The sequence below is a fragment of the Plectropomus leopardus genome, chromosome 9 (genome assembly GCF_026936395.1).
Source record: "Plectropomus leopardus strain MGB_pleo_1.0 chromosome 9, ASM2693639v1, whole genome shotgun sequence".
In the NCBI taxonomy this organism is placed as follows: domain Eukaryota; kingdom Metazoa; phylum Chordata; class Actinopteri; order Perciformes; family Serranidae; genus Plectropomus; species Plectropomus leopardus.
In genome coordinates, this window is record NC_142184.1 from 23,257,320 (window position 1) to 23,396,858 (window position 139,539).

Sequence of the window (139,539 nt, forward strand, 5' to 3'; positions counted from 1 at the left end):
CAAAAAAAAGCCCAAAACACCCACATTTGGCATGTGGAAAAAATGACCAAAAAAGCAAGGCTATAGTATGGCAAAAATGTCAAAATATGACATGTCCCAAAAACAGCTAAAAACCACATTAGCCAACATAAAATAGCCTTCCAAGACATGCCATAGCAAAGAAAGTTGCAAAAAAGACCAAAGACAGCATAATTTGGCATGCAGAAAAAATGACCGAAAAAGCAAGGCTATAGTATGGCAAAAATGTCAAAATATCACATGTCCCAAAAACAGCTGAAATCCGCATTAAACCACAAAAAACAGCCTTCCAAGACATGCCATAGCAAAGAAAGTTGCAAAAAGGGCCAAAACAGCATAATTTGGCATGCAGAAAAAATGACCGAAAAAGCAAGGCTATAGTATGGCGAAAATGTCAAAATATGACATGTCCCAAAAATGTATGAAAACACCTCAGAACAGTACAAAATAGCCTGCTGACACAAGCCAGAGCATATTAACTTGCAAAAAAGACCAAAAAACACAATGATATAGCATGTTGACAAAATGGCTGAAAAGGCAAGGCTATTGTTTTGCAAAAAATGTCAAAATATGACATGTCCCCAAAAGAGCTGAAAATACCTCATAACAGCAAAGAATAGCATTTTAAGACATGGTATAGCATATTTAGTTGCAAAAATGGCCACAAAAAACGAGACATAGCATGTTGAAAAAATAACCAAAAATGCAAGGCTATAGTATGGCAATAAATGTCAAAATATGACATGTCCCAAAAAATGGCAGAAAACATGTCAAAACAGCATAGAATAGCATGTTAAGTCACGCCATAGAGCCAAAAACACCATAGTATAATATACTATAGTATATTATATCAATATGGAAATATTAAAACAGCTGAAAACCACATAAAATACCGTTCCAAGATGTTACTGAAATTTCATAGCTTTGTGAGACACTTCATAGTATACCATCTTGAAAAAAAGGTTCAAAACATTATATCATAGCATGTTTAAAAAAAAGGCTGAAATATGTCGAAAAATCTCAAATTTGACATGTCAAAAACATGGCTGAAAATAGCTTGTTGTGACACTTCATAGTATACCATGTTGAAAGGCCAAAAATGTCTCAATATTGCATGTTGAAAAAATTTGTTTAAAAAGTATATAGTACATAGCATACAATGTTGAAAAAATCTCAAATTTTGACATGCGGAGAAAATTGCTGGAAACAAAATGTTATAGCTTCAAAACTTCATAATATAACATGTTGAAAAAATTTTTTTATGCAATTTTGAACGACACACTATGGTATGACATTTTTATTCATACTGTATTATGACTTTTTTGTGCAATTTTTGATGACATACTATAGTTAGAAGATTTTATTCAATTTTGGACGACAGTATGATGATTTTGTGCAATTTTGGTCAACAAACTATACTATGACATTGTTATGCAATTTTGGACTACCTACTATAGTATGTTTGTTTGCCTTTTTGGGTGACTCATACTATTGCTTTTTCACGTCATTTTCAACTACATATTTTCCTATGACATTTTGGGCAATTTTGAATGACATGCTTTTGTATGTTTTTTTTTGCCATGTTGGACAACAGACAAAACTCCTGTTTTTGTAGTATTTTGGAAGACACACTACAACATGACTATTTTATTCCATTTTGGATGACATAAGTTACCATGCCTTCAACAATTTTAGACAACATAGTATATTATCACGTTTTGATCACATTTTGGATGACAATCTTGATGATTGACTTGAATGAATGACTTTTTTAATGCAATTTTATATGACATACTATCCTCAGAGGTTTTTATGCCTTTTGGACGAAATTAAATAATTTGTCTTTTTCATTTTGAATGACATATACTATAACTTTTTTATGAGATTTTGGACTTCATGCTATAGTATGATATTTTTATTCGATTTTCTATGACCTACATCATACTATAATGTGACTTGATGCACTTTTGGACAACATATTATACTATGATTTTTTTTAAAACCAATTTTGAACAACACACTATAGGAAAACGTTTTGTGCTATTTCATTAAATTATAGCATGACTTTTTTGTCATGCCAATTTGGACCATACACTTCACTAGTGCGATAACATAAATAAATAAGCAAGAGTTAGTGTATTAACAAAAGCTGTGATTTATGTAAAACAAAACAAAGTGATACATTTCACAGCAAAGATCTTTTAAAACAACAACAAAAGCAATACTTTCTTTAAAATCAACGGTGACCCAAAAATGTTACCACTGAATGATTAAATCAACAGACACGTTAAAAAAGTTCATACTTCTCCAGAACAGAGTAACAAACACAGATTCTGGTAAATTACAATTACGTTCTGTGGTCTTCTATCCAATGCACAGCACCATGCTGCCACACTGTCCCACAAGTGCCAACATTTGTCTTCTCTTGTCCTTTCTATACCCTGCATGCTCCTGATGAGAAGATTAAGTTCAGGTGTGCTCAGTCTCTGCACAGTTAGAAGAAGTGGAGAAAGGGCAGCACCAAGAGAAAACACAAGAAAAAATCAGGGCACAGCACAAAAAAGGGCACACCCACCTCTTCACGCTTAACAATCTTCTTTTTTTTTTGACGGCATACAATTACTTTTTTATGCTGTTTTGGACAACATGCTATCATATGATATGCAGTAGTGTTTTCCCACCGGCCACACACAACTTTTGTTTATTTTTCCAGCTTTAGTTAACAAAATATATGTATAAAATAACAGAACAGATATACATGAGAGCACTAAAATGAAGCTCTGCTCTAAAATTGATAATAAATAATAAACATTGTATAAATACATGAGGCAATAAAGATATTTAAAATGTTATTAAAATTAAAAATTGAAATAAAAAAAAAATAAAAGGACATGGACAGTAACAAAAATAATACATATTCACATTACAGCAGGGTTTTACCAAATAAGTTTTTATAAGAATCAAAATATGTGATGCTTTTTTTTGTTATTAACGACACTGAGAGAGGAAAGGGTTGAATTGAAATCAATCAAAAAATATTAAAAGAGGGGTGTGATCCTAAGAATTATCGCTTGTGAATAAAGAATTTCCCTAAAATTCCCTAAAATAATTTTTTTTAAAAATGTAGATATTTTAGATATTTATCATCATAATAGCCAATTTTATCTTTGAGGGTAAAATCATAAGTGATGATACAATTGTTAAAAACATGACGATTTAAATCAGACCAAAAATTTAAAGTAATATTACACTGAAAAAATCAATGGGTCAAAGTCTCATCAGTCTGCGTACAGAAAGAACAGGAGTTTTAAATATCTGTATACCTGGAAATCATAGAATTTACTAGATAAATGTTATGCAAAATTTTGAAATGAATTACTTTGACTTTGTCAGAATTACAACATTTATAAGGTAAAAGCCATGTTTTTTGCCAATTAATCCCTTCCAAATGTGAGTTCCAAAAAAAATGTTCCTCTTTGGGTGATTTTGTTTTTATTTTGAAAAATCTGACAAACATGTCATTATGATATTTCTTGTTAAATATGCTAACACCATTCAAAATCAGTGGAGATGGAATCCCTGAGATATTTCTCTCACAAAAACGTAAGTGACCTCTGATAAAATGCATAAGGCCAGAAGGGATGGCTTTAACAAAAGAATGATACTAAAGGAAAAGGGAAGTTGTGTCTAGTTATAAAATGTACATTGGATAATATATAACCATGTTCATCAAGAACTGACAAAATATTAACAATATTTCTTTGGAACCACTTGGGATAAAAAACAGATTTATTCCTTACAATACATAATAATACAGTCATTCCTTAATTGTGTGCAAAATATAATTTCCAGGCAAGAAGGGACTGCTGATTAAACTCTGACAAAGAAACACATAGTTTGAGAATAATTACATGTAGGCTCATAGACTTTACACTGTGATGATATCATAAATTTTTTAATCTCTTTCATCACAGACTCTGGCTCAAAATGACATCACCAGCACAAGCGTCCTGTCCTCGGCTATCTCCAACACAGAGGCATTAAAGTCAATGTATAGTATGTGAAAAAAAAATCATAGGATAGTATGTGGGAAAATATCACAGTATATTATTTCAATAAAAAGTCATCTTCTAATATATTTTTTTAAAATCATAGTATAGTATGTTTGGGAAAAGATCATAATATAATGCAACTGTAAACACTCATGGTAATCTTTTCCATCTTTAGCATAAGTAAAATGAACAGTACAAAAGATGTGTTTGAGGTAACAAAAACATTTTAAACTGTCAATGTCCCACTCAGTAAATACTGTATATCTTTAAAAGACAAATTTAGGAGACCCAAACAAAAATGTCCAGCTCTGCACTGCACAAACACAAGTAGAGAAGGCTTTTGCATTGAATAAGTGCCCTGCTGTCTGTTGTATCTTTGTCATAAGACATAGTGCAGCTCGTAGTTGATAGGCCCCACAGGTACACACAATATCACATATCAAGTGTATATGACACTGCTGCACTGCTCATTTTACTGCTTCATTGGCCCATTTATAGTTCACGTTTTTGCATGAGACGTTTCTCCTTGTCTCTTTCAGCGCTCTGCCCTAGTTAGACCCCTCTTTAAATCCGCTGCCCTTTGCAATAGATGTTCATTTATCTATTTTTGCATGTGTATGGGCTTATTTTGGAAAGACCTCAGTCACACAGCAGAAAAGGGGGCTGTGTGAAAAAAGCTGCTTTGCCATTGGTAGCAGCTGTTGCTGCTGAGACACCTCTGAGGAAATGGAGAATTGGACACACTCATCCAATTTACCATTAACAAGACCTTATTGGATGCAGGGCCATAGGAACATGCGGCTTTGCCTTATGTGGCTCTGTTTGGATACGCTGCTGTGTGACGGGGTCTGAGATAGTCTTGGCATCTTTGTTTGGGGGTGTAGTAATGTCATGTCTGTTAGTTTCAAGCAATGTGCCCTGTGTTGTAACAGTTACTGTACCAAAAAAACCCAAATGTTATGATAAGGGTTTGTATTCAGAAGCAACACAGAAAATGTTAGATAAAGATTATATGAAAGTACATAATGGTGATCAAAATAAGAATTTCCATGTCTACAGAACAATCGCTGTAAAAACCATCCATAGGAAAGTCTGAGCTGTAACATGAGAGTTTCAAATATCAAACACCAAAGCTGCTCTACACAGATCTGCAAAAACGAGAGATTTCCATCCGTTTTATATTTTCCACATTTAAAATCAAACCACACTAAGAGAACTAGGTTGTTGTTAAGCAACATAGCAACCGCTGGTCAGGCGAGTATTGACTTCATCCTCTTCAAAATATACAAATATATAATTATCCTTAAAGATCCCATGAAGCACTCATTTACATCTGTATGCACTCAGCAGGTTTTGAATCAGATATTTCCCTCTTGTGTAACACCTGTGTGTTTTGTTTCTGGCAGGGTAACATTTTTTTTTGTTATCCTTTTTCCATAAACACACCTCACATTCTTTAGAGGGCGGTGTATCTACAAATCTTTGTCTTTCAACACATTTTTCTTCTGTTGGGACATAAAGATAACAAAAGCATTCTTCTCACAGTTTTGCTGGAACATTCAGTCAGTAAAAACAAACAGCAGCAGTGTGGTTATTAACTTCAAAAACCAGAAAAACTGGATTAAACTCTGGCCAGTTCACACAGAAAAGAAGTCGGGCAAAGCGTCCGGAAACTGCTGATGAGATCGTCATGGTAATGACCCACATTGTGCGAGTGTGTGTATTTTTTCTTTGATAAACCATCTTTCTTTTGTTTGGATCTCTGTAGAGAGGTCAGACAGTTTGTAAAAAAAGGCAGGAATTCTTGCTCAAGAGCAATGGCGTAGGTTTTAGGGATGGGCATTTTGAGTAACTTTGATATTCAAATACCATATGAAATTATTAAAGAGTGCTTGAGAACTCGCAAAAAAAAGAAAAAGACATTATAATGTCCAACAACGGGAAATAAGTGCTATTTGAAATTCATTTATTGAAGAAACAGACTTCAATTGGCATATTAAACCATAAATTCAAAGTTATCATGAGAAAAATCTGCAAACTTTCTGACGCTGCTGTTAACTTTACATTAGTTAAACGTAACTCTGGAGGACCATCTCTGAGTCACTTCCCTCCCAGTCAGTTCAACATACCCGGTCAGCATGAGCTAGAACAGCAGCCGTTGGGGGGGATCCCCATAAAATTTGGGATTTAGTGGTCCTGGCCAGAAAATTTGGAGCAACTCCCACCCCAATATCTACACCTATGCTAGAGAGCAAGAGAAGAAATTGACGCATCCTGAATGAGAATAACATGAGTCTATATGACTTTACCATAGATTTGAAGATACTGTCGAGGCTACAGCATTTCTTGAGAGACCTTTTAGCACTTTAGATGTTGAGTTTGACATTGAAAATTAAAATTAATCATTTCCACACACTTGAATAGAAGACAATCAGGTGCTTAACACCAGCTTTTTAAATGCTGATGGATGTTTGATTCTAAAGAAAAAAAAGTTTCATGTCTTTGACCACAAGTTCAAAATTGGTCTTCCTGCTCTAAATGAAACGTGTGCTGAGTCTGGGACAAACACAGTTGCTGTATTTCTGTGAGCTCTGTTTGAAGTGAACACATTTTAAAGAAGAGGGGGGAGGGAGGCGGCAGGAGTGTAACGTTACATGGGAGATGTTATTTGGTAAACATGCAGTTGTCATCTTACAAACACAAACAGAATCCAGTGGAAAGATTAGCGCTGAGGCCCGTTAAACAGCTTGTAAAAAATGAGCCTTCTGTCAGTCCTGTTACATAAATGTTTACCAAGAAATACCAAACATTGTGTTCTATTTGTTTTACTTTGCCTCAAGTTTGCCCATTGCCACAGATTAGTCATCCCCAGAGTTAAACACGACTTTGCCAGCAGAACAAACAACTAGTAGCAGACAGCAACCAGAAACAAGTGCATAAAAATGGTTGATCCTGGCTGGCACGCCGCCACGCAGCCATTACCCTTTAAGTAGTTTGCTTCAGAATTGGACCAGAGGTTGAGTGGGAGTGTTTCATCACTCTATAAGTCTTATCCAAAAGGGGAGAGCTTGGAGCAAAAAAAAAATAAAAAAAATAAAAAAATCTGATGGCCTGGCGCTCTCTCAGAGGCCAGAGTAATTCTCATTCCACTTCAATTGCCACAGCCCAGCATCGCTAACTGGCAAGTGAGGCCCGCTGCTGCTGCTTTCTTGGCAAACGGAGAATTCTTAAGTGCTAAGCTGTAAATTTGCTTAATTTGACGTGAGTCCGAGGGGAATGGGATCGTTTTCTTTCAGGGAAAAAGCCTGGCATATTGGCTGACAATAAGCTGGAACGGTCCAACATGGTGTTTCTGCTCTGCAATGATGGCTGGAACACACAACGGACAGCGTTTGACAGAGCTGTAAAACCGTTTGACTCTGGCACTGACGCTGTGTGACTCATTCTTATGTTAATACTGTGAAAGCTTTTCAACTGTGATTTCTGTAAAAGGAAATGATGATTTTCTCCTGAAGCGGCTTAAAGTGGTTTGTCTGTTTGTACATAAAAGGAAGTTGGTAATTATTGAATGTTAGGATGCTTAATTCACACACACCTGTTATTAATCTGCCTTAATAAATGCCTCATCTTCTTTTTTTTCCCTTCCAAAATCTGTTTATTGAATTTTTTTCAAAGAGGACAGTAAAAAAAGACAGCAATAATTGGTCAACCCAGTAGAGATTAAACAAAAGCATCAGTAGTAAGTGAAATAGAAGCAATACAAAACCAAGACAGGAATAAGACAAGACAAATATTACAAAGTACCATAGATTAAAGATTTCTCCTCAGTGGGTTTGCAAAGCAAATACATCATAATCTTACCCACCAAGAATATCGAGTCTCATTTACACAAAGAAACGGGCAAATTTATGGTCACAAGATGCAGGAAGTGTCACTCATTAAATTACTAGGTGCGGTCACAGGTCACATTTAAAAAGATTACGTTTTGGTCACCGACATGGAAGCAAAACTGTTAAAATAAATTTGCTTTTTTGAGGTTACGTTTTGATTCAGTTTACTTACTTGTTTATTGTTTGTTAGCAGGATTACAGGAAAACTGTAAACATGTACCAAAAAACGCATTAAATTTTGGAGCAGACCAAAATCATTGGGTAGAAGCACAAATGATTTTTCACTGTTGTTTGCAAGGCAGGGCATTTGGTCCTTGCACTAGTCTGCGTTCTCTGAGTGCCTTTCTAGTTTAATGCATGGAAACAGGTCAGTGCTGTAATGCTGCCTCATGAGAGAACCAACCCTATCACACTACTGACTCGTAAAAAACTGACGCTTAGTTGGTGGCTCTTGGAGTCAGACACTGGCGCACCAAGGAACTCTCTGGTGATGGTATAAAACACATCTGTTGGTGGCATTTTTTTTTGATACAAGCATTTACCCCAAAGACGAGAGAAAAAAAAAATGCATAAGGCAGGCGGGAGGCAACGGTCAAACAAACACCGGACTTTCATATGGAAGCCCACTGTTCATATACTATGTGAGCTAGTATGGGTAGCATACTACTTGAGTGATGCATGAGTGATGTCATGTGACATTTCATTATGCTAGTAAAAAAAAGTCCTTAATTTAAGCCAAATCATGATATTTATAAAAATGTACCGTGTTTTTTTCTTGCCTTAATCTAAGGAAGTAAACCTAAAAACAAACTTTTATAACCTCTGTTCTAAGTTTGTTTTGAAAAGGGACTGCATTCTTTTAAGGACTGGAAACTGTACATTTCCTGTGAAAACCAGAGTTTATTTTTGAATAGACACAATGCTCACCATTGAACAATATGTGATTAAACTGCTGGTCTAGATCCTCGGCAGCACTAAGTAACACTCACTTCCTCCTCTGTAGTACAATAAAGAAATGGGCATGCTTTTGATGTAACATAACCTTTTCGTATATATATTTTGGTCCATTGCATCAATACAGTACCCATTTTTTAACTTCAGAAAAAAGTGTGATAAATCTTAGACTTTCCTAAAAGTGATCACTAACAATATTTTCACCTTTGCTCTACACAGAAGATTTAGCCTTAGCAACTAAGTAACAACCTAACTGTGCAGTTGGTGAATGATTGTCAGAAAAATAGTTAGTTGTGGTTAATTAATACTCTGACACAAGCTGGACTTTATTTGTTTCATACTGATTTACTCCCTTTATAATGGCACTGCAAAAGATCATATGAGTAAAAACATTTCTCGTGACCTTCTTTGGGGGTTTACAAAGTATTTTGCTATTAAAATATAGTTAAAAAAAGCTTTAATGTCACTGCACCCACGTGGATGACATTGTCTGAGTAGGAATGTTAACTTGAAATAGCGTGGGGGGTTAAACAGAAATGTGACAACTGTGGCATTTGAATGCAGCATGTAGTGGAGACTTAAGAAAATAACTCGGTAGGCTGCAGCAGGTTAATAAAATGTGGGAGTTTTGTATTGTCTCTGTGGTTACAACTGTTGCAATACATTAAAATTAAAGCATTACAATCAGCTTTATTTCTGTTGAATGACTCTTGAATATCAACAGCCTCTACATCCCCCCCACAAACATCACAAGAGCCTTTAAAAAGACCGGTTTCAGTATCACAGCTGTGACCTTCATAAAACAGAGCTGGGCAACAGGTGGGCATCATGTGTGTGCTAATCTTCCACATTATGGTTGTTGATAACAGACACTGCACAGCCCCGCTCAGTTAAAACTCAGTAATTTAATATGGAATACATCAGCAATGTGATATTTGTAGCATGGAAGAAGCAAAGGTTGGGAAGATTCTGCTGATGCTAATAATAGAAAACGTCCATCATTCACTGTGGGTTTCTGTTACCAGAAGAATTCTGTGAGTACCGCAGACCCTCCAAAACAAGACATTGGGTGTCCACTGAGGGATTTTGGGATTATTTTTTTTCACTGGCTCTCCTCCCTAACTAAGGGCATGAAAATGTGGATAGTATTTCGCAGCGACAATCCATGCCAATTTTGGAGGACAAGGTCGGTGAATGTGCAGCCTTCCCCCGTTTTCCACACACGACCCTACTTTACCCATCAATTCTCACATGAGGCTTAATGTGGGTAAAGGTTTGGGTTTCTACACGGTCAGTAAGTCAGCAATTACAATTAGAAAACTATAATGTTTTCTTATGTTTGATATACTTGCCCCTATAAAAAGCACTTTGAATTGCCTCGTGTCTGATTGGTGCTTTATAAATACACTTGCCTTGCCACCGCCAAGGAGGTTATGTTTTCAGTTTTTTTGTTTTTTTGTTTGTCAGCAAGATTACAGAAAAACTACAGACCCTTTTTTCATGAAACTTGGTAAAAGCATGTAGCTTGGGCCAATGAAGAAGCCATTAAGTTTTGGAGAGGATCCAAATCACAGTGCAGATACACAAATTATTTCACTTCAGTAACATTGCAGGATAAGGCATTTGAACTTGGCAAAGGTCTGTGCTCTCTAAGTGTTAGTTTTAGTTTATTATATAAAGGTCCAGGGTTTAGAAAACTAACAAGTCACCATAAACCTACAAAAACACATTTAAAAAATGCATTTATTCTGTGTGCAGTCTGAAGAAAAGTTTGTTTTGAAGCCAGCCATAAAATTTGGTACAGGCATTCATGTCCCCCTAAGGATGGGTTGGAATAACTTTTGTGATCCGTGGGCATGGGGTAGCTCACTTGGTAGAGCAGGCTCCCCATGTACAAAGGCTAAGTCTTTGTCACAGCAGCCACGGGTCTGACTCCAACATGTGACCCTTTGACGCATGTCTTTCTCTCCCCTTGTCACGCCTAACCTTTCCTTAAACTTAATCTTTAACTTCAGTGATCCTCTGACTTTTCATCTAATGCCAAGATCAGGTCAAAATTTTAATTTGCCATTTATGACCAAACACTTAGAAAACTAATGACATTCCCACTAACCTTGCATCATTGTGAAACACACTTCAAAGTCAAAAGAAGCAAAATTAAACTCAAAAAAGCCATCTTAATTCGTCTTTCCACTGATCCAACCGTTGCTGAACCTGGTTTAGTTGAATTAAACCTGTAATCACCCAGTTAGATGTGAAAATGGCAGCGTTTATTTAATTGGAGTCTGGTGAGGTTGGTGAAAATGATTTCAGGGCTGTTTCTACTTAAGAAAAAGATCTTACTCTTTTAAAAAAAGGTCTATCTCTGTAGGGATCCTTTTCATATTGTTGTCAGACACTAAGAATAACAATCTGAGCCTGTCAGTGGCAAAAACAAACACTTTTAGTGGATGTAAATTGACACAATTGTTCTGAGTGGTTCCATTGTAGCGTGTTTCACTGCTGCCCGTCGCAGCTTTCTTGCTTTATACTGGACCAATTTCAAAAGTGGTTGTCTCAATTGGTCACATAGATGCAAAAGCATGGGGAAAATAGGGTCTGGGCTGAAAAGAACAAAAGTTATCCTTTAACTCAAGCATCACTGTGTCTACAAACAGCTTCAAAGAGTCACTTGCAGGGCTCTTAGTTTCAGACTAAGTTGAATAGCTGTGCTAACAGAAACTAAGCACCACTGTAAATGCAGAAAGCCATGAAGAAGACAGCTTGAACTCTCTATTCCCTTATTATTTTCTTCTCCCCTCCCCATTCCCCCCTCTTTACCAGCATGCTTCAGGTGTTCCACAGTCAGGCCCTGTGATTAGTCTAATTTGCACAAACGCTGGCGAGCAAAGCACCTGTTGCCCCTGTGCCGCCTGCAGCCGCGGTCCCTCAGCAGGCTGACAGGCCTTCCCTTGGATAATCCAATCTCCACACAACGGCGCCACTGCTCTCCACCATTGCAGCGCAAGGGCATTCATTTTTTCTACCTCTTGTCTCCCTTCATGTTCTCATGGCCACCATGCTCCTGATGGCTCATTATTGGACCATTCATAAATACTGCCCGCCTGTACCCACCACTCTTCCTTTTACAGCCTGCCGCTGTGTTCCCTCACTGCTCCTCACCAGCACCTTCCTATACCTGCCAATAAGGTGAGTAAAGCTTTCCTTTAGGTTCACAAGAGGCCCCATAGCCTTCCACATGACAGCCCTCCAGAATCCACATACTCCATTTGGATTTGAAACAGCGCCAGGAGAAAATCAAGTGACACAGGCCACACAGAGTGGGAGGGAGGGAATGTGATCCCACTTGATTGTTGAGAGTTTATATAGCGAGTGATGACAAAGTGCTTTATGACTTTGCAGTGTTCGCTGGGCCCTGCGATTGAAGCCTTATACAGGCAAAGCCCACTGGTGACCTTGGCTTGTCAAATGTTCTCATTTTCACCAGGAAGGAGCCAGTGTTCAGCGGCTGCTCAGAGCTGGTAAGCTGCTTTTAGAGAGACAGCCGCCGAGAGCTTTTGGAGGTGACCCATGCTTCCTTACTTTCACTGCTGGAAACACTATTGAGGAAAAGCATCAGTCAAAGAAAAGTTAAAGCCTGCTAACCTACTGAATTCTATGTAGAGAATAAAACCATGGATATTTTCAACAAGGCTAAGGCATACATTTTTTTTTATTTTCAGTACAAACGGCAGCTGCCCAAAACAAAGTACATACTGTTGCATGGAGTATGCATACAATCGGAACATACTACTTTTTCATAACATAAAGCCTTGAACTTTGACCCTTTTATTCATCCATCCATCGCAGTTTGTAGTGTGAAATTTGAATTAGAATAGAAAAAGTATGCGATTTGGAATGCAACATCTTAACATTATCACTTAGCGTTACCTTGGAGATACAACAAAACACCATAAGCCCAGCTCGCCAGAGAAAGAGGTCAACCCAGAGAGCTCTGCTGTTACTTGTAAGATATTACTCATGAGAAATACTAAAATGTGTGGTAGTTTGGGAATCGGAACTCGCTGCAGGACTCTGCAGTTTTGCTAGCAGCTCTGTGAGGGTGTATTTGGGCTAAATGCTAATGGGAGCATGCTCACATTCAACAGGTCCCATTCTGTTGTTGCAGTTATAATGTTTACCATGGTCACCTATCCAACGTTTACCTACAGCATGCTAACATTTGCTAATTTGCATTAAACACAGCTGAAGCTTCTAGTAATCGGATAAAATATAATGTTGACCCAATTATGACACTGGATAAAAACGTGTATACCACATTTCACAGCAATCTATCCAACACTTGCCAATAAATGTCACCAAAAACAAAAAACAAAAAACAAACCTGCAGTTCCTCAAATGGCCACTTGAGGCTGGCTCCAAAAGCAAGTTAATCCACATAGACCCCCATGTTAAAATGTCCAACTTTACCTGGTACAAAAAACAGTTTCAGTTTCTGGAGACACTATTCCCCTTCATGACAACTATGCTGGGGGCCAAAGGTGTGGCTGCTTGAGGCGTCACAACAGTCTATGAGTCAGATCCACTCCCCGTTCCTCCACAGCTCCACCCCCTCATAGAAATATGGTCACTTCTGGCACCAAATATTCAAGATGGCAGGGGTCTATATACCAAACTGCAAGATTTAAAACATGAGTCCACACACCAATGGATGACATCGCGCTGGCTATGTACACGATTTCTTATACAGTCTAAACCAAAGTAGAGGACCAACTGACTGAAGGATGTAGCCATCCCTATGTCAACACCCCTATGGTGGCTGAAAAATGCACCGACTCCAAAAACATCGAATGTATACAAGAGACACAAAATTGGAGATGAGAACATCTTGAAAGAAGATTAGCAGATTTTCACTGCAGCTGTTGATAACATCAGTCCAAACAAGGATTCCCGAGGAGTAAACGGATATTTCCAGAGGGGTAAAGCTGCCGGTGGAGCTTTGTCACAAATCAAGTATTACACCAGATTGCTCCCAGCTGCATGCCACGTGCATCATATCTCACAGGTAAGAGGAAGAAGAGGAAGCACTTCCTGCATCGTCCGTGACCTTTCCTATGCAAATCTTTACAGGATACTTCCCCTCGGAGAGAAACGTGTATAGGCCATGTTGGGTAGAGCTTAAAGCTTCAAGAACTGGACCTATGCTGCTTGGATGCGAATGGTCCTGGCTAAGTATGACGAGAAAACAAAAACTGGACCGGAATCAACACTCAAGGACACAAGAAGGAGTTTTAAATGAGTAGAGATGATGTGCGTGTGGCGCAGACAGGGTCATGGTAGCCCTCTGACTGGCTGCAATGGGCTAACAACCCTTGCATTGATCCAAGGAGACACTCAGCCCTCTAACCTGCTGAGTGCTCAGTTCCAGTGAACAATGGAGTTCAGAGCGCGTCGATACACTACCCTATTGAGTGCTCTCCGTTTAGCAGCAAGATTGATGAGGTTAAGGCTCCCAACCGGGGAGCCAAATGGTGTCAAAACCAAGGTGTTGCTTTCGACAAACAATCTCTCAATGCACTACCACACTGAGAGGCACTGGTTACTGGCTAACACACCAGCTCTACCCAGGAAGTGTTTTTATACGGGCACAAGGTTTCTGAAAGGGTATGCAGACTGGTGGATGTTGGTAAGACTCTTAAAATGTAGATTAGAATATGAGGGTAGGATAGATGGCGCTTTCTGGACAGGAATGCGTTGCAAATCCCCTAAGACACTAAATGATGTACAAGTGGATTTATTACAGTAGGTCCCTATAAATCTAAGGTTGGCCTGAACTCCAGGGAGAGGTTAATGGATTACAAAGGGATGTGGTATCGAACCTCAGAGAAGTTTATACACCTCATCAATATGTGAAACACTATTGATCATTTAGACCCTGATAAATTAAATTCATACACTTGATAATGCATGGCATATTCAGAATCCCCCGAATGAGGAAAAATGGTCTTTTTCAGCCCAGCTGGCAGTGTCTCAGTCCATACTCCTTAATTACATGCATGTGCTGTGTATATTATAGGGATATACAAAATATATATTTCAACTGTTAATTAACTTGAGGATTGTATGGATTGCCAAATAACAAAGAAATTATCAAAATTATAACAGTTTCAATAATATTTTCAACAATATGAGCTTGGAGACATTCACTTTATAATGGGATATACATTTTCAAATACCTATCTTATCTATGTTATCTGGTATGACTCTGTGCTCCCAACATCACTGGTTCTCAAACTTTTTTTTCAATAATGTACCCAGTACCCCCTGACCAGCGTGAAACATTTTTCGTTGAAACACGTAATAACATAACGTAAACAGGATTGTTTATTACAGCAGTTGACAGTTTGTGGGAGTTAACTTTTGCATTAAAAATAGAAATATCGAATAATAAATTTGGTTCATAGAAATTACATTTACATTTTTATTTAACTTATTACATTATAGTTATATTTATGTTAGGAATAATGCATGACTGATATTTCTAATATAAAGATTTAAAACAATCTCACATACCCCCTGCAGTACTCCAAAGTACCGCTTGGGGAACCTGAGCCCCCATTTAAAAAATACTGCCCTACATATTAGCACTTCTGCAAGAAGCATAAGCAACATCCAATCAGGATGAGGACTGATTCCAACAAACATCCAAAAACAATTAAATGAAAGTCAGTATGACAAACTGTCCATCCAACAGTGATTAGTTGACTAGTTTTTTTTACTCTTATTAATTTAAAAATCCAGCACTTCTTAAAATACATTATACAATACATTTAAGTCTTTAACAGCATCTTCGTCACCTTCAATGTGTTGAAAATAGAATAGGAAACCCTTTTTGAGAAGCCATTACTCCCACAACAGAAACCAAGAGATACACTGTCAATCTACCCACAGGAATAAACAACACCTCACACATATAATTTGTAACTATGTCGCTTACTTATTTCAAGAGAGAAAGTATAAAAATTGCTGAAAGTCCCTGCCCTGTCATGCTTTCTGAAAAGTACTGCAGTATTCTCATCTGTATCTGGGTTTACAGATACGTTACAGCTGGTTTGGAGAGCTGACAAAAAAAAAGAAACGCGTAGGAACCACAAAGATTAAATCAGAAATTTTTTTACTTGACCTGAATGTTACAGAAAACCTTCCTGCAATTGAACACACACACACACACACACTACCTCATACACATAAACATCTCAGATTATAATGTCTACTTGTGTGTGAGTTTCTGTTTGCTATTGTGCATTTTCCTTTCCTTTAATGTAGCCGCATGGATGGAAATAAAATTAAGGTACATTTTACTCAGTTATATTTAGAATTGGCTTGAAGTAAAGAACAGGGGACCAAGTATTTTTATATTTGTGTAACTGAAGGAAAAATAAAAATGAATATAACAGAGATTCTACTTGAGATAAACCAGATTTATTACACTTATGTACACGTTTAGCTGACATTCACACAGTAATCAGCAGGTTACAGAGAGGACTGGCTCTACAGTGGCTAAGAAGCTTAAGTTACACCTCCTGATTATGTACTTTGTTTAACCAACCTGATTCATCAATAGAAATTAATCTCTACCAGATCAAAAAATCTAGTTTACACCATACTGCATTGTTTTTGTCTAATCAATCGACACTTAAAACAGAAACACAACCAAACATAATCTGTAGGTGTGGACGGGTGTTGCACAGAAATGTGCAGTGCGCCTCTACCTTTTTTGTGTTCCTATGAAGGCCATATGACAGAGGTGGAAGTGGCACCAGAGCTGATATCCTTTCTTCTCACTCATGGACTCTTCTTGTTAGCTGGAGACACAGTGAGTAATTCAATAAGTCAAGTATTCATTTATTACTTTCCTTTTCAATCATGGGGCAATTTTTTTTCTAACTTCCCCTATCCACCTCCACACTCAGGGAAAAAAAGTGATACAAGTACTGCAACTTCCATCCGTGGCAGCCCTCGTTGTCTTACTGCAGCTTAATTACAAAATATTGGCGCCGTTTTCTGTAAAGATTATTCACCGTAGGAGGCCCTACATAATTTGGACCTCGGGGTTTGTCATGGAAAATAATACAATGCAACTGGGCTTTCTGTATTAGATTTCCGCTTTTAGCCTCCTTGACATTTCAAGCTGCATGAACTAATACATCTGTTATTTGTTGATCATTTGATTATTAACATACTTCACAAACCAAATCAGCTGCCCTGCTGGAGACGCAGATACAGCTCAGCAGACAGTCTGGGTTTTCTCGCCTGACGCACAAACACACTCGCAAAAAAAGATGCACAATTCAGCCCTCAGTGAAAAAGGAAAGCAGGGGGAAAAAACATTTATCTTCCCCTCCTTTGAGCGTATGAGCACTCTGACACCGGCATGGAACAAAGCCCGTCATCACATTCTAATCTCGAATTTCAGGGCTTTTATTTCACCCAAATGCCACCCTGCTGGCCTTGTGAATTATTGACAGACTGACACCAATGCGAAAGGACACATAAAAGAGGCTAAAAGCTCCGGCCCTGGAAGAGCTTGTCCTCTCCTATTGCCATCAACAGGGAGACAAACTCTGCTAATGCTTCTCTGGAAGCTCACGGTAACTTTGAGACTGAAGTGGCAACATATGACTCCTGACCTACAGCTGCACTATACAGGAGAGATATTCTGTGCAGCGCCGCCTCTTTGGTTTTAGACCTTAGTGCAATTACAAGGACACCAAGGCAAAGCTGTGAATTATCTGATCAAATCATGGAAATTAAAAGCCACACATGGTTAGTTCTGCGCATCGCCTTTTAAAGTCATTCTGATTTGACTATTGCTCATCATTTCTCCTCTCAAAGAAACGTCACAGCATGGTACTTGGCTCTGCATGCAGTCGTTTAGTTTGCATGATGAAAAGTAAATTGAGGTAAGCCCTGTGTCAACTAGACACTCCAGTATTTGTCAGTTTTGTGTCTTCTCACGCCCACGCCTACTCCCCATTTTGCTCAAGATTAAGATATTACAGAAACAAGTTGAAACACAGTGAAGATGGATTAAAACAAACAAATGAAAACAAACAAGTGTGAGCAGAGAGAGCGCAGAGTGGAACAAAGCTGTCAGTAGAGAGGAGAGGCGGAGAATGTTTTTGTGCTTCCTACTTGTCTAATCTACCTCGCTCTCATTGCTGGCACCCTCGGGCCGCCTCAGTTTGTCCACCTGTTCATTAATCTGTCCATCCCCACCTCGCCGATCCTCTGTCTGCATGCTTACACCGTCCTCCTCCTCCTCCTCCTCCTCCTCCTCTACGTGGCTCACGTCATCCTCCTCTTCCTCCTTCTTCTCCTCCTCCCCCTGCACCTCCATGCGAACCTGGTCCTTCAGGTCCAAGGGAAGCGTTGCACCGAGTCCCACTGTGCCGTCATCTCCGTTGACGCTTTGCGCTCCATCAGGCCCTCCCAGTGTATCCTGGGAGCTATGGTGTCCATCTTTGATGGGGGACGAGTTGGTGGACTCGTTACTCACAGGGGAGATGTCGCTGCTGCTGTTGGTGTGGTTGACTGGCGGTGAGCCCGGTGCTGATGGCGGCTTCAGGGGAATCTGCCATGATGGGATTTTGGGAATACTGGGAGTGGAGGGGAATTGCCGCCTGTGAAAAGTGGGGCAGACAAGAGAGGGGAGGAAAATTATGATAATCTCATCAAAACTCTCACTGTGATCAAAATGTGTAAAAAAGAGCTTTCCCACGATGTAATCAGCCGTAATTTGGCAACTGAAAAACTATATATAGCTTCCTTAGTCAGGTGTTGAATGAGAACATATCCTTAACACTAGTTTACATCTTAGCATGCAGCCACACACAAAGCACCCTATGTAATTCTCATAATTACAGCAGAGAAAATGGCTTTTCCCTCCCAAACAACCAGATGTTCATCACACCTGGTAAAGATGCTCTAAGTTTTTTTTTTTAATTACATCCACTGCAGCTTTTAAGATCAAAAAGACAACGTTGAATCGTAATGGGATAAGCACTTCTTGGTGGGTTTAAAAAAAAAAAAAAACAGTTTGGAGATGATTTGGATCATTTGAACAGGACGGGAACATGTTTGGAGACAGATGGTGATACAGAGCCTTTAGTTTGTGATTCAAGCCTTTGCCAGAAAACTCATTGTGAGAGTCAGGATGAAGTCAAGAAAGCAAATGACAAAGGGATTATTGCTGATTAGAATGTACGAGGGGAACAAAACATCCTCAACTAGACAGTTCTGAGGCAATTTTCATCCCCGCCGGTTTTCTGATGTACACTCTTACTTCAGGCTTCATTATAGACACTGATACATAATCATGCATGCTAATGGGCCTGACTGAGCTGGGCTGTGCCTGACGAGATTGAGGAACAAAGATGGGAAGAATGAGGTGATGTCGGGCAGTATACAATGAGACCTTTAATAGCACAAAATGCTTTACATCTTGTATTAATATGTGGCAGGTACGATCAGATTTGACCTTGACAACAAATAAAACGATTAAAAAACATCTATATTTTATTGGCTGATTTTGCACTTTATATAAACAATTTCTCTTGCTGTGTTGTGTCATTTAGCACTTTTAAAATGACTGAAGTTGCACAGGAGCAATTATGCACATGTGCGGTTGTCCTGCTTACCAATAAAAGCATTAAAAAACAGAAGACCAGCTGATGCCTGCAGTATGCTAATCGGCTGAGGCAAGTCGTGAAGTTAAGAAATGGTGCAATCAGTATTAAAACCTCTAGTGCCTTTGAGATTAAACGTATATGAGATTAATGATTATGCTTTAAGTGTGCAAGTAATTTGGAAGAGAAATGTGACATTGTGTGTTCTTTTATTTTATTTATTCAGTCACAAGCACAAACTTTCAAGCTATCTACTACAGATCTGTACTGAAGTAGCTTTGCAAAGGTGATTTGTCAAATGGGTTAGGGTTTTTGTCATCACTCAGGATTTATGCTTTCCTTAAATCATGATACATAGTTTTAGAATTCTGTCATGTGATGACAGCAAAGCAAACTCCATTTGCAAGGAAGATCACAAAATATACTCAAAAGTTTCGGTAAAAGTGGTTAGTATATCAGAAGTTAAGATTTGTCAAATTGCTATTTCCAAAGTCAAAAATTTACTTTAGATTTATTTGCCATTTTTCTTAAACGTGGTTTAAGAAGAAATTAAATTAAAGCTGACCCTAAATCCTGCTATATCTTTTTTGCATCAAAGGAGGAGTTGTAGAGTCTCACAGTCTGGGGAAAGAAGCTGCTCTGTAGTCTGGTGGTTTTGCAGCGGATACTTCTGTATCTTTACCCAGATGGCAGCAGGGTGAACAGACTGTGGCTGCTGTGTTTCAGTATCCTTTGGGCTCTGTGCAGACACCTCACTTCACCGAGGTCACTGATGCTCTGTAGACGGGTACCAGTGATGTTCTGGTCTGTTTTAATCACCCGCTGCTGAGCCTTCCTGTCTTGGGCGAACCATGCCAGTTCGTGATGGTTTCAGTCAGTACGCTTTCTATTGCTCCACTGTAGAAGTTAACCAGGATCTTGCTCTGGAATCTAGCCTTCCTAAGTTTCCGTAGGAAGTAGAGCCTTTTCTGTGCTTTTTTAAACCTGGGTTAATCACATTTGGCCAAAGTTAATACATGGTATATTTTAGTGAATAACCAAGAGCTTTGTTCCTGTCAAATGGTTCAAATAGAGAACATCCAGGAGCTCAAAAGTGCATGAAAACAGTGAGCCGCACACACCTGCACTGTTTCATGTGACGGGGGTCTGGATAACTTTGTTACCTGCTGAGCAGTAAGCCCTTCAAAGAGACAATCTCAGCCTTCAGCTCTCCAACTGTTTGGTTGTCCAGGACGCGGTTGGTTGAAGACGATACCTTTTGGAAACAAACAAGTGAGACACACACACACAACAAATGTCACAGACACACACACAGAGGCACTGTTCAGGTCACATGCAGGCTTGCAGCACAAAGTCAATATACGTCTTTCAACAACTCCTTTGTGTTCAGTCTCAACAACATAAAATAATAATAAAAAAGCTTTGTCCGGAAAAAAGGACAGAGTACAAGGTAAACAAATATGGTAAATGCAAATGCCAAAAGCCACATGTTTTTGTGTAGTCAGGTCATTCGTCACCATAACAACCTCACAACGACCCACTGCTGGTGATGACAGAAAGGAGGACAAACAGTCCCACTACAGGCACATTTATGGTCTCGACTGCACAGAAAGTCCAGTGAATGAGAATCAGGCTGTTTTTACATAATTTTCCATACTATCTAGAAAAGATTAGGCCAGGTTCCAGAGTTTTGGATAATGACTTCATCTTGAACAATGGCCACATTCATGACAGCAGACCATAGCTTAGCAGTTTGTTTTGTTCTTTTTGTCTTTTATCAAAGGCATGCGTTATCACACACACTGGTGTGGCATGAAATGCTACAGGGTATAATGGCAGGTATTTGAATGGCAAATTGCAGCCGAAAATCTGTCTCTGCAGCATTTTTTAGGGAGAGGCAGGACTTTGACAGAGGGAGCTACAAAATGTTGTTTTTGATAAAGGATGAGATAATGAGGATGAAATGCAGAAAATGGCCACAGGTTGGAATCAAACCACTACTAAGGACTTTGCCTACATGGGGTGCTTACTCTACCTGATGAGCCAGAGGTCGCCCAACAATAAAATATCATTGATTTTTGTTTTCACACGAGACACAAACTTGCATCCTCCTGAGTGAAAGTCTGGTTTTGTTAGACCCATTTATCTCTCCTTCCTTTCGCCACTCCAGTTGCTCTTAGCCACATGTATAAGCATTGATGGGTTTACATTTGAGTTAGTTGAAAGCCTGGTGCATCTCATAATGTTAAAGGATACCTTTGGCGAAGATGCAATACGCCAAGGGGTGTGACAAAGCAAGAATGGGCTGGAAAGGCATTGCTTGGCTGTAAAGAGTCTCAACCCAAAAAGGGTTGGAAACCAGTGATGTAGATAATTGCTCCCAATTCGAAATCCATTCCTGAATAAAAAGCACAAACATAAGCGAGAGCAGGGGAATAGACTGATGAGACCGGAGGGAGGAGAGGGAGAAGACAAGGGAAAAAGTGGGATAAAAGAAAAGTAAAAACTGTAATTAAGACTCTCCTGACTCACCAGAGGAAGCTTGTTAGGCAGCGTGGACCCCCTATCGAGGGGAGAGGGATAACTTGGACTCTTTCGCTTGTAATTAAATCTAAGAGAAATTAATTGAATCACATCTGAAAGGGATCAGACTCATTTACAGTGGAAGGAGGGAGGCAGAGGAGGAGAAGTGAAGGGAGACAGAAAAGGAGGCTTTTTTTGGCTCTTATCGACTCCTAAACCTCGCTGATAAGGAGCCCTGTTTTAGAGGTGGTGCATTGGAGGCCTGCTGAAGACACTCTTATTACAGCCGTCACCTCATTAGAACCATCTTAATCCCTCGCCTCCCCAAGGCACCCGTATAATAAGGCTGGATTCAGCTTCTCTCTCATTTTACATCGAAAAAAATTAATTGCTGGATGGGCTGAACTAAAAGACTTCCAAGGCACCGAATCAACTTAAGAAATATGCAAATTGCTGCAAATAACTGAAACGTATTTCTACATTATATCACTTAACATAAGAGAAAAAGGCTTTAGAGTAGAACTGTTAACCACCAGCTACATAATGCGCATTATCTACCCAGCAGCACCATATAATATCTCACATCAAGACTTGTCACACAACACTACCACTGACATATGTCTTATTAAGTCTGAAGAAACCTAATTAAATGTTGGGCCAGGACTGGATTTCAGCTTTGAGATACATTATGTGAGTGTGTATACACACACTTTGTGTAAGAATCTTGTGTTAAGTGCACTAGCCGCTTGGGCGGAGGCTGAGTGGAGGGGTATCAGTGACTGGGGAGATTGAAAGAAACACCACTGACTTTAAAAGCCCCACCTGAAGTGCTGACACATATCCAATAGACCGCATGTGTGTGTACGATGTGATGTTTTAACAAACTGCTGATCAAAATATTTTACTTCAACAATGATTTAGAGGCTTTGATTACAAAAGCAATGTCATCAAGAAGATACTTCCAAGTTTGTGGATGTATGGCTGCTTGTATGTCTGACTTTGCAATGCAGAACTGGGCCTATATATTATTATTCTGACTATTATTTTACTGGTAATAAGAAAGATTGTTTCTTTTCTTGACTTTAACATTTTACATATTTATGTATGGTATTCTGCAATGTGTTTTCTTACGTAAATGCTTTCATCCAAAGCATTTTACTTTTGTTAATGTCTTTACTATTTGATTCATTATTTCCTTAAAACATTATCAAAACACAATATCTATATTTTTTCATTAACCTTCCCCTACAAAATTACCATTTGTGTATAAATTACTCACCCAGTGTTGCCTTGAATTTGTGAAGAAAACATTTTCATGCATCCTTCAGTGACTAACAAAGAATCCAAAAAGGCAAACATTATTGATAAATTAGTCATAATGCCCATGTTTAATAAGAGCAAAACTATATCAAAACATTAGATGGAAAGACTCTCACACAGCTCCTACACTATAATCCAAGTCTCATTTATCCAGCTGTATGCTACTTCCCAAACACATGCATTATTGCTAAAACACACACGCCATGGTGCGCTATTTAGAAGTGTTTTAAGTCGTAATACGTTAGTGACTATACATATGCTTTGTAAGTTCTAATCATACGACAAGATAAATGAGACTTGCACTATACTGCATGAGTTGTGTGAGAGTTTGAAAACCTATGTTTTGATATAGTTTTGCTGTTGCTTACACGGCCCCCTGTTACTTCAATTCATCACAAATTTTCTCCAGTTTTGGATTCTTTGTTCATCATGAAAAGATTTCTTAATGAACTGGCGAGGGGTGAGTATTTGATATACAGCTGGTCATTTTGTGGGTGAAGTATTCCTTTAAATACTGCATGAGCATGTGTGTCTCTAAAGAATTTTGTATTGTCTTGGACTGTGGTTCTCAACCAAGGGTCCACGAACCCTCAGAGGTCCTTATGGGAGTTCCAGGAAGTTCCACTAAAAATCAACAATAGTTTATTTTCATGTTTAAATTCACCATAAAAGTGACTGCACTGTGAGTGAGAGTCAAAAGAGTGAGTAATCAGATCATACGTTTCACTTCCTCCACAGTTATATCAGCTGTTGACAACTATAGAATTCTGGTCTTAATCATATCTAACAACCAAAACATTTTAAGATGGACATCCTTGAAGCAGAATTTTATCAAATGGGGAATTGTAACCTAATGTGTATCAATTTAGAGGTCCCTGACATAGAATAGGTTGAGAACCACTGCTCTTGAGAGATTTGATTTAAATGCATCCATTCAAACATTTTTATTCTCTGATTCTTCAGCTGGTTCCTCTGTGTGTGGTTAAGAGGCCTTTTGTGGCTACGTACAATAATTTGACATCTCTAAACAATTTATTTTTCTGCGGTCATGCCCTGTTATATCATTTGACTCACCTGTGCTATAAACTACATATGACAGTTTTACATCTAAAAGGAAATTATGTGCAAAACCCAAACATAAATTTAAAAGTAAAAAGATTCAGAGTTATGATTGCACGTCTGCTCTTTCATCTGATGTTTGGCTTCAATCACACATCCTGGTGTACAGGTGCAGGGCTCTGAGGGCTCTGTGTGGCCTAAACAGTGGAGAACATAATTCTCAGCTTGGCACTGCACATCACAAAAAGCATCATGCATGAACAAACAACCAACAAACAAATGAACCAACCAACCAAAACCAAAATAACAACTAAACCTGGGGGAGAGGTGCCACCTATTATATTATCAGCCGCCACTGTGCTGCTGGCTGAATGTGTTTTTTACTATGTAAATACTGTACACAGTAAAGATGCCTCTAACTGGTTTAAAAGCCTTGTAACTAATAAGTCTCGGGTGGGTGCCTGGGTGTGATAGGGGTTAGCCTCTTTCTGCTGGTTAACTAAATGCTTCAAGGAAAAAAAAAAAGAAAAATAGATATCCCAAGCAAAGAAAAAAAAACAACTATCAACTCTAGCAGCACCCAAGGATGGCAACGCATCTGGTTAAATGAAGATAAATGCCTGTGGACCATTAGCAACAAGATAAGATCTTTAACAAGGCTTGTTTAAGAGTGTCTGAAGGCAAATTAATTCACAGTTACTCCGCCGGCAGACAGTGTGTTTTCGTGTAACGCATGTATATTTATGATGGAATTAGTTTCAAAAGGAAGTCCCCAGAGGAGTGTTTTTGAGTGGAAACACTGGTACAGCGCAATTGATTTCACTCTATTTATGCACTTTCCCACTGGCAGTTCGTCTCTCGCAAGCAAGGAGGCGGTTTCTAATCTTCTATGTAGTATCCACTAATAAAGAGAACGATCAGTGAGTTGAGACAGCAGGGAAAACACAGTTAACAGGCAGATTTGTAATGATAATGGAGCTGAAATAGACTAGGCTGTTTAACATCGGGGATGAATAATCCTCAGGCAAATCTATCCTTTACACCAGTGGTAGAGCACTGCAGTGGGTCTTTGAAGAGTCACGATAACTGGGAAAATAGTAAAAAAGAGAGTCTGAAGTCTGGAAATGTGCAGCCTCAGGGTGTGCGTGTGTGTGTGTGTGTGTGTGTGTGTGTGTGTGTGTGTGTGTGTGTGTGCATGCATGTGTGCCTGTGGACATGAGTCAGTCCATCTAAACTCACTTCCATAATGAGGTCCCCGGTTTAGGGACAGCAAACGTACTCCGCAATTGAGCGGTTTCCACACTACGAGAAATGTTTACTTAGCAGCTGGGGAAACAGAAGTCTCCATGTGTTTCGGGTTAAAGGCACATTTCCGCGTTGAGAGGTATAATTGCTAAGCGTGGCGCACTTTGAGCGGCGTGGTGAGGCAAACCCCGAAAGCCGCAAACGGTGAATGATAAGTAGCTCGCCAGCTCCAACATGTGTTTCTCATCAAGCATCCTGGACCTGAAAACAATTTCACAATTTCCCCCGTGGCCTGAGACAACAGAGGGCCGGGTGCCGACTTGCAGGGAAAATTTAAGATCAACGCTATAGCTATAAAGCAGAGTTTATGATTTGTTTAATGGGTGTTTTGATGTGAATTATACTTTTTATACACTACCACTGTCCAACAAGGCACTCAAAGCAAATGAAGTAGACATTTTTTTTATCCAATCTCTGATTCGGAAATGATAAATGAAAAGAAAAAACATCCCTTGTCCCTTTGTGCTGTAGAGAAGTTATTGTTTGAAGTTGGCCTAAAGCCTGCTGACAGAAAGCCTCAGATAGTTTTGAGATTTCAGACCAGCGTGGGGTGAAATCAGATCATCGCTCACACGTGCTGATTTGCGCCGCCGCTGCTTTCCACACTGCTCAGAGAGACCGTGTCGCTTGGAACTTGAAACAGCACAAAATGAGCTATGAGTCGTCAGTTTTTTGATGAACCTCGTCCAGGGAAGAGATTCATATTTTTCTTCCTCGTTTGTGCCAAAGCAGATGTGTCCGCATATGTTTTCCTGCGATATCCAGATGCTACAGTGAAACACCCATGTGCTTAACAAGCTGTGGACATAAAACATTGTCTAAGATTGTCTCTTCCAAGGCACTTTTTTAGAGCCCAGAGATCATAAAGCAATTTATGAGCGGTGTTATAAAAAGCAAGCAACATTTCTCCCGTGCACATAAGTTTTTAGACCAATCACTCACTCTAATTCACCTAAACACTGAGCACAATTCTGAGTAGATTATGAACACTGTCTATAAAAATCAAGGCGAGGAGGAACGACAATATGGTTAAAGATTATGGTCCCATGATGAGATGCACCATACTTTTTTGCAGCTTGTGTTCTGATGATATACAGTATAATAAGGCTGTCCGTCTTAGGTAATGACTCAGGGCAGCGCAAAAGGTTTTAGTACATAGAGGCCTCGAGAAACCTTTTTTTCTCTCATCATCAATCTGGAGATTTCAACCTGCAACTTTACGTTTACTGAGCTCTTCTGCAATTTCAGAGTTAGTGCCTGTCGAGCTTTCCCCAAAAGCATTAATCATACATAACAGGCCTTGAAGGTGCAGTCCGTAACTTTCATGTTCAAACTACAGTAAAGATGCACTCCTGGCCAGCTTTGTAAAGCTGTTTCATCTCACTGTTGGTGTGCCGTAAAGATAATAATAATAATAAACACAAATATTTAATTTAGTGAAATTATTAAAGCCCCTTTCACACATGCATGTTCAGGAAATTTTCCTGCATGAGGTCATGTTTAAATTAGAACAGGGACTGATATTCAGGGAACTGTACCACCAACGTTCCATCTCAAGACCTTGTGACTTGTCAGGGAAAATGCTCGTACGGCTGTGTTTAAGGGCAGGACAACACTGTCTCCCCATTCCATGATTGTACCCTTTTATACAGAATGGCAAGGCAGAGTAACGGCACATTTCCACTTTGTCAAAGGAGGAAGAGTGGCAGTGGCAAAGGAGTCTATGTGTGTAAGAGGCTTTAGTTCACTGACACTGGTATTTTCTAAAAAACAAGTAGTACTTGACACCTGATTAACATTTAGGGGCATCTCCAACTGCAACAAATGTGACAATATCTGCTGTTGCTAAATTACACCTGCTAAAATCTGGAGCAGGATAAGATGGTGCAAAAAATAATACTTTGGGAATGATGAATAGGTTGAAATTCAGACGTTTCAACAGAAATCACAGATATTCTAGCTAATGGTGGTGGTAAGTGAGGGGCGCTGAGTTGCTGATGAGGTGGTACCTACCTCTGCTGCAGCCAGTTCCTGAGAGAGCTCCTGGATTCTCTGCTGCTGCTGGATCAGGAGCTCCTGGACAGAGACCAGCGTTTGCTGCAGCTGACTGACTGTAGAAACAAGCAAAAGAACAGTTAATTCAGCAAAAGTTAAAAAAAAAAAAAAAAGGGAAGTCAGATTGTGTGATAAGGTTGTTTTGGTGCTTCATAACTGAATATTTTCTTTTATGCGTTGATGACAGAGCTGATGAGACTCAACTTGTGTCACTGATCAAAGCCGTCCTCTAAGAATTGTAATCAAAGCTAATACCCAGTAACTTAAGTCGCAGCTTTTTGGTCCGGGGCATTGGGGGTAGAGGGTGGGAAGGGGGGCAGGGGGGTAGGGGGGTACATAGGATGGAGATATTAATCTCTAGTGCCTGAACTTAAATCAAATAACAGTCTCTAACCTTCCATTATCCACCCAGACACTGCCTTCTAATGCATCTTAAATCCTCAAACGATCAACAAAGGAAAAAACAAGGCTCTCATTTGGGAGGAGGCTGCCAGACAAAATGTCCCCCCTAATCCTAATAAATATTGTTCTTTTTCCATTGACTTTGAAGATTGAATTAGTTCAAGTGTTGGTGTTGGACGAGGGTGTATGATTTCAAATAACACCGGGCACAGTTTGTTGCCCCCTGCTTCCAGTCACGCGTGTATTACCAAACAATGCATTAAGTTTCCCTGAGCTGATTATATTACAGAAAACCAATAAACATTCATATAAATCATGGGCGTGTAAAGTGTTAAATCAAGCCTAATAGGATTAACATCAACAGATATTGTGGCGGTCCACTGCTGAGGTTGTCAGGCCAATGGTTAAAAGCCTGAGCTGCAGCCGGCTGGACGGGATGTAAAGAAACCTCCCCTCACATTCACCCAGGCCGGGACAAAAGACAGAGCGCGGCTTGGAGGCTGCGTTTCTTTTGAAAAACCAACACAGAAAAAATATTTGATATTTCAAAGAAACTAATATCTTGTAGTGACACCTGTGTTTAAATGGGTGGGGTTGTATCAATATAGGTGGGGTGCTGAAACGTTTGATCTTTTCATGCCTGCAGAATCCTATGGAATACGAGTTTGAGCAGGATCGTTGGTCGAAGCCAAAAACCTTTGTGCAAACAATTTGAGTTTGTTAACTCGGTCTGTGCTTCAGAGTGTGAGCAGCCTTTTTGAAGACGGCAATAAAACTAAAATACCGCGGCCATCCCTGCTTAAAAAGGTGTTACTATGACAGGGTGTGCACGCTAAACTGAGCGCTGCCCTATTAGTCTCTGATTCCACCTCACCACAAAACAGCTTCTCCAGATGTGTGTGTCAGTCTGCCAGCCTGTAATGCTGTGCCTCCTGAATTACCACTGGCACCACTTTTTCAGCCACTTCAGCCACACAGTCCAATTCTTTTCATGTCTCTCCACAAAGTTGACTCCTTTGTACTTCTCAGACGCTTGACAAAAATGCACAACTTCTTATCCCCAGTTATCACAGATATGAAGCCAAGAATAATGAAGTCAATGACTTTGGCCGGGCTTGAATCAGAAGGAGGCTAGCTGCGATGTGTGTGTGTGTGTGTGTGTATGTGTGTGTGTAAGTGAGAGAGAATCCGAGACAAGATGATGTGTGAGGCTTGCAGCTGCTGTGAGGAGGGTGCACATTGTGTATTCAGTAAATTATTCAGTAAATACCTCGATATAATGTACACTACATATGTCCAGGCCTGTCTCTGTCTTTAATGGCCAGCTGGTCACCAATATGGCTCCTACCGACAAAGAGTGCCCAAACAGCCGCACAATTCCATTACAGCCTGGGTGCGCTGAAGTAGTTCCAAGATCCATTCATTAATTGTCTGTGTGAAGTTGTAGGCAAATCATAATGGGAGTCAAGGCCCCTACTCTCGAGCTAGGGCTGGCGAGAGAGACTAATGTGGTCCCCATTCAAAAGGATACATCACCTCATTGCGCCCGGCACTAGAGAAATACATGAACTTTAACAAAAGGGGGTTCAAGCAATTGGCAGCAGCAAGGCAGTCGGTCGCTATTACTCAGTGCAGCGAGGAAGAGAGGGAGCGGGAGGGAGAGGAAGACAAAGGGAAAGCAGAGGGAGAAAACTCTCAGTGTAATTGCAACCCCTCTCCCCAACTGTTAACTACAACAGTCATTAACTACAATAGCAGCTTGGCTACTGCAATCATAGCAAATTAGTTCCCCACACTGGCTGAAGAAAAGACCATGTTTTTTTTTCTCTTTTTTTCTCCACTGGAGTCTCACCTACTCACTGCAAAGCACAGGAGGACTCTTACTGTGAAATCCTGTCTACAGCGACAAACAAAACAGGGTTTGTAAGTTGGCAAATTTCCAAAATGTGATAAGTAGAGCAAGAATGGGCAGTGAAATAGCCAGAGGAAATGTGTTTGCATAGTTGGGAGAAAATGACCATAAAAGAGCATATATTTGTTAATCAGATTCGGGGTGGCACACCTTGCACGCGATCACACACAATTGCTGCCCTCCACCTACCTTAGCCAGCCAGAAAACAATAGCCTGGGTGTGACTGAATAAAATGATAACAGCCGTATTTTGGTTGACACTGTGTGAGTCCGTGACAGGAGCTATAAACTCAAACACTTAATTTGTTTTAATTTGGAGATGAAGGGAAAATCAAACAAAGGATGCTTGTGTTGAAACTGACAATGTCAAATTTATGATTCCTGTTAAGAGTACAGCCTGTGATGGGAACATTTGTTTGGCTCCTCTTTGTCTCTCTACAGCTCAAAACCCTGTAAACACACCCACTGTGGTAACTCTTAGTTTTTCTACCAGACCTATATACAAAGATACATTTGGCATCCAGAAAAAAGGCTTTAATAACACTCTTTAGGCATAAAAAAAACTCCTGAGGGGAAGTTTTTACCATGTTTGTATCCCATCCAGACAGGTGCACGTAGTTTATGTAAAGTAACTTAATTACATTTGAAAGGGAGTTTTTTCTTTAATGAAACATACATTTTGATAAAACATTTAATAATTTAAACAAGAAACGTTTTAAAATAATTCCACAAAAGTAGAAACTCCCCCTTTTAGAACAAATATTAATTTAATGTCTGCTGCCTCCTTTACAACCCTGATTTGAAAAAAGTTGTCATGCTGTGTAAACCAGAAAAAAAAAACAGAATGCAAAGAATGCAGAGATTGATTTTTATACCATGATTTTATACTGTGTTTGTGTGTGTAGGGGGTCAGCCTTTTTTGTGTTCATTGTCCCCTTTTTATCATTTTGTGTCCCCTATAAATTTTAGATGTTTTTGCGTGTCTGTGAACGCAGCGCAGACGGAACTCTTTATCAGATCTTTCTTTCCTCAGCCACAGTTTTGGAGAGTTTGAGGAGTGACCCAAAGTTCAATGCATACCTGAATGGATATATATATTCCAATAGCACTCCCAATGAACAGTCCAGATCTAAAAATATGAAATCAACATGTGGCAGCAGATGTTTTGATCCTGGCAGACTGCCACAAATAAATTAATGTGTCGGAAACCCTGACTTACCATGTCCAATACCTTTTTCCTTTGTCATTCCACTGTCCACATAATTTTTATGGATTGAAATGTTCCAGTTTCTTTATCTTTGTAGTTTTATCTATTTATTTATTTATACCAATGTCTGCTCTAAATTACATGTGAAATTAATTGTGTTAAATGACAAACAATTTGACATTATTAACACTGATTTTCCCCACTGTATGACAATAGATTTGCAAATCACTGCATTCTGTTGTCATGTACATTTTACAAAGTGCCACATCTTGGGAATCGGGGTTGTATTTGACTTGTTGAGTATTGTTAAAAGCACTAAAAAGAGTGTATTATTATATTAATTACTCTTTTTTTTAAACTATGCTTTTCACTGAGTCTTTATTCCTACCAGGTTACCTATTTCAAACGGGAATTTGTACCTTTCAGGTGAAAACACACTCCAGTTTAACAGCACTGCTAACGAGACCAAACTTTCTCAGAGTGCCTCTCTCATTTACGCCTCCTGGATTTTTAATTATACTGACGAAGAGCTAGGGAAGCATCTCTCTGCCTGCTTCTCTCTCTCTCACCATGTCTGACAGCCAGGTTGAGATTCCTCACCTGTCCAACATGGGAGCCGCACCTGTCACCGTGCACTTAATCACACTAGGGCCAGTGCTGAGCCCAGACGCCACACAGTGCCACGCCGCACGCACACCCTGCACACACACAAATATACACGCACAGAAAATTAAAATGAACTTTCTCGCAACCTACGGGGAAGAGGGTGGATGATGATGATGGCGGTGGAGGTTTGGATGGGGGGTGAGGTTGGTGCAGGGGGAGACGGATGGAAGGGGGGAGTGAGAGAGGATGGGCGGGGGGAAGAAAAGTTGTCATTTCCCAACTCCTCATTAATATTCCGAGGTTAAGAGCTTTTCAGCGAAACGTAATTAATTGAGCCCGAGCCTGACAGTAAACAAGCAATTTCAAATTAAAGCGAAATGACAGCGGCGTCATTTGTTAAAAACGTGCGGGGCCCCCCGATTTTGGCGACAGATAAATGAGGGAAAATGTTAAGGAGGGAGAAAGTGATGAAGATATTAATCTTCACCTGTCTGTGTCAGCGTGCCACTCATTGCCGCAATGTTGCTCTCCATCCTCTGCAGATGCTTCTTGTCCTCTCGGCTGCCCATAATGAGGGGAAGGATGTATTTCTGCAATTAAAAGCATGGCACAATATTACAATTCTCTGTGGTGGGAAGGGGCAGAAGATGAGGAAAAGACAGGGCCACCTAGACTTGGCAGCAGAGGGTCAACATCATTGTTTTATTGGACTAGTGCCTCATTGTCTGATTAGGTGCAGGCATCTCTGAGGCCAAACAACTGATGCAGACATGTGCTCTAGTGTTGAAACCATTAGAAAATGAACCAACCCTTTTGATAAACAATTGGCTGTACAAGTTATTTATCAAGCAAAAATAGAAAAAAAAACAGTTTCCTGACTATTAAAGGACAAACACTTCATTTGTAAATTTAAAAATACTCAGACAAATCTATTATGAAAGTCACAAAAGCACTGCCAAGCCAGGAAAAATCAAAAAATGGATCAAAATCAAGTAATAACATCAGAAGTTTTTGTTATAATGTTATAATATTTATATAATAATATTTCTAAAATTAAAAAAATAATATTTTCATGGTATAAAAAGATGTTTGCATGTTATAACAAGGAACTTTTCTTGTTAGTATTGTATGTATTTATCTTGTTATAATGTAAAATATTTCATGTAATAACCCCCCAGAATCAGAATCGGGTTTTATTGCCAAGTACGTTTACACATACAAGGAATCTGACTTGGTGTTCTGGTGCAAAAGAATTAACACAGAGGAAGAATAAAAATAGTAACTTTAAAAAGAAAAAGATATAAGATAAAAATATAGAAGCAATATAAAATATAGAATAAAAGTAGAATATAAAGAACAGACAATGTATGTACAAAAGGTGCAATAGAAGAGTTACAAAATTGTGCAGAAGTTGAAGTGATACTGTCTCACATAGTAACATAAAATGTATCACATTATCACAAGATAAATAACTATATAGTTAGAACCAGAAACGTTTCTACCTATAAAATGAAAACATTTTGTTATAACATTAAAATATCTGTTATAACATCAAGAAAATCAAGAAATGTTTCTTTTTGCAACATGAAAACATCTCATATAAATGTGAAAAATATCTTGTTATAACTAAAACCTTTTCATGTTATTACCTGAATAAATAAAATAATAAATCAAATCCAGGAAGGGACAGTGAAAGCAAGAGACAGGCCTACAGGGAAAAACATGGTGGTGAACACTGAAAATAGTTTTTACAAAACCCAAAACAATGTTGTTTCTTTTTTATTTTCTCTGCCACCAAATAAACAAAATCCTACCAAAATGATATGTATGTCTGACAGCCAAATGAGGATGTTTGTCATCCACTGTGAGTGTTAACCAGATGAGCAGCCTGTGAGCGCCTCAATGAATCCTTTACATGTGTACGTGGAGCTGAGCTCACCAAATAAAATCAATGTCCATGTGACCCTGGAGGGCCTCACTGAACTGTATAAATGATCTTTTTGGTTTTAAGGCGGAATAAGGATCACTTAATCCCTCGCAGCCGGTTTGCAGTTCTCTGCTGCCCGAGCCGGGTTTTCTCTCCAACTCAGGTGGCAAGCAGCCACACCAGCGCGAGTAATAAACACTTTTTAGAGAAAAAGATTAAATGAGTGTCAACACGTAGTAATTAATAAGTGGGTTGCTGGGAGTGTGGTGTTTACAAGGTGCACCATAACATAAATAAAGTATGGGCAGAAGCTTGGACATATGGTGCGACTGGCGCTACGCTCCAGTGACATGACAGCAACCTGTGCCGTCCCGCCAGGGAATCCCACCTCCCAGGTGACCAGTGGCTGGCAAACCTTGCTGCATGTGGCAAACAGTGGAGCAGTACAGTGTGTTTTCATCAGTAAGAGACCACCGCGAAAGACGAATAGAGACGAGAGACCCTAAAAAAGGCTGTGAGGAGAAGGATAAAAAAAATAGGACATAACAGGATCTGTAGAGAAGCCAATATGTCCGACAGGGTCAGGTAGGCATATGCAAGAACATGATACACGCTCCCTTTCTCTCTCTTGCACACACAGAGGAGAACGGCCTGTCATCGAGACCAAGAGCTACTGCTAGAGCTCCTGTCCTCCTCTAAAACGAGAGTAATGGCTTCCACATGCCACTCAGACTACTACTAACAACCACTATGGGATTAATGTCACCGGGGACAAGGGGCCTCATGAGCTCATGTTCAAGGGCTGCTAAGCCCGATAAAAACCAGAGTGATTATTTTTAGACGGTAGGACGTCAAAAAAAAAGGTTGTGTGCTGTGTTAGCAACTATATTTTTTAAAGGAAAAAAATAAAACTGAGAGGAGGAGGGAGGGTAAAGTTAAAAAGAAGGGGTTCAAATGAGATCATGCTTTGACGTAAAGCAGGGTAGCTTTAATAACAAGACCAGAGTGATGTTTCATACTGCAGAGGCGCCTTCTATTCTAGCACCATAATTCATCATAAACTGATGTACTTGCTAAGCCCACCAATTTTAATGTAATATCAGGGAGAGGGAGTACTGACAGATCTAAGGATGCAAGGATAATTTGTATAACAAATTTTAGAAAGATTGACTGTGAAAACAGTTAGACAGTCATGGAGGAAACATAGTCGAAAGAGCAGAAGAAGCAGCGTGTGACTCACTTTGTAAAGCTGATGAAAGCCAAAGGCGATGCCCACCATAACAATGGTGAGGGCACCATAGTCTCTCCATCTGTAGCCTGCTGGACCTGGAGAGGAGAAATCAATTGGACTTAATGCAAAGTTGAAACTCTAAAGTATAAATCATTTTCTTGTACACCACATTTTGCTGACCAGTTTTTAATGCATGTTCTTTTCAGTGCACTTTTCTGTCACTTCTTGATTTTTACATAGTCATTTGTGGTTGCATACTTTAAATGGAGATCAATATAAAAATTATGCACTGCATTAGCTTGCTGTGAAATTTTAGTTGTTTTAGTTATGTAACTGTAATTTTTTGGTCGATTAGACATCACAAGCACGTTTTAAGAGTCCTCTAACTGATTTTCAGACTGTAAAGAAATGAATCAAAGCCATTAGATGCTTAAAATAATAGAAAAAATACATTATTTATAAAATCAAAAACCCAGAAATATGGTTTGTTGAATGATCATTTTTTATGGTAGGTATACACAATATGCAGTAAAGTAAAACTAGTAAGGTGGCCTTTTAAAGGGACTGTTCACCCTAAAATCAGCGATGTTTCTTTCCAGAAATCATGACCCACTATTTTCTTTTAACTGAACTACACTCACCAACCGTATCACAGCACATAAGGAAACGTGCATCTACTCATGGATGAGAGGCTCATGCTTGTGGCTGCACGAGATTGAAACATTGCATGGCATCCTCCTCGGCTGAGCTATAATGTTAGCTAGCTCAGTGTTTCGAGGTGAGCTAGCAGTAGATGGTGTTTGAGCACCAAAAGCCGAGTGCCATCTGGTTCTACCATATTGAACAGAAGGCAGATATCTCTACTGCTCACACTATAACAATCAAGATGGATAAATAGCATTGCAGGGGCTGAACTGTACCTTTAAAAAAAAAAGTACACTCTTTTAGATATTCACTTGGGACACTCAATAAGCACAGTGCAATATAATTTATCTCTGTGTGACATTCCAATTATTTCATATATTTATCCATTTATTAATGCAAAACTAAATCATGAAGTGTAAAGCCTATAAAGCAAACAAACACTTTCTATCCAGGTCCTGCAGAAAGGACACAATTGTCTTCATTTAATTTAGGGGTTGGGCCTAATTCAGTGTTTGCATATAAACCTTTAGGCAACTAAAACGGACAGAAAGGTAATTGTGTGTGTGTGTGTGTGTGTATGTGTGTGTGTGTGCGCGCGCATGTGTTTGTGTGTTTAGAAGTTGACTGCCTTGCTGAGTGACAGATAATGTGAAAGTGTGTCATTGTGCAAGCTGTCATCTGGGTAGGCCAACTGTCTGTCAAAGTGGAAATTCCCCACATAAGAAAGGCATTCAACTGAAAATGTCACTAAACAACAAACAGGTCTGGAGGAAATATACAGTGTGAGTTTTGTCTTTTATTTACTCTGGTGGGGCCCAAATGAATATGAAATTATTAGCGGCTAGGCCACCAAAGTATGCCACTGATATTCTATTACAGGTCTGATTTCACCTAATGGGTTATGTGGTGCATGTTTACAGTCTTGAAGTAAGTAAACCAGATTGATCTTGTGCCTTACCACTTGTGTGATTTGACATGCAAATAAAATGAGAGACCTGCTGTCATATTGGACTATACGGTACATCTTCAAGGTGAATGCTATTTTATTCTCCTTACTCAAGGGCACGTTTCATTGCTGCCGCAGCATTCAGGGATGAACCTGTAACCTTTCCCATCGAAAATTTTGAGTCATTCACCAGCATCCATATGGTAACCACATAAATTTGGGTCTTCATCAACATTATAGCTGCGATAGACTGTCACCTATCCCAGAATACTGTGCTTCTGAAAGGCCTTGGAGTCCTTGGGATGGGTGGTTGACCCTGAACAAGCCTCACTGCATCACCAGGGGTCTTCACTTGCTCTTTTCCCCCCCTTTAGGACCTTTCATTCTTTTTCTGTCTCTCCCTTTTCCGCTACCACTTCCACTCTGCCATCTTCCTTTTTTTATTTGGTCACTTAAGCTGTGGAACTGTGGTATCCATCCCCCGTTTTTCCAATCTCCTCTCAAATTTATTGGGTTCAGTGGAGGCCTTCCTGTCCTTCTACCGCGTGGAAATAGAGATCAGAGTATCCATTACTTCGACAGAGATGGATGCGGGTCCCCGTGCACCGTCCCCATAACAAGGACATCAAAGGGAGGTAGCCCCCTCTTTTCAGCATGACCCCCCATACAAGACTCCCCGCTCTCACCTCATTATGCAGCTCTCTTATAGCCGTTTTGATATAAAACCCCCCACTATGGACGGAGAGCCGCGAGTCTCCCTAACTACATGGCCATCCCATCAACATCACTTTCATTACAAAACATGAGATGCCAGGGGAGTCAAGGACAGTGTGGTAATAAATGAGGGTGGAATACATCTGGAATCATTGTCATATGGGTTAAGCATTACGCGGACTTCATTCTGCATTGGTAAATCAGTGGACAGCACTCATAACCTCCTGAGGTAATAAAGATACAGGTTGCGGTGTGGGGTCTTGCCAGCGCTGAACCCCTTGAAACAGAATAGCAAGAGACTGCATGAGCTTGTGCTGTGTGATGTCATATTCCCTGCATCTGAATGCACAATCAAGGCAAATGCTGTCCAGCATACACGTCTGTAACACTTGTAAAGATCCTGGTGTTTGGTGAGCTACAGATAATCCTGTTTATTGGGGTTTATATTAATAAAAACAAAGGGAGTCTCTATAAAAGCAAACCTTGACCAGGATTTAAAATAACTGTGTAAGATTTAAGGGACTTAAGTGACATCTAGTGGTGAGGATTGCAGATCGCAACCCGCTGAAACTTCTCCTGGTTAGAATTTCTTCAGCGTTTATTTTTTCAGGAGGTTTTGACTAGGAGCTAAATTATCTGCGTAAATCTCTTCCTCTCCAAAACAAACAGACTAGGTGATTAAAAAAATCTTATGCAATCCAGACGTTCAGGCGGTTTTCACTGTGAGCCAAATTATGTGCTCAGGACTATATATTTCATTTCTGACAATATATCATCCTAAATCCTACACACTGGACCTTTAAGTTTTAAATTAGACTATCCTTTTAGGTGAAACAGTGGCAATATATGTTAATATTATGTACATGCACCAGGTATCAAAGGGGTGAAAAGGATTTGTTCACTCACTGTGTGGTGCAGGAGCCAGCTGAGTTGCATGCAGTGGATGGGGGGGCCCGACAGGGCTCAGAGGCAGGATTTCTTCTGTGCTCCCAGAGCGCTGGATGGCCAACTCTACCTCCTCATCCGTCAGCCCTGGAATCAAGACACACACCTTTAAGACATTTGGAGAGGATTTAGTGACTGCATGTTAATGGAAAACACCAAATGGCTCCCTGGCTATCATAATGTATGCTTAAATACTTCCCAAGCTGCCCACAAATCTTTTACGTACAATTTAGAGAAAGTATGACAAATCTTTATTCAATTTTACCTACCCTCTTCTCAAAAATACATTTTCATTTCATAATTCAGAAATTCCATTGAGAGCTTCTGTTTCAGGGACATCCATCAATGGAAAGGTTCACACAATGAAATCTGAAACTCTGCTAGCCTATTAACTGCCACCAAAGGCAAAGAAAATAAGAGTCTGTCCACTTCTCCAGTTATATTTCCCATGTGGAGATTTCACACACCCCAGACAGCGAAAATGCATTATTTTAATTTCTTCATTGTAATGTAAATGTATTACATAATTTTGCAAATGCCAATATAATTTAATCTTCAGATCTTTTTAATGATTTTAGTGATGATTAAATTGCAAAGGGCTCCCTGATGGAGAATCTGAAGGGAGGAGAGAAAAAAAATCTAATATGAACATCTCCTTTTGTGGCAAGAAAGGATTTTATTTCAGGCGCCATATGCTGCCATTGCTGTGGGTCTCATCTTTTAATGAGCGACTTAGTCTAAACAAAGGAAATAATTACAACTTTTGATGAACCACATTCAAAAACAACATTAACCAATTCATAGCAAAACAATTATGAGAAAGCTGAAGACAAATTATTGAAATGGGTAAGTACTGTAGTTCTTAGACAATGATGAGCACAGTTTACCTTATGATGAAAAAGCTGCAACATTCATATTATTATGTTGTGAATCGCTCACTGTGGTATAACAGGATGTCTATCACTCATATCTTACCATTACTTCCTTTAGTCATTTCACTCGCTTATTGACAGAAAGCCCTCTTTGTAAGAGAGCCTTTTACTTGAACTATTCCCTCAGGATTTAGAGAATTTACACAAGCGAGGAATAAGCTTCCACCATCCTTCGAGAGAAATCGAGCAATCGGAAAAGGTTCAGTTGCAGTGTTTCAAGAGATGGCACTATGTTTTCATTAACAGCAACTGGACAGATCCTAATATTTCTGGTACTGACCCGAGTTGTCTTCACAAGATTAGCATATAGCAACACCCAAGCGTATTATAAAAAATATAAACTTTGTAAACATGTAAAGCTGAACATTCTATTTTCTAAGGTAGACAAGATATAGAGCAGTGCAGGAATGACTCCTTCAAACCAGAAATGAGATTTTAGCACTCCCCTTTCCCTCATCCCGAAGCATAGACTATAAAAAATAATGGACGTAGCTACAGTATCGTCACCCATTGGTTTGCGGATTTCCCCTTTTGAAGCCTCCAGTTTGGCAATTTGGCTGCTGCCATCTTTTTTTTTATTAACCAGGAATGACCATATTTGGGCGAAAGGCTGGTGATGTGGAGGGGCCCGGGGTGAATCTGACTGAGAAGCCGAAGACACTAGTTGCAGACAGCCTGTCACTCAAAGTGGCCGCCCTTAATTTTGCGTAATTTTAAGTCTTGATAAAAGGTGAGGATTTACTCGCTTTTAGTGCCAGCCTCAAGTGGCCACTCAAAGAACTGCAGTTTTTGGCATTTCTGTGTTGGATGCATTTTTCAGCCCCTAGGGTTGTCGCTTATGTCTAAGTCTATGGGGTTTTTTTCTACACCATAACCATTTTGAAGCATTTGTTAGTTGTTATTAGCTAGTTGCTAATAATTGGTTATATGAGAATACAGAGTCATCACGTCAAACACGACTTTACAGCCTTGTTGATGTTCAAGTCATGTAACCATGGTATAGTTTCTTTATAGCCTTAGCCGTCAGCCTCGAACTTCAGGCAATTGCATTTACATTTTTTTTCATTTGTGAGGATTATCTGAATGAACAAAAATATACAGTGTATATATATAGAATAAAGCCCAATAATACTAAACTTTTGTTTACACAGAGCTTTTTTTCAGCAAAATCCAAAAGAAAAATCCCATTGTCTTTTGTCGAAGGAACCAGGATGATGCTAACTTTAAAGTTGGTCTACAAATAAACATCATCCCTACACCCCTCTATCAGAAGTAACATCTTTTTATAAAATGAGTCCTTCATTTAAATAATCTGAATAGCAGATTGGACCTTTATTTGGAAATCCCACTTTAACCTATCCCTGTATATCAGCAGCCCAAAAGCATAAAGAAACCCTTTGATAATCTACCACACTGCTTATGCCAAGAGGAGGTCCCTCCCGTCACCTATTTAAATGCTCCGAGGACTTCAAATGGCCATGAAAATTGTTGAATAATTGAAGGCAAATATTGGCCGGCCTGTAGTCTACAGCAGGGCCTGAGTGCCAGGAAGTGGTGAGCGCCATGTGCTGAGTTTGTGCAGTCAGACTGCACTGTCAAATAAGCAATAATGTGTCCCTGGACTCCTGATTCATCTGACCACAGCAGACTACATGGTGGCAGACTATTGAGTGAGACATGCAAAGATCTCAGTTTCACTGAATGAGAAGAAATAAAAAACATGCTTCAGGTTTTTCCTTTCACCTTGAAATGTAAAAAAAATCCACATTTAGACTGCTATCGAGCTTAATGTATGTACATCTTAATGGCTGCTCGCATCTTTGATGTTGTTTATGCAGCAAATGAAAGGTTTTGTACCTTGCATCAAAATAAAATACATGGAAATTCCTAAAGCTGTTTACTAGTCAAATTACAGCTTGCTAAGTTGTGTTGTGTGCTCTGATCTGTTTATTGTTGAGGGGAAGACAACAGCAAATGAAAGAGCCCTTAGATCCAAAAGAAAAGGGAACAAGGTGAAAGTGAGTTTTACATATAAAAGGAAAAGACAAAAAAGGGATTGTGAAATTTATTATGGGTTCCAAAACCTGTGGAATGACCCCTGGACCCCCATTTCAGATGGACCTGTGGGGAGATGAATTTTTTAAGACATAAATTACACCTAATGACGACACCATAAAAAAGAACAATAATGGAAAGCTATTCTGTATTTCATTATACTGTATTATTTGGTGCACCTGATACACGCAGTGCCTGTTTATGAGTCACCGTATTAGCAGATGCTCAGCCAAAGCATTTGCTTTGACCTTGCCATTCTCATTGGGGCATGAAATTACGGTGCTGGCACCTCGATATTACAGCTATAAATACTGTAAACTGCATATCTGGGCTACGTTTTCTATTGTCTTTCAACATAAACCTGATCGGTATTTATTTAAAGGAAAACCCATTGCTCGTCGGGTTATTTACAGCTCTATTTTCAGTGGCTCATATTCTCTGGGTATTTTTAAAGGGCAAAGAGGCAGCAAGGCTCTTACATTAAATCCATTTCTCCAATTCTGGCATTTCTGGACTTTATGGGTCAACACCTTGGCCGGACAGCCAATTATAAAAATTGCTTACTAAAATATTTTGGGTGGTAAAAGGTGAATGCCTTTTTCAGTTGTCCCAAGGCCTGAATTATGAAGTTGCCCTTGAGTGAAAATTACTTACATTTTGAATATCGTATTTAGAAAAGAAAAAAGAAAAAAGACATGGCAGGGGTCATAAATAGATGGAGGTCAATGGGTTATTAAGAAGTCGAGTGCAACTTCTCACGCTGCGCTGGCCAGGGAGATTCTACATGTCATTTGGTTCAGTACAACTGCTGGAAAATAGCGTGCCCTAAATAATGACCACTCTCATAGAGTATTCATTTATGTATTAAAAAAGGGGACTCTGCTCTCATTTCCCTGCTTTATCGCCTTGTACTGATGACAAAGTAGGCAAGGCCTAGGCTAGGTGGCGCCGTGGAGTAATTTATAACCACATCAATCCCTTTACCTTCTATGCAGGCCTTGGTCATTGTCATTTTTGTCCGAGAGGTGAGTCACATAACCCCACTTACAAACAGCATCCTATTAATATCTGGGATGATGAACTTTATCCTTACCCTTACCTTCAAACCAGGTATGGTAATAGACCAACAGCCTACCTGTGTTCCCGGTGACCCTCGATCACTGGCCCTCTACTCAGGGTGAAATCTATTAGCATTATTTATTCAGCCCAATAACAATTGGGACGGCATAAAAAAGAAATAAGTCAAGCTATCATTTATGTCTCACTGACAGCGAATGTACTGTGCCTGTAATGCATTTAATATTGTATTTACCTGTAACGCAACAATGCATGTGCACTCTCTGTGCTTTACTTGTCCAGACAAACTGCACACTGGGAGCGACTGAGTGATGTCAGTTTAGGAGCCACGGTCGAAGTGACATGCTGAAAGCTGGAAAATGTTGTTGACTTTGTCCTCAGAATTTGATTTTTTTTTTGGTAATTATGTGTGTAACTGCTAATTGGGCTTAATGGTGGTGCCAAAATGGTGCCCTAACGCTCTTTAGTTGTTACGTGTGTTAATTGTAGAGGACATAGATGGCACAATTCACTAGATGAGACTGGAGCACATTATATTTCACTCAAACACAATAAAATTTCCTTGATCTTGGCAAGGAACAAGTAAAGCAAAATTGCTTCAAGATGGCTGCAAGACAGTTTAAACACAACTCATTTCCCAGCTCCTCTACAAAGGAAAGAAAAAAACATTTCTGAGTTTAAATCTTGATTTATATTATACCTAAGTGACAAAGTTTCAATATTTCAGCCGGTTTATTCAACAAGGACTCAAGAAGGGCAGCTAGAAATATTGGACTGCATAATTGCCAATTCATAACCTGAAATTGACAGTTGAAGGAAAACAGAAAATTATATTTTTCAATGAATATTGAAATAAACCACACTATTAGGATCTCTTTGGAAAAAAGGGAGATGTAACTAGAGAGGCATCCTTCAGTGCAGATTAGGGCAGGGAAATAATATGCAGGAGCAAGATTATTGTGTAAAGATTCTGCAACATGCAATCAAAGTGGGCCCTATTTTCCCCTTCATCAGCTATCCAGCGTAAGTACTGGCAGCAAGAGGAATCCAATTTAAAATCCACTCTACCGGGAGATGGTATTGTTTCATTTTATGTGTGCTTTGACATTTCTGGCTGTTAATATAGAGTAAAATCCAGAAGTATTTACATAAATATGACATTAAACTGTATTAGAAATTAAGACTGACACATTTGCTGTGGTGACTGCGGGAGGAGGAGGATGATTGAGTTTCTAGGTCGAAGGGTTGAGAGGACAATACATGCTGGGTACAGAAACAGTACTGGCCTGGCTCTGAGCGTATGCAAAAGTCTAGAGGCTCATTTAAATTAGGGGTGGGAGACACCAGAGGCCCCACAATACCATATTATCACGATACTTTAGTCACAATGCAATATTACTGTGATCTTAAACGTTGATAGCATATATTGCAATTTTAGTATCCTTTTTCAACTGTTAATTATGTGCCCACCAAAGAAAACTTTATCAACTTTTAAGCTACCAAAAGTTTAATTTGTATATTTCTAGTATTAAAAAAAATTGATGGCATCTGTGTATCGATATATTACCACACAAAATATCACAATACTATGCTGCATTGATTTTTTTTCCCCACCAGCAATTTAAACTCTTTATTCACAAAAATAGATATGTCAGTTTCAAATGTTATAAATGGTACTGCACTTACACTTCCATGCCTTCTTCATGATATCCCAGATACAGCCAATAGATTATATTTCAAAACTTAAATTTAACGCATGATTTTTACTCCTTTCAGTTAAAATTAGTTTTTTACTGAATGATAATCACAGTTGGATAATTACTTTATCAAAGTCCAAAGAGCCTCTTCCCGATATAATTTCCCGTAATATAGACATTTAGTTTAGAAGAACTAAAGAAACAATGGTTTAATGAAGTACAGGGTTATTGTGAAGTACTTTCCTGAAACAACTCAGGGAAGCTCAAGTAAGAATGTGCAGGGTTTCCAGGTTCACTGTTGTATGACTATAACCTACAAGCCAAGCAGAGTGCAGAGTGCTTAATGTTTCATTGCTCTATTTTCTCTCATTCTTTACCCTCTCTCTCTCCCTGAGATCAATGTCCTTATGCAAATTGAGGGTTCTTGTTTAGATCTACACTGGAACGGACTTTCCAAAATAAATCTGCATTAAAGCGTCATACATATTTCATGGACTTAAAGTGCAGTAAGAGCAAACCATTTTGGAAAGCAGAGCTCTGTGGAGTTTACAACAAAGCACAAAGTAAGATGAAGAAAATGTAGCATGGTATGACATCATTTGGTATTGATGAGGACTTATTACATTTGAGATATCCAACAGTAGATTATGAACATGTCTTAGTTGTCAATAATGAGACGCAAAGGCAAAGAAATTTCAAAAGATATCAAGAGTCATTAGAGCCACATGAGATGTGTGTAGTAGCAGCCGGCAACCATGGATTTGGTTTCAGGTTACCTTCCCCTGTCATGGAGCTTTTAGGCTCACTTTTCAGTGTTTGGCTACTCTAATGCTGGAGGCAAAGTCCCCCAGCACTGTAGAGCTACAGTCCCTCAAGTACAGAAATATTTTACAAAAAACTGCAACAAAAATACTCACCACAAAGAGATTATCTGAGGTAAAGCCACATGCTCCCTCTGCACATATAGTCATCGCTCAGCCATAGGCCGAGTGTAAGAAATACATGGCATAACACTGTACATTTCCACTGCCGCTTTATATTGAACCAACTTAAATGAGTTCAGAGTAATAAAGCTTTTTGCAGATTTTATTGCACAAACAATGTGTCAGAAATAATCTCAATGAATTGCAAAGAAACTGAAGAGCCAGCAAACATTTCCACTATCCCTGCTTAGAAAACCTCCCTGTGTCATGCTTCAAATTTACGATAACAGTTAAATTAAGTAAAAGGGTTAAAATGCTGGAAGGCAATATTGATAATTCCATTGAAAATGCAGAGGGAGTTTGTCAATATTAATTTTCCTAAACCCAAAGGAGCATCCCAACTGGTGTGTCATTTATTCACAGGGCCTGAATCATGCACTCTGAAGCTAAATCGACCCCTGTTAGACCCCCAGGGCAAAGAGCTACAGCCACAACCTTTGACCCTTATAGACTGATCTTACCACAAAAAAAGACAGTGTGTGCATCCCTGGCCAACCACGTTTTGTACACAAATGCATATGGATTATAATGTAAATACAATATTCTGACAAATACATATTGCATTTTTCCAGGCTCCCTGCACTGTATCCCAAATAAATCAAATGCCTCTCACCTTTTTTCTTCAAGAAGGCTTTTCTGGTGGCCAAGGGACTCTGACGCACTTTTGGGTTTTGTAAAAATTTCACAGCAGTGGTTATCTGCAAAGAGACAAATGCAATTTAATTTCATAATGAGATAATGTCTGAGGAGGAAGTCTGAAGGAGAGTGATGCTTTTAAAAGTACAAACATCAGTCTAGTCCTCCTTTAAGAAAAAGGTTCGTTATGAATCAAGACCAAAAAAACAAAAAAACAACATAAATGGATTCCATCTGATAGTTGCTTCCAAGTCCCCCACACCCAGCAGCGGGGGGGAGAAAGACCACCTGACCACTTTCCAGCTAAATGTGGGGAATGACCAAATCAGCAGTTATAAAATTAGCCCATCAAGAGTGCTGGACAAATGGAGTATGGAGCTTAATTTGCTATTACCCTCTTAAAGACAAACTTCCATTCTTAAGTGCGCAGTGGAAGAAAATCTATACTTAATGCGGAGGTGATCATTTGTATCTAATAACTTGAGAATCCTAGGCTGAAAACTTCTGTAATTCTTCCAGTTAAAAACCTGCCATGATCAAATCACCCAGCCTGAATGTTGTAATGACTTGAAACGTTAATGCACTAGAACGTTAAATAGCATCAGAACATCAGTAGTTTTAAGTGCACTGCGTTCATCGATTCTATTATGTTTTCCTTCGAGATGCACCTTAATTTTCCACCCCAGTATGCATTTCCAAGAATCGGAGGTAGAGAGAAAAAAAATCTTCCTCAAATGGCATTAAAACATAAATTTGAAATGGGCGCCATGAAGTGGCGCCTCCTAAAATAGATAAATATGTAAGAACACAGAGAAAGGGGGAACACACTGGGGGGGAGGTTTAGATGACTTATTATCGCACCTGTGGTCCCCGTGATTCAATTGTAAAAGTCATCCCTCTAATAGGTTGAAAGGTTTTGATTACTCTTCTTTTCTCTTAGTGTTGAAAGATACAAAGTGATTGAGCGCCCTGCCAGTGGTAATTCGTTTTGGATAATGCATTGCATATACTACGAACCTGTTTCAATCCAAAAGAATTGCAGTTAAACTTGTCCGAGGGGTAGGTGTGGCAGGGATGCTGCATAAAGAGCTAGATTTCTGTGACAAGCACACAGTACAGTAGAGAATCAAGGCACAGACAACTTTATCGGACTCATGAAAATATATTGGACTTGTCTTTAGAGGACTTTGAATAAGCTCAAGAGCAACTTAATAACACTTTTATACTAATTAGGTACACACATAAAAATACCATGCAGTTGCCACAGGCTTACTGCAGAATTATATTTTGTATGTTTACTTTAAGATAAATGAAGTATTAAAACTTCAACAGTGAATATTATCAAAATGTACAAGATTCATCCCAAGAGGTGCTGGCACAATTTATTTAGACACTAATCTACCATTTCAGTGTGACACTACCGTGACCTTGATGTACACATGGGTTACGCAAGGGGTATGGAATTTCCTGTATCTCTATATGCTGAAGGCTTATTAAAGTCAGTCACCCGGAACCTTCATTGTGACAAGCAGATTAAACCATTTGCATGGTGAACCCCCAACTGATGTTCTGGGCCAAAAGATAGTCAAAACACAGAGAAAATATCCCTTTGATAACAAGACGAAATCATCCTGCTCTTGGCAACGCTCTTACTGTTCAAGTAAGTGAGCCAATGAGACTACTTGTGGTAAACGCCGAAACCAGAGATAATAAACACACTGAAATCTAATATTCTAATATTTATTCCAGTAAATAATGGAGTGATGTCGGCCCTTTGAGAGGTAATGACCTAATAGAGAAAGAATATGCTGAATGAGCAAATATTGTTTACATTCTCTTAAAATTTCAATAGCACAACATTGACAGGAAAAGTGTGTCAATGTTAATAGGCATAAGTATGACATGTTAGTAAGGACCACAGCTAGCTCAGCGGCAAACTAATGAGGCAAATGTCCATTTGGTTAAAACTGTAGTGGTAGATCTTCAGAGAGAGGAAAAGTGCACTTCTTAGCAGATGACATAAATGCTTTGCACAAGTTCCACCCAGACATCTCAATCAATTATAACCACATTGCACAGATTTCAGTCTTGTCTTGTTATTGACTTATGGATCATCCCAGTTATAGTGTTGGGTAGCACACGGCTGGGCTTTTAGGGGGTTAAGATGGACAGCAGTACAACGCACATTTTGATCGGCAGTGTAAATAAATAAAATACAAATATGGTGAATGTCCTTCCTTTTGGAAATCTATTGAATAATTTTTGGTTAAACTGGCAATTAGGCTCTTTTGTAAAGCTTCTCGTAAAGCTCTGACTGCTAATGCACCAAAGTGCTCCATGTTAAGAGCAATAATCTTTACAAACCAGATAACCAATAGAGTGTCAGGTAAAGCCGAAAAAGAGGGCGAAAACTCAATCACAGGAAGAGATAACATTAACCAACACACTTAAAGAGAGTGAAGTTGATGAACGGACAAGATTACAGCAATGTTATTGAGTTTGAATTGGACAAGACTTTGCACTGCACTCGTCTGAAAATTACAATTGTGATACCTTAAATTGCAAGAAATGAGAATGAAATCTGATTATGTTCGAACCACATGGTTGGACGCCTGAAAGAATCTGTGTAACCAGTTGTATATTTTTGCTTTAACTAGTACCAGCACTTAACTATAATATACAGTAAGACCTATGGATATTTTGTAGGCGTGCATTATTAGGTTGCAGGTTCCTAGCAGCTGGGTAATTCAGACTATCTGTACAGAAACAGCAATGCACTGTACGCATTGTTTCGTAAGGCTGGTTTCAGTGTGTGAAGTTACAGTACGTGTCAGTATTTTGAATAAACAACATTCGAACCACAACATATTTAAAAGATGCCTCACGAAAAATGATTCAAGTCAAGTTTTCAGTCTGAATTATTTGGGCCAACCCAAACCACCAGTTAACACACAATTACTCTGAAATGAAAGTGTTATAAAGTCAAAATGCAATGTTTGCAACTGTGACTTTCCTACCTAAAGGTTCACTGCTTGTGGTTGAGCTCTGAGTCTACTGAACTCGACACATTTTTTTCAATCTTTTTTTAATTAAGAGTAAAAATGGTTACATCAGTCAGACATTTCAGATTTCACGTTTTGTCAAAAAGGCAAATAACAGCCTAAAAGTATTTATTAAGGAAGTGAAACAAAAACTGAAATTATGTAGTAGAAAGTTAAAATAAAGCAAATATTTGGTTTAATGATGTATGTTAGATATTTAGAGATATTTTGATTAATATTTCACATATCTATCACATATCAGAAGTAAAAAGTCACATCTCCTTTTAAAGTTTTTACAGAAAAATAAATTCCCATGCACTTCGTAACACCGTATGTCATCTATTCCACAAAACGGTGCATGTGCACATTATGTCTGCAACAATGAAGACAATCAGAGGACATGATGGAACTAAAAGTTGGGTGGGGGTGCAATGGACGGGCTAAAAGGAAATCATTAGCAAGTATAAGATTCAGTCTCAGTGTGAATCAATTCATTCCAAATTGCCCCGGCCTGTACATTTGAGGAGAAGTGCCCCTGATATAATAACAGACTGACAGACATGAACAAAAATTGTGTTAGGCTGGTCTCAAATTTCCCCCCCAAACACACGTTCGGAGGACCAAAAGCGAGAGAAAGTGAGAGACAGCGAAAAATGAAGCTCTATATTAATTTGGTGCTTTCATGGATGATTTGCTATCAGGGGCAGCTGTCTTAAATGACTTAACCCAATACCTTTGTGATACCAGAGCCCTACCAGAAAGGAATGAAGTTTTAATGCAATTATTGTGTTTCCTTTAGTCGCCTGACTGCTTGATGTGGCCAGCAGTGCTTTTTAATCTTTTTAAAAGAGCAGCTTTAAATGCCCTTCTAATTGTGACATCTTTCCCGCCTTGATGTGACCTTTAGCAGAGGAAGTAAGGCCTCATGGGAGCAGCAATAGGGAATTATTGACCCTGAGAGACATCAGGAAGTGAGGTACAGACCCGACCATTTAGCTAACCTCTACATCTACTCTCATTCAGACACTGCAGGAGCTTCAACAGCTCTGCTGGAGCCGAACCGCTCTGACAATGACTGTACAAAAGGAACTTTTTGTGTCTTTGTGTCTTCTTCTCTATTGGCCAGAGCTTTTCACAGAAGCTGAAATGTAAGAAAATTAAATGAAAATCCAATACCGAAACTCAACTTTGGTCAAATCTGATGAAGGAGTTTTGGTGAAACGTGGGCTTTTTTCTCCTACTTCTAACGTAGTACGAGTTTGTTTAAACTTACTGTTATATGTGTTAAAACATTTGGGTTAACAGAAGAGTAAATACACTGGTTTGGTTTTATGTCTTATTTTTTTCTCTGTCTGTGGTCAGTCTATATCGAATGATTGTAACTTCTGTGAAATTTAAACATCAGAGTCAACACAGATGAAAAAGGGTCATGGAAAACTTCATTGACATTTGCTTTGCAAAGGTTTAAAAATAACATACAGCGCTGTATCACTGTCAGTGATAGAGCCATGGGCAAGGCTACAATCATGACATCAAAAGCGCATTATGCAATTTTTGTAAAGGGGGGTTGGTGGACGGAAATTGAGCTTTTTTCAAGTCCACTGCATGTACAGACTAAACTTTCCATTCAGCAGCATTTCCCTATCAGAGCTCTGTCATCACAAACATGGAAAAGTTGAGTAGGTTCAGCGGTAAGAAACACTGGGGGCTAAAGTACATTTGATCCGGCGAGGACACCATCAAACTGTAAAAACGGTGCAGATAAATACAGCCTTGGGAGTTATACTGGGTCTATCAGGGAAAAAAGAAAAGCTGCCGTTTTCATTCCCCCTTCTGTTTTCAAGATATAAAAAGCAAGGTTTACTATAGTGCAAAATTATATTTCAAAACTGAAGCCATTCATTTTATGATTTAATATTCTACAATTTCTACAATTTCATTTAGCAGACGCTTTTATCCAAAGCGACGTACAACACAAGCAAGAATTTAGACTTAAGGATATGCATGATAATGTCATACGTTTGCTTTATTTCTGATACATTGTAAATTGAAGTTGTAATTATTCTAAAAACTAAAAAAAAAAAAAAGGGGTCAGCAAGTGTTAGTTTTTAAAAATTGTTATTTTTAAATAATATTTCAGCCTTTTTCAAAATCTGATAACAAGACATTTTAGTGCAGCACGAAGAAACAGTAGTTCATGCTCACAGCACAGTGTTTCAAAAATAAGATAAAGCAACAACAAAGTGGCGCATTTCTTTTACTCTCATGAGATCTCAACCTGAAGAGAAACACGTGCATCCAGTCAATTCAAAACTAGCTTGAGAGATAAGGTATGAAGCGGAGTCTGACATTTCTTAATGTGTAACTGTCAGTCGTGCTGCCTGGGGTTGCCCTTGCTAAACTAGCGAGACAGATGACTGTTTAGATAAGGATGGCCCCAGCGGGGCCCTGAGAGCCCCGAGAGCCCTGATGACTAAAGAGCAGCGACTCCGTCAGTGACACCTCACTTTTACGAAAATACTTATATAGCCCACAAATTCCTTTTAATTCAGGTAAAAGGGCCCAAATCATAAGTCTGGAGCTGCTCTGAGAGATGAGGGTCATCAGAGATTAACCCATGGCACTTTAGCAGTGGGGGTGCAAGAGGGGAGTCGCAGCGGAGCACAACAAACTACTTAGCCACCACAAAACATTCCAGCCCCTTCTCAGCTGCAATCCAGTAATGGATACTTCCTCAGCTCCTCGATTGGTCAAAATGTTTTCATACAATAATTTAATTCAGAAACACATTTACAAAGCAGGAGTAATCAATTTTAATTAGTTGATTTTTTTTTCATTCGCATAAAATTTAATGTACTGCCATCGATCTCCTTTGTTCTTTAATGCAGTGCCTCTTTCCTGTAATTCGAAGCTTTTCTTTTTCTTTTTCTTTTTTTTTCTTTTACAGTCAATGATGACATTCTGTGACAAGCAGTGCTCTTCAGTGTGGGGGATGAGCGTTACTTTACACGAGTGCTAGCGATGCAACTTTAGACCTGTGGAATGAGCTAAATAATGTGGTTGTATTTTGGTTGCGAGATACATATGAAAAGTTTTGTTAAAAAATTCAAACCAAACACGTGAGGAAATGTTTAAAATGCAATAATATAATATAAAACTGTGTATAAACTTTGGTAACTGATTTTGCTGTTCTTGCTGACATAAATTTTCTTAATATAAAAAATGACAAATTTAACTAATTTTATTTTACCAAATAATTATGCACCAATTTCAAAATGAACAAAACTATAATGAATTGAAAGTCACAAGCCTTTTAGTATGAATAATTACAATAATAATACAATAATTAATTACAATAATAGGGGAATGAAAAATGTGTTAAGAAAAAGGGATTTACACATGTATTACCAAAAGTTCAAAAATGATGCATAAATTATATGAAAAAAACTACGGCCACTCATCCTTTGCTCACTTGATTTTAATAAAAATGACAAATTGCACACTTTAAAAAGGAACAACAAAAACTGCATCAATGTCAAAAAAAACTATTCAAACATTTACATTTTGACATATACGTTTTTAGCCACAATAAACTGATCTGCATGATTCAGTTGAAAGTTCCTTTGTGAACTGAAATGAGAGAAGCAACCGGCTACAGTCACATGAACGAACACAAAGGCTTTTCTTAAAACTGCCACTGCTCTGCGTGTTGTCCTTCATATCATCAAGGCCCGCCAGCCTTTCACATTCAATTAGTTGATTGAGGCAAAACGCAAGCGGCACCAGCAGCAAACAACGTGAAGCTTGTGTCCAAGCGACACACCACAGAAGTTGTGTTGTGGTGTCACAAGGAGAGCCGCCTCCATCACAAGCAACTTACAGTGACAAGCCTATCCTCCTCTGTTGATCCAAACTGCTCCTCTCACTGAGGCAGCACCCACCCAAAGACACACACAAACACACACCCCGTAATACACACACAGCAAAGCAACTTGAAGTGAACCACTGCGATAGGCAAATAGAGCAGGGAGCCGGGGTGAAGATGCAGTGAGTTGGCATCAGTTTTGTGTGCAGTCCTTTCAGCGTGCCAAATTGACTAATAAAACTAGAATGGAGAGGCCAGTGACAACAGAGAGAGAGGTGTCCTTTTATTGATCAAATTATTCCTTCTGGGGTACATTGTGCCACCGGATGAGAATATGCTCACAAAGACAACCAGGCAGATTGTGACATTCCAGTGACATTATAATCGTGCGTCAACCCGTCTCCAGTCAATAGGCTGAATGCACTAATCGTGCGTCTTGGATCAGCAATTTCATGGTCTTCAAAGGGGGCCAGGAATTGGTGGCATGACCCTCCACACGGGGTGAGACCCCGACTTTCCTCAGCGAGTGCCACAGAGAGAAGCAGAGAAGGATGGTGTTAAAGGGAGACACATCAAGGCAGGAGCGGAGCCACAGAAGATTAACATCGCCATCTACTGGTCAGGGGTGGTATGAGTGGAGTTAAAGGGGGGAGGAAAGCCTGGCAGTTTACCCTTGCGGCCTGTCTTTCACTGAGACCTGTCAGAAACATTTAGACACACTTGCCAAGACAATGGGCCACACATCGACAGCGGCAGATAAGACAGAGTGGAATCACCATCAAATGAGGGAGGAAACTTAGAGCAGGAGGCCTTCGTTTGGTTTTGGAGAAAGAGAGCAGGCAGAGTCTGTTCCTGATCATACTAAGTGACAAAGAAAAATGTTGGCTAATTCGCCTTTTCTGGAGGCTTCCAGCTGCCAGTAAGAATCTAACCTCGAGAGTAGGATAAGCATAAAAAGAGTGCGGTGCTGACAGCGTCAGAAAACAACGCTCATCGGGGTCGCAGAAGTAGCAGTTCTCTTTCTTCTCATTTAACCAGATGCCAGAGAGGATACAAACTCGACAGCTCGTCAGATCGGATAATAACTCTTCATTTCAGCCTTTCTGAGTCAATGAGGCTACACACTGGAAATTTCATTGGTTATAAAATGTCATAAAGTGACAACAGCATGTTTGACATTTGGTTTATGCCACACCTAAACGTAATCCACCTCTTCTGAGAAGTTCAGACAGAAATTTCAGGTTTTGCAACATGTTTTGCTGATGCCGATTGTAAATAACTATATGTGACATGACAACGATAGAAATCGGCACACCTACTCCTATACAACTCCATTCATCTGCCTTAATTCACAAACGTCACACAGTGTTCTTACATTTATATTCTTTTGTTAAACCTCACAGTATTACATTTCCATGTATTTACAGTGATCTCTCTCTTATATTGTTCCTAAAGAGGCACTTAATGTACCGTCTCCTTCCAAAGAAGGCCATAACCAATAATTAATCCAAAAAAACAAAACCAAGTCAAAACATGTTGCCTCTCCTTTAAAAGGATCTCTCCTAAAATGGGAAGATTTAATCAGATCAAAACACCAGAAAAAAAAAACCTGAGTAACAAGAAAGGAATGTTGCACGTCACTCCTGCACAGCACCCATACTTTCAGTGACTGCATGACAATCAGACGCGGTGGTCAAAGTTTAGGGCGTCAACACCCGCCTGAACTCTGTATCAACTCACGTGGGGATGGGGAAAATACATGTTTTAGCAGGCTCCTCCAAAAGAAAGAGGAGAGGAGACAACCCACAGTGAACCACTATAATGTCACGCGGGGTGGCGTGTTACAGCAAAGGGGCTGAGTTGGCAAGCAGCTCAGCAGCAGACGTGCACCTGTTCTGACATTTTCTGTCGACCTTGACACAGAAAACACATGACAATGCCACTCTCTGCATTTCAAAAGTACAGGCTGTTTGACGAAGCCCCTTCACTTCCCCTTTTCTCGTCCCCACGATACCTAAAACTACTTTCTGCACAGAATGGGAACGAGAGAAAAGCATGACGTAGTCCATTAGACGTGAGGAGGGACGGACAGGAGGCAAGTCAGGGATAAATAGGGAGTAATAAGGGGAGACATACAAATATCTGACTCATATTTGGGGACAAGCGAAGAGTGATTTGCTCTTTCCACAGGATTGCAGGCCACCACAACCTCCCTAAAAATCCCAAATTCCACAGTAAACACAACATGGAAGGAACAAATAGGCCTCAGTTTGTCTTCTATTTATTCTCTTTCGATCATCTCATTTTCACCCTTTCTTTTGAAGTTCATGATGGAGCTACAATGCATTCATCCATCTGCTGTTTTAATCAAAGAGAAAGCAAAGTATAGCTGCCAGGAGAGCTGCACAGGAAAACAAATGCAATCTTCCTGTTAATCACTGCATTAACAAGAAGTCGACAGTCTTGACGCACATGCCAGGGAGGCAAGCCAGTCCAGGTGTTGGATAATTGTCAGTTGTGCAAGTGGCTACGGTTGCTTTTTTACTGTGCCAGCCTCTGTTTCACTGCTGGTCTACACTTGTGCCCCACCTTAATGATAGCTTTTAAAAGTCCTCTTTCTGCTGAAGACTGCATACAGACACAAAGAAGTCTTGGCAGGGGTTTCTCCACACTGACTGTAGTGGACTATGGATGAAGGCTTAGACATCCCGCTATAATCAGTGCCAAGTGAAGTGTAGCTCAATTTTAAAGACGCATGAGGGGCGTCTAATTCAAATGAAAGGCCTAAAACCACTTGAAAAAAGACACGCACCTTTCCGAAAAACAAGTCCATAGATCCTCTTTCTAGCAAACAACCATATATTAGAAACACATCACAGTAGCTTAGAAAACAACTTGTCAAGACAGAAACTCAGAGATGATTCACTTGTTTTTTTTTTCATTCAGAAAAATAACGTCATTCTGAGAAGAGGAGATGAATTGCAAGCCAGGCTCAACTTTTCATTACAACGCAGCGAAAACTTTACTGTCAACGCTCCTCTGTATCACACATCTAAAGTTGGGCTAATTAGAGTGCAATATTTTTCACTTAAGTGCTCTATTTTGGCTGGTTTTAAGATAATTTATCTCAGTTTCTGTATTCCGTCACTTTCATTTGAGCCTGGAGAGTAGCCTACTATCTCTTTTTTACAGATTCCCCAGATAAAGCCACAATCTCAGGGCGCCACACACAGAGAAACTCTGAAATCCCATTAGCATTTTGCTTTCATTATTTTTAATCAAACCCAGAAAACTGACACATATTAATTAATATCCATTACCAGTTTTTGCCCCTCACCCAGAGAAGACGTTGGGGGGGAAAAGAAGCAATTAACTTAACAAAATAATCAAAAAAATTGTTTCAGAAATCCCTGATAAATGTCATGTGAGGTCCCGTCTAAATGTAAGAAGTGTAATACATTCTTGCTGTCATATTCCATTAAACTGCTATTACAGTCTTGATAGAACTATTAGTCACTACATTATTAATAACATTAATGTATTTACATTTTTGGTGTACAAGCCTGCTTTCATGCAATAATTTATGAACCAGACTTCAGATATGTTTTAACGTTCCCCATCTAGGCTCTTTTGTGTTTATTATTGATTGTGAAAACAGTCAAAATTCCAAGTCAAATCCCCCGTCTGCCCTCCCCCCGCCCCCCTTAATGTATTGGAGTAGGCTGTTTACATTAAAGGGACTGGAATAAAGTGCATTTACATCTGAAGCATAACTTCATAATTTACATTCCAACATTTATTAGAGGTGACAAACGAGCATTTGGTCCACTCGTGATTTTCCACAATGCAGCACTCATTCAATCCATATAAATTACAGCTGGGCTAGGGAGTGCAAGAGCAAATTATTTTATTATATTTATGCATGTATGACTCTATAGGGGGTTACTAAGACAAACAGGGAATTACTTGATTAGGCCAACTGTGGTTAACAAAGAAAGAAATATGAGACTGAGGACCCGGTCAATCAAATTTCAGCATTATTTAAATGTTTGGCCTCAATTCAAAAAAATCTCAAATACACAGATCTTAGTGTAAAAGCTTTAGATTTTTACGATTGGTGTATCTATTAAAGGAGTAAACTGCCTACTCTGTTTTAGCTACATTTTACAGCAGACTGCTGTGTATTTATACAGTATAAAGAGCTCTTTTAAGTATTGCTGTTGCAATAGCTTACGCTGAGCTAGAACTAATATTATTCAATTAAAAGAAACTTGCCTAAAAGGCAGTATTATATTACATAATTGGATAGGGCAGCATTTTCAGAAGTGTAGTTACAAATGCACTGAGGGGATCCCAGCATTTGAACAAATATCTGACGCTGTAGGGGAGCTTGCCGACAAATTAACAGCTAATAACTTACTGGGAAGCCAGATAAAAAGAGAAAAAAATGTTCCCCAAAGTGTCAATTACAAATAATTTTTCCTCTGATTTCCACACTTGTGAAAGCGTGATGTGCTAAAAAGCATTTGTGTGCCCAAATTGCCTGTTGTTCATTTGTTTCTTGTTTTTGTTTTTTGTTTTTCACACAAACACACTGGATTCATTCACAGGGAAATAATTCAGCAGCACCACAGGATTGTTTAGGATGGCTCTGAAAGCATATGGCTCCCTAGTGAGAGCACTCGCTGGTCAGAGAGGCGAGAGACAGACAGACGGGTGCAGGGGACAGGGGGAAACGAGGGGGGATTCAATCAAATTCATGTTCATTAAAATCAGAGGACATCACAAAAATTAGAAAGATGCTGACAAATCAAAGGGTCTCAGTACCTGAATTACCATAGTCATTTACTTATTAAAGCCAGGATGCTTCCTGTCAATCAAGAGCCATCACATTCTCCATTTGCGGCGGAAAGCCAGCGTAATTGCTTCTCATACTAATCAACACAACTTGTGTAATTATGCCTTGAAAGTGACATTGGAGGCTGAGAGCGATGTGAGCAGTCTTGACAGCGGAGACATCTCAGATTCATCGGGAGATTTCCAGCCTCGCTGCGAGGAGACAAGCCACTCTCAGACCAAGTTACTCACTCGAGCAGTTTACAACCATAAACACAAAGAAAAGACGATAAATCAAGCTGAAGTAATTACAAAGCAGAATAGAGAGTATAAAGGAAGCTCAGCTCAATAAGGCCACTTTCCCAAGTATATTGAGGCAAAATGACTAAGCTGTAATTAAACTGGTGTCGTATTTCTATCATTTCTTAAGTAAACATATTATGACAGTTCACTAAATTGTGGGAGAATAGGAAATTACAGCTCTGTTACCATGCTGTTTACATTAATATACTTGCTGAGACGAAAACCCTACAAATAAAGCTCTAAGTATTCATTAAAGTTTATTGAATTCGGCTTAATCATAGACTTTACATGTGTCTCCAGAATGAACTTTGGGTAAAACTAGCTTTAACATTCCTCTGAGCATTGGAAAACTATCCAAACCATATTTCCCAGGCTGCATCTGTCACTAGTCACACTGCGGCCCAGCCAGGAAGGTCAGAGTGAGGTCAAATTACTGCAACAAATCACAAGCCACGGGCCACGACATGAGACTCTATCTACATAAAATATGCGTATTATTGACATACACTGACAACAGCTTCTTCTTCATTTACTATGAACTTTACAGTGAATTAAAGGATTTCAACGCTCATGAAAATCCAAAGACAAAGGCGCTATTGTCAGAGTTTGCAATGCAAATCTAGTCTGGCTCAGCACATAAAGCAGAAACTACAAAATAAAATAAAAATGTACAAAATGGGCTGGACTCATCTGGGCTCATCATTTTCAAGGAGGTGGGAGGAACCATCAGAAGAAAAAAGTCACCAACATCAAAAAGAAGGCAACTGATAATCCTGGCGTACTATGAGGGGAATAAGGGTAATGATTTCATCTCCGAGCAGAAACAAGATGAGAGATTTATGACTTGTAAAAAGTTCAAACGACAGAAAAACCAAAAATCCTTGTCTGTGTCATTCCCCGCTCATGACCTCCAAACTTTAGCACATGTTGAAGACAAAGTGAAGAAATGCTCTTTTGTGGCCAACTATGAGAAAAACAAGTACAGTTACCGCCATAGAAAACAGAAGCTTTTACAGGAAAAGCCTGTGTGATTCACCCTCTGCGTTCAACTCTAATGAGTCAAAAAGTGTGACCTGCACTTAAACAAGAAGTCACAGCCAGAAGCTGTAAACTCATTTTCCCCATCCGAGCCAGCAACGTCGGCAGGACCTGGAAGATGTGCTCCGAGCATGCACGATAAATCTGACGTGAAATCATAATCATAAAAGCAATTAGCTGACCCTGCGCCACTCGTCCTTGGACATGACAGTGAGAATTCATACAGAGTCCTCTAAGGAGGCTGGCTGCCGGGTTGGGCGAGGAGGGGAAAAAGTGCAACACAGCAACAATAAAATGGAGGGCCCTTCCTGTATCATTAACCACCGAAACAAACAGCGCATGATGCACAATGAGTGTTGCGCCGAGAAACAGAGAACTGAGCTTTTATGCTTTTCAAAAGAAAACTTCACCATGACCACTGAAACAAACCGTGGTGGTGTGCAGATGTTTCATATGTGAAACTATGGGCATGGGAAATTACATACAATGAACGTCATGTCAACAATACATCCTATGTTACTCTGTATTCAGATTTAAAATAAGTTCAGTGCTTTACACACGCCTGTGCCTCTGCAGAGCGTGCAGCATGTTTACGCGTAATGTGACAGGATACTGACTCTACTGAATGTGAGATGGCAGGTTTATTCGACTTTGCTCTTTCAAGGAGCGTGTTAGAAACTGAAAAATCTCTCTTCACACACCTTCACATGCGCGCACGTGCACGTGCGCACACACACACACATACACACACACACACACACACAGAGAGAGAGAGAGTTCCTTGCCATCACTTCCACCCAGTAATTACAGCGAGGCCGAACTAGTGGCTGCCACCTAGTGACCGTCTTCTCCAATAATCATGAAATATCTCTATGGCTCGCGCCCCCACTCGGACCATAACTCTCCTTTACTGCAGACAGCTCCAATAAAGGATTACAATTACAATTAAAGTAATGAGCAAAGAGGAAAAAAGGAAAATCTCAGAGAAGGTTCCCTTGACTAACTAAATGGTAGCCTAGTTTCTTGACAGAATGGAGATACCATACCAGACTCATTACTGGCTCCCATTTCTTATTCTGCCCCAATAATTAATTTGGGGCGTGTTGAAACCCAGAGTCCTCAAAAATTAAAATAATGGTTTTGAAAGTGATGAATGTGAAATGAATTGAAATATAAATGATCGAATAAAAGATTAACTTCTTGTTATTTTTGCTTTATGGTGGTGGAAAAGTAAAAAGGTTAAAATCAATTAAAATGCACTAGATTTTCTGCTTTTTGAAAACTGTCCCAGTCCTATAATCCAGTGACGCAAAAACACACACAGAGGTTAGATTGGTGTTAAAAACACACATATTTCCACAAACACATGTTCAATGTGGGAAGTCATTAAGGACAAAAAATAACTGAGTCAAGACCCGAGAGTAACCTCTGACTTCCTGGTATCACCACTGTGTTACATTTGTGTTACACCCACGCATAACTGGAGAAAAAAAAACTCTTTTCAGAGCTAACATATGAGGAACATCTGTCTGCCTGCGACTCGTGGGGCTCAGCAGAAGAGCAGTCGGGGGGAGGGAGGTGAACTGAGGAGAAAAAGAGCCAGAAAAAGACAACAGGGGCCGGTAGCAGCGGCAGTGCCTTCATGTTGCTAGCTGGACCGATTACTGTTGGCACGTCCTCTGCCAACCTGCCAGGTCCCCCACAACTCCTGCACTTAACACACTGCTCCTTTTTCTCCCTCTACAGTGTGATGGCTATTGCAGAGGGGCTACGGAAATTTGGAGACTGCTGAGCCAAAACAGATCACTTCAAAGCGGCTTATTTAACGCTTGCTAAATTTTTCATCACAGTCGCTTAATATCCTGGGGAAGGGGAGCTTTTGAAGTTGCTGTGAGACCGGGGATGTTCTTCTCACAATTCTTTTCCCCCTCCCATTACCACCCTCCCTCTGCTGTACTAAAACCCCCAAACCTAAATACATACGCGCACTCTGTTAGCACAACGTATGCACACACGGAGGTGTGGTACAGATGCACCACCTGCACACACTAACCACACGCTTGCATCCCCACACACATCCCCCTTTCATTTAAGGCCTGAGATTTTCAGAGAGCGGAGAGTAAAGGACAGGCCTGAGTCTACCAGAGATATCCCAAAACAGTTAGCATCCTATTTGGTGAGTGGTCAACTCTCCTGTAGATCTGCTACACACCAACACAAACCTTTATACACACACACACACACGCCAATAAAATTTGTGGCATTTTTGTGCTTGATGTTCGGAAAACCAACTGCTGCTACTACTGTTAACCACTGTCGACTGTGGACTCTTAAACTTTGAACTTGATAAAACTAAACTTTTTAAACTCTATTAATAATTTTGCACAACCTGCACAAAACTGTGCAGCTTTTTCTGAAACAGCTATATTGCACATATTTGTTATGTTAAAGCACTTTTTAAAAGTATCTTTGTCATACCTTTATTGACCTTTATTATACCTTTATTTATTTTTCTCTATTTTTAATTTATGATATTGACTGTTGCAGAACGCTGCCTTATATTTATTGCTCTTAAAATGTTTAGTATATGTTAAATGTGTGCAACCCAAAAAAAAAAACAAAGCATATACCTGGTAAATGAAAACCCACTCGGCAATAAATCCTTTTATGATTCTGATTCAGATTTAATTTACGGACAAACTGACTGTGGTCCAATGATTTGCTGATTGTATTTTTCATACATGATAGTAAAACAAAAACCTTAAGTTTTTTGGACCGGTCGTCAGATAAAACAAGGAATTTGAAGATGCCACTTGAATGACATTTTTCAGTATTTTCTGACATTTATAGATAAAAGATTAATCAAGAATATAATCAGCACATCAATTGATAGTTAAAATATTTTTTGTTGAAGCCCTGATGTTCATATTGACAGTGAAAAGACATTTTGGGTATAATTGCTCTATTTTTGTTTTAATCTAAACTACAATTTCTGAGAAAAAAAATCATTAGCAATGTGGATATGTTAGCAGTCAAATAAGTAAAAAAAAAAGAGCATTTAAATGTAATCCCATTCAATATTTACTCTAATATCACTATAAAGTCCCACGCTATTGATATTATGTTGACATATTTCCTGGTTTCAGATCTGAGCCTGTTCTCCTAAAATGTGATCAAAGGCTATAACTATTGTTGTGATGTGTTTGGGTGCATTTGACAGCAATGAGGACAAAGTGATCGCAGTAGATGAGGGGTGAGTGCAGGGTGTCACTGCACGGAGAGAGCACAAAGACTACTAGGGAGACACCGGCAAGAGACTGGCAGGGGTAATGGCCATGGCAGCAATGAGAGGAAGGTGGGAGGGAGGGTGGGGGTTATAGACGGAGACGAAGCAAGCCGGGGTGAGAGCGAGCAAAGAGCAGCGCCAGAGGCAACGGCAGCAGCAGCGGCTGGCAGCGACTGGTATACCAGTCAACCCTGGAACACACACTCAAACAGCCTCCCTCACCCTTTTTTTTTCCTCTCTCTCTCTCTCCCACTACAGGTTCAGACCTCTCCCTCTGGTCTGGATGGTGGCAAAGGCTGTGGCACCAGCCCCTGAGCTGGGCCCTCTTGCCACAGAGGAGAGCCCACGCCACACAAGTGTGCCAGGGCCTGCTGATCTGGGCGAGGTGAGTCAGAACCTGTTAACATGACTGGTGTCCCCAGCCTGACACACTGGCTTGTCTGACATGCACATGTGCACATAAATGTTATACAAACGTGTGTGCTCTCTCTCTCTCTCTCTCTCCCTCTCTCTGCCCTCCCAACCCTGCCAGCACTCCCTTTCCTCTCATCCAGATAAAATCCTTTCAGACATAAATTTCAATTATTCACCTCATCCAAATAATGCCATGTGACAAGAATTATCCCTACTGTAATAATCCACTTAACTGGGAAAGAGCAGCTCATCAAAAAGAGAAAGGAGAAAAGGGGCTGGAAGTGAGGGTGGTGGTGGTGGTGCGGGGAGACTTGTCAACCAGTCTCGAATCAGGACCCTCATAACAAGAATTTCTTCCCTTTTTGAGGAGGCAGTCTTGAAGCGCACTGGGATGATGAAATTGAAGTAAATTGAAAGAAAGCCTGGGAGAATGCTCCCACAATCAATAACCCCAGGATTAAATTAGCCTTGGCATGAAGGGATGATGGGGGGAGGATGAAGAGTGAATGGTGGTGAATGACATTGAGACATGTATGCTGAACAATACAGCACTCCTATAACCTGGATGCTGTGTCCATACAAGGACAGCGAATGTACCTGTGATGTATTCCATCCCACTTAGCAATGAGACAGTCCCGGCTATAATCGTTGTCATCACTCGAGCCGCCCGGTCAACGTCTAATGAACACTTTCCTTCACACGTTATTGAAAAACAACTGATGTTTATTGTCATTAAATGTTAGCAGCTTAGCGTGTATTGCACAACTTGGACAACTTATGAAGACTCTGAGAGTTAATGGGGGAACAAAAACATTATTCAAATAAAGGGCTGTACTTGACTCAGAGTTGTGCAAATGAAATCTTATTTGACAGTTCAAAACAAATATTCGACAATTCTTTTTCTTCCCCCCCACATAAAGTTTTAGATTTTAAACAGAGCTCAGTGGGACATTCAGTGTGACGCTCAGTGTGACAGCGGTTTTCATGTAATATAGTAAACAAACTAGGCGCTAACTGTGGATCGGCAGTGTGCAAAAGCATTTTTGTCGACACTAAATATCAAACAAAATCCAGAGACTGTGTCATATTAAGTTGTTGCGAGCTGTAAATTCAACAATTCAAAGCAGAAGAGAGAAGATAATTATTTCTTAGAGTCTCAGGGTGCAGGGCTCTCCCCCTCTGTGTCACCGCCTCTACCAAAGAGTATTGTAAAAGTCATGAACGCTCACATCACAGCAAAATCTGGGAACTAAAATGTCCCCAGAAGTACAATGCACAGCATACTGACTATCAAAAAACAAAACAAAATGGCTGATCGACTCCAAACAATCTCGGTCAACTCAGGGGTCTCTGACTGATGATTCGAATCTCCAACTTTCAGGGCTCAGCCCTATTCAGATATAATATTTCTTAAAACTGAATATCCATAATTGCATTACCGTAATGCAGCAATGAAGCAATATTTACAGATTATTTTAATGCAGAGTACATCTTCTTTTCACAGACATGCCGTGTGACTGAAACAAAGTCTATAGTTGATAAAAGTTTGTTTAAACTATTTTTTTCTATTGGTGACTATTGACTATTGGCAAACTAATTTAAAATCACCCTGGACGCAATTGTGGATCACACTCATACTAATAAAACAATGGGCTTAACTAAAGACCACAAAGGTATGAAGTAAAAGTTTTACGCTTAACATGATTAAAGCAACCGTGAAACAACTGTGACTGCTGAAATAGACCTTTCCTACATGCTTTTTACTCTCTAAAGACAAGGAACATGAAGTACACTCTCATTATGGGCTTGGGGACATCAGTGTGGCGCTGTGACTGGCTGCTAATTGGAAGCCTTCAACACTTGATCTCACAGGGGAATGTGTAATATCATCTGATTAGCCAAGGAAAAGTAGTTTGTTGATGAAAAGATGAAAACAAACTTCTTTAAGTCACTAGATCATAAAAAAAACAACTGTTCCTCAAGTCAGCATACTCTTGCCAAGAGTATGCTAACTTTCATTCTCTCCAAACACTACAGCAGCTGATTTCACTGGTTGGCACACAATCAGAGCGGCAGAGCAGGGATATCAGCTGCTAAAGTGTTTGAAAACTTACATTCTCTGGGGCATTGATAGTTCACAGTTGAGAGTCATGTCATGCAGCATTTATCAGTTTTAGAAAATATGCATGTAAGCAGAACATGGTTTATAAGATTAAATGACGTGACAATCATTTAATCTAACCTGCTTCTATTTCTATCTAAGATGCACTTACATCAAATAGGCATACTTAAATTCTTTTGTTATTATAGTCCATATTGCCTTATCAGTCTAGTGAATTGTATTAAATACTGAGACCTTACCAGTGTTTCTCTGGGGGGAGTTGCCGCAACATCTCCAGGTGCAAGGCCAGGCTAGAAGATAAACAAACACTTGTGTTAGAGTGCCATCTACTGGAGAACAGAGAATATGTTGGTTTAATAGAGAAATGATTGGATAGCGGCAGTGGTGGAAAATAACTTGGGACATTTACACAAGTACTAGGGCTGCACAGTATACTGTTTTTTTACCATCATTATGATGTCAACTTGCACAATAAACACATCCCGAAAGACTGTGATATTGCAGAAAGTTTTTCGAGTTAATTAAAAGGGGAGTATCAGTAGAAAACTGCACATTAAAAAGAAACTTATTTTTAATATGTACCTTTTGTGTTCAGTTCAATGTTCAATCTGTTCAATAAAATAATGTTGATAAGTTAAAGCATCGTGCACATCCAAAAGTGATAAAAACTAGGTGCTGGACCAAGCAAAAATAGATATGAGAGAATCCATAAAGTCTGCAAAGTCCGCACACTCGTGCATGCTCGCATGAAAATCTATTCAGTTACCTCCACACGTGTGAAACACATGTTTCGGGCATTAGCCCTTTCTTAGACATGAGGAACGCACCAGTATACAGACTTTATTCTGGGGACTTTATGTGCCAAACAAGCATGTTCTCAGGTCAGAGCATCTCTGTAACACCATAATGTTTAATATATAATAGTATGTTGTGACACATTTTACTTTCAATAAAAAATTGCAGCTACTGCAGATATTTGGATATTGCACTTGGCCATATTGTAATTTCAATGATATTTCAGTTAATTGCTCATCCCAAAATAATTTTCTGTCTTTTTTTTTTTTTTTTAATTTAAAAAGCAATTTGCTGTATTTTAGCGGTATACTGAAAGCAGCGGCACGGCAGAAATGAATACACTTTTATATCTGTTTTGTTTATCAAGTAATATCACTGCAATATATTCAAAACTATTATTGCATATTTTACTAAAATCATGCAGCCCTATCACGTACTGTATTTCAGTACAATCTTGAGGTATTTGTACTTTTCTTGAAAATTTCCTTTTCTGCTACTTTATACCTCTACTCCATGACAATTCATAGATAAATATATTGTACTTTCTACTACATTAATTTAATACCTACAGTTTGCAGATTCGGATTGATAACACAAAATATAATTAACAAATAATTTACAATGCACTATCATCAGTTAAGATAAAAGTTTATCAATTCTGAAAGAACATCTTTAACCTCATACATTTGACAGCTTCGAACAACTTGTCAGTGTAGCAGGAGAGTAGACAACAGCAACATTTCTGTCATTTGACTGTTTTTTACAAGGCTTAATAATTTGTTAAACACACTTACAATAATGTTTTCACAATACTGGAATTTCTAACTTTGACACAACACCTTGAAAAACATAAATATTCATTCCCACTTTCGATATCAAGGGGAAAAATTTACATCAAGGGCATGCAATAAAAAATTTGTAGTAAGAGGTAATTATCATAACGGTATAACATGACTAGGTGACTTTTCTTCTCACATTGAGTAGCAGAGAAGGCAAATTGACTGTTGTAAACATTTACAATAAAAAAAATGCAAGAGAGCGCAACTAGTGCTAGTGTACCTATACTTTGCAAAATGAGTATTGTAACCATTTCAATTTCAATATTCAGTATAAATATGTAGCGATAAATCAATATTGTTTTGACAACATCAATGTGAATGGGTGAATACAGAAAAAATAGCCATTTGTGTTGTATTTGTTAAACCCATTTAACACAGAAGAGTAACAACAAGACAAAATCTTAATATATATGTGCATATGGTCTAGATATTTATGGACAGATATTTGTGCTCATGCATGGTTTTATTAATTGGAAAATAAGTAAAAGTTGTGTAAATGTTGCCATGCATAACAACTATAAATTTAGTTTGGCTCTTAACTTTCTTTCCTGGTTATCAGTCTCTAGATTAAATCAACATCAAATCTATCTTGTGTCGGTTCTGAATTATTCACATTTTTTTCAGGATAACATACATGTTTTATGTGTATCCAGAGCATGTTATCCAGAAAACATATTTGTTTGCTGAAACTTACAACAATTTTACAGGTAGAAGCAAAGTGTAAAGTTGTGCTTGATTATATGAACAGGCAACAGCTTACAATAACACGTATTTCTCAGAATAATCAATGCTTGTCAGCAATTTACACCAACAAAGTGTTAGTAGAGAGCCGAGCACAATCCCTCAGGCTTGTCTGGCTTACAGTGACCTTTCCACATCATGTCATTAACTGCACATAATAAGACACAGACAAGACCACATAGTCAGATGGATGGACGAACATTTGGTCATAATAAGTGGCTAACTGACTAGGTGAGCAAGCCACACAAGTTTTGGCAACATGTGGGTGAAGCATTACACCGTCAGCTTGGCCCTTCGTGTCCACTTGTCATCACAAGCAGTCAACTTTTGAAGCGTTGCAGGAGCTAGCTAGCATGCTAACTAGCAAACACGCTAATCTTCGCTAGCAGAGCAGGAGTAATGGTGAATAAATATATTGAGAGCATTTAAGTCGCTCAACATGTAAATATATTATACGAGTGGACTGTCGTATCTGGACATCAAGTGTTAAATGTTTTAAGAACATAAATGCAGACCTGTGTTGCTCGATCAGGTTGGTCGGTGGATGCCATCTTCCTATCCCTCCTTGTCTGCTTTCAGGCTGCTCGAGTGCACCGCGCTCGACTGCTTTTCCTGAAGGATCTCAGCGGTCCAAAAAGTGACAATAGTACTCATTAAAGTTTATAATAATAATAATAATAATAATAATAATAATAATAATAATAATAATAATAATAATAATGATTATGATGATAATAATAAAGACAACTTAATCAGATTATTGGCCAAGTATGTGTAATAGGCAATAATAATGCACTACTTAAAAACACAGCCTAAGTAGTTAACTAAAACTATTTCTTGACACAAGGACCCTTAACAACAGTCATGTCCAAAAACTGGCCCAGGGCCCAATTGCGTCCCTCAGAATGATTTTAAATGACCCTTGGCTTATTTTAGAAAATATAGTCTAAATATAGCCTATCATTAACACAATATTGGTTAATCAAGCAAGATCACTTTGCATGTATTTTCATTCACCTCACAATAGCAGAATTATCATGCAGTTTGTAGACATGCACCAAGCTACATGGGCGAAACTAATGTGCTTTGACAAACAGGAGATAAACAGACAAACTAATGATTACCTAACACCAGATATTTTCAGCTAGTAGCAGACATCACCATGGCAAGGAATAATAAAGTTGACAACAATGGCTGATGTGGTGGAAAGATGATAACTTTTTCACTTAAAGATGAAACAGTTGCCTTCTTGTTATTTGTATGTGATTAAAAATTTTAAAAAGCACATGATACCAGACGCTGATGGCCCGAAGGTATTTTCACATTATCTAAACAGGCCTCCATTGCCCACATACGAAAAAGTTAGGACACATGTGGTCTACAAGATTAATAGGCTAATAGGCTATAGCAGGGGTACTCAATTTGCAAAATCATAGGGAGCCAGGAGCCCATGCAGCAGCCCTGCACAAGTCAGGTGTAGGCAGGGGTGGTTTGTTTTTGTTTTTGTTTCATTTGAGGACATTCAGGGCTTCTCCTCAACCACTTTCAGGGGTCCAGGGGGATCTTCTCTTGGCTATTTAAAAAAAAAAAAAACACCAACTCTGTTGTGATGCTATTTATACACTTTGGCTCCATATGACAGTTAACATACAAAAATCCCAGAGTGAGCCAATTTATTTTCATTGTGAATTAGAAAATAGTAGGGGGGCTTCCTAGCACCCGACCACAGGCCAGGTTTGGCCCACAGGCCATAAGTTGAGTATCACTGGGCCACAGGAATGGCACTAGATCTAGTGTGTTGTATTTAGGGGCTTCAGTTGGCAGAAATGGAGTATAATATTCCTATCTATGTTTTAATCAGTGAAAAATAACTTGAAACTATGAGACTTCTTATGTTTTCATAACCTTGGAATGAGCCATTTATATCTACATAAGTAATGGGAGCTCCCCCACTATGTTGTACAGTAGCCCAGAATAGACAAATATAACTCTAGCTCTATAGGATCATTTATGTTTTTGCGTTTTAGATGGAGATGTTGTGCTTTAGTGGTGCATATTCCTTGCCAGGGTCCAGACCTTTGAATCTGCACTCTACTGAGTTCAGGTAGACTATTTTTTTATTTCATATCTTTCTTTCTGAAGGTGGAAACTGATTGAAAAACCTAAACAATTCTATCTGAAATCAGGCAAGTTGTGCCCTTTATCTGTTTGATGATCCAGCTTCGCCTGGATGACTGCTCCAACACAATCCTGTCAATCAAAGCTGGTATGACTGATATATATCTCCCTGTATAAACTGTAATAATAATGGAACATTAATCTTTATAATCGCCACCAAGTGACACATTGAAAGGAGTTAAATTAGCTACTGTGACCATAATGTCTTGTGAAAAGACAAGGCTGTCTTGATATTTCTCGAGAGAAATGAACAGACCAGTCAAAGTTAAGACTCCAAGGAAGACAAAGGCTGTGTCAAAAATCACCCCCCATTTACTAGCCTACATAGTGCACTACATTTACCATCTGCCTTTCTTTTCTTTTTTTTGACAGAGAGAGTCTGAATTATGAGTGTGCAGATGTATCCACTATATAGTGACCTTTCCCATCTTTAAATGCACTACATTTTACAGATGGGAAATTACTGTTGTGCCACAGCTGATGACACAGTCTTCAGTCATGAGGCAAAATAAGTGTCAGAAATTTCAGAACTGAAGAGGCCTTTTATATGCGAGCTGAAACATCTTCAAGACACTCAAGTAAATCCAATCACTTATACTATAGCACTTTAAATTACCATGACTGGGATGACTGAGAATCTTCACCAACATGTCAGAAATCTCAATTTATTAGGGGACAACTGAGTAAACTATTGATGGTATTATATAGCAAGTATTGAACGAATGGAAAGTGGAATGATTTGAGTTTGGATAAGCATCTAGTGGCTTACGTCTGTCTGGAATTTGAATGCACATTGCCAGGGCCGGCTCTACCCAATTTGGTGCCCTAGGTGCCCTAACCCTAACCCGCACCTCCGCACCCAATAACGACACATCACGTGCTCACACATAATTTAGGAACATGTCACTGTTGATTTATTAGTAATGTGAATATATATATATATATATATATATATATATATATATATATATATTTTTTTTTTTTTTCTAGACAGAAAACACTGCGTGAGGGCACCAGTGGGCATAGAAAATTATTACTTTATTATTATTTTCCCTCGAGGCCAAGGGGGACTGGCGGCGTGGCGGCGCCCCTCCAGCAGATGGCGCCCGCCGGCCCTGCACATTGTGATAGAGTCAAATTCACTCTGTCAATGTTAGTCAAGTACAGTATTTGCTGATATCACTGTTTTAATCCTTTCACAATTTTAAGTGTCCCGTGTGGTCGTGGGTAGATACACTATTTGGCGGAACAGATTGAGTGCTGAGTAATGTATTATCTGTTATTGCAGCTATAGGTTGATGATAGGCGAAAATGTAGAGTATGAAATTCTCTGTCAAGCCAAAATTCCCCAAAATATGTGCTGATAACAGCTTTTGATTGATTGATTTGATTTGATTCTTTAAAACATTATTACAACTTCTAGGTAACATTAGCCAGTTTTGTGGAAACATCCTCTGCTAGCTGGGAAATGGATTTGGGGTCTGGGCCCGTGGAGTATTTGCGTCTGGTTTAAATTCAGTTTTTCTGAATGATGCACCCACATCTTCAATTCAATTTTCAAAGACTTTGAGATCAACATCTCATGTTTTGGGCTGTTTTAGATGGAAAGTGTGAACTTTATACATCTAACATTCATATTGGCTGAAATAACAGAGATACCACTGTAGGAGTTAGCAAGAGCCAAAGGGTGGCAGTATTGCAACACCAAGGATGCGAGCTGCCGTAACACAGTAGAAGAAGAGGAAGAAGCCACCGCAGCGGTTCCGTGTTCGAAACCTGCAGAAGACGAGAGTTAACTGTCTGTGTCTGACAGCATCAGGATAATAAAAGAAAGAAGAAAACTGCGTTTCTCTGCAGAAAGCCAAAATGACAGATAGGAGACCGTGCAGAGTGTGCAACTTTACGCGACAGAAATCATACGGGCTGGTCGTTCCTTCTTTAGATGAGCTGAAGATAAAGGGTGAGTTGTCAAAAAACGGCTATAACTTTTAATCGTGTGTCTAACGTTAGACGAAAGGCTCTAAACTTAATAGAAATGTTTGATTCAAGTGTAAGAGAAATGTTGTATTGTATTTCCTGTCATCTTAGTTTGCATTAGTCTATGGCATGGATGCTGTACGTTTTGTCAAAGTGAAACACAATGTTCCAGTGATCTTCAGCACTAGTTTTTAAACCTCTCTCATCTCTGCCATTGGAATTTGATAAACATTTAAAACTTGCTCTTTACTTATAATCCATGTAGCCAGTAATGTCCTACAGAGATACAAAATCTCTTCTTCCAGAGAGTCTTATCCATCATGATCACGGACGAGCTTAGTGTAGCAATATTTTCATCGTGTTCAAACTCGCAGGGGCCCAAACATGAAAAGTCAGGCAAGACCTCCCTCCTGTCCTGCTCATTCCTCGCATGCTACTCAGCAGGCGTTGCCCAGATCAATGCACACCTCATGGTCTCTGGAAACATTTAAATTACGGCATCTAAAAAAGGAAAGTACCATGTTTGTGCCATCGTTTTGTTTTCTTTTTAAACCAAATTCATCTCTGATATTTAGATGTGATAAAGTCCTGTAACTGGAGACAAAATCAAGAATGATATTTGGAAAACTTTCACTTGCTAATTCACCATGTTAACCAAAGCTATCCATTGTAAACAAGTGTGTTATTAACATGTATTACACAGTACTGAATCAAACAGTCTCTGAGAGCTTATACAATACACACATGCATTGAAAAAAACAAACAATTGAACATTTTAAAAAAAAATTGCATCATGGTGCTGCTTTACATGTGAATTTAAAAAAAAGAAGAAGAAAAATACCAGTAAAGATTCATTGGGGTCTGCAACTAAAACCACCAGGGCCAAACCCACATATGGATTTATCATTACAATAGAATATGGATACTTTTAAAAGGCAGGCCTAGGGGATTAAGCAGCACAACTTCTCAACAGCAGTGACAAATAGGAGCAGTGGTGGTGACAGAGGACAGACGGATGTGTTTACTGAAGAACAGAAGACACTGGTATTTGCTTGAATTCTCAAATGATCAGTTAGTGTGCGAGTTGTTACTGGCTGAAATATTTAGCGGATATATAACTCAAGGACTGATTGTTACGATTGTTTTGTTATGAAGTATATGGCTAAAGAGTATCAAAGTTCTCTTCTCGGGATATTCACATACAGTCTGTAAAGTCTGCCATTTCTCTGTTCTTCCCACAGGATCTGAGTTTCTTGGATTCAGCTCTGATGAGGAGCTCACAGTGGTCCTAGAGGATGATGGGACGATAGTAGCGGATCAAGCCTACTTTTTATGTTTACCTTTAAACACAAAGTTCATGCTGTTGCATGAAAAAGAGACGTGGTCCCCAGCTCGCAGGAGTAAGCAAGTTTTTTTTCTATCTGGGATTTGTCTAAAGTCTGGACTGGGGCTGGGAAATATGGAAAAAGTCAAATATCAGAACATTTTTGACCAAGTACCTCAATATTGATATTGAGACAATATTTAACGGTTGACTATTGGTGCTTTTACTAAATATTTACACCATGAGATTTATGAGCAATAATAGTGTAGATATAATGAGCTACAACAGTATGGTCAGAAAATTACATCACTTTACTGTAATGCAGTCTTTAAAACCAAGAAAAGACGAGACTTATGCTATTACGATATCCAAAATCTAAAACGATATCCAGTCTCATATCACAACATTTTTAATATCAAATATGTTGCGCAGCCCTAGTCTGGATGGATTATAATAATTTCAACATGAAATGCATATTGTTGTATTTTGGTACTATTTTATTATTCATTGTAGTGGATGGTGGTACAGCCTGGATGGCCAGGGACTCTATGGTGCTTGGGAACGATGTTTTGGACGCCTCCAGTGCTGCAGCACCCTGGTGGCATCTGTCTCAGCAGCTGAAGCAGGACCTTACCAGCATCATCCTCATGTCAGAGGAAGACTTACAGGTACAAGCATTATTCCCCTATTTCACCAACAGTGTTTGCTCTCATGCCTAAATATCCCAGCATGCACCAGGAAAAAATGATAAGGAAATAGTACTTTTCAAATCAGTCGTCACCATGAGCTTTTGTATTCGCAGTCACGTTAAAAGATAAGGTTTGGTGATATTTTGCATTGTTGTTATTGTCAGCAATTCCCATAGAAAAACACTAACAATAAACTGATCCTACTAAAAATGGTGAAAATGATTTAAATATAGCGCACACTTAAACTGATAATGATTTTCTTAGGTGGGACTTTTTCTAGGTGGCTAAAGTATGTTTTGCTGCTACCCCTGTCCACCACAGTAAATTGCTAATCCTCGGTGTTCAGGCTTGCTTCTCCAAACTCAGGGTGTGCTGACCTACATCTACTGTATTCAAAGCACTGACAATAGACAAGAACCACATACAGCGCCGCTTTAAGATCCAAACTATCACTTTAAATCGTAGATGGTTCTTGCAGCAACACAGGAAAGCGACAAATATAGAACAATGAGGAGTATGGTCAGCAGGAAATGAGGATCAACCTTTGACCCAAAGTAAACATCAACATGTTGATATCCAAATTGGCACTCAAGTTTATCACAACTGCCCGACAACACACGGCCTGCAGCAAGACAAACTTCCAAAGGCTCAGTTGGCAACCCAATCAACCCAAAACACATACACAAAGAGGAAACCTAACTACATTAATACAAACCAATCAAAGCATGAGCTGTAGCTGCTTGCTTACAACAGTCTCCAGAAACAAAATCCACAGAAATCCCTGCATGATACAATGCTAAAGACCAGAGCCACTTTCATCTACACTGATAACAAGCGCCTGAACTAATTTCAGCATTCTCAAACCTCAAGGGTCATAAATCAAACTGGTCACCAGTGTAGCAAGCAGCAGCTCCGCATGTGTCACTAGACTTAAAGTTACCAAACAGGTTTGCATCCAGGACGAGCGTCTGTCACAAAAGGGCTCAGGGAATGTGACAAAGCGGAAGTCCACGCAAGATATTTACATAGAGATGGGAGAGTGATACTGAAGCTCCGGTTTCAAAACTTCAAAACTGTCCAAAAGCTTTGGAAAGCACTTTACTCTGTTTGACAGTTTTGAAAGTCTTGCAGCTAAACTCTGTTACTATGCAAAGGAGAATAACAGAAATACAGTGATGTACTTTAGAAAAACATAATCATAAATATGAGAACATTTTTACCTGACATTAAGTGATAGCTATACGATTGATAAGCTAATTTTAAGAATGCAATTTCCCAATCCTATCCCATTGCAATTCATATAAAACATAACATAAATATCTCACATTAAGTTTAAACATGTGAATCCACAATGACACTGAGTCCAAATTACACTAAGATGGCACATTAAGGTTTTATTTGTTGGCTTTTTGGAGAATGCATTAATGAATTATTGTACTGAAACATATTGCACAATGTCAACTATATTTATTGCAGCACTTGTGATAAAAAAATGTTACAGATTTAATAATAACATGCAGGCTCGTTGAACCTTAATAAATAAAACTATTAAAAACAGTGAGGCATTGTGGTGCTTCAGCCCATCTTGTAGGGCTGTTAGACATCTTGCAAACCACCAGATGTCACTATGTTTGCTGCGATTAAGGCTTTGAAACTTTGAACCTTTTTGCTTTGGCACAAGTAGAATGAAAGCCCCAAAGCTTCATTCACCCATCATGTCCATCTCCATACATTAATAGTGGAATATATATTTCATCCACTTTTAAAGTTACTTCCGCCTTTGCAAGTCACATCAGGCCAACTCTGAGCTGTTCATCTAAAGGCCAGCTTTTTGATACCTCCTCTCACTGCAATCGAGTACTCTTGTCTACATTCATGGCAAGCCACAGCTCATTTCAAACAAGCCCAATGATGCAGGGTGGATGCCAGCAGTAGGATGGGAGAGACAGTGAGCACAAAGGCCGGCATTTATAGCTCAAGGGCCCAGAGGAGCCCAATCAGCTGACGATTTCCCTTTTTCAGACAATATACTGCCGAGGTTGACCAGGGAAGCCTCCAAGACAGTGGGAGGGGTGTCCTGCATCAGACCGCGAATGTTTTCAAAAATCAATGAAAAAAAAACAATCAACACTTTAGTGAGCCACATTGTTGTGACATTTTACCTTAGTAATGCGGGGACTGTTGCATATTGTGTATTATTACTCAGTGTTGCATACACTGTGAATACTTACTAATGCGTGTTTATCTGCTGCTAAAAAGTCTCAAACAATTTAACTTTTTACTCTTGTTTCGAGTAATTTTTGCTAAAAACTACAGTGCCTAGCTGCTTTAGGAAATTAGATTAATTAATAATTAATAAAAAAAATTAAACTATGAATTTGTTACCATTTGTAAGATTCATGTCATCAGTAGGAGCCTATGGGGTCACAGACAGGGTACAATATAATGTAAGTCAGACAGTCTTTTTTTTTTTAACAGAATTTGTTAACAACATGAAAAATATACGGTAACACTGTAAATGCCAGCAAAAGTTTAAGTAAAACCCACCCCTATCTTTGCCTGCTTTCTGTTTTCACCTTGCTATATTTCCATTTTTTTGGGTGCTGTGTCCACAGTAGCTTCCTCTTGGATGTGTGATGCATATGGTGTGGCAGTTTGTCACTCATCTTACTGCCTTGTGACTTTTTTGCTGTTCGTGTGGAGCACCACATTTGACATACTGCAGTGTTCTCAAAGTACATAGTTGCTCTGTGTCACCTGCTGTTCCAGACTTTAGTGGATGCCCCGTGCCCTGAGCTAGCGTCTGCTCTGGGCTTCCAAGAGAAGAAGGCCGAGGACCTGCAGGAAACAATGCAGAGAGTTTTGGACCGACGAGAGGAGGAGAGGCAGTCCAAGGAGTTGCTCCAGCTCTACCTGAAAGCTGCGGAGAAAGAGGACGGACAGCAGGAAGAGCCAGGTCAGCCCAGTCAGGAAGGTAAGGGTGTGTCACTGTGTGGTGGTTTTTAATTTGATGTATTGTATTTCAGTCTGGTTAAAGACAAACTTCACAATAAGAGCCAGCAGTGGCTTAAACAAAAAAAGTCTCAAGCAGCCATATCTACCTATTGATTGCTATAAAAAATCTCTGTAATACATAATTTATTGGTCCGTGACTCTAAATGTGGTTCTGTTTTTGTGATAATCATTTATCTTCCTCTTTCCTATAATAAAATATTTGAATGAACAGCTGTGATCAATAAACACGAGTAAAACATTCAGCAAACTAATCAATATTAACCTATGATTGTGTCGCCCTGCAGGAGGGTAATGACCCATGTCCTGCTTGGTCTTTTGATGACGGTCAGAGACATTGCTAACAAAATCTTGAACAACATGTAATAATAAATTCTGAGGAATCAAAATATCAAAAATAATTATTGTATAAACAATAAATATTAAAACAAATATTTAATGCATTCACATCTTTTAGTTTTTGTCAAGGAAATAATAAAAATCATGAATTGAAGTCTGGGCAGTGATAATAAGTGGGACCTGCCCCATTTGGTCATGAAATACGATGTCTTGGACTTGATGGGTTTGGGTGAGCTAACGTTACATGCAGTTGCTGGACAGAGCCATGATCTGATCACAGACCAACCACAAGGAACACTAATGTGCACATTTAGTTAAAAAACATCAGTCAACATCATGTAAATTGTGTTTTTTAATTTTGTGGAAGCGTTTTTCAGTCAAAGTCGAATAACAAAGATATGATGGATAACACTGGGACTTGCCATGCCTGTCCCATTGACTTTAATACAAGCAGCACCTAAGTCTGGTTCCAAATGCAGAATTTGAATGCTGTCACTGATGTAATGACTCGCCCCTCTTTTATAGTTTCCTTGGTTTTTCTATGTGCAAAATGGCAAAGCATGTTGTCACAACAACAAAATGAATCAAGCAGGATTTGTTCTACTTAAAACAACAGCATTTAAACTAAAATGTATAGTATTAAAACAACAGTAGCATTATTTCTTAGCCTGTTATTTTTCTTTGTGCCAACACTAATAAATAAGTATACAGTCTATTCCTCCAGTGCTTTTGTATTTCACCGGCTCAGGGAGGAATAGCCATACTTGTGCCTTTAGGCCACTAGATGGAACCATTGTTGCTACTGAATAATCTCACCTCTTGTAGTGATTTATTGTCACTGTACACTTATAAAACAAATAATCCTGAAAGAGAATCCATTTTAATGCGTCAGGGGCTGGAGACGTGGAGGTGGATGGGATGGAGGTGGACTCTGCGTGTGGATTCACGTCCAGGACACTGATGGTCCTGAAGGGCAAAACAAACCCAGAGACCAGACTCTCCACTGAGGATCTGCAGGTAATCACTCACACCACTAATCCAGTCTGATTCAAAACGTGTGCAGCTTATGCTGTAACTTACCCTGTCAAGTCTAGTAAGCAGCTGAAAAAATGACGAAGCAATTATGTGAAGCTGCAAGTCCTGACACAACACACCCATACTTTATCAGTGACTCTTTCACATTATCACAAAGGGAGTTTGCTTTAGACAAAATGCATGCGGGAGATTTTGTCCATCCTCACTAACATACACAAGGAGAGCAAAACATTAGGATCACCTTTCAATATAATTCAGTCCAATACTTCAACACCGCCAACGACAGCCACAACTGTGTCAACAAAACCTGAACATTATGAGCTTTCCAAAGAATCGGATGTATTCATAGAAATAGTATAACAACCATTCCCTTTCAAAGCAGCATAGCAGGGCAGTCAGACAGATGGCCATTTTGCCATTTTACCGTTGCCTTTGCAAATCATATGAACTTCCATATTAACAAACCAACTTGTATATAACTAAACCTCTATATAACTAAAAGACTAAAAAAGATGTTTGTTTTTTTTAAAAAATGGTTTCTCTCAAGTTTGAATAAGTGCATTTTATGATGAGTTAATAAGGCAGTTAAGCTAACAACAGACTTAGTTTGGTAAAGAGTGAAACTTGGATTGGTGCACAGTTGTATTTTTCTGTTTTACAAGGAAAATGGGTGAAAAAAGGCCAAATCAGAGTTCTTAAATTAGTAAGTGTGACACACTTTAACACCTAACTGACGTGTGTTTTCAGCTAAAAACAACTGACAGTTTCTTTTGCACTAGTCAAATGACCACAGCAGACGATTCAGTGTCCTTTCTATTCATTCTATGTTAACTGATTAGTGACAGGGCTGTGTGATTGGACTTAAGTTGGTGTTACCGTTGTTATACAGTGTTCAGGCATACACCAATTACAGATGCCTCCTTTATTTTTTAAATTGTAGTCAGACGACAGATGCTACAATAATAAACTGAAAGTGTCTGCTCTGTACAGCAGCAGAGTCGAAGCACAGAGCAGCAGCAATCAGATTTCACTCATTATTTGACAAATATAAGGAGAGCTGACCGACAAGACAATGTCGGAGGATTTTCTGTCAAAACAAAAAGCAGAGCCAATTTGCCACTATTTTAGAGTTGAACCTGATGCTAATAGAGAACCTAATAACATTTCTGAGAGAATAGTAGTTGGTTACATCACCAAGATGGAGGTGTGCAGCCTGCCACCTGCAGCTCAAAATGCTAATCTCACTGTCATACACGTAACATTTTCTGTGACTACTCTATAATAAAGTCAACTTGTGGTTTTTCCAGTTAAATGCTTTTAATGTGAAGCCGCAGCTGTTTGCATCAGCAGTAACCTAATGTAGCACTCTACAGATATTGAGTGTTATAAACCAATATCTTTTCTTGTAAAATGTTTGCTGAAAATATTTTTTTTTTTTACAATTTTATCAGCTGGTGGGAAAAGTCCCTTACTATGGTTTCCTTAATTGGATTGCATTAGTTTGTACATGTGTATCTAAAAATGATAAGTATGAAGTTTCACATGTTCACCTCTTTGGTGTTTTTAATGAAGCCTCTTCCATGTGTCTTTAGATGGTAGTGAGCAAAGGGGTGGAAGCTATGGAGCAGGTGCTGGGCTGGGACAGAACAAGGATGTCCCAGCTGCTGCAGGCCTGCGAGGCTGAGCTCAACGGACGTCTCCAGCAGGTTCAGGCCATGCAGTCCATCAGGAACACCACACAGCTGGACAGCAGCCAGCAGACCAGTGAGCAGAGTGCAGAGGAAGGTGTAGAAACACCAGCCCAAGGCAGTGACTAGGCTGTGGCTTCACCTGAGCAGAGACTGATAAGAATTCATACTACCTGCCTCAGGGTCAGAAGAATGGGATTTAACTTGTGTTACTGATATAATATCCAAAATGCTGGAATCCATGAATGTTAATGATGTTGACGTTTCATAAAACTGGCAAATCACTTGAATGCTTTTGCCTCAAGAGGAGGCAAAGTCATTTGCACAGGTCATGTTTATCAAAGACACGCGTGCGTCAACAACTGGAATCAACTCCCTATTTGCTCCTTATTTTGATGAGCGCCATGCTGTGAAAGTAATCACAGATAAACATATTCATGTGAAACTTAAAGCAAAACATTTTGGGAAATATGCTCATATGCTTACTTGTCGTGAGTTAGATCAAAAAAGGGATACCACTCATGTGTGTTAGCCAGCTTTGCTTAAATACTGGAAACAGGGACTCTGGCTCTGTCCAAAGATACAAAATCTGTCTACCAGTAACTGTTATATTCCTGTAGTCTCTGCTGGTTGCCTGGAAACCTCACTGCAATAACGAGACTCCAGGACGCAACTGCATGCAGCCAAGAAATAGTCCTGCGTATAACCCCCCGTAAACAACTTGTCGCTTTTGCACTTCAGTGGTACGAATAAACAAATTAGCTATAACATATTATGGGGGGACCTTTTATGCTTTTTCTTATTTTCTGTTGTATATATAATGTTACATTGTTGGATAATTATATCAAATATGGTTTAAAATAATGAGGTAAACGTATGTAAAAGTAATCCCTGTGAGCAAAAACCTCAGGCTTCAGACCATTCCGATTACTCTTTATCGTTTTTGTGTATGTATTTTGTTCACATTTTCATTATGTAGCCCACATTGCTACATATAGCTACATGTTAGCTTCAGGGAAACAAGTGATCTTGGTTATCAATGCTGTTATTTTTTTTTTCTTCCAATTTTGCAGGAACATGTCCAGTTTAAGATTTAGGTTTAGAAGCTTTTATTTGTAATTGTTTCTCACAGCAGTAAGCACATTTTACTCTGCTTCAGGCAGCAGTGATGATGAAGAGACTCTGAGATACGGAGGACTTGTAAATGCTGACCAATCAGAGCAAGGCTTGATTAGCTGTTTCCCCTTATTCGTAGTCTCAGTGCTAAACTATGCTTATGCTAGCTTTGTATTTAGCTGTTAGGCACGTGAGTGGTGTCTTCTCATCTAACTCTTAGAAAGAAAGCAAATTAGCATGATTCTCAAATTGAGGAATTACTGTTTTAAGGTTTTATCTAAACTCACTATTGAATCAACTTTCCAGATTTATTGTTTACATTCTGCTGCCACTTAAACACTGCCAATTCAGACCGAAGATGTGCACTGCAATTTTTTTTTAGAACCTTTGACTAAAAGTAGTAATTTCACTACCTAAAGACACTTTGGATCTCCAGCATATGGCGAGTGACAAAATATATTATTTTGTGTCTGTTGGAACAAATTGTACATGTGCTATCGCTGAAATCATCTACACTTTGAGTATAGGGAATCTCTAGGGAAGTTTAGAGTAGCAATGTGATCGTATTTGAATCAGCTGGCAGCTAGCCCAACCCTGTGCCTCCCAACATCCTCCTGCGTGTTGTCTTTCCTACTGACTCCTGCAAAAACGGACAATTGTTATGTTCTCACTAAAATTTAGAGCTGGGTATAGTCTAAAAAATACAATACCGGTACCCTTTAAATGATACTGATACTAGTAGAGTGCTTCATGTGATACATTATTTTTACTACTTAGTGCAATACCCATCGTGTGAAAGGAGGCATTCAGTTGCGTAAAATGCTGCCAGATATCATTGGCATGTAATACAGCAATACTGTCGAACATTTTGTGGCACCTAGGCACACTGAACTGCCAACTCTGTCAAATACACCTCACTCGACTTCACCACAACACAGACTGTATGGATTGGAGCTGCTGCAGTAGTGCGGCAGTCACACTAATCTTGAATAATACACAGTGATTGGCTGCGGGCAAAACTTTACCAATAGTTATTTTTTTCTACATCTGTATTCAGCGCAGGTATTGTTTGACTGGAGAGGTTACGATACTACTTGGTACCGGTTTATTTATACCTTAAAGGTATCTCGTACCGAAACTTAGCACTGCTAAACTTCCATTCCAACTTTTTGTCAGGTTTTAAGGGCACTAGTGGACTCCTAGAATCAAACACTGTCTAGCTTTTGTACATAAACACTTAACACCTAAATGTGGCATTTTCCTTTCCATGTTGTACAACAGTCTTTATGTATGTACATGTATGTTGTAAAATGTAATCATTAACTGATGTATGACATTTAAAGAATCTCTACATGCATAGAGCTGCAACTCATGATTATTCTAAGTGTCAATTAAATCTGTTTTTTCTGGATCACTTGATTGTTTGTTTGATCTATAAAACATAACAAAATGGTTAAATATGTCAACAAGTGTTTCCCAAAACTCAAGATAAAGTACTCATATGTCCACAACCCAAACATATTCGGTTTACTGTCCTAGAGGAGTAAAGAGACCAGAAAATATTCACAATTATGAAGCTGGAATTGAAGAACTTTGCTGATTGCTCAAGCTGATTATCAAATTACTTGGCGACTAATTTAATAGTTTTCAGTTAATCAGTTAATCATTGCAGCTCTTTACATGGAACAATAAATGGTCGAAATACCATATGTGAGTATAGAAACTCTTCTCAAGTCACAAAGTAACTGTACAACACTACTTTTACAGGGACATTGAATGCAGACAGAAACTGCAGAATGATACTGAGAGTAACATTTTTCCTGGGAAATATGCAAATGCTGATATCAACCAAATAAATTTGTATAAAAGCTACATTTGAAAGGGGAACGCAGACTAATTCATACTTCTAACAAAGAGTATGACAAGATATATCACTTCATGCAGTGAAGCTTCACTGAACACATTATGTGAGTGAGAATGTCAAAGCTTCATCTTTGAGTTGCATAGAACCAATATTTATGGATGAGAGCTTGTCAAAGGCCAGCTTTTATATACTATTATGGAGGTTATGTATCAGTCTAGTGGCTGTGTGATGTAAGATAGTGTGTACAGTGTGTGCAGATCTGCGTGACTCAAAGGTCATGTATAAGATAGCATTTGTCATGCCTGTCATCTTTTCATCGGTCTCTTGAACAATGGGCACAAATGATGGCGGATGAATTTGCAGAGATCATCTTCTTGTGTTTGGTGAGATTGAGATGTCACCAGCGGCTTGTACTTTAGTATTAGATACAGGGAAAAGTACAGCATTCATCAAGATCTGCTATTTACTCAGTATTGTGTCTATGTCACCCAGTTTCACTCAGAGTAAGCTGTCCCTCTGCTGTCATGCATCAGTTCCCCAACACATACAAACTTTGTATTTAAATTAAATATGCAAGACGAATATTACTGAGTAAGTTGTATATGACTGTACAGTTTGTGACTTAAGGTGCCTTTTAAAAAATACGGTGAATGGTGGTTGGGGGGATTTTCTAAAATAAACCAGCCCTCAAACTTTTGATAGTGCTGTTGTCCCACTCGTTGTTTTTTTTTTATTAATAAGTAAAAATAGACTGACAAATCTCAGAAGAAGATTCTGTATTCTAGAGACACTACGTCTTCTGAAGATCTAATCAAAAGCACAATTTAAGATTTGGGTTATAACTGAGGAGCTTTTCTTTTTAAGAATTAAATGTACATACCCTTAAACAGTATTTCCCAAAGCTCTCCTCAAGTACCACTAGTCCTGCATGTTTTAGATCTCTCCCTGCTCCCACACAGCTTATTCAAATGATCAACACAGTATGAACACCTGAAGCTGCTTGATGAGATGATAATTTGAATCAGCTGTGTGGGAGCAGGGAGAGATCTAAAACATGCAGGACAAGTGGTACTCAAGGAGAGGTTTTAGAAACGCTGCCACCAAAACCCTGCTTCTCAAACTATGAAATGTGTGCCACTTCTGGTACGCAAGCTCCCTCCAGTGTTACGTAGAGGAATCCCCAAATTATTCTGAAAATATTAAATAAATATTTATAAATGCATAAATACATTGTCGTGGGAAACCATTAAGTCCATTTTATTATTCATCAAAATTATTTTCCACATAATATCTATAAAGCTATAATCTATGAAGAAAATCATGTCCCTCTTCTTCCTAAAAAAGTTTGTGTTACCGAAAACTTTTGCGGTGAGAAATAGGCAATGCAGTCACAGAGTCTTGATTCATGTTTGATCAACCCTTCCTTGTTGAACAGTTTGACTGCAGTTCCCGAGCAGTGATTTGCCTGGTTGATAGCTGCTTTAGAGACTCATTTGCTCTGATTGGTTGTTTTCGTTCAAGTTTGAAAAAGCCATTAGAGGCACTACAAGGCAATAGAGAAAGCAGAGGAATAGGATTTTTATCTGTCTTAAGAAAAGCTACCAACTACAACTTCATGTGCTCCATCTGGTGGTACAGTCAATAAATAACATTCTGTTAGGAATAAACCTGCCTCCTGTGTAAACTGTTGATAGCCGAGAGAGATCATAGGTGGAGAGCCTAATATTTTCTGAGGTGGTATTTAGTGTAAAAGGTTTGTGAATTACTGCCCAAAAATACTGATTAATGAATGTTCTTTCATAGTCAGAAACATTAATAACAGAAACCGTGCAATTTATTTTTACATATTTTATACTAAGCTGATACATGAGATGCAGGGTTGTCAAATAAATAGGGATGGGTCTGTTAGCTCTAAGGCTACTGGCTGCATGCTGCTGCTATGTATTTTCCAACAGTTGGTTAATGGGTTTCATGGTGTGCGTAATTCCTGTGGAATTGGCTCCAACTAGGCGGAACAGTTGGAAGCGAGTGGGGTATGGGAGAAGTCGATAACACATGTGTCACACTGTCTTGGTGGACTGGATTATGAGTTAACAGAGCTCTGGTAACAAGTGCAGGTTTGCTCTGTAAGCACCCAGTTGCCCTGAGGACTGTCTGGGCATTTCATGCTAGAAACAAATCTCATCCCATGTGGTCAGATGATTTTTCAGAGAACACATGTCCACCTAAGGCCTTATGATTCTGTTGGGTTGCAAATGCCAAGGTGATGTATGGGTCAGTGCGTACCTTGCCTTGCTACAGGTAAGCTGTAGTGGTCTTCAAAGTGCAAACATGATGAAGTTTAAAAAAGATGCAAGTACACAGTGAAGTAGCGTTCCACAAAAACAAATATCAAACACATAAATCAACACAAGTGCATTTCATTCTCATATCCATGCATTTAAGGTGTGCTCTTCTGCCTCACATATAGAACACAGATGGGAGGAAATATTAGTGAGTGAATGCAGAAGTGTCAGATAAGAGGCAATTTCATGGGACTAAAGAACCCTATATAATGACTGTTTTCAGAAAAGCATATGGGATTGCTGAGAACAAGCTGCATAATGTATGAAGGTTAAATGACTAACATTCACCGCTTCTCTGCATGAAATTAATTTGTTATTTCTGCCAAAGCATTATTATATGTTGCTGTCTTTAGCTGAAAAAGAGCAGAACGGTTTGCATGCAGCTACAGTGCCTTGAGGAATGCTCTTTTCCTTTAATTAAAATGCTTATATGACTTCAGGTTGTATGTTATGGTTGTATGATAAGTTATTGAGTCAAAGTTTCTTTGGATTTTAGAGTTTTCTTTATTTACACAAGTAAGTATATGCTAGCACTCGGGGATGCAATGCAGCAATGAAATGCAATGTTAGAATCGGATTCTGACATTGATGAAAAGCATAGATACTGTATATATTTTGACCAACAAACAAACTTTAGATGACAATGAGTTCAAGTGCTTTGTTGCAAGCAGAAGATACACCCAGGACGATTCCATCAACGAGTGCTTGGACAACGCTTCAGAAACAACTCAAACAACGATGTATCCACGCTGCTGTGTCGCTCATTATGTCAATACAGTTTTAGGGTAAGTATATCAGGGTAACCAATCAGAGGCCAAGTAAGGGAGAGTATGACTGGTAATGCCTTTGCCCTCTCAGGGGAAAAAGTGCTTGTGGCCACGGCCCACTTGATGTTGGGACAGCCCATCTGATTAGGAGTTACACGGCCCCAAAATTGTCAATAGGCTATCTACAGTGTAAGGCTGGTGCAGTGGTGCCAACCATCATCACCTCCCCTTGACCCCTTCAAGTCGATCTGTTCATGCAATGTCAGAGGTCAGGCAGAAATACAGCTGTTAAATGAAATCAAGCAGAAAGAGCACAGTTCGAAATGGATAAAGGACCGAAAAAGTGTGCAGGTGGAGCAGAAAAGCTTGTTCAGACAAAAACTTTTTCTCCAAATCCGACCCTGCATATAATGTTCATGTCAGGCGTGTGCATGCAAGCCATCAGGATTCAACCTTGGTACTGGTGTACTTGATCTTCCATCCCTTGTTCTTCCCACTAGTGTCGGATCTGAACACAACATGCACTTGATAACTTCCCGTGTCAATGCGACTGGGTGGCACTGATCCACAGAAAGGTCCATATTCTTGTCCAGCGGTTGAAATCTTGAAAATGGGAACATCAAACAAGAAGATTCATTAAATGCCTGACTGATTTATATCCAGCCACACTTAATTATGCAGGAAACAGCATGGCTGTATAGTATATCACCCAAGGAGGACAAGTCAGTAACAAACAGCCTCCACAGGCATGAGGAGGAATACATTGCTTATTCATTTTCCTGTGTGTGTCGTGTTCTGAAGTCACATGACTAACCTTCAACATATCATATGGACACGGGACATCTGAGTGTCCCTCTACATCAAAGGGTTCCAGGAAGTCCACGATTATTCTGTAGCCCTCCGGCAGACGGATGATGTGGTCACACTCGCTCATTGGGGGGTAAGGGCTCGGGTAGCCTTGACTGGTCAGAACCCCCGACAGTGAGGTCAACACCTGGCTTTGGCACGGCACTATAAGAAAGACTCATTTACATCCCCTCTACACATTTTGATGAACAAGTCTTATAATATACCTACAACAATAACGTAATGGGTATGAAAAAGTTTTTTGTTTGGAAGAGAATATTTCTTTCATGTCAATTGAGACATTTCCTTCGTTTAGGTTCGCACTGTTGCCCTGCGAAGTGTGCAGTTGTTGTTACAGACAAAAACAAATGAGTATCGCTAAGAGGCTGAGTTCCTGTAATTCATATAATTAGTAGAATCTGTAGGCAGATAATCATTCTTTGCCTATTCAATGGATGATTTGTTTTGTCACCCTTTTTCCTCTAGCGAAGAATAATAATTTAAGGCACATCAACTGGTAATTGTGATTAATTACTCAGTGTCGCTACACTATTTGTGTCGCACACAGGTATCAATTTTTAATGCCATTTTGAAGTTGCTTTTCCCTTGAGAATCGCAGTAATTAACCCTGCCTTACACCAGCTGGCAGAGATCAACTACTTTATGCATCAGTGTGCCTTTTGAGTCTGAAATGAGTTAGTACTGGCCAACTATGATAGAGTGAAATCCAATCTTGCTTGCTATCAACTGTGTGCCCCGTGTAAAATGTCAGAAAATTGTTTTTTGAAGATTTGTTCTGGAGTTCTTTCAATTATTGGGAACATTTTGAAAGACAGATGGCCTTTTCTTCTGAAAATTAGGTTTAATTACAACTGTACATGTTTACAGCACAGCAATTTGGTCTCATTTTCATCTTCTTTTTAAATTAGCAGCATTTTCTATCGAACACCTAAGTACTACACTGATAAATTGTGCCAAGTGAAAGACTTGGTCATTCTTTGGTTATATAATCAACAAATGCTGGTGAATTGAATATGTCGAAGCCAAATACATCACACAGATGTCAGTGTGCACTAATGGAAATCACTTTGCTTTATTACCATTTATATCTGCTGTTTCTGGTGGTGAAGAGCTGAGCAACAGTGTGTTTCGCTCAAGAAACACCATATGCCATATTTACAGAGATTTACAGAGATCACGTAAACATGAGTCTTGAGCGCCAGTCTGCATAGCGCTTACCTGTGCAGGATCTTTTGTTGTCATGGAGAAAAAATCCTTGTCTGCATGTGCAATAATATCCACCGATGTAATTGTGGCAAAGATGATCACACGCTCTCTCTCCATCTATCTTTGTCTGACACTCGTTGATGTCTGTAAGAGACAGAGTGAAACAGTATTATCCATCCATGAGAATACTTAAAGTTGGTAAAGTGAGAGTGTCTTGATATGAATGTAAATCCTAAATGTGCCTAAACTCAATTAGCAGATGTATGATTACTCTTTTAATTTGTATTTTTCCAGTGTGCGTGTGAGAGAGAGTCACCATGACTTTTTAAAGGTAAAGGAGCAGTGTATAGGATTTAGTGGCATCTAGCAGTGAAAACTCCCTCCCTCATTGTTCAGGAGTTTTGTACCAGGAGACAAATTTTCACAGGGGTCTCTTCTTCTCCAAAACAAATGGACCAGGTAATTAAAACTGATTTAAAAAATACTGAATACAGCAGTTTCACTTTAAAAATTTGATGTTTTTCTGCCTCTCTCATTGTAGTGGTCAACATGAAAACGTGAATGGTCCTATCCAAAGTCAATGTTTGGTTTGTCCGTTCTGTACTGTAATAGAAACATGCCAGTGCAACATGACTCACTTCATAGAAGTGAGTCATGTTGAATTTGGTGTGTCTTAACTCTTGCTCACATAAAACTGTTGACTACTGTATTTATGTTGTAGTCTTTCCTCTTTCCTTCTACATCTAAATTTAACATTCCCATGTATACCTGTTACCTGTTATCTGTATTAATTGCATGAAAGCAGAAATTGCTGATGGGCTACTTAAAAAAAAGGATGAATAAAATTTAAAGACATTAACACTTGAATCACAAAAGTAACTGAATGATTTTTTAAAAAAGAGGGTTTCTAATGAAAAAGATCTGGGAAACGACAAATGTAAGGATGCTTGGACAATGCAACTATTTAAACTATCCAATGGATAATGTTGGCATAGTAAGTTTCTGCAAACCCATATATTTGTACTTAATTATGTAATGGATATGTTTAAGCTTAGCATGTGGTGTGGTTAAGAACACTTGGTTATAGTTAGGAAAAGATCATGTTTGAGCTTAAAAAATGACACAATCATGCTGGAGAACTGTCAATGTCCTGATAAAAATAAAACGCCTTTTGTGATACAATCCCAGCAGGAAATGCAAATCTGATGATTCTGTAAAAATAACAACATCTTATTGTGGCACTATCCCTGTGAAAACAATGATGGATGGCTAAAAACTGCTTGGAAACACAGCATTGCCTCGCTTTAAAACAAACAGGTCTTGATGTACGTTGGTCTAGAACAGTGGGCTGCAGTGATCTGAGGCTTCACAGTCATCTTGCCGAGGTGTCACATCATCCACTATCCCCCGTCTTCCTCCTGATTGCAAAGTCAGCTGGTCTACTACGTCACTTTAGAAATTATATGACGAGTATTAAACGTGCAATGTAACATATTAATGGCTTGCAGAAACATACAATGCCAATGTTTTCTTCTGGCGACTGGTCTGTTTCTGTAATACTTCATTAACACTGTGTGCCATTGTACTATTTTTTTTATGTCGTCTTTCCTGTTTCTTTACAAATCTAAATGCAGCATTCCTGTGCATACCTGTGATGTATAATCCTGCTCTTAATTCTCTAAAAACTGTTGGTGCAATTATAGCCACAAAAAAGGTGCCTGCCTGCTGGCAACAAATGTCACTATTCTGCATCACCTTCTGAGGTGTAAAATGCTTGGAAGCCGGTGAATCGGCCCTCGTTAGAGTAGTCACTCCTAAAGACCACTGACATGAGGTTCCCAGCTGACAGTATGATGGTGTTCCTTGGGGTACATTCATGGTTCTTCTCTTCCTCACCGCAGAACCGTAAGGTTTCATTCCCCTCAGCCAAAACCTAGTTTGAAAAGGTCAGAGGCCTTTTAGTGAGCAAGCTACAGACTCCAGTGCAGATAATGGGAGTTGGAGTTTCTCCAGCATGTTACCTGGATGTAGTCATATTCACACTGGTTCGAGGGTTCCATGCTGAAGTGGCTGAAGTAGAGTTTGACCCTGTGGCCATGTGGGACAGTGATGTTCCACACTATGAGCTGGTTGTCAGGGTATGGCTGGGGGAAGTTGGGGGAGGTGAAGCTGCCATATAACCCTGTCATTTCCACACTCAGCGAGACATGGAGGAGGGAAAATAGGACAAATACACAACGCCCACTGGGCAAAATTAGGTGTGACAGCAGCAGTTTCAAGGATTATTTTTGCACAAATAAATGCTAACTGACACTCACCTGCCCATGTTGGCTTCACAGTCCACAGATAGTTTGCGTGTTTTGGAGCAGTTCACCCTCAGTGATCTCAGGGTAAATGAACCCAGCTGTCGAGGCCGGCCGACATTTAGGTAAACAAAGCGAGGCAGGCGCATGATCAGTTTGTCATCATCCCCCACCTCTCTCAGTCACAGAAATCTATCAAACTGATGAATGCCAGGATAATTTATATTCATTCAATCTGTTAAAAAGTTTTTTCTTATTGTTCTATTACTACATATATGTAGGAAATGTAGTTTAGATGGATATAACAAAAACAACTATTTGCTTAGAATTCATTGCTTTTAGGAAGGAAGAATGACAACACTGACTTGGTTTACCAAATCATAAAACTAAACCTAAAATAACATAAAAATTTAATACCATCTCTGTAGTTTTTGTCACCTATGATTGATAAAATGTATTGTTTTTGTTTTAAATTTAAAGTCATGGAAAACCTGATAAAATCATGGAATCTCATGACTCATCGCATCTTCCATTGAAATTTTTTGTAAAAGTCATGGAGTTTTGTTGTGTGCAATGAAATTGTTACAGTAATATTTAGTAAAAAGATCTTCCATGTCATGCAACATCACAGCGAATTTATTGTCTGAAGCTGTCCATGTAATGTAGCTTTAACATGTGTTGAAACATTTTGCTACCATCACGCAAAATCCTTCATCTTCTCCCCCCAATTCATCTCTCTCCATGCATGCAAACTGAAATTATGTCTGAATATAGTTTAAATCTGAGTATGTTTGGGAAATGCCCAGCAAGGAAAAATATGTATTATAGTTCCTTGAAAAGTCATGAAAAAGTTTTGAAATTTCGTCCATGAAAATGTGTGGGAGCCCTGGGCCTGTGAAACATCAGAGCAGTGGCAGCCCCAGATATTTTTCATATGGGTGGCCAGATGGGGCCGCTGAAAATCTTGGGGTGGCACACCAAAACCAAAAGCCATAACTGAATTTCAGGAATTTTATTATAGGCTAGTTCAAAACTATCAATGTCAAGAGAAGTAGGGAACCATGTTGCTGTAATTTAGACTGATTAGAGTTAAGAAAACACTCAGAATGTTTACATGATGTTAGAGAAAGTCGAATTATTGTGTTAGTCTAACTAAAACTGGACTTTGAAAATACATGTAAACATGTCAGTCTGACTGTAATAGTACTAAAGCGAATCTCTCAAAATCAGATTAACACAGCCAGATAATGCAAGTCAAGCTATGCAGTCATGTAAACACCTTAGTCAGATTTAAACTGTCTGAGGCACTCTGCGTGTGCTCCTAGTCGCTGCACTGGCCTCCCTTGGTGGTTAGGGATGGGGACTGTTCATTACTTATGAGTGGTGAAGGGGTGCTGCATAATGGGTAAAGCATTCAAACAAATGTAAGTACTAAGGAGGGACTTATGTTTTTAATTTTGGCTTTGGCAAGGGACATACAGCTTGAAAAGGTATTATTTTATATTTATTTTAAATTTAAAATTCACAACATTGACCCCAAGTTGCTCCCTAGCAGTTGCCATCAGTGTGTGTGTGAATGGGTGAATGAGAGGCAAATTGTAAAGCGCTTTGTCTGTTAAGGTAGAAAAGTGCCATGTGAGTGCAGTCAATTTACCATAATTACTGCAACAGGGCCAGAAACAGTTGTTGGTACATCAAAAACAGTTTCCCAGTGAATGAAACCTGATTGCATAGGATTTTTTTTATGTCTGCTAAATGCTGAATGTGAGGTCAGACTTCATTGTAAAGGCTTTTATAATGAGGGAGTATTCATGCTGTCTGTTTTGATGAAATATGGATATTGAGGTTATTCAGAAGAGATGGCACATTTTAACCAGCAACATGATAAGTAAGCCTGTGATGACCAGCACCACTTTTCACAATGCTAAAGCACTAATGGCTAGTATTTAAAGTGAATTATAATAATTATCCATGTAAACATCAATATTAATTTCCCTTTGCAAATGACCTCTCTGATGGGGCTCTTTTTAAATGGTGCCATAACCTTTTCCTTTTCGCCCAATTGTGAGCTAGTGAGATGCTGAGCCACTGTGGAGGCTGATGGCAGATGTTTTCCTCTTGGATGTCACCCAGGTGCCACTCAAGCTTTGTTTCCCCAGCAGAAATGACACCCTCTGGTGCTAAACAAAGCATTCCTGGAAAAATCCAACGTCATCATGAAATAAACAGCTGTTAAAATTGATTGTAGCATAACGCTCTATGTGTCATGCAGACCCAGGGTTTCATTGCTGATGTCTCTTGGAGTGAAAATTAACATGAATCTTCTAGGCTTATTTTCAGAGAGCTCAGTGGGATCTTAAAGATGAACATAGAGAAAGATCCTGGAGAAAGTGCTTTGAGAAGTGATTGACCAACACCTCTGGATGTCATCTCAATCCTCCAATCTGCCCACACTTAATAATAATAATAAATAATTAACTTGTCCTTTTTTTCACTGCCTTTGTATTTTTACACATAACCAATCAATGGCGTCATCATGCCGTTCCGGTGTGTGATTTTAGACAGCATGCCAGCATCACAGAAACAAAAGAGGCACAATCAGCATGATGTTTAACACAACAGCTGCTGCCTCTAGTGTAACATATAACATACATGTCAACAACACCTTCTTAAAAATAATGATGACATAACATGGCAATAACAGTCATTAACCATCTCTGTTACATACCTTCGCTGCCGGCTTAAAGGCAAGACAGGCAGTGTAACAGAGGCTACAGAGGAAGCATAACTTCATTCCCAGCTTATGACGCTCGCTATGCACACTAAACTCTGGCTTCTGGGGGAGTTGACTTTTTGAACAGGGGGTGGGGCACTTGCCTCAGAGAGAAGACTGATTTCAAAGCTTGCTGCAAAAAAACATTCAAAGCTGTAAGCATGTAAGCCTGCTTCTTATATATCAGCATATCTCATGATAATCAATTAATGAAAGCATCACAGCTCCACACGGGTGTCAAACACCACAGTATGATACAATATAGCCTATTAAGGCAGGGCACCATAGGCTACTCTGCAGATTGATGTGCATGTTCTTTTGCTAATCTTCCCAATTAATACACAGACAGGTCAAATAGGAAAACAGCATATATTAACAAACAATTGTATGAGCATTAAATCTTTAAGCGCCCTTGTTTTCTTTCTGACATAACCTGTCTAAAAAAACAAAGAAGTGAATAATGGCGTTTCAGGATTCAGACTTAGTGGGAATAGGAATTGTATTTTTGCGCTGCCATGTGGCAAGAAAATCATGCATGTTGGTACCTTTATTAAAGTAAATTAGTGATGAGTCACCCTCATGCATGAATCATACATCAATAATTGCTTTGAAATGCATGGCAAAAATAGCATACTGTCAATATTTTAGAGACTCCCCCTCCTCTGAATGTCATACACAGCTCCTTCAAAGACAAGTTGGTGACAGTTTTCTGATTAACCAACATAAGGTTTGTTACAAAAACACTGAAAGGTTCTTTAATAGCACACATTACATGGACTTTCACTCCCTGAAGCAGTTTTTTAAGAATCCCCTTTGCTGAGGCAACTCTTTCTAAATGTCATAGCAGTGATTGTCACTGAAATGCCATATTTTTAGTAATGAGCAGTTGCAAGGCAGCTGATCCTTCATAATGTACTGCTTGTTTGCTTTATTGATTGGACATAAAATATATTTTTTGTGAGTCCAGGACTGCCCTGTAGCCTGTTCTAAAATAGGAAAAGTAACCTATTTCTGCAAAATGCCCTTGGCTAGCTCAGCTTCATAGCTCCTTCACACCTTAAGGTCATACTTTCACACCCTTAGGTCATACATTAAGGTGTGAAAAACCTTTCCTTTTATTGATGCAAACTGTGGACAGGAGGCAGTATTCAATGATGAAGGACTCAAAAAGCATCAACATATTGAAACTTTAATCTGAATTCTAGGCAGTAGTGAAAAAATTTGAGATGCTTGAAGCATTATTATAATTTAAACTCAAGTAAAAAAAAGAAAATTAATTAAAGACGCACTAATCTGAAAATGAAATACAGGGAATCAAACACAAGAATACAAAAATAATAATTCTGATTTTACCTCTCAGTTTGATCAAGTCTCTCTTTAGACAGTGAAAGATTAACTGAAGGGATGATGTCATCAGAAGACAAAACCCGACCCTGCTCTACAGATGGTGAATTATGGACACTGGTGACACCATAACAGCAGCTGTGGAGCCGTGTTTATGCAAATAAAAGTCAATGGGGTCAATGTGATGCCCCAAACTAAATGTCTATGAGTCCACAGAACTGTTCACTAATGAACGTAAAAAGAACTGACTCCATCACCTGATGGCATCATCAAGTTCTCTGATTTTTGCTGCAGAGGAAAGTTCTCTATTGGTAGATATCTGCTATTATGTGGCAGTTTTACTTGTTACCCTAAAGATATTTTAATATTTTTTATTAAATGTAGTTTTGCAGATCAGATAGGGTTTAAGGGATAGAGCAGAACATTGATGAGTTTGCATTTATACTGCCAGTAGCCAGAATCTGCATGTGAAAAGCTTCATGTAAATGCATCCTGTGGTACCTAAAAAGCTTGTATGTAAATTAAACCATGCAACTCCAAATTCTGACCTCAAAGAACGAAGATCAATTTTAAAAGCTTTGGGATACATATGGGGCAAGTATGTACATGTGCGTCATGAACAAAGCACATTTGCCAGACTAACCTCAGTGGTGTTTTTGTGCATGTACCATGGATAATTTGCTCACACATATGGAGCTGAGCATGCACTCAAAACGTGCAGAGACACAAGGCACAGGCCAGTTTGATTTCAGCATGATCAAATCTTGAATGTCCATGTGCGCAATACAGACGCTGTCCTCACAGTGCTGTTTCACCTGCTTGTTGTACTATGCCTTAATGAAGTGCTTCCTCATAGGAAGTCAGTCAGTCATTAAATGAAGAATAGGCTGCCTGAGATCTATTGAAAGGACGAAGGGATAGTGGCTGTTTGTATCTGGAGAATCAACAAAAGGCAGGATATGCAGGACGAGAGAGAGCTTCAAATTAGTTGAATCAGATGTCTGAAGAAGGCAAAGAGTGGAAAGTTTCTTTCATTTTTTTCTCAATTTGTACAATTTACATGTCTCTGAGCATCCTGTGCAAGAAAAAAAAAACTACACCCAGACATGCTAGCACGATTAGTGAGTGTATTTGCCCTCACCACGACGACATCCTTCTGCCATCCTCATTTTCATTCTTTTCTTCTTTTCCACTGCAATCACAGTAGTCTCAACCACCCACATGCTGTAAACTGTAATTAAGGACTTGAATAAGTGGGGATGTGTCATTTTAGCTGAACACCGTGGAGCAATGTAGAGTTAATCCACTGTAATTTGCTCGTCCGCTGTAGTTATGCAGACATGACTGTGTTTAGGCTTCCACACCACACTACCTGCTGCAAACAAGAGACAGCTGAAAAGCAGCACGCCAAGATGTCTCAGTGTCAGATACCCATTCACTCATTTGTCAGTGTCTGAACTTTAAATGCAGAAATGTAAAATGTTGCTTGCAGGAACGTCCACATTTAGTTCACAGAACAAGAGAAAATAGGTTTCATATATTGTTGCTTCTGGCCATTTCGGGGAGTCACTGCATTGCTGCCTTGAGGCCAGATGTTCACAAGCCAAAGAAACAGAATTGACTGAATGCTGTCGGAAAGATATTAACATTTTTCTTTGTTCTGTGGGGAGCAGCAAGTTTCATTTAATGTTTCCATTAACATTGCTATTGTTTTTGCTTAATGTGCGTGGGCACAGAGAGTACATTAAACAGGTGTATTTTGTTGGAATAAAACAAATATACACAGTGAAATGTCTCCCAGCAATTTCTTGCTAAAGACTCACTCTAATTTGTTGCATGTTTTTGAGTCAAAATAGGACTGCAAAGAATAAAGGCTACTGGGGCTGTTCTGTCATTTTAGGCATAATCAGAGTTCAAGGAAATGAGCTCAAGTCCAATAAAACGATAATCAGTTTGACAAACATGAGGATTTTACATAATTAAAAAATGACAGCCCTCACTAAGAATTAAATATTTATCCAGTGTGAGGTTGTTCGGCCCATAAAATTTTATGTATAAGTTCACTCAGACTTTCCTGGTACATTTGTTGTGCTAGGAACAAAAGACAAAATTAATTGTTTTGTTTACTGATGGTGGTGCATGCCATTTAAATGCTGCTGCACATCGCTAGAGGTGTAACGTAACTAAGTACATTTACTCAAGTACTTCGCTTATTTGACAGCTTTAGTTACTTATTAGATTGCAGAATAAGAATATTGACACAAATTATAAACCAACAGATAAATTATAATGTATCATCGATTAAACTTCCCAGTAGTAGTCCAAAATAAGATTGCTGAAATCTAGTAATGTGATACATATCACTCTGAAATAGACCACTGCATAAGGAGCACTTTTGCTTTTGATATTTTAAGTATATTTTGATGCCAATTCCTATGTACTTATATTATTTATATTATTGTACTTGTACCCTTATTTAAGTAAGATTTTAAATGCAGGACCTTTACTTGCATTGTACTCTGTGGTATTGCTACTGTTTACTTGAAGAAACTTGTGCAAAGGAGTTGGAGAACTGTGGTAGCCGATGTGAAAATGCAGATGGCCCTTTCTAGGACCAGTGTGGTTTGTATGTTCTGCGCTACCTCAGAAACAAGATGGCAGACTCACTCCTTATAGATATATAAACGGCCCCGTTTAAGATGACAAAAACACAACAATTCACAGTTAAGAGTTAATAAGTTGTTCCAAATAATTATACAGCAATGAAAAAAATGTAATGAATATTATATACCATTTCTAGATGGCCCTAAATTCTACGCACTAGACCTTTAAGTACAATTTCCAATGCAGGACTTTTCACTTGCATTTTATTCTTTGGTATTAATATTTCAGTAAAAGATCTGAATACTCTCCACAGAACAATGTGATACAAGTTTAAAGGAAAAACCACAATTGTACTTTTTAGTAACCATGATTTATTTTGTGTTATTGTATAGAACATAAGCCTCTGTTTCAGACATAAGCTACCACTTGAATTCATAAATAAATGTTGTGTGTGACAATACTGTATTGTTTCACTGAAGGAGGATTTCAGTGACAGCATATTGTTGTGACAGAGCCTTGCTGCACTTACTACAAAGTGTCCCAAACACTAGACCCACATGTTCAGCGTATAATTTATTGCTCCTCCTGAATCCCTGCATCCCCAGATGCTAATGACTGCTGATGAATTGATGTTGAGCCTTTTTGTGCTGGATTTCATTCCTGACGTCAGGCCCATTACTCTTTCGATTTGGCCCGGCTTGGCTCTTTTTCACAGATAACAAATGCGATCATTTCCTTGCTAATTCAAACAGGCCCCAGCTTTAGCAATTCAGTGGACCGCCATAAGGCAGTAAAGCATTCAGTGACGTTGGTGCGAACAGGCAATGATGAGAAATGGCACACAGGTGCTGCTCTCGCTCCTGAATCCTTTCCTTCATTAGTGTAGCTCAACGCCACCGTGCTTTTTTTCTTCATTATGGTTCAAACAGCTGCCTTTTACAAAACTACTGAATTACAATTTAAGCCTGGTAGAGAATGCATAACTTGCTCACCCAACATGACTCACGATTCACAAAATGCCTAAAAGGAAACATGACTCATCTACGTTAAGTTCTTGGTAACCCTGAAAGTGAATATTTCTTTTAATAATGTAATACATTGTCTCATGTCACTGATATGAAACTATATAATAGTGCTGACAGACCATGACTCAATAACTCCGGTAGGGATATTAATGGTGGGTTATTTCTTGTATAATTGATTAAACATTTTCGGGTCTGTTAGGCTTGAGAAAAATGATGGTTGGCCTGAACATTAAACATGGATTTCCGATATGAGTAATGGCACGACTCTCTTGTTGGCAGCAGCAAGAACTTCACATGCCATTAATGAATGGAAACCATCACTGTCACCAATAATGCTGTGGTAACATTTAGCATTTTTTTTGTCTTTGTGCGTGTGTGTGTGTGTGTGTGTGTGTGTGTGTGTGTGTGTGTGTGTGTGTGTGTTTCTGCATTGAGATCAGATTGTTTCACATAGGTTGGGGGTGTCCATGTTGTTAGAGCAACCGCAATCAGGTGTATTGCTATCCCACAAGGGCCCAATTGTCCTTAAAATAGTCTTAAGCAGCACTACATACTGGGGAAAATAACATTACTTGAGACCCTCATCTGCTGCTGTGGCAACAAATCTATTACAGGTGCAAAGGCTGAGCCAAACAAGGACAGTTCATGAAGCTAATCACAGGAGTGTCATCCTTGTGATTAGACACCTTTATTGTACACATCATAAAGGACACTGGAGTGCTTATAGAAGAAAGTCAGTATCATTTGTGGCGCTCTCCTCCCTCCCTGCAGTCCTATTCTTTTAATGACACTATCAATATAAGTGGATTCTGGTCATGAGTCTGACACTTAGTTTAAAAGCCGAACTGCGATGGTAACTCCCATCGCCTTATCACAACGGATGCTCTGACAGAAGTTTAGTGACAATATTAAAGCTGCTTTCAGCAATAGAAAGTTATACAGGCTAAATGGTAGTGTGTTTGAGTTTCTATCTTTAAGTGATTTAATTAGCTCAGCTCATCATAAGACCAATACTGTACTAGTGCTGGGTATAACTACTATATATATTTTTTTAAGTTATAATAAATTGGCAATTGTCCTTGAGGCTTACACCCTGCTGAAGGATTTCAGATTTGGTTATCACAACCTTGAGAATGAAGACACCAGTAATTTGCTTGGACAACACATTCTCACAATGTTAAAACAAATAAAGTGATGGGATGAGTCGCCATTGTAGCAGGTGATTCATTAGGTCAACAAAGTACAAAACAATTATCTTTACATTTTTTGCATTGCCATCAAAGCCTCTGCTACACTGTTTATTCAATACTGTCATGGTATCACCACACAGAAGGAAATGTGCATCCATTCTATTGTGGGTTGGAATTAATTTTGTATAAACATAAAGTCATGGCCAGAGGATAAATCCTACAGACTTTGGTGGTACCCAGACTTTTCCTCCAATGCAACCATTAAGTTGGCATTTTTGGTTTTTAGTGGAATGTCTCAACAACTATCAGATGAATTGCCATGAATTTCGGTACACACATTTTATGTCCCTCTCAGGATACATAGCATGATCCCTTGCTTTTGCATCTAGGCCTAATATCATCAGGTCAAATACTGAATTCGTACAGGTCTTTGGTTTATGACCACATACTTGCAAAACAAACGACATTCCAATCAATTCCAATCCAATCTTATGGTTGTGGCTAGACAGTAATCCTAGATCTGCAAACTTTCACAAGCCATTTAAACTATTGCCTCACTTTTTCTTTTTCAATACTGTGATTAAGGTCTGGTTCGATTTAGGGACAAAAAGCACTTGGTTTTGGTAAGGGAAAGATAATTGTTTTGGGATAAAATGAACATGTCATGAGGTGTGGAGCGGGTGGGCCCAGATGCAGGAGAACGCAGGCAACACCAACCAGCTAAATCACTCTTTGTTCCATGTCGGAGCAAGGAAACCGCAAACTGAAGATAACAAACAAATCAAGGATCAAACAAAGACTGAACTGAAAACCAGGACTTAAATAGAAACTAGTCTGACGAGGGGATGAAGTTCAGGTGCAGAAAAATGGCGGAGAAGTTCAGGCTAGGGGAATGAGGTGATGAGGCAGATGAACAAGCAGGGAGCTGATTGGCAGGAAAAAAAACTCAAGCACAGGGAAGGACTAACGAGGCTAATGCAGGGCAGGTGTGCAGATGGGAAATTGAGGGAAATGCACCACAGGAATAGAGGAGGGGGGAAACTCAGCAAACTGAAACCCAAAAACCAAGACAACATAATCTTCCCAATAACAAACTGACCGAGTAAAAACAAAGTGAGACTAACTCATCTAGGCAACTTAAATAAATTGTCTACAAATACTCAGTTCAGTCTTCCTAAAATGTCATCACTTGAACCATGGAACATGCAATTTTGCATTAGTTTTCACAAATGTGTGTGTATCATCTTAACATGACCGTATCTTGTGTTTAGTGCTAATATTCTTTTCTCACAGAAGACATTTTGACTCATCATGATAGGAAAAGCATAAGTGTTACTGAGGTATTATTCACACATGTGCTTTTCCCACTGTGACAAGTCAAATTGTCTGCTGTGAAAAAGGCCAATTAGCAAATGCTAGCTCGCTGGCATGCCAAACTAAGATGGTGAACATTGAAAACATTATCCCTGGTAAACATCGGCATGTTAGCCTTGTTAATAAGCATACTGATGTTAGAATTCAGCTCAAAGCACCACTTGCTATGTCTAAATACAGCCTAAGAGAGCCACAGCAATGTACTGCTAGTCTCGTTCCAATGCAACTTTTTTATTTTTATTTTTATTTATTCTTTCAAGGGGTAGTCCTAATTACACTGTAAAGGCACCAAAAATCTCAGGAGGTAGGCTAGTTGTCATCATCAGGACACTAATGAGCCCGAGTTTAAGACATCTCCTATTAAACTGATAAAATTGCTGCTTTTTGCAACAATAAACATAACCTGCGGTTTGCATCCTACAGCACTTTAAATTCATCCTTAACTAAATCTTTGAAAACCTGTGTTTTGCTTTTTCACCACAGACCTGCCCAGCTTCCAAAAGTAGCGGCATCCAAAATGAACAAGGTCACTATAGTGACCAGCATGCTGCATCTTTTCCTCATGCTGGCGACAGCTCATTTTCTGAGCCACGGCTTTAGCACTGAAAGAGCAGAGGGCCCTATAATGATCAGCTTTTAGCGCTGGCACTAGGCGGCTGAATAAGCCATCAGGCATCATTAGACCCTGCTGGGGAAAACAATCTCTCCATTCCCATCGGTGCTCCCAAACAGGAGAACTCTCTGAGAGGAACACATCAGAGGACACTTCAGCTTGTGTGTTGTGTGTGCGAGAACACTTTGCTCGGGCGCAATGGGGCATCATTCAGCGGTCAAAGACTCCCAATTCCTCATGTAGTAGCTCTTTGAAAACTCTAAAAAGCAGAATTCATTGAATCTGAAACATCTGCTTGTAAATTGATCTGTTAACACCTACAAATTTTGACTTATCGATTCACAAAACCCGATCAGCAGCAGGAAGACATGGAATCATAATCCTTCCAATGATGGTGATGCAAACCTGCTGCATACACAGAGAGACACATCCTTTATTTCTACTGGGGCATGTCCTTTTCGCTAGAACATTTTGAATGTGAAAAAAATGATGATTTGTATATTTATTTTACTTCAAAATGTCTCAGCTAGTCAACCACACTGTGCTGTGGATACAACCTATCTAAAATGTCAGAACTAAACAAATTGAGCCCAGCTGACAAAGATGAATAACGCTGCTGCGGGCACTGTGTCCAGAGTCACTGGGTTAATAAAGTACAAGTACATGTCTACAGACTGCCCCAAACTTCCATCTCCCATTTTTAAACAAAACATTTACACTCACTGTAAACTGCATAAAAAATTCAGGAAGGGTATAGTTAGTGGTTTTCTTTTCTTTTTTCTTGGCTAAGATGTAAAATTAATGCTATGTTGTTTTATATTTCTAATTTACTTTACGCACTGATTCAGTAAACTTTGTATATTGAACATATTCTAGGCAAGTCAAGTTTATTTATATAGCACATTTCAGCAACAAGGGAATTCATGGCAATTCAAGGCAGTTTACATAAATCATTAAACGAGACCAAGTGCTAAAGAAATACATCACAAAAGGACATTTAAATGTAATTAAAAGCAGGCATTGAAGCAAACAGAAAATGAAAACAAAATAAAATGCAAAAAAAAATGCAAGATTAAATGTTACAGTGAATTAATTTATTATTTGAATTAATAAAAGGCAGGGACAAACAGAAAAGTCTTCAGCCTTAATTGTATAACAACTAAGAGTTACAGCAGCAATTTTCTGGGAGTTTGTCCTAGATTTCTGGTGCATAAAAACTAGGAGGAAGGGGGGCACATATCTGTGGTAACTGCTGTATGAGCACACTGTGCAGAGTGGTGGCACTTAGCTAGTCAATGGGTACACATATTGGCTCACATGCACTAATATGCATGTATGGCCAGGCCATCTACCAAAACAAAGAACAGAGAAGCTCGGATTACCTCACAAGCAAAGAGGTACCGTCATCTCATTCTTTGGTCAGAGTGCCATTAATCCACTATATCTTAACATAGTAAATAGTCTTCCTAGGACTTCCCTGAATTTGTAATAGCTTAATGTGGCTGTTGAAATTCAGGTCTGAGTGCATGACTTAACCAAGATAGTGTCTGGCTTGGTGCATGGTTTTTAACATTGCTGTTTAAATCTGATGTTGACTTTTATTCATTCTTATGTGGTTCCAAAAAAAAACTACCATAGATTTTCTCTTGTTTAATTGGACAAATTTCTGGCATATAATAACATTGATTTGTTAAATGGACTTACTAATGGACACCAAACCGAGGCAGGAACTCACAGGTTTCAGGACGGGGAGTGGGTTCACTGACCAGATCTTTAAACTGAGGAACGATATCTAGCAGTTTCTTGAATGGAACAATCAATTATTCATCAATTTTATTGACTTTCAGAAAGCTTTTGACAGCTTAAACTGTAACACCCTACAGAAGATTGAGCAATCCTATGGAGTTCCTCCAAAGGGACTGCACTGATAAAGATGTTTTGCCACCAATATGAGCGTAGTGTCATCGTAAACCTCAGTAAATGGCTCCCGGTGGAATTTGGTGTATGTCAGGGATGTGACATCTGCATTCTCTTCCTGATTGCCACTGACAGGACAATGTATAAAACCAACAGAGACAAGCCCAGAAGCATCCAATGGACTTTATTCACCCAGGTAGAAGATCTTGATTACACTGATTACCTGGCTATTCTCCTCACAAATCATACTCACCTGCAAGAGAAGACAGAAATGACAAACAGATTTGCCAAACAGATGGCTTTGAACAATAGTATCTCCATAACCCAAGTGATGTGCATAAACTCAACATCACGTGCACCAGTCACGATAGATGGTAACTCTCTTGCTTATGTAGAGTTTTATTGTTTGAGAAGTCTCTTCAGTAAGGACAATGCATGCAGCAAAGACATCAGCACAAGGCCTGGGTTGCTTGTAGTGCATTTGCAAGCCATCAACCTTTCTGGAAGTCAAAGCAGTACAGTTAAAAAATGAAGATCTGACCATATAACATATAATAACATATAATCGATCTGAACATCTAATGGTATTATTAAATCAGTTCTGCTGTACAGCTCAGAATACTGGTGAGTAGTTGACAGTGGCATGATAAAGATAAATGCTTTTCACAATGGATGTCCCTACTTTTGGCCAGATAAGATTGCTAATGAGGACCTGTAGTACAAACACAAATTGTTGATATGCGGTGCTAAAAATTAAACATCGTGGCTTCAGCGTGTTTGACATTTACTCAGATCGGACCATGGGCTTTATTGCAAAACAGTTATCCTAACTGCTTGTTCTATCATAAGTTTCAAAGATAGGAAAACAAGAGGCAATTCCTAAAAGTCATGGCTGTGCTCTATCCTATCTCAGACCGCCTGTCTTAACTTAAGAAATTCTAGCTGTAACTGCAAATTTGATTCTTTCATCAGCACTCATCTTGTCATGCCTGTATCTTTATTAGAATACTGATAGGCTTCTTGAGATGGACAAGCCATAATATCAGCAGCTCTCACTTGCTACTCGCTATCATGAACAAAAAGAAGACCAGCGCCTAACTTCAGCACTTCAGAGTCCCCCCTTTAAAGGAAGTTTTCTTTTCAATTATTTATTTATTAATTAAAATGTATTCATTTATTCTGTATCATATTTTGGTGTTTACCGCCATTGCCATACTGATTTGACAACAGTGCTGCTAGCACTTTTGGCAGTTATCTTGAGTTTAGGACAGAGTCTGTACCACCAAACTTGGGAATCCTTAGCTTTGTATGGTTCTGTAAAACCTAAATTCCTATCCTAAAATAAGGGATTGTTTCTTGCACTTAGGCAACATGTTTCTGTAGAACCAAAAATCCCAAACTGAGATAAGACAGGATTTGAGACACAGGAAGTTTCTGTAATGAGGTCCCAAGACAGCATTCTTAAAGCACCCCTAAGATGGACTCCCCCTGGAAAGAGGAAACAAGGAAAGCCAAAAACAACCTGAAGGAGAACTGTGACCTCAGATCTCAATATGGTCAATCTAACTTAGAGCGAGGCACAACATACTGCACACAATAGGACCAGATGGAAGGACATAGTCACAGCGTTATGTTGTCCACAGAATGAAGAGGATTACATAAGAAAGTACTCACTTGTATCGGACCATAGTCCCCTGGAGATATGGTTATGTAAATTTGTGTGTCGTCTGCATAATTATGGTACCATATTTGATTGTTTTCCACAAACATCAATATACATCAACTGCAGTGACCTGAGAGTGTGAACTATTTTCACTTCAAAAGATCAGTCCAGTCCCTTTTATGTAAACGTTGGTTTTAGCATAATGTAACTCTTTGTTGACAGTTGTTGTATAGGACACAACCCTTTCTTTCAGTAAGCGGTTGTCACACAACCTGCCTGTTCACACCTTTCCTCAGAAGCATTAGCCAAGCACCGGGTGTTAATTTGGCTTGTCTTGACCGAATGAGGGCAGTTTTAGGGAACCGTTTGATGCTAACCGTTTCTAAATCCTCACAAGGGGGGATGAAAATGAGTTGTGACACATGTGTGAAACACTGAGAGAAACATAGTGGCCATGAAGCATTCATTGAGGCTGACATAGCTCACAAAGCTGATGATCAAGTGTAGCATTTGTGTAGGTAGCATTCTTGTAAAAAAATAAATAGGTGATAATTCTGCGGGGGTTAATCTCTACAACTGACCCCTTTCATAATACACAGGAATTTGACGACATGTTAATATGAAAAAAATAAATTATTGGAATATTTTCCAATATCTTTACTAGGTGCTCACCATTGCTTTTGAAATACTTTGATAATTGTGTATATTTACATTTATGTCGTTCATCATGAATTAGGCTTATTATTTTTACACTGAGGGAGATAATAATCATGAGCAACACTTTATGATGTACCATCACCCAAACGGTACACCACGTATAGTCACATCCTATAGAGTTTAAAACTATTCTCTGCATTTATGTACCCACGGTGGGTTTACTTTGAAATAGTTTTTTTTCTGCTATGAGGGCACCAACAAAACCATAGTCTTTGTTATTTTTAAACACCGGCACATATGAAGTCACATTTAAATTTGAATTACACAGTTAGGCCTGAGCACTCCTTTCCCTCCTCCTTCAGATCAAAAGGAAAGCCAATAAAATGCTCTGCTTGCAGGCATCGGCTTTGATGTTGTTCCTCTGTGTGCTCATTTGAGCCCAAGGGCATAAAGTCAGAAGTGGACAGCACCTCTTCTGACATCAAATTGTTCTGTGTTTAGAATCTGAACTCCAGACATACCGATTGGTATCAGATGCTGCTTTCTCAGGAGTAGTCATCTTTTTGTGCTTGACATTGCTCTCCATTTTCTAAAATGATTGATTCTTTTGTTCTTACACAGTCTAGTTATTCTCCCACAAGCTGCAAACCTGAATATGTGTCATTTTGATTTGCTGCTTTTTACTGCGCATAAGAATGAAAGATGCAGCGTGATGAACTGTAATCAGTAAGCCCACAGTCTTTGTCTATTCATCGTCAAAGGGAGCGATGGAGCAGAGTTCCCTGCTGTTGCGAGGAACCATGTAATTACATTGCTTTGAAATTTGCGAAACTGTAACTCACCATCAAGAGGTGTTTTCAGGAGATGATGCAGCCTTGTTCAATAAAGAAAGGGGATGGATTGTTCAGGGGCTTTTTTTCTCTAAATGTCTCAAACACGCACACAACGTCAATAAAATGTCATCACCATGGCCTTTAGTGTTCCACCTGTAGTTGAGTCAGTACTGTGATCTTATATTAGCTTGTGTCTTGTGAAACAAGCACATTTATTAGCCATTATCCCCTATTCATCCAGTTCAGGAAGATGATGAGACAGAAGAGAAAAGTGTACAGGGCAAAAGTGTCAGGAACCTACCCTGAGCTTTGCCCGTCCTCTTTCTATGGATTCTGGTACATCATTGAAGGTTAATTAAAAATCCACACACTGCACTTTAGTATTTCATTTGCTGGTACACATCCGCTTAGCAAAGGGGATAAATTATTGCTCAGAGGAAACCTCAAACAGTACATTCACCAGGGAAACAATTTTAAAAATGTTGTTTTTGTAGAATGCAGAGGTGTGCAATCAAGTCCAAAATTTGATGATTTTAGTGTCGATTTGACAAAATCAAAAAAGATTAGCAATTTAAAAAGGAAATTACACCAATTACTGCTGACTTCAGCTTGGTTTGAGCCTTTTTACTAAAAACATTCCCCCAAGCACAAAGATGAAAAAGTAAGTTCCTTTCCCTTACTTTGCTGAGTCAACTAATATACTACCAATTATCAGCAGGTCAACACTTCATTCCCCAGATTATCCACTCCATTTGAAATAATTTGACAGCATCCAATAACATTGCAGGAGAACTATAAAAAACTGACATTATGTTACTGAGAACCAGTAGGAAAAAATGATAGCAATGATAATTTCATTAACATACAAAAAATGCAAAGGCTTTTTGCTCTGAGATCCCATCTTGATTTAAATCTGCATTGCCAGTTTTCCCCAATAATTCCACACACAGTTTAAACTGATCAACACTACAGGGCTATTTTACTGAAACCTACAACAACTGAGGCAAAAGAAATTTTACTTTTAATTTAAATTCTAAGAGCTGGTAAATGAGTTAGTGCACAAGAAAAAAGTGCCAGAGATTATGTGTGTGTGTAAATCACCTATATTATTTTAATTACGAATATATATTATTCAATACTGTACTGAAAGTGCTCTTATAATTGTTAGCCAATGCTGTTTTGTTTGTTTATTTTTGCTCGCTAATCAGCCATTTATTCACTACTCTAAAAAAATATATACTCATTTGAACTGGCTAAAACAGCAAGATGTTTGCATCTAATTTACCGCATGAAATCCATCAGTTCACTAATAGGGACTGTGGGCCCAGCTTGAAAGTCAATATTTGATTGTGGCCAGCACCCACTCCACTCCCTACCTCAGTAAGTGGTTAAAAGTGACACATATCACAATGGCCGTACATGCCAGAAGGGCTATGAGAGCGTGTGGTAATTGTAGTGTGACTGATTGAGGGCCGAGCCGCCAGTTGCCAGTGCGGGGTCTTGGTTGCAGCAAGAATCGAAAGCTGGGTTGTTAGGGTCACACGGGTAACACTTCGTTATCTCAGCATGCAACTACAGCCTTGTCTGCGCTTTCATTGAAGTCAGATTCATATCAACACCACGTAGCTTTTTTCATGCTCATTTTTTCCACTGTTTTATTGTACAACAGGTTTCTACCTTTCAGTGCACTTTAACTGCTGCTGCTACTGAAAACACTGAGTGAATACGGGGGAAGCTTCCGATTTATTCACTGACGTAATTAACAACCTGTGATAAGTCACTGAAGCCTTTTGCTAGACTTGTGACTAGGAATTTATAAGGACCAAAGTCTGGCTAAGAATTAAACATGTGCAAACACATGTACATTACACCTTCACAATGCAGACTCTCACCACCAAGCATGTAGCCTTTATCTATAAAGCATTAAGGCAAAACGTAATTATTATGGTTTAATTTTGTAATTGTACACTTTAATTTAGAAATCAGTAATGGGCTTTTTATTTAAGGATCTAATTGTGGCACTTTTGTTCTAAATTTTGATTCTAAATTGAAATATTAAATGTTTTCTTGTGCAGTATGTCTTTCCCTGGAAGATTTTCTTTGCCTATAAACTAGAGATAGTTGTAAAGCAAAAAGTACAAAGCATAATGAGTAAGATACCCACATTATGAACTGCGCTCTGTTGCCTCTGAAGAGCAGCGCTGAGAAAAGAGAGAACTCTGATTGAAGAAGGTGAAAATTGTCTTGTCAGTGTGCCATTTACAACTGCAACTTATTTTTTTGTGGATAGAAAAAAGCATACCCTTTCCACAATTTTTGTGAAGTAAATAATTTCTCCATCAATAAAAATACAGCCATCATTTTTGCATGAAAACCTACTTTGCATTTATGTTGTTGAAGCAGTCGGAAAATGTGACAGTTTCTTTCTTTCCTCTTTTTTCGGACCAATTTACAAAAGCAATTAATTCCCTTCTCAAATGTTATATCCATGCTTTATTGTTGACCCTGAAAGAAACGGCTACATACATAAATACATACATTGTATACATAAATAGATACATAAATAATTAATATTCAAACAGACACACTGTGTCAGTGAAGTCCATAGATGCTGCATGTCTGACAGGTGTAGATGATTTTATGTACAGCTCAGATCTACTACAGTTCATGTGGAGCTGGCAGGGAAGGAGTATAGTAGGCAGGCAGAGCCGGGCTTTTTTTTTTTGGGGCACTGTTAGCACGAGGTGAAAGTTTTCCAGAAGAAGTTTTTACAGGGGGCTTTACGGTCGCGCTGAGGCAGTGATAGCCTGTTGTAGACAGCCCTCTCCTCCAGACGAGACTCAAGCGGCTCCTCGAGGTCCACAGGTGCCGCTTCTCCCGGCAGCATGTTGGTGTCCAGAGCTCCATCCAACAAGCCAGACACCAGCTTCAGGATCAGCTCCTTGCGCTCTTTACTCAGCTCCTGAAAAAAAAAAATCAGATACATTTGTTATTATAAAACATATTATAAAACTAGATAAAGGAAAGTGTGAAAATTCAACATCTTACATCTATATTACAGCTATTTTACTAGGAAGCTATTACTTATTTTTTTTACTTTTCACATTTAACCAAGTATAAATTAACAGGATGAATTAAAGACTGTGCTATCTTTACATTGAAAATGATCTAAAAATGCAAATTAGAAATACCACAACCTTTTAGTTTTTGTTTATTTCACAATCAATACTGATTTTAAAGTAATTCTTTAAAAAGCAAAAGCAAATTATTTAAACATGTTTCCTACAAGCAATGGGCATATCTATTGATTGTGAAATTAAAAAATAAAATAAAATTTCACATGAAACACACATGAGAAATAAAAATCTCCTCACCCTGTTCACATGGATGGAGCTCCTATCCTCCACAGGAAGCACGGCGGCTGCTCTAACGCTGAACAGGACCCCCATGAGAGCTGCTAACACCACCAAGAGCTGCATGCTGTGACAGAAGTGCAGGTGACGAACCAGAGCGACAGTCACAGGAGCAGGAGGCTCACAGAGATAGTGTGTGAGTGTTTGAGAGAGAAAGGGAGTCTGAGCGGCTCCGAGATCCAGAGGACAGTGGTGCAGAAAGTGCAGTGCAGTTGGTGGCAGCTGGTCACAAGATCTGGAAACCACTGATGTTTCTTCTGCTCTACCTCCAAAGTCCCTCACTCTTTTATACGCCTCTACCCCTGTCTGCCACTGACGTACAGGGTGGTGGGTGTATGACGGAGGGTGTGTGTGTGAGTGTGTTTCGGGGGGGGGGTGTGTGTGTATGTGAGCGTGGAAGAGGAGGGCAGATGAAGGGTTCAGGACAGAACAAATGGAACCGCTGAACACTTAACCTTTTTGACAAATTGGGAACATCTGCAGAGGGCGATGACGTCACTGCGCTGAAACTGGGTTTTGACATCAACATGTGATTAATGTATTGGCAGTTATGAGAGACAATCTCAAACAAGACCTCTTTACGCAGGTGCATGAACATTTCCACAACTCATCAACTGTGTGATGTACTCTGACTGTCCTTAACACTCAAAGATGAAATGGTCACATCTCCCTGCAGCAGTGATCAAAATAAGCTTAAGAAATCCAAACTGACCATAAGATGACTTATTATCTACACATCCTGGTGTTTGATGCTGTATTTCTGTCAACATCTGATTGCTGTCACAGTGCTTCTCATGTGCCTCTCTGACACCTGCAGATTGCAATTGAGCGGTCTGACACTCTCCATGACTCGAGGAAGTGCCTTTGAGAAATGCACATCACCAATCCAGTGGAGTAAACAGTTGTAACAAGAAAAGAAAGCAATTATTCTTCAGCAATTCAGTGCTAGATGTACAGTGGATTTGTTGACTTTGGTCTATATTACTTTGGACAGTTTTGGGGATTCAATTTTATTGAATTTAATTTAAATTAAATACAAAATAACAGCCTTTTGTTCAACTAATATGCTTTTTGCAAGTCTGGGAGAAAAAAAAAATCAAATTAAAAACCATCAAATAAAAACTGTAGGCTACCTGAACTACAAGAAGGTCATCTTAAAGAGGCAGTTCACCTTAAAAGCAAGACTACATGTTCCCTCTTACTGGTATTGTTATTTCTCAATCTAGATTGTTTTGTTGTGAGTTGCAGAGTGTTGGAGATATTGACCTTAGTGATGTCTGCATTCTCTCCAATATGGAGGTAGATGGCACTCAGCTTGTGGTGCTTAAAGTGGCAATATTTTTTTTTTTTTTTTTAAAGCAGTTTCATTTATGAGCTATTTTCTTTTTACTGAATTACACCCGCCAACAGGTTCACTGCACAGAAAGAAGTGTGCACATACTCATGGATGAGAAGCTCATTCCTGAGACAAAAATGGCTCAACTGACAATTATGACACCACCCAGATGATCAGCACTGATTCCACACTGTGCGGCCCATAGAGCAGGCACACTAGAGACTTCCGGGGGGTAACATGATTCAATCGTGCAGCTCCTCTAGATTTTCCAAATGTTATTGGATTAGATGGATTAAATCCTGACAGGGAAACCAGTTACATCAGAGGGGTTGGGGGGAAGTCTTTATGGGTTGCAGGTCATCATGTGATAGTGTAATTACACTGTTTGGCCTCTATGAAAATTGGCTGCAAAACCCGGCACACTTCCTGGGGCCCTGTGTGATATGGCTGGTGGGTGTAACTTGGTAAAGAGAAAAAAGTTCCTTCATGAAACTTCTCACAAGGTCTGTGGATTATTATATATAATATTAAGTTTTTCAAGTATATTTTTTGGTGCTTTGAGTCCCACAAGCTGAGTGCTGTCTAGTTCCATCATATTCAAAAGTAGTCAGCCGATAACTCTGACACGCAGCAACACGCACCAAAATAATCTAGGCTGATAAATAGCACTACAGGCAAGAGGGAAAATATCTATTTTTGTGTTTGGGGTGAACTGTCACTTTAATGTCTGAACTTGCATTCTGTTGGTGGCAACAATGACTGTGCGAGTACAATATAATGTTTTATAGGCTGTAGCTGCAGCTCAATTAAATTCATTCTATAGACTAAGCTGTTTGGATTAAATTTGTGGAAAATGGTTTCCGGCTTCCAATGCACATTTAAAATTAGTAAATTAACTTTTTTCTCAGCCAAGTCTTTCCAGCACAATATTCTTTGGAGGTTTGCCCTAGGAAGTATACAATATATGTATAGTGTTTGCTTGTCTTTATGTAGCAACTAATTATTGGGATGCATTGTCTGATATGGAGGTTATACAAAAACACAGTATGTCTCAGCTAATAAAAAACACTCATTTATTTCTTATCTATAAAATCTCGGTCAGTGTGTGCAGCTCAAAAAAGTCCTTAAATGTAGTTCACACTTTAGGAAAAAAAAGATTAGTGTGAAGGACTCCTATGTTACTGCAAAATCAAATAACACTGCTGCATGAGGTAAACTTTTCAACAAAACTGATTATGGAGAGTTGATTACAGTATAAAACATATTTACTTGTGTGTAAGGAATCGTTTAGAGTGTTTGAGTTGCTGTTTACTGTTTACTGTTGTGACCTGTATGGATGGTGCTACCGGCAGGGAACATACAGTACTTATATTCCAGCTTGCCTTATTTGATATGTTTAAATGGATTTGTCTTGCTTTCAAAACAGTGTTTGAGGTATTTTCTTCATACACTGCTGATCTTAAGAAGGCCCGGAGCCAATCCAAAGATTAGCTGACTGTTGAAACGGATATTGGTGATTCAGTGTGTTTGAAGAATCTACAACAACTGGGTTCCCTATAAGTATCTGCAGTCCAGCCTGAAGCTTGAAGACTTCAAACAGTGGAAAAACGTCAGCATGACGACAGGTCTGGGTGCTCCCAGATCTTATTAATGTTCATGGAAGTTTCCATTTTCACTACATCTGCTTCAAGTATGACTTCCAGCAACACCTCAACAGCTCTCTGAAAGGGATCACAAAGGAACAATGACTCAAAGATCATCTGAGGATTATGTGTTGAGAGTTATCTGTTGCACAGGTAAATCTGGATGTGTCTGGCACTGGAAACTCCTAAATTTGACTTACATAAGGATTTAATAGAAAAGTGATACATTGTCTTCAAAGTTCTTACTGCAGTACAGATATTATCATTAAAACACAGAAACACCTCTTTAAATATTTATGGGAATTCCTTCAATGGCACAATGGATATATGTTTCATTTGCTATTTTACAGTATATAAACACTCATGAGCAAAAACAATCTGGCATACAGCCACGGCAGTATGGTAATAAAGTACTGCACTGTCGCAGGCTGGTCACATTTTAACAGAAAACCAGTGAAGGCTGAGGTCTTACACAACAGTCACTAGTGGTGATGCAACTGAGGGCAACAGTGTCACTTCATATTGCAAAACACTGACCGATCTGCACAATTTAATGAAAACAAGGGGCTTTTCATTCAAATTCAAGGAAAACCTAGAATACAAAGTTACATTTTCAAAATATGCACTGGGTGAAATTGAACATTGTCACTTATATGCATACCTTCATACATCTACAATGTGAGACGACAGCAGCCTACACATAACAAATTAAATGATGCCATCTTGTGCCACACTGCTGAAACTGCACCTGGACCTCACTGCAGCTCTGTTCATACCAGCACCTGCAACATGTTTAGGGTCAAATAGTTTGCACTGAAGAGCAGCTTAAACACGTCACTCATTAACCTGCATGTGCTGGGAAAGAGATGCTGCAATTGGTAAAGATTAGCTAAAAAATAGTCTTAGTAGATAGAGACCTTGAACAGATTATGAATTCCTAACTTTTTCCACTGTATTTAGGAGGTGGTGGTGCACTCACTATGTAAGGAATGACGCTCCAAAGTTAGGTTAAATTGTGGCAAGGGCACTACAGTTTTCAAAGGGGTCCTTTGAACTCTCACCTTAAGATATCTGGATGAAAATGAGTTTTCTGTACCGCAAGTGTCCCATAAACTTCAGAAGCCTTGTTCCCAGTAAATGTTTTGTTCCATAAAATTAATGTATTCCCTAAAATTAAAGCTTTATATTTGAGGTGTTTTGGTCTTTTAAGGACAAAGGACAACCAGTATATGTGAAGAACAATGAATTGCCTAACACATGTATATACTACAGCTGAGTCGAACACTTGAAAGAAACAAGCACAGTAGAGCATATTAAAGATAATGGGACTCATGCAGCAACATTCTCTTAAATTTCTTTTATAGTTTCTCTTCCCAGAATATTAAGAGAAAAGATAAGAGCAGTTGCCACCAGATGCACCAAATGCTCTTTAACTCCCAAATCTGCTCTCACCCAGGTGTGCGCAATGATGAATCCCGCTTGATCGTAAGTCACCTATTTGCATAGGTAACACCCCCTTAACACTATATGAAGGCAGGTTTTGTGCTGTGTGCAACGACTCTGGCCATGGCCAAGACTGGAGACATGATGCCAGAAAATGTTGCAAGAAGAACTTCTGCTGAGTGAAATTGATGTAGGCCTACTGTTTAATACACTTAAACAAATTAAATGTGATTTCAAGGAAGTACAGTGAAGTGTTAAAAGAAAAAGTACACATGCAAATTTAATAAATTAAAATAGTTAAAATGATTTTTTTAAAAAAGGCAGCACGTCCTCATACATAGGGTACATATGACAAGCTGGAACTATGAAATGTTTTTTGCATGAAAAATGACTTACATGATGAAAGTGTCGTTTCTTAAGTAGCAATGATGTGTAGTTGATGAAGGAACCGCCGCTGACACCGACTTGGTTGCATAAGAATTAATTTATTACAACAAAGTTCAGCATCCACCAGGCACCATGGTCTGCCTGGGAGAAGATTCGGGACCAATGTGAATCTCTCTCTTACAACTCATGCATATCTTCTTATATAGGTACAAGCATCTATACATTCATCAGTAAACATTCCTCACCTATTGTATTTTAATCACAAAAATAACTCCCAAGGGCCACAGTCCATGTCATGTAAGCCTAGCATCAATATTTTACTCATCTGACTCCGAGACCTAATCATTCCTAGACCTCTGACCTCAAGGTAAACAAACAGAGCATAATACACCTCAAAAGAAATAGTTGCAAATTAATTTTCTAATTAATTGGTTAATTGTTTCAGCTGCACTTGCATATTTTCATATTGGTTTGTGCGTAAAAATCTTAATTTGTAAAGTAGTTATCAAATAATAGTAGTGTGGTTAAAATTACAGTATTTCCCTCTGAAGTGTAGTGGAGGAGAAGAAAGTGGCATGAGGTTAAAATACTCAAGTGACGTAAAAGTAACCTCAGATTTGTAGCAAAGTACAGTACTTGAGTAAATAAACTTAATCAAATACTATCACCGCTCAGCAGAGGGACGCACAGTAGCTGAAATTATAGTAACTGGGATCAATGCACCAAATGTAGTATCACCTTACCACTGAAATGTAATAATCCAGTCATTATAAATCCTCTAAAATGTCAACTGAACTTTTTCCTTATGTTGGACAACAATCTGTGGACTGTGAGGGCAAGTTTTTCTCTTATCTTGGCAAGAGTGTTCTCAACCACTAGTAAAATTTTCTTTTGTCTAAGATAAAAGCAAGACTAAGAAAACATTGGCAAATCCCAAAAATCAATGGATGCTAACAAAATTAAAAAAAAAAAAATCCTGGATACGACCAAAATTAAGAGAACATTTGTTCGTATATTGTTTCTTGCATGCGGCCCATTATATCAGTGGCTAAAAGGCACTGTGCATGAACTGTTTTATGTTACCAATTTATTACAGGTTTTATAAAAATCACAAATTCATTGCTCAGATATGATGTATTTCTCAACAGATTCATTGAGGATTTACAACAGTTAGTAAATAGTGTTTGATCATGTAACGACTCAGCATACAGGCTTACTACAGCACTATCCTAAATACCCAACACTGCAAGTTAGAATGAACACATCCTGACGCATTCTGGTTCAGTGGCATATTGTATTTAATTTTTGCTTAATTTGCATTTCAACACCGTAATATTAAAGATTTCTTCACAAATTGATGATCAAAGCTGAGCAAATTTAATTCATCTGAAGTTGGTGATATTTTAAAGGGACAATTTTCGGAACTATTAACACTTGAGTATTTTTCTAGGCCACTATGTGCCTGGTACACTTCGATAGATACAGAACAAGTCTTCTTTTTTTAAACAACAAACAAATGATTTCAGGCACTATAGGGTTCATGTGTAGAGGACACATTAATATTCTGAATTTACAGTCATGATACATGGCGTTTGTTTTTCCTATGAGTACAAACTGATATTAAACATTACAAATAAAAGTACAGCAATACATTACACGTACATACTCTATGCGGTATGCAATGTATTACATGACATGTAGATGCAGTGAATCCGATAGACAGTACACAGTATCAGAGTGAGGTCCGATTTGACGACAGTGTCCTCCCCACTCAGCCCAGACCACTAAGTTCCTGCACAAAATTCTGATAAGACGATTACAGTAAAAATGAAAAATCAAATACATCAGTAAAATAAATAAACACCAAGAGTGTGTAAGACTGGAAGGAACTTGGAACAAACTAACACTTTTACTGTAAAACTCAGCAAGTTCCCACCCACTGATCATTAGGTACCCCCACCCATAAAATCTTTAGGAGGCTCCTCTCTTCAGTGGTGCTAAACTGTGTTGAGGAGGTGAAGAAACTGTAGAACAAGGTTTTTTATCTGCGATCTGAGGGCCAGGTAGAGGATGAACATGCTGGTCTGTTGTTGCTGGTCATGCTTCGCTGAGTACCTGTCAATGGTCGAGAATACAATGAGTGAAACGTAGCAAAAACATGGGAACCGTTTTGAATTGTGATCAAACTAAATATGAAAAAGGATTTTTATCAACATTTACCTTTTTTGCAAACTCAGGCAGGACGAATGATGCTCTGTGAATTTCAGGGTTGTAATATTTAAGGTTCATACTTTCCATGTCTTCCTTTGACAGTGTTCTCATTGGCTCCATGAAATTTGTTTCCTAAAGAAAAAGTGAAAAGGCACTTTAGTCATTTGAGGGACATCTTTAATCACTAAGAAAACAGCACAGAAGTTTCTGCGCTACAACAATAAGCCAGTGGCATTTATAGGCGATACTGACAACAATCAGGTGTGCGGTGGATGGCAAATTGAGAATGACAAGCACACTTACAGGGTTTTTACTGCAGAGCATGAATCCAATTTGGCCACTGGGATAAGTTGGGATGGTGCTGTAGGCATAGTCCACCACAGGGAATAGGGTCTTGCAGAAGGTTCGCATCTCCTTTATCAGCTCCAAATGGAGCCACTGACACTCGCCTGTGAAAGTGAGACAAGCGCAGAAGGAAGGGCATGTTAATCTCTTGTCTGCTCTTTTTTTTTGGTCACTGTTCCATCTTGAAGTTGGGGGGAGATAAGACTGTGTCAATGGGAAAATAACAGCTTCAGGGGAGTTATAATAACCAGTCTTTCTGGTAAGCTTGAAAAGGGGATGCAAACTGTAACTCAGTTACACAGTTACTTCTAATCAAGTGACATCCTTACTCCAGCCTTTCTCCAGCTTTAACACAAAACTGTAGTGCAATATAAAGTTACCCTGGGAACAAAGAATTCCACCGTTCCTCAATGCTGCCTTCATCAGCTGATAGTAAGACTCCTTGAACAAACTCTCGGCAGGTCCTAAAACAAAAAGCAGACGTCAGAATTGCGTTCTATAGCAGTTGGCGAAGAAGGATGTTACAACATTTGAAAAGTGGCAATTACCAACGGGGTCTGAGGAATCGGTTATAATGATGTCAAAGGCATCCTGGTTTTTCTTCATGAATTCAAAACCATCTCCGATATGGAGGATGAGTTTAGGACTGTAAAACCCTTTGGCCATCCCTGGGAGGTACTTCTTTGATGCATTAATGACATCCTACAGAGCAGACATCACACACGGATATGAGCAGGAATCACTCACGTAATGGAATAAGCAGTAATCAGCACAGCTCTGTAGAGATGAGCAGGTATTCTTGTCAGTGTTGTTGCTCTCACCTCATCTATCTCACAAAGGACCACCGACTCCACCAGGGGATTCTTCACCACTTCCCTCAGCACACCGCCATCTCCGCCGCCAATAATCAGCACCTTTAAAACAAAAAAAGGAAACAGGCCATTCAATATGACAGGAAACATGAATCATCCTGAGTGAAGCTAGTTACACAGCAGATTCATTCATTTCCCAATAATAAGTGTGAGCAATACCTTTTTGGGGTTGGGGTGGCTGAGCAGTGGGAGGTTGGCGATCATCTCTTGATAGGCAAACTCATCTCTCTCTGTGCACTGGATCACTCCATCCAGCACCAGCACATTCCCATAGGTCTTACTGAAAAGTGACAATACAGCATGAGGCACATTTGAAACCTGAAGCTACACAAACAGAATAAATGCATAATTTGAGCAGGCTAAAACAGATGTTTGACGTTAACACACGACCCCTGACACTGCCAAAAAGACAAATAATTGACGGTTATTACTGCGACCGTCGTTAAATTGTCGTTTCTCTCCTCAGTTATCCTTACCAACGTTAACACATTTGTTAACTAACAGTTAACTCGCTACCCTAGCTTAGCTTGTTCGTTTGAGAGCTAAAATGTATTTCGGGACAAAAGTAGCAAATCACAGGTAAGCTAGTGTTAACGTGACCAGCTGGAAAAACTTCTCAAAACCCCACGAGCTTCAGGTTGCTCATTCATTGCTAGTAAGTTACACGCTAACAGCTAGCATCGTTAGCCAAGTTTTGCAGCTAAGAGAACTCACCTCTTGAAAACCATAACATCTTGAAATTTGGATTTCTTGTTGTAGAGGACCTCTTCCACCTGGAGGCTCATCGCTTGCCCCGGCCATAGTGTGCATGATTCCGTAAACCATCCATCCTTGATGAGCTCCATGACAGCTTCCCACTGCTACAAATAACACTAACGTGTTTGCAAGTGTGGCAATGTGAGTGAGTGGCACTTAGCCGATGTCTGACAGCTAAACTTGATGCCTCATAATATAGCGAATGGGATGCTGCTGACGTCAATGACTTGCTGCGATGCGAGCCAATGGAGTGGCAGGGTAAACCGGTTCGTGTATAGTTTGTTTGACTTTACACCGTTAGCACCGCCCATGGCACCGCCCTGTAGCAGCAGCCGAGCACACGTGAAGCTACACCAACGTAGCGTTCTACTGCGCGTGCCACGAATCATGGAGGGGGGGACATATGTTTATTTTATTTAATTTTAAAGTAAGTCACCATATACCGTACAATTATCAACATGACCTTATTTCATACACTCTACGACAGGTTACATAATCAAGGTTCCCACATGTTTTCATAGACAATATTACAAAACTTTTCCATGACTTTTCAAGGAATCTAAATGTCTTTTTTTCTTTTTCCTTTCCCCACTTGCCTGATATAAACTCTTCCCAACTAGCAATTTTTGGTTCTTAAAATGTTCTGAGAATGGTACAGTGCAACCAAAGCAATGTTTGAGTAACACTTTCAGTGGAAGGTTTTCTTTTAGTTTCCAAAACGTTTTTAAAAGTTAGGGTAATGTTCTCCATAAACATTAAAAAAAATGTTTTATTGTTAACACATCACATTATGTTACATTTTTATTAAAATAAAAAAAGGTCTGTAATCTCAATCCTCAATAACATGTTCTGACTGTTGCTTTTAAAATGTTTTTCCTTTGTTCTCATGTAACATTGTGGGAATGTTTTATAAAAGGACATTCTGTGATCTGGTACCTCTCAACATCACAAACATCCAGCAGGTAAAATTTGACATCTTAGTCAGCATTTAACCATATAGAAACATTATTTGAAATATAAACACCTTTAAAATGTTCATTAACCATTTGTTCAAAATGTTTGGGTTTTTTTTTAAATATTATTGCAACTTGAAGGTAAGGTTAGCCAGTGTTATGGAAACGTTCCCTGCTAGCTGGGTTTTCAAACATATTTTCAGCTGGCTGCCATACATGAAGCATGAGTCATAATGCTGATGGTGCTGTAATGGTCAACAAAATGTAACACAGCAACTTTACATCAAACAGAAAATGAGTTTGTGTATATATGAATAGAATAGTTAATAAAAAAAATACCCACTATACTGAAACATATTTAAGTCCCTTTCTCTCTCTCTTTTTGAATATATATATATATATATATATATATATATATATATATATATATATATATATATATATATATATATATATATATATGCTTTTTCTGAATTGGGTACTTCTACCTTCACATTTTCCTTGTATTTACTTTTACTTAAGTAACATCTTTAATGCAGTATTTCTACTCATAACAGGGTATTTTTACAATGTGGTATTAGCACAAGGTTTTAGCACCTTAATTTACAGTTTTGTTCTAAAATAAAAGTTAAAAGTTTGTTTAAGTATGTCTGTGTGTAAAGGGCTGGCCTGTGTGTAGACTTACTTTGAATAACAGAGAGCGTATATTCCATACCCTGAGGCCTCTGTCCTGAGGGTAAGGTAAACCAACTTGTGTTTTACTGAAGATAACATCTCAGTTGCGGTTGACTGTAACAGCAAAGACTATTCGCTCTTCATATAGTCACCGGTGTAAAATTAAGTGTTTCAAATCTCGTGCAAATCATGATCATTATTGGTGCAGGAGCCTTAGAAGCACTGTCAGCGTGCACATGACCTTGCGCTAGTTGTTGCTATTGCCGGGTTAAAATAGAGTCCCCACAGTTACCAGAGCAAGCCAACAACCAGAATGCCAGAGTCAAACTGACACAGTCAGATTGGTTTACTCAACAGCTGGTAATTCACTTGGATTATTTTCATTAAGGCTCAGGAAAAAAAACAGAATATTTGCAACTCAATGACCACTTTGAAAACTCCAGTTGCTGATGAAAATCACATGAAACCAAAGGCTCAAGAAAACTAAACATGAGCTTTGTTGTGAGTCGTCTTTGTTTGTTTGTTTTGGGCAACTGTCAAGTCACTATTTTAATGATGGCGGTTATATCCAGAGGATAAAGTTAACTAAAAGGTTGTCAGTTTGGTGTTTGATTAAGAGCTTAACTGACCTGAAAAAGTATAATCAGCAAGTACAAGTAAAATAAATTATTGGGCAGAGTGGGCCCTTTCAGACAGATATATTATTATATCCATTATAATACTGGAATATTATTACTGATGCTTTAACACTTAAGCATTTCAGTGTTATAGCTGGTGGATGTGTAATTGTGTTCAACTTCTTTATGCTGAGGAATAGTTGAATATGGAAAAGTTTTACATTTTATGAATCGATCGTGTTTTTTTTGTAAAACCTTAATCTGCAAAGTCAATAAAACCTGCTGTTAGATGAATTAAGAGGTGTAAACAGTGTAATATATCCCCCTGAAAAGTAGTGAAGTGCAAGTATTTAGCTGCATTACATTTACATACTCAACTAAAAAAAGGAACCTAGTACTTGATAGTACTTGACTTAATGTGTTCAATAACTTAGTACATGTCCATGGTTTTGGTATATGATATTTGGCAGTCACATATGGCTAATACTTTACTTGTCCACATACTTTTGGCACTATGATGAAAGTTCTGGTAATGGGGTCACCCTCCCAATTACATTTGCATTAAAGACCGGATCACGCTGTCATGGTTTTCATATGTTAATCCTTTGGAGGAACATTTTCACTTTACAGCAAATATCCACCAGAGTTTACACGTCGGCGAGAGTCACCACCAATTACATGTTTTTTAAAAGACAAGATAAATATGTATCCTTTTGAAACAGTCAGACACTTTTTTGTTGACATTGAGAGTTTGGATATGCTAAGTTTGAGTTTCCCTGCTGACAATCCACTTGCACTACTTTAAAATAGGGCTGTCCCTATTAACATTTAAGGGGCTTCAAAGCTTCAGGAGTGATTACTCAAGGATATTTGAAGAATCGGCAGGATGCAACATTGCATTATATACATGTGAGAGGTTAATAGAGAGGGAGTAGAGAAAGGGAAAGATGGACTATTGCGAGCACTGTTTCTGTTTCATCACTAGATAGACAGCGAGTGCTTCACCACAGTTGCCAGCTGCGAAAAACCGTCTGCCACTCTTTTCTGACACCACTGCCAGCTTCTTTGAGTTTTTCCCCCATTTTAGTGGTGAAAAAACACAACTGATTCAGATGTTGATTACCACGGCAATGATCGAAGCTTCAAAGCATTCGAGTCAGCCCTATTTTATAGTTAATATCAGTGGTGATATTGGTGAAGAATGGTCTGATTATGATACTGCTTGATCAAAATTAAAGTTTTTTTTTATTTTAAATAAAGGCAAAAACTTTTTTCCTCTAAAATCATCTTTAATAAAGAGGACTTGGTTCCACATATTTACAAGGTGAACTGTTACACAGATGGAAGAAAATGCACTTTGACATTCATTAAATATTGAAATACTGAATTTCTCTTTCAAGACAGAAAAAAACGGGAACATTGTTTCTGCATGATGAAAAGCAAAGTTTTAAAGTAAGACAGAAAATAGCATCAAAGAGAGTTTTATCTTTTTGGCCAGTTATGCCGGAATCCTCTGCAGAGAAGAAAAAGACAGAACGGTTAATGTATTGGGATTTTTGAATTTGCACATGCAAAGAAATTACTGTTTATTGTACAAGTTTACCTATCGGATTTTCCAGCCAGGTACGACATACTTCGGTTTCCATCCCCAAAATTGGATTTTTGTCCCTTGGGAGTTTTCTGTCAGATAAAAGATTTAAATTTGTCGAGTACTCGTAAAATACATATGGTTGAATAAACAAATTAATTATCAAACAAATACCTTCTTCTTAAAATCATGGGCTTGCCGGTTTGGATCAAACTGTGTGTTGTCTTTTGTTTTGGTACCTGAAAAATGAACACAGGTGTGATGAATTTTTATTTTCTTTCATATATAAGAAAGTGTAACTTAGTTTAAGTAAGTATTGGGGTGTCCGATGCGATGGAATAAAACCACAGATGCATACCGGCAAAGACTTTGAGATCTGACTGACTGTAGTCGAAGGGCTTGAAGCTGTCTTGGGGAGGCATTTCTGTCTTCTCCGGTTTCTCTGCAGATTTCATTAGTTTCTTACTCGGTTTTGGAGTTGACTCTCCGGGTTCACTGGCGACCCGCTCTCGTTTCTGTCCTCCGCCGCCTTTTGCAGATTCCTAATGAAATTGGTCAGTCAAGTCAAACTTTAATATCCCACCAGGGGAAATCTGGTTGCAGCCAGGTGTTTAAACACATTTGTCATTAAAAAAATAAATCACATGATGCAACAATCTAGACAAATAACAAGTACGATCAGTACAAATTCAAGATCACTTTAAGTGAAGACAGAGCAAGAAACAGCTAAATGCTGAATATGTGAAGTGCTTAGGTGCTGAGATCACAAGCAAATTCAGGCTACTAACTGCTGTGCAAGCAAAAGAGACTACAATACATGAACATTTAATAAATGTATTCTTAAAAGTGTAAATATGTAACTTGTTAAACTATTGAGATAATGAACAACGTTGTTTGACTGTTCTAGTTCTGTTTTTGTTACAAGTAATCAAACAGCACTCTATTATTATTTGTAATATTTTGATATTCTGAGACTTATTTATTTATGGTGCACCATAGCACTGGGTAAGAGAAAATACATCAAGGAAATCTTTAAGAGTTTAAATGGGATTATAAAGAGACTGAAAATAACAGAGAGAATTTGCCAAACACATTATGTTTTCCTCTGCTGCATACTTGGCAGAAATATTTCTTTGCAACTCACACAACAGTCTTATACCGTAAAGGCCTCTGATTGAAGTTATTATATTGCATTGACCTACTCATGTCAACATTATACTGACTCATTATTAGAGACCAAACAGCCTGAAGTTGAAAAACAAGCTTTTGCCTCCATCTAAAGGTTGAAATTTTCACCTTGCTTCACGCTCTGCAGCATTTAGTTGTTAAATCGGAATCCATCAGAGATCACTGTGTGGTGTCACCAGACAAACACAGACACCATTCAGTTTTTTAACCTGCAGAAATCAGTGAAACACTCTTTTGCCACTGACGGTGTGCAGTCGGTCTCCAAGATGACACCGACGTTCAATCTCTGCAATATCTTAGTTAGTTAAAACAAGGTGGCTGCTTGGGGTAAAAAAGAACACTGCAACATCATTACATTATTGCAATGGACAATAATGTAGCTTTAAGAAATTTAAATTAAAATGTTGACTTCTACAGTTGTAGTTATGTGGCCAAGGTGTAGCTTCATGTCAATATCCCAAAATCTACAGTTAATTTTTGAGTGTTTAAACAAGGAACCCGCTTCCCTTGGTTTGCACAAACTAGCATAGTTTTCCTGAGGGCAGGGTAATTCAAAACTGCTTCACATTACAACACTACAAACTGGTGTTGTCAAAACTATCAATTTACTGATACTAATCAGCTCTGAATATTTGAAACAGTATCAGTGCTTATTTTCTGCAGTATTGATACACTGGTATTAGCTCCGCTTTCTGGCTTTCTCTTATTATTAAAGTTTACTACAGTTATTCTGCTGTTATCTGCTACTTACCAAGAAAAAAGTCATCATCGTGTTATAGCCTTGTTACATTTGTCTTTCAATAGAAATCTTAGACTGTGCGCTCTCTATGTCAATAAATCCAAGTGGTATTGAAAATGGTATTGAATATCATCATTTTTCAAGATATTATATCATAAATAGAATGGAATCGAACTCAATGAACACAATGAACAGTTAAGTTTCACTTTCACTGCGCCTGGTCTTCTGCTGCTCTGTCTGTGATAACAGTACGCTCCATACGAGAGGTGCGCTGAATAATGGCATATATATATATATATATATATATACACATACAGTATATGTGTGTGTGTGTGTGTGTATATATATATATATATATATATATATATATATATATATATATATATATATACACACACACACACATACAGTATGTGTGTGTGTGTGTGTATATATATATATATATATATATACACATACAGTATATGTGTGTGTGTGTGTGTGTATATATATTAGTGCTGGGCTGTTAACGGCGTTAACGTGCTGCGTTAACGCGGATTCTTATCGCGCGATAAGGAAATTATCACGCGATAAACTATTCACTAAGTAGGGTCTATACAGTGAGCAAGGCACCAATTTCACTTTGTTGTTTAAGCGCGGATGTATACCTGGTTGAATTACGCGGAGGGGGCGTGAACAAGGCGGAAGCTGGTCTGCCTGAGTGACTGGAGTGATTGGCTCAAGCCGTGTCACAAAGCTGCTGACTGTTAATGGTCTTCTTCATGACCTCTAATGTAGGCCCACAGTTCAGTTAGGGTCATGTTATCAGAGGCTGCGCCCTCTGCTGTTCATTCCAGTTAGCAGGAAAAAGCTTTTTCCACATGGAGACAGAACCTGTGTTCCTAAATGTCTGTGTTTGACAAAATAAAAAAAAGTTAAACACCAAAGTAAATCTTATGGGACATTATTTTTCTTTACCAAATATTATAGTAGAACAGCTTTCTCAAGCAGTTTGTGATGCATTTTCATCATTTAGATAGATAGATATTATTTTGAATGTCTTTGGCAAAATTCAAATCTATAATTTTAATCTAGATTAATCTAGATTAACTACAGGATTGCAGTGAGATTAATCTAGATTAAAAAAAATAATCTATGCCCAGCACTAATATATATATATATATATATATATATATATATATATATATATATATATATATATATATATGCAATTTGCTAAAAAATCTACTTGTGGCAGCAGATGATTTAAGGAAGGTATGGGAAACACTGATCGAGGCTGTAAACTGCGATTCAGTGCTCAAAACATCCCTGTTCGTCATTCTTATTGATACATTTGATTAGGGAATGTCAATGATTTATATTGACATCAGTTGTTTCTACCAACATGTTTAATTTGACCAGTGGAGTCATGTAAATTATAGCGAAAAATCACAACAAGTATTCTCAAGACACTTCATACATGGCAGGTCTAGCTCATATTCTTTAATTTACAGAGAGCCAACAAATCCCCCACGAGAAAGCACTTGGCGACAACAGCAAGAAAAAAAACTTCCTTTAAACAGGCAGAAACCTCGAACAGAAACAGGCTCTATGTGGGCGGCCATCTGCCTTGACCGGTTAGGTTGACAGTTAATTAGTTTTTGATGCAACTGTTGGTGAACAGGGTGCAGGCAAAAGAGCAAACCAGCGACGTTGGCGTCCGATCAGAGCACACGCCCTTCATAATATCAATCATAGTATCAGTGCAGGCGAAGCTTTGGAAAGCTGGAAAGATTTCTTTCAAACTGAAATTAGACGAGAAAACTTCACTGCCAAAGTGGCAGCTGAAACTGACAGTTATCCAGCAGAGCCAATATTTGCCTGCAGTTGGCAGGTTGACGAGTGTTACTTTCAAGTGCCGCTGCCAACACTTCTGACTATAACGCATGCCATCAGACGGTGCCAGCGCGCTTATCTGAAGCTGCTGTTTCAGCTTAAAACGAACTTTTCACTTAAGCCATCATCACACAATGGACTGCTGTGGTGTTCACCATTACTGTGTGCACTGGCAACTGGTCGCTCGAAGATCACACAGTGACAGGCAGAGGAGTGGTGGTGCCACCAGCAGGGTCAGAGGCGAGAGTCAAACGGTGGTGACAGTTCGATCTGTTCTCCAGCACCGTGGACAGAAGACAAAGTACAGAGACTCTGGTTTAACTGAGCATTTAAGACAGAGCGGAAACACCATATGGTGGCAAGAGCGTGCAGAAGGAACAAAACGGGTGGGTGCCGAGCAATACCCCAGACAGACGGAGCTAACAGAAAGCGGGCTCTCGGGCAGAAAGTAGCTATTGTTTTTCCCCAGGAGGCAAGAAAAGCATTTGACGAGCGGAGGACGCATCTCTAATGCTGCAATCCCACGCTGTGTGTTCTTCTTCCCCAGGCACATCATGTGACAGATATAAATATTAAAAGGCCACTGACATTCCGGTGCTGCAGACTGGCAGCAGTGGTTCACTCGCTTGTGAGTCACCATATTTATGCGCAGAAATAACAGCCATGTCTTCAGAAAATGGAGGGCATTGCAGAGGGTTAAACTGCCTATTACAGCGATATCTTTAATAAGCTGTGCCAGGCTGGGTGAATATAACACTCGTGTTTTTTTAGGATGTGTACCTTCCCAACAGGGACAAACTGACAGAGTGCAAAGCCTATGTGAAGTAGCTTAGAGGAAATGGAGAGAGTGAATGACTCACCGCCGCTTGCTGGCGAACAGTGGCAACATTCTGGAGAGACTCCTGGTAGCTCTGCTTGGCCTTGTTTCTTTCCTCTGTGGAAATCAACATTAAAATACAATGTGAAATGTTGTTTCAAAGCAGTGAAAATTAAGAGAAAGTTTGAGCCCATTACCTGCCACTTTCTTCATGTGTTCCTTTGCTTCTTCCTTGGCTTTCCTCTTGGCCTCCAACTCCTTCTGTTGCTGTTCCATACTCTGCAGTTTCCATCTTTTACTAATCTGTAGACGTGAAATAAAACGGTGATAAACATTTAAAAATTCGGTTGAAGATGAATAAGGCTGGATGTGGAGGAAATTCTTGAGCTAGTTTTCACCTCAAATATTTTTGAAGATGGGTCAAACTTGGCATTCTTGCTGATGTGCACATCACTGGATGGCAAGTACTGAAATTATAAAAAAGACAATTAAACAGTGTTTGTCTGGTTAATTAAAATAAAAAAATACTGAGGGTTGATCACCGGTCATCGCTTACCATTCTGAAAGGGTTTTCAAAAGACTCGATGATGCGTCTGGCTTTATTTTGAGCCACGGAGAGAGACTCCTGGTCAATCTGTGTTTCCAGCTCCTTCAAAAAGGACACCGTTCTCACATTAGGTATCACAGCTGCATAGAAATTAAAAGCTGAATATAGTAAACTTAAAGTTGATATCTACCTCAAACTGAGTGATTTTGGCTGGGGCCCAAAGGCCACTTATTTTCTGTGCATCAGCATCCGTTTTGCACTCATCCTCCGAAAAGAGAATCCCCTGTTTGACTGGCAGTTCTGAAAATAAATATAATAGAGGTTGAATGAGTTAAATGTTAAAGTGATAGTTTGGGTTTTTTGACGTGGGGTTATATGGGGTACTTATCTATAGTCAGTGTGTAACATACAGTAAATGACGGTCTGCACACTCCCCGTTCTGAGAAGCAGGCTGGAGTCAAACACGGAAGTTAAGCAATGTACTGCTGTGGATGGAGTCAGCAACAAAACGTAGTTTGGCCACCTAAAAATAGTCCTGAGTCTGGCTTTAAAGACAGAGATATAACGGCTCCATTTTTCCATCAGAAATCAGTGTCTGACATTAAGGTTAAGCTGTGAAAATACTCTCAGTATAGTCTACATTTAAACTGATAGGGTTAGGGGTTGGGGTTAGGGTTAGCACTGTGTTTTTGGGTTTTTTTTTGGTGGGACCTTTTATAAGTGGCTGTAATATATTTTGTTGCTGACCCCATCCACAGCAGTACATTGCTGAGCTTCCATGTCAGACCCCAGTTTGCTTCTCCAGAGTTGGGGCGTGCCTATCCCTTTAAAGTAAAACTTTACTCCCAAAATGATCATTGTTATGTCAGTCACACAACCTGTGCTAGGTTGAATTCAGGAGGAAGTGTTTTTCAGGCGTGCCTCAATGGAAGCGAAGAATCCAAAAAGGCGTTAATTCTTAGTGAACTGAAGTCATAGTGGTCTACATTTCACAACAGCAAATTTTCTTACTGTCCTCCTAACTGTTCGGAAACCCTCACAATATGTGTGCAGTATCATCCAAGTCTAAAGTGCAAGGTAAAAGTTGCAGGCACAAAACAAAGCCAGCAACTGACCATAAAAGTGAATCAACTCCATTAAAACTCACAATAAAACCTCCTAAAATAATTACGATAAAGAATAAACCTGCAAAAGACACAAAGACATGTGACCCAGACAATAAAACACATATAAAACAAACAACAATAGATAAACCAATGAACCAGTAAAAGTAAGAACCCACCAGAGTTAAAACCAATAAAAGAAATAAATTCAAATAAATAAATAACATAATATTTATCATGTAGTAGACTGTGACTTCCAAACATATGCATCCACTTAAACAGTGCAGGTGCACTACTCTTTCATGCATGAGGCGATTTATGCTGAAGTGTTTTAAATATTACAGTTTTAGTAAATATGCATGTGTTTGGGAAGTACTGAGCATTCAACCGAGTAAAAAACACTTAGGTTATATTGCACAAATTGTTTGCATATATGTGAACAGATGCTTTGATATAGTTTTGCTGTTGTTGAACCCATACCTTTATGACTTCGATTCATCAAGAATGCTCACCTTTTTTTGTAGATTTAATTCATCATGTAGGCATGCAAAAAAAGCAAAGCTTTCTTCACAGATTTAACATACCACAGGGGGAGTTACTGACATACAATGATCCAATGGGAGTTGAAATATTCCTCTAAATGCCACAGCATGTACAAGTATCCAGCTTACCATTAGGAGAATAGTGGTGGAGATCACTCTCAGAGACCCTGGATGTATCATGCGGGCCAAACAATGTGACCTCTGGCTGAAAAATAACACAAGATGACACGTATTTCATCTCAGTCGCGGTTTCTTTGACAAACACTAATAGCAAAATAAAAAATTCCATCTGGTTTAATTCATTTTTAACCAACCTTTCTTATGGGTGTGAGTCCTTTCGTCTTTTGAGCTGCTACCTCAGCCTGTGTAAAGTGTAGAAAACCACCGTGTTTGATTTATTCATTGACCTTTTTTGACAAATGACTCAACAACACAAACACTGACACTACACCAGCAAAAAAAAAAAATCCCACTGCCACCACTCATCGTTTCTCACCTTAAGGAGAGGCATTTCTCTGGCTTGCTGCACTAACAAATGCAGCTCATTGACCTGCTGCCTCACCAGCGGGGGTACAGGGTTACAGCACGCAATGATGCCCTGAGGCTCTCTGAGGAGATACAGACAAAATACTGTGCTGGGGGTTATGAATAAAAACACTAAACTCTCCTGCACTAAAGGGAGAAAACAACAAACACTGAGAATGAATCAGTTTTGAAGGGACACTACACCCCAAAATAAATACACAGTTTTCCTCTTGCCTGTGGTGCTATTTATCAGTCGACTGCTTTGGTGAGAGTTGACGAGTGTTGGAGATATTGGCCATAGAGATGTCTGCCTTCTCTCCAATATAATGGAACTAAATGGCACTCTCCTTGTAGTAATCAAAGCCCCCCCAAAAAAATACATCTGAAAAACTTAACAGCCTGTCTCTTCCAAGAAGTAATGAGTTGGTTATTCAACATAATAACAGCACTCTGCGTTGTGGGCAGGTAGATGTCGGAACTATTTTCTTTCTACTGAGCTACATCAGACAACCGAATCAGTGCGGAGGGAAGCATGCATCTACACATGGACTCGAGGCTCCTGCTCGTGACAGCGTAAGATATAAACATCAATGGCGTCCTCCTTGGCTGAGCTGTAACGTTAGCCAGCTCAGTGGTGCTATGTGAGTTAGTAGTCAGTAGATGCACGCTTCCTTCTGCGCAGTGATACTGTTGGTGGGTGTAATTTTAAAACAGCCACCAATGATGAGTTCAGGGCAGCGGTGGCTCAGGAGGTATAGCAGGTCATCCAGGTCGACGGTCGATCCTCTGCTCGTCCAGTCCGCGTGTCTAAGTATCCTTGGGCAAGACACTGAATCCCAAATTATTCACGATGGCTGTGAATGTGTATGTATGTTTAGAAAGCAGCAGGTGGCATCTTGTATGGTAACATCAGCCACCAGTGTGTGTGAATGGGTGATTTTAAAAAAAAAAAAGTGTTTTATGTGGTTAAAAGCACTAAACTAGTGCAAGTCCATTTACCATTTTTCAAACTTTAAGCACTTCGACCACAGGACAGAGTGCCATCTAGAGACATTATGTTGGAGATAAGGCAGACATCTCTACAGTCAATATCTCTAATACTCGGCAACTAACACCAATGCAATCTAGATTGATAAATAGCACTACAGGTAAGAGGAAAAATATGTGTTTTTGATTTTAGGGTGCTTTAAATGGGAAATGTTATTAACTCACTTTGGCAGCTCCTCAGATATCTTGATCATCATGTGAGGGGGCAGGACGTATCTATACATACAAACAACAACACGTTGAGACAGATGTCAAAAGATCATGAATGATTCTAAATGTGGGCTGCAGAATCTGGCCGGGCACAAACTATAAATAGGAAAACAGCTCTAGCAGATTTCCAGAACAGCGAGTCCATCCATTTCCAAACAGCCTACCCGGCGCTTTCATCTTCCTGCCTGGCCAGCTTGTCCCTCCAGGCAAACAGCAGTCTGAAGGCAGTGAGCTGCTGGGTGTTCAAAGACCTTTTCTGCTTCCTCAGCTGCTCCAAATATGACTCCTCTGTGAATATAGGCTTCACATATTTCTGTACGGAAGGAATTTGTGACAAATGTCAGAAAATGCAGATAATTACGGTGTGGAAATTTTTAAAATATGACGGCAATAAAAGTGCTAAACTACTGGATACAGAATAGGGGAACAGGAGTACAGGAGCTGATTTTTGAGTGTTAATTTCACTCTAATGGTGTATGAAGTGAGGAGCTCACCTTCAGAGAAATGTCTTTGCTCTTGTTCCACACACTCTGCAGCAGGCCAGGCTGTCCGTGGTTGGAGTCCAACAGCTTCGCCCTCACACAGTCGTAGATGTAAAGGAGGTAGTGGGTGTCTGCCTGCGCGTACTGGACCATCTCATCTGGCAAAGGGCTGCAGGGCAAAGATATGAGACATGGTTTGTCTCAAGTCAAAAATAATCAGTGTTCCTACAGCTAAAGGCAAGCAAGAGTTAAGACTTTTAAAGTTGTTTTAATGGCAAACATAATTGCATTTAAGACCAGTTTTAAAATATACAAAACTGGAAAAAGACAACATGAACCACCATCAGTTGCTTGGGTTTAGGCAGAACTTTGCCCAGTTATTTATTCTAACATAGAACTTTTTGGTGACATCAATGCAAGACGCATTTGGCTTTTTTGATAAAGTTACCAGTTATTTTAACATTTTACAGTGCAACATCAGAAAAATAAGATTTAAATCATCCTATTTCCCATATCTTAGCATTTTTAAGATTTTTGTAAGGTTGACTTAAGACATTGTAATACCAATTAAGGTGTTATTTCTATATTATATAATTCAATGTGACTTTTACGGATGTACGGGAGCCCTGATAATCTTGTTGTACGAATAATATTCTAAACTATATGACATACATGATGGATTTTTTTTCTGTTAAGAGATTGATAGGAAATAAACAATAATTATTAAAGGAAGAAGTATCAACTAGTCCTGTCATCTGCATACCGAATTCTCCAGTCAGCCAGCTGATAGCGTTTGTCTGAGTCCACACTGCAGAAATGTTTGAGTAGGTGATCTAGAGAATGTCTGGCCAGGTTCAGAGCCCGGCTGGCCTGGTGCGTGTCAAAAAGATTGACGACATACAAGCCGAAGTCCCTCTGGAGCCAATCCATGTCAGAGTCAGCACCGTGAAATACCTGAGAACAGCAGAGAAAGGACCTTCAGCTGAAACCTGTCTGGAGAGGTACCAACTTATTTTGAGAAAAAAAATTGAACCAAAAGTATCAGGGACACACCATGCAACATTTCTTCGTTTGGATTCTTTTCACAGATCTCTCAGCGGTTCAAGCCCACACAACACACGTTTTCACAGGTATCCTATGGTGCGTGAGTCACAGCGGCTCCCACACACCGCAGGACATCTGCCAACTTTATCAAACATGTTTGAAAACTTTGTGGCTCTGAGACACCTCAAAGGAATTCAGGCTCCGACACTTTCAAGATTGAATCTTTATAAACTTTACACTACCACGCTGGTGGAGAGTCTCCTATCCAAGCTGCTATCTCATTTAAATATGAGATGACGAGACAGTTCAGATGCAGCCAGTTCATAAGGTACGCTGAGCCGTCTTCAATTTCATCTGCTTAAAAAAATATTCCCTTGAGACTAGTGTAAGGCCATTTTAATTACTGAGATTTGGGAATGTGATGACAAATTAGACAGAGCTTTATGATGCAGACAAATATGACAAGCAGAACAAGTGATCAGACCACCAGGCAGGTTCTCTTTAAATATCCTCACTTTAATTATCTAAAACACTTATTTGAAAGCAAAACTCAAAGGGGAATTCACCAAAAATATCCGTCATAACTGTCCACAGCAACAAACTTTAATGATGAAGTTGCTGAATAAACTGTTAAAACAGACTTAAAACAGAGAGCACATGGGAACGTCAGCAAAAACTATGAGATAAAACTGAGGTTAAAAACAACGTTAAAAAATAATAAAATTTACTTTTAAAAAAGCCACACAGAGCTTGCTGTTGCCCATTTTGAGGACAATTCTAATCAAACATGTCATTTCATCTTCCTTTTAGACAGTTAAAGTCAAAGAAAAGGATGCAGAAGCAAATAAGTTGTGGAGCGGTTCCATTACCTTGACAATAGCCGGGTCAGTGAATGCCTCGTTGAGGATGTACAACTCGCTGCGGAGCTCTATGGTGTCGATGATGAAGTCCTCCTCTCTGGTGGAAATCTGCATCAGACAAGTGATGCCAAGGAAACTCCTGTAGGAGTGGTGCTGCAACGGAGAATAGGGTCTCAATAAAAACACTACCTGTATGTTGCTCGGTTGTTTAATAGGATCACATTGTATTGAAGGTATTGTACTGGTAACTGTGCCCAACCCCTGTACATCCAAGGGTGTCTACAGGTATCAGACACTTAAACTTCATGCTTTTTAAGACCTTTACAAGACACTTTCTGACCAAATTTAGGACAAATTTGTTGACAAATCATTTTTTTCTCATCCAAACAATTCAAATAGGAATTAAAGTTAGTAAACACGTGGCCCCGTGCAGAGACAAGTGAGTTAGGTTAATCTACAATTTGTAAGGAGCCTATAAAATAAAAAGACAGTATTCAGTTCAGTGGTGGGTTTTAAGATTTGCAACAGCAGAAATATTCACATAGAAGAGCTTGACTTAATTTTGACAAAACGAAATAAAATAAATGAAACTAGATAAATTATTCGTGGCACAGCATCTTCAGTTGTTCCCAATGAGGAGAGAGCATATGCAGCCTCGTGCAGCTGCCTAGAAGAGATGCTGTGCCTAGTGTCTTTTTCAGAGCACTCAGGCTTTTTTGTGTGCCCGCTCCGAGTGCTTGTAGTTTAAAATCTCTGGACTTTTCAGAAAAATGTACGTGTTGTTGCTGCCTCTGGTTAAGCTACTGTCTAACCCGAGCTGTATATGTCAGAGAGCAACTATCACAACAAATGACAGAAAAGCAGATGTGGGAGCAGATGAGCCAGACACTGAATGCTGCAGGATGTTATTGCGCCTCACTGTGTGTACTGTAAGCTTGTTTGATGTGTAGGTTGTGCAGGTTCCCACAGATGGAGACTGTGCCTGGATCGTGGGTCGTGGTTGCACTGCTGCTGTGGTCCTGCCTGATGCCTGCCACTACTGCTATTAATATTAGTCACAATTCTACTATTGCTATACACATGTGATTATTATCACGACATACTGTGTATTATAATATATACATATAACATATATACAATCACAGAATACCATTATTATTGATACTAATATTATTGTTTTAGTTGGTGTTGTTATTGGTGTTGCTACTGCTGTGCATTTCTTTTTCTATCTCTGTATCATTTTGTCATATGGATAACTGTAATATTATTATGTTGATCTGTTCTGTACACACGACATCTACTGCACGTCTGTCCGTCCTGGGACCCCCCCTTTTTAAAGGACAGACACACTGCAAGAACTTTTTCTGATCCCGTACCTCAAGGTCCACTGCAAATTCAGACAACTTGCACAGCTTCTCATTCAGAGCCACCAGATCATCCAGGGCATCAATGAAGGAGCACTTGGTCTCTGCGACTGGTTTGTACATCTAAAAATAATCCACATACGGCAGATTTAGTAGAGGCCTAATCAACAATGAGAGGATCATATTATGGGATCACTTGAACTTACCTGCGGTTCTGGCTTGGAAAGAAGGCTTTCTGGTATTGTCAGATGATCTAGCTCATATTGGTATGGATGTGCAAACCTACATGGATCAGAATCACAAGATAAGATGGAGAAAGAGAAGCAGGAAAAAACAAACAAACGTGCTAATATGAGAGATAACTCTTACATGTCTTCAACGAGTTCCTGAGTTCTCTGCTGGTGAATGAAGTCAGCCAGAGCAGCTGGCACATCCAGGTCCTCAGGTCTCTGTTTACGGATTTGTTTGTTTGTGAAATCTACGATTGGAGAGAAAGCAGGTTACAAATGTTTGTGTGTCCGAACACAACAGATGGGAAGAACAGGAGAGGGAAAAAGTGTCTTACACGAAGGAAGAGGCTTTTTTGCATTGGGCTTGATGAAGATCTTTGGAATGAATGGTGTGTTGCTGTTGTCAACTTTCTCCTTGAATTTCAGCTGAGGCCTCGCGACATTTTTGGCGTGGAGCAGTCGGAACTTCTCAGCGCGACTGCCAAAGCCTGAACCCTGATCAATAAACGCATTGTTTATTAGAAGGTTTGAAGTACCGGTGTGAATATTCATCAAGTGTTAAAAAACCCCCCAAAAAACGCTCTTGTGCTTTAAGTGCTTAAATGCCATGACTGGCACATAATGTCTAAGCTTGAACACAGCCCAAAAAACTGGCATCTGCAGTATAAGAGCTGAGAGGTTAATTAGCCAACCGTGCGATTCCAGCTGGAAACTACAATCTTGGGAGGCTGAAACCCTGCAGGCATGACAGGCTGCTGGCTCCTGTTCACCCCGTCAGCTTCATCAAGAAGAATCCCCTGGAAATCAGATGCATGAGTTTGGTTAGTTTGCAAAAACTTATTCATGAAAAGAAATGTATACAACACCAAAGCTGGAGGTCATACCACTCTTTCGAGGATGACGTCATTTGAGTCCACAACCAAGTCAAACCTCTCCTCCAGCTCGGTGATCTTGTTCCGGTCTCTTGTGTGGGATCTGCAGCCGTGGTGATGCATTATCTGACTCATGCTGCCACAGGGAGACAGTGAAAAGAATTTATTTTACCTTTTGAGAAACTGCAAGTGGCAGGTTATGCAGCACAACCAACTCTTCTGTTTGCATGTCTGAGGCTCAGTCAGACGTGCTTTCAGCGTAGCAAACTTGCATTGATTCAGGATGTGATGTCAGTGGTCTGACAAAGGTAATCAGGAAATATTAAGTGGTGCATTCACTGGCTGTAAATGGGCTAGAAGAGTGATGCTGCAGTGTGTAGACTATTGCACAGACTAGGGTGAAAAGCCACAACTAGCTTAAATTTTCACAAACATGTTCAAAGGCAAGACACATTAAAACCATCTGTGTAAATTCAAATGCCTAAGTTCAACAAAGGTGAACTTTGACCTGCCAATATGCTGGAGGTCAACTGTCTCTGATCAAAGCGTGTCTGTATAATGGAGTTTGTGAGTTGCATGACAGGCTTTAGAGGTCCAGTAAGTAGGATTTAGGGGCACCTATTGGCAGAAATTGTATATAATATTCATAACTTCGTTTTCACTAGTTTACAATCACCTGAAAATAAGAATCAGGTTCAATCATTCATTTCTTTAGAGTGAGCCGTTTATACCTATGCATGGAGCAGGTCCTCTGCCACAGTGTCCACCATGTTGTTCTACAGTAGTCCACTATAGTTCTCCTACACGCTTGGCACACAGAACAAGTTTCAGTTCTGCAAACCTTAGCGCTAAATGCCACTAAATCCTACAAACTAAACCTTTGAGGAGGAGCTGATATTTGTAGAAATCGGAGCACATGTGCGACTAAGCCGAACATAAAAAAGAAGCAGCAACAAGGCATAAACTTACCAGTGCAAAAGCTTATCACCTTGACTTTCACAGAACTCCTGGAAGCCGGGGAAGCTCCTATAGAAATCATATTCATCTCCACTTTGAGGCAAGCCGGCGGATGCTTTGGTGGCAGATAACACGGCGCCCAAACCATACTGCAGAGGAGAGACAGTCTTAACTGTTAGTCAAAACTAATATAATGTGATATAGTGAAATAAAAAATGTGGTAGAGGGAAATATGTAATGTTAATATTGTTTTTTAGTTTAATGTCTAATATCAGGGTTTACACCACAAGGTCATCCCTTTACAGTGAAACAGGACAGTTACATATTATAACTTACATGAATGCAGTGTGTGTTTACCTTGTGTATTGACAGAAAATGTGTCCATTATAATTAAAAACAATTATTTTGCTATGTTATTTTCTAGTGACAGCTTCTCAACTTTTAGTTTTTGCTTGCTTTTCTCCATTTTGATCACTCTAAGTTAAAACGCTTCAATGTTTGGGACTGTTCATGATTTATGAGAGGGTAGCTCATGTTGCAAAATGAGAAAGGCACTTTAAATAATTTTGTGAGAACTGGATAAGGACTTTTGGCGTAGGGAAGGAACATTTTACTTGTGGCCACATTTTGATTTACTTTTAATACCATCTGAACCTTAAAACACATAACTGGGTTTTAAAGACATGTTCTTTTAAAAGTTTCAAAAACCACACCATTCATCACAGCCAGAAACTGTGAAATATCGTTATGTGTGGTGAGAGGAGGGTTATGAATCCCCCCCTTATATATATATATATATATATATATATATACATATATATTAATCTAAGTCACACCCCAGCTAACCCCCAACTGTGATACCTAAAGTAGTCCCTTAGCTCAGTTAAACAGCTTTTACATTAAAGCCATTTACTCAAGTGTGCGATTTTACAGCATCACTTTGAAACGTGTCAATATTTTTTTTTAACAAAACCATTAATCGATAGATAAGTTGAATATGCAGATTTATTTGCAGTTATGCATGAAAAGCTACCTGAAAACATACTCCTCGAGAGACATATTTCTCAGCTCCAAAAAGGCTCGACTCTCGTGATATCGACCATTACTTTGACAACGACTTATAATACAAAGAAAAATATGTCACCAGATAGCTGTTCATGACTTCTACCTGTACCTAACTTATAATGTGACACAGCCTGTAGCCAACAAGCACATCCACGTTGCTTCACTGCCTGTTAGCCTGAACTCATAAACTCTGCGTTCAGCCGGGTTTGCTCGCTTACTTTCACAAAAGCATCCGCGTCCTTAAAACCGGGACACAGGTCGCTTTTTTCCTCGTCGTTGGCGTCTGAACTGGTGTCTTGTGGGCCAATATTTGTAGAAACATTGCTCTTCGAAGAATCCATCATTTAGCTTGGTGCTGTGTACATGTGAGCCGCAGGAAGCAGCTCCCTTTCCTCAATGTTTTCTTCTGAGCTGCTCGAAAGGAGGCGGAGGGATACAAAGCGCCACCTAACGGCGCGGAGTGGACGGACTTTTTTTTAAATTTTTATTTATTTATTTATTTTTTACAATGTATTGAGATTGATACATGAACACAAGAAAAATGTTTGTATTTATGGCCGATTTTATTCCTGATTTTTTTTTTTCAGTTTTTGTTTCAATTATCAAAGCTTCTTTTTACAACAGCATTATTATTCACATGACATAATCACAAGGGATCGTTCTTTATTTATTTTATATTTATCCATAGTGAGAATAAAATAAAATAAAATGATGAAATGTCTTTATTTTAAGCTCTTATTCGTTTTGGGGGTTTTTTTTCTGATGAAAGCATTTGCTGCACATGATGTCCAAGAACCAAGTCCAAGGACTTTCTGATATATGAAAATCCAACTATAATTTCTATTTTTTACGGTCTCTGGCTACAAGAAATGGTGTAATTTTGACTCTCAAAAAAAACAAGCCTTTTAGCATGTTTTCCTAAAGAATTTGAAGTAAAATAAAGACAAAATACCAGCCATTTAAATTTGTATGCCCCTACCCTAAGCCAAAAAAAGGCGCTTAAAAATAATTTGTCATGCCTCCCCCTTTTTTGCACCAGCCCCTCCCCCGTCCACCCTCATAAAAAAATGAACAAAATGTACAGGTTATCCTTGAAATTGATGTTTTTTCCCTCCAGATTATATTATGTACTACTCAACATGACCCTGCGAATTGCCCTCTCGGGAACAAAAAAATGTTTTGATTTGAATGTCTTTGTTTCCACGCAGATTGAGATCCAACTCGAGACTGGTCACGAATCTTGCCTTTTTTTCCCCACTGCACAGCCAGGATTTGGTCCTCAATGTTTAATGCAGTGACACTGCAGACACTTCCACTGTACTGGCTCACCCATCCAACATGACTGTGGCACTGCACCAGGATGCTGGCACCATAAGGGGGCAGTATTGACATTTGCAATCTGCAGCAACTAATCTACAGCATCTGCACTGTGTTGGTGGGCTTTAGGGAGATGTCATAAAAACCAATCATGTCTTTGCCAATATCTCTGTTGAGGGCTATGTAAACCATATCTGAATGTCTGCATTTCGCAGTTTCCCGCAAAGGCCTGGCAGTAATGCTGTGGGTGCACTAATCATACGTGAATACCCTTCCATCAGTGTCTGGTGTGAAAAGAAGTAAGAGCAGCCTCATGTTGTGATTCAGCGGTCAATAGCATGTGAAGAGCCATTGCCAAAGTATTGACACAACAGCTCATTATGGATGATCTGTGGTGTGTGGGGAGAAACCTCTCTTTTTTTCACTTCCCCTTCCTATTGATCTCTTCACAGGGTCCTCTCCCTCCTATTATCTTAAAAGCATCTCTGCAACACTGGCTCAATCAATATTTCACAGTACCTTTCCATGTCATTCCCCTTGTTTCAGTGGAAAGCATCTGAACTTCTGCAGATATATGCTCAAATAATCCAAAGAAATTAATCAGTATTCTTTGCAAAAGCTGCTGCACAAAGCCAACTTTTTCATACATTAGTTTTAGATTGTGTTTTCGTCTAGCTGTTGCGTGTGATGTTCATATTCAAAACCTTAGATTCTTTGTGATGATAGTCCTTATTATGTCATAAAACAATTAGTAT

At 39.1% G+C, this 139,539-nt stretch overlaps 6 protein-coding genes across 7 annotated transcripts; 1 reads left to right on the forward strand and 5 right to left on the reverse strand.

Annotated features, from left to right (window-relative positions):
• Positions 1-16,374: 16,374 nt before the first annotated feature.
• pex14 (peroxisomal biogenesis factor 14) lies at positions 16,375-67,686 on the reverse strand. 2 transcript variants are annotated; one of them, XM_088082277.1, is made up of 10 exons: positions 67,574-67,686; positions 64,923-64,973; positions 45,756-45,840; positions 38,360-38,485; positions 35,158-35,243; positions 32,478-32,580; positions 27,823-27,920; positions 20,766-20,857; positions 18,222-18,597; positions 16,375-16,779 (listed from the first exon to the last, which is right to left on the reverse strand). In XM_088082277.1, the coding sequence occupies exons 1-10, from the start codon at positions 67,607-67,609 to the stop codon at positions 16,756-16,758; spliced, it is 1,077 nt and encodes a 358-aa protein (XP_087938403.1). In that variant the 5' UTR covers positions 67,610-67,686; the 3' UTR covers positions 16,375-16,755. The 2 variants fall into 2 exon arrangements, with proteins under 2 accessions (XP_087938403.1, XP_042348135.2); XM_042492201.2 differs by having other exon boundaries at positions 18,123-18,597.
• Positions 67,687-70,970: 3,284 nt separating this feature from the next.
• On the forward strand, positions 70,971-81,827 carry dffa (DNA fragmentation factor, alpha polypeptide). The gene is made up of 6 exons (XM_042491818.2): positions 70,971-71,196; positions 72,455-72,613; positions 73,051-73,205; positions 75,996-76,200; positions 77,470-77,594; positions 79,205-81,827. Exons 1-6 carry the CDS (start codon positions 71,103-71,105, stop codon positions 79,427-79,429), a joined length of 963 nt encoding a protein of 320 aa, XP_042347752.2. The 5' UTR covers positions 70,971-71,102; the 3' UTR covers positions 79,430-81,827.
• A 3,278-nt stretch (positions 81,828-85,105) lies between these two features.
• masp2 (MBL associated serine protease 2) lies at positions 85,106-89,908 on the reverse strand. The gene is made up of 6 exons (XM_042492481.2): positions 89,784-89,908; positions 89,487-89,709; positions 89,221-89,398; positions 87,478-87,609; positions 86,207-86,403; positions 85,106-85,995 (listed from the first exon to the last, which is right to left on the reverse strand). The coding sequence occupies exons 1-6, from the start codon at positions 89,789-89,791 to the stop codon at positions 85,834-85,836; spliced, it is 900 nt and encodes a 299-aa protein (XP_042348415.1). The 5' UTR covers positions 89,792-89,908; the 3' UTR covers positions 85,106-85,833.
• Positions 89,909-108,205: 18,297 nt separating this feature from the next.
• On the reverse strand, positions 108,206-109,446 carry sst6.1 (somatostatin family member 6.1). Its single transcript, XM_042492619.2, has 2 exons — positions 109,136-109,446; positions 108,206-108,723 (listed from the first exon to the last, which is right to left on the reverse strand). The coding sequence occupies exons 1-2, from the start codon at positions 109,238-109,240 to the stop codon at positions 108,496-108,498; spliced, it is 333 nt and encodes a 110-aa protein (XP_042348553.1). The 5' UTR covers positions 109,241-109,446; the 3' UTR covers positions 108,206-108,495.
• Positions 109,447-115,263: 5,817 nt separating this feature from the next.
• Positions 115,264-118,342, reverse strand: srm (spermidine synthase). The gene is made up of 8 exons (XM_042491847.2): positions 118,126-118,342; positions 117,571-117,691; positions 117,361-117,453; positions 117,088-117,241; positions 116,920-117,003; positions 116,498-116,643; positions 116,204-116,326; positions 115,264-116,098 (listed from the first exon to the last, which is right to left on the reverse strand). The coding sequence occupies exons 1-8, from the start codon at positions 118,254-118,256 to the stop codon at positions 116,081-116,083; spliced, it is 870 nt and encodes a 289-aa protein (XP_042347781.1). The 5' UTR covers positions 118,257-118,342; the 3' UTR covers positions 115,264-116,080.
• A 3,338-nt stretch (positions 118,343-121,680) lies between these two features.
• On the reverse strand, positions 121,681-137,875 carry exosc10 (exosome component 10). Its single transcript, XM_042492591.2, has 25 exons — positions 137,686-137,875; positions 136,415-136,551; positions 135,458-135,581; positions 135,266-135,370; positions 134,909-135,068; positions 134,713-134,821; positions 134,550-134,625; positions 134,356-134,466; positions 132,989-133,132; positions 131,839-132,029; positions 131,088-131,244; positions 130,758-130,906; positions 130,549-130,599; positions 129,308-129,419; positions 129,126-129,173; positions 128,941-129,016; positions 127,357-127,466; positions 127,176-127,268; positions 127,018-127,086; positions 126,817-126,922; positions 126,663-126,736; positions 122,359-122,542; positions 122,175-122,239; positions 122,016-122,092; positions 121,681-121,925 (listed from the first exon to the last, which is right to left on the reverse strand). Exons 1-25 carry the CDS (start codon positions 137,809-137,811, stop codon positions 121,895-121,897), a joined length of 2,685 nt encoding a protein of 894 aa, XP_042348525.2. The 5' UTR covers positions 137,812-137,875; the 3' UTR covers positions 121,681-121,894.
• Positions 137,876-139,539: the final 1,664 nt, after the last annotated feature.

Coding starts and splice junctions, on each gene's coding strand:
- pex14 (XM_042492201.2), bottom strand. CDS start 67,609: ATGGCATCCACCGACCAACCTGATCGAGCAACACAG. Junction 27,921..32,477: donor TGGCACGCTGACACAGACAG/GTGAAGATTAAT, acceptor TTGTTTCTACAG/TCAGTCAGCTGCAGCAAACG. Junction 16,780..18,122: donor GTGCCAGCAATGAGAGCGAG/GTAGATTAGACA, acceptor CTGTGTCTCCAG/CTAACAAGAAGAGTCCATGA.
- dffa (XM_042491818.2), top strand. CDS start 71,103: ATGACAGATAGGAGACCGTGCAGAGTGTGCAACTTTACGCGACAGAAA. Junction 72,614..73,050: donor GTGGTCCCCAGCTCGCAGGA/GTAAGCAAGTTT, acceptor TATTCATTGTAG/TGGATGGTGGTACAGCCTGG. Junction 77,595..79,204: donor TCTCCACTGAGGATCTGCAG/GTAATCACTCAC, acceptor ATGTGTCTTTAG/ATGGTAGTGAGCAAAGGGGT.
- masp2 (XM_042492481.2), bottom strand. Junction 86,404..87,477: donor CAACAAAAGATCCTGCACAG/GTAAGCGCTATG, acceptor TCTTTCTTATAG/TGCCGTGCCAAAGCCAGGTG. Junction 85,996..86,206: donor GTCCATATGATATGTTGAAG/GTTAGTCATGTG, acceptor CCCATTTTCAAG/ATTTCAACCGCTGGACAAGA.
- sst6.1 (XM_042492619.2), bottom strand. CDS start 109,240: ATGCAGCTCTTGGTGGTGTTAGCAGCTCTCATGGGGGTCCTGTTCAGC. Junction 108,724..109,135: donor GCTCCATCCATGTGAACAGG/GTGAGGAGATTT, acceptor TTTTTTTTTCAG/GAGCTGAGTAAAGAGCGCAA.
- srm (XM_042491847.2), bottom strand. CDS start 118,256: ATGGAGCTCATCAAGGATGGATGGTTTACGGAATCATGCACACTATGG. Junction 117,004..117,087: donor CGATTCCTCAGACCCCGTTG/GTAATTGCCACT, acceptor TTTTTGTTTTAG/GACCTGCCGAGAGTTTGTTC. Junction 116,644..116,919: donor TGGAATTCTTTGTTCCCAGG/GTAACTTTATAT, acceptor TCACTTTCACAG/GCGAGTGTCAGTGGCTCCAT.
- exosc10 (XM_042492591.2), bottom strand. CDS start 137,811: ATGATGGATTCTTCGAAGAGCAATGTTTCTACAAATATTGGCCCACAA. Junction 134,467..134,549: donor TTTCCAAGCCAGAACCGCAG/GTAAGTTCAAGT, acceptor GATTATTTTTAG/ATGTACAAACCAGTCGCAGA. Junction 127,269..127,356: donor CCAAAATCACTCAGTTTGAG/GTAGATATCAAC, acceptor TCCTTTTTGAAG/GAGCTGGAAACACAGATTGA.